We start from the raw sequence: 144179 nt of genomic DNA on the forward strand, positions 1-144179 counted from the left end.
AATTATGTTGTCTGAGTAGCAAAAAGAAAAGGAAAAGAAAAAAAAATGAAAAGAGCCGAGAAGAACAATGGAACATCATCAAATGGAACAATATATGCATTATAGAAGTCCCAGAAGGAGAAGACAGAAAGAAACAGAAAGAATATTTGAAACTATAATAAATTAAAAATGTCCAAATCTAATGGAATATGTAAAGCTATATATCCAAGAAACTCAGCAAACTCCAAGAAATGTAAACTGAGGGATCGACAAAGAGAAACATCATCACATTTGTCTAAAGGGAAAAAAAAAAAAATCCCTATTGAAAACACAACTTACAGAATGGGAGAAAAAACAAAGCATGTATCTTATAAGGGTTCAATATCTAGAATATTTAAAGAACTCCTATAACTCCACAAGAAAAACACAACTGAAAAATGGAAAAGAAAGGACTTGGATACTTCTCCAAGGAAGATACACAAATAGCCAATAACCTTATAAAAATATTTTAAAAGCCTTCAGTTCAGTTCAGATCAGTTGCTCAGTTGTGTCTGACTCTTTGTGACCCCATGGACTGCAGCACGCCAGGCCTCCCTGTCCATTAACAACTCCCGGAGCTTGCTCAAACTCATATCCATTGAGTCAGTGATGCCATCCAACCATCTCATCCTCTGTCGTCCCCTTCTCCTCCTGCCTTCAATCTTTCCCAGCATCAGGGTCTTTTCCAAGGAGTCAGTTTTTCAGAACAGGTGGCCAAAGTATTGGACTTTCAGCTTCAGCATCAGTCCTTCCAGTGAATATTCTGGACTGATTCCCTTTACGATTGCTGGTTGCAGTTCAAGGGACTCACAAGAGTCTTCTCCAACACCAGAGTTGAAAAGCATCAATGCTTCAGTGCTCAGCTTTCTTTATAGTCCAACTCTCACATCCACACGTGACTAGTGGAAAAACCATAGCTTTGACTAGATGGACCTTTGTTGGCAAAGTAATGCCTCTGCTTTTTAAACTGTTTTCTAGGTTGGTCACAGCTTTTCTTCCAAGGAGCAAATATCTTTTAATTTCATGGCTGCAGTCACCATCTGCAGTGATTTTGGAGCCCCCCAAAATAGTCTGTCATTGTTTCCATTGTTTCCCCATCTATTTGCCATGAAGTGATGGAACTGGATGCCATGATCTTAGTATTCTGAATGTTGAGTTTTAACCCAGCTTTTTCATTCTCTTCTTTCACTTTCATCAAGAGGCTCTTTAGTTCTTCACTTTCTGCCATAAGGGTGGTGTCATCTGCATATCTGAGGTTATTAATATTTCTCTCTGCAATCTTGATTCCAGCTTTTGCTTCATCCAGCCTGGCATTTCACATGATGTACTCTGCATGTAAGTTAAATAAGCAGGGTGACAATATACAACCTTGACGTACTCCTTTCCCTGTTTGGAAGCAGTGTGTTGTCCTATGACCAGTTCTAACTGTTGCTTCTTGACCTGCATACAGATTTCTCAGGAGGTAGGTCAGGTGGTCTGGTATTCCCATCTCTTTAAGAATTTTCAACAGTTTGTTGTGATCCACACAGTCAAAGGCTTTGGCATAGTCAATAAAGCAGAAGTCGATATTTTTCTGGAACTTTCTTGCTTTTTCGATGATTCAATGGATGTTGGCAATTTGATCTCTGGTTCCTCTGCCTTTTCTAAATCCAGCTTGAACATCTGGAAGTTCACTGTTCATGTACTGTTGAAGCCTGGCATGGAGAATTTTGAGCATTACTTTGCTGGCTTGTGAGATGAGTGCAATTGTGAGGTAGTTTGAATACTCTATGGAATTGCCTTTCTTTGAGATTGGATTGAAAACTGACCTTTCCCAGTCCTGTGGCCACTGCTGAGTTTTCCAAATTTGCTGGCATATTGAGTGCAGCACTTTCACAGCATCATCTTTTAGGATCTGAAATAGCTCAACTGGAATTCCATCACCTCCACTAGCTTTGTTTGTAGTGATGCTTCCTAAGGCCCACTTGAATTCACATTCCAGGATGTCTGCCTCTAGGTGAGTGATCACACCATCATGATTATCTAGGTCATGAAGACCTTTTTTGTACAGTTCTTCTGTGTATTCTTACCACCTCTTCTTAATATCTTCTGCTTCTGTTGGGTCCATACCATTTCTGTCCTTTATTCTGCCCACCTTTGCATTAAATTCTTCCTTGGTATCTCTCATTTTCTTGAAGAGATCACTAGTCTTTCCCATTCTATTGTTTTCCTCTATTTCTTTGCACTGATCACTGAGGAAGGCTTTCTTATCTTTCCTTGCTATTCTTCCAACTCTGCATTCAAATGGGTATATCTTTCCTTTTCTCCTTTGCCTTTCACTTCTCTTCTTTTCTCAACTATTTTTAAGGCCTCCTCAGAGAACTATTTTATCTTTTTACATTTCTTTAACAGGGGAATGGTCTTGATCACTGCCTCCTGTACAATGTCACAAACCTCCATCCATAGATCTTCAGGCACTCTGTCTATCAGATCTAATCCCTTGAGTCTATTTCTCACTTCCAATGTATAATCGTAAGGGATTTGATTTAGGTCATATCTGCCTGGTCTAGGGTTTTTCCCTATTCTTTTCAATTTAAATCTGAATTTGGCAATAAGGAGTTCATGATCTGAGCCACAGTCAGCTCCCGGTCTTGTTTTTGCTGACTGTATAGAGCTTCTCCATCTTTGGCTACAAAGAATATAATCAATCTGATCTCACTATTGACCATCTGGTGATGTCCATGTGTAGAGTCTTCTCTTGTATTGTTGGAAGAGGATGTATGCTATGACCAGTGCATTCTCTTGGCAAAACTCTGTTAGCCTTTAGTCCACTTCCTTTTGTACTCCAAAGCCAAATTTGCCTGTTGCTCCAGGTATCTCTTGACTTCCTACTTTTAAAAGCCTTAGTCATTAGTAAACCACAACGATAGAATGCTTGTCACACACCTTTATGTCTATGATTTTTAAAAAAATGAAAATAAAAAATGGAAATAACAAGTGTTGACAAGGATACATAGAACTTGGAATGTTCATGTATTGTTGCTTGGGATACAAAATGTTTCAATCACTGTGGAAGAGAATTTGCCAGTTCCTCAAAAATTTAAACATATACTTACAATAAGACCTAGCAATTCTACTGCTAGGTATACACCTAAAAGAACTAAAAATAGGCATTCAGATACCTGTACACCAATGTTCATTGCAGCATTGTATACAATAACCAAAGATGAAAACAATTGATACATTCATCAACAAATGAATGGATAAACATTCAATGCTATATACATATGCTGGAGTATTATCTGGCCTAAAAAGGAATGAAATTTTGGTATATGTTGTAGCCTGTATAAACTCAAAATATTACACTATGTTAAATAAACCAGACACAAAAGAAAAATATTGTATGATTCCACCTATTTTAAATATCTAGAACAGGAAAGACAGAAATTATAAAAGGTTATCAGGAGCTGGAGGAGGAGGAATATGGAGCTATTGCTTAATGGGTATAAAAAGTTTCTCTTTGAATTGATAAAAAAGTTTTAGAAATTTTCAGATAGTGGTGATAGTTATGATAATACTGTAAATGTAATTAATATCACTGAAATGCACACTTAAAGTGATTAAAATGGTAAATTCTGTGTCATTCGTATATATTTATATAATTTCAACTATATTAAATTGTATATATTTTAATAATATATATAATTTTAATAAAATTCAGAAACAATAAAAACATTAAATTATATGAAGTTACAATTTAATTTATGTTAAAAATAAAGGTAAAACCTGGATTTACCTTCAATATATAAAGACCTTGGAAGCTGTCATCTCATTCTTACAAAAATAATTGGAAAATGTTAAAATCTTGGACTTACTAGTCAACTGACTTGGTAGGAGAAAACCTCTATCCAGATATTTGAAGAGTCAGGCAAACCCAGAAGTTCACAAACAAGATATGATTACTTGACATAGAAGCTGCTGAAGCCAAAACTGTTAGGAACACTCAAATGGTAATTTTTACAAAATTTTGGAAATTGACTGTTAACAGTAGCAGGAATGAGAAACTCCCAAGGGCCACAGTTCAAGGAGGAGTCCCACACTTTAACTGATTTTACTTCTAGCAGTCTACTAGGTTCTCATGGTGAAATTCCAGAAACATCTCCTGGTTGTTCTGGCATGGAAAGGGAAAAATCAATCATTGTGAAATATATCCAGGGCCTTCTCTGTAACAAATGCCTATTCTCAGGAAAAAAGTCTTTCCCACAACCATATTCCAGGTGGGGAAACCACATTCCTCCCACTCTAGCCCTCTGTAACTTATCTGTGTTATCCAAAAGGGAGAAACTGATACCGGTGGAGAAATACTTGTGAAAGTTTGAGTGCAGAGACAGGGACCTACAAATCACTAAGGTTTACAAAATACTTCCCTTCCCTCAGCTTACCACCACCACCAAGGTCCAGTATAATAACAGAGGATTGCAGATGGAAGTTTGAAAAGACAGACATCTGTAAGAATACTGTACTTGGGGAATTCCACAGTAAATAAGGGAGACCAAAACAAGAGCACTAGAAGAATTTGAAGCATTAGGCACATACAGCTAAAAAATATTAAACTTAAAATATTATATTGCATCTCAAATATTATATTGCACACCAAGTTAGATTACTTTATATAAAGGTCAACACATACTTTGTGCACTTGTAAATTCTGAGCAAATGTGAATTAATATGTTTGAACCATAAATCTATTTTTTCAGTTCTTCCAACAACCTTTTGAATTGGTATCAAGTCATTTTCATAGGACAGTAAGCACCAAGCTCAACATGAAAGGAATGTGTTACTAGATTTAGTAAAATTTATTGTTATTTGGTGAGGGGGAGGATAAAGACTGGATGAATTATGAAGTGAGGTATAAACTAGGTGATATTAGCTAGTTCAAGAAAAAAAAAACTAACAATGATTTGTATTACCCTCTTAAATCCCATGCAAACATGATCTATTCTCTCTGAATTTTCACACTGGACTACCATCTAACTCATTGTACAATAAGAAATCTATTTTGGAGAGTGAACTACATCCTTAAATAGACAATTTTCTAGAAACCTCTTACTTTATTGATTTTAAATACTGTATTATCCATAACTTAGGATACATTAGCAAAATAACCATTGGTCACACACTCTACATAGTCTCTTATAACCATTCATTCAATCAAAAATATAGAAATATTTATGGGAAAATAATAATGAATAAAGCAGGTAGGGCCGTGGCCTTTATGGAGACTGTAGTCTAGTAGGGGAAAAGCAGAAATTATAGTTGTATTAGCATAATCCAAATATTAAGGATCAGTAAAGGGAATATTTGTCATGAATTGCCTGTACCAAAAGGAAACGAGAATTACTGGTTGGTAACACTGGTATTTGAATCAAGACACAGGGAACCGTAAATTAAATGGAAATTATTAACATTTTTACTTTTTAGTTTTGATGAGTAGTGAAGAGCTGCAATAAAAAAGCAGAGGAGATATTTTCTTTCTTATATGTCATTGTTTAGATCTTATAATCTAGGCTTTTGCCTTGTTTATGGTTGTTATGTTCTTGCCTTGTATCACAGATCAGGTAATTAGTATTATCATATCCTCCTGAACAGCATGTCAAAATAGCACCCTAATTTTAAGCCTTTTTAGAGATCAGAAGTTTCTTTGCCCAGGAGTGCCAATCCTTCCACAGTTCCTTGAGGGGAACAGACTGCCTTTCTCTTTCCCCAGTATGACTGCTGCTGCTGCTGCTGCTAAGTCGCTTCAGTCGTGTCCGACTCTGTGCGACCCCATAGACGGCAGCCCACCAAGCTCCGCTGTCCCTGGGATTCTCCAGGCAAGAACACTGCAGGTAGTATTTAACACTTCACTAACCATCTCCTTAACAAGATTTCAATCAATTTCTTATAGACAAAGACCCAACACTTACCTGGTTGGACTAATTGTTTCTTGATATCTCAGGCAGGCTCTCAGCCTACCATACTTTAGCAGGCATTTCTAGTCTGTAGTGTCCAGCCCTTACTTATATATCTTTATTACTCTAATCTAAGTCATAGGACTAACACTGAAGGCATACTGGTCCCAGAGATCACAGAGAGGTCACTATCAGGCAAATATTCAACAAAAGTTTAAAAAGGGGTGAGGATGGAGACTTCTGCTTCTAGTAGTGTGGTAGATGAGATAATTTGGAAGACAATTTTACTATAAAACAACTTTATCTTAGAAAGAAGACAGCAAAATATCACAGGATTTACAAGATGTAGGTAGGTCTCCAAACACCTAATAATTTACCCAGCTTTGATAAAGGTAAAAGTCACAAGAATAAATCTGAGCTGGGGGTAATCAGTTAGCACTAAAGGGGAAATGGGATTATCATGATAGAAATTGCCAATGGAAGCACTGCTAATGTGACACTAAATCTTGATGTATCAAAAGGTAGAGAAGGTAAAACTAAGGCATCAAGATTAATTTACGAATCTCAAGGAAGAATAAAGCTTTTCTATATCACATCTGGCTGAAGTAGATAAAAATTCTAAGAGGAAAATATTCAAAATTTAAAAACTGAAGGACCAACAGATTGAAACTAAGTAGATAAAACTCCAAAATCAAACGTCAAGACCATGAGGAGGTAAACTGCCATAATACTCAATAAGCAGAAACTATTAAAAAACTTAGATACAGAACATGTAAGAAATATTTAAAGAATATTGGAAACACAAAGATAAGCAAGCAATAAGAAATTATCAGAAACGACCAGACCAGACATATCTGACAAAGAAACAAATAGGACTCAAAGAAATTTAGTTGAAACTACATAAATATACAATTAAATGTTATTATATTTAAGCAAATATATATTTAGATATTTACAAATATATTTAGGCATATATATTAAAATATTATATTATCAGAAATATAATCATGTATATAATTTAAACAGCCCATCGTAATTATGTACATACAGAATTTGTTATATGAGTATAGAATTTATTATATAATACCATCAGTTTCTATAAAGTATATAGCTTAATTTCCAAATATTCATGGATTTTCGAGACTTATTTCTGTTATTGATTTCTAAGTTAATTCTGTTATGGTAAGAGAACTTAATTTGCGTGATTTTAATTTTTCACAGATCAGGCAAGCTGGTAAAAAAAAAAAATCTACCAGCTTTTGTTTCACTGGAAAAGTTTCATTTCACCTTTATTTTTGAAAAGTATACAATTCTTGACTGACTTTTTTCTTTCCATATTTTAACAATTTCAATCCACTGTCTATTTGTTTAAGTGTCTCAAAAGAAGTCAGTTAAATTTTTTGTTTCTCTGTATTGAATTTTGTTTCCCTATCTGCCTTTCTCCATATTTATTTTTACCTTTGTTATTGAGCAGTTTCATTACAAGTTCTATGTTTGTTGCCATCGTAGCACCTGCATTACTTCCACCTTTCAGCTGAAATTTCACATCCTTTCATGCATGTTGTCCACATTTACCACTAGATGCTTTACATATAACAGTAGCTGTTTTATTTTCCCACTTTACTGAGGTGTAATTAGCATATAAAACTGTATATATTTTAGATGTACAATATTATGTTTTGATATATGCATAAATTTTAAAATTACTACAATTAAGCTAATTAACATATCCATTGCCTCACATGGTAGTTATTTTCAAATTCTTACCTGATAATTTCAAATTCTGGCTCGTCTGAGTCTGTTTCTATGTATTGCTTTATCTCATAAAAATGAATGTTTTTCCCTGAATTTGCTATGTGTCTTTTAATAGAACACCAGAATTACTATCTAGAAGAATAACAAAGACTGAGTCAAGTAGTATTTATTACCACAAATGGTTACACTTCTTTTGTCTGGCCACTAGTTGAGGGAATTGAGTAATGTAGCAAGTACTTGAGTTGGGTTGTTATATTACTACTTTCAGTATAACAGAGTCTTCCATCTTATTCCTCATGATAAGCAGCTGTTATTCTGTACTGAGTGTGAGGCTGGATTACTGAGGAGTAATATTTAGCATTCCTGCTTCAGCTTTCAACAATTCCTTCCTACTTGTGTCACTCTTGCGACACACTCAGAGTACTCTTGCTACTTGGTGCTAGGCTTGTAGAGTTAGCAACTAGATTCCCACTTTTCCTCATCAAATTTCACGTTTTAGGCGGGACCTGCACACTTTGACTTTGTGGGTGAGGTCTTAACATTCCTATCCCTTTCACCTTGTATGAGCAAATTCTGCCCTGCACCTGGGCAAGGTCTTTTGTAAGAGACATTTTTTGCCCCTCCCACACTGGCAGATGACTTTTGCTGTGACCCCCTGCTCCAGAAGCAGAGAATCTGTCTGCATTCTGAAGGCTAGAGAGGAGATTCCCTACCCTTTCTCAAAGAGTTGATGGATTTTCCTATGCCCTTCCCTCAAAATGTGAGGTTATACCTGAATTTTATACTAGAAGAGTTGTGGTTCTACCCCTCATTCAGAAGAATTGAATCTTTGCCTGAATATTGGGGACAAGACATTTTGGATTTTCCTCCCCCAGTGGTTTAAGGCAATTTCTTCACATATGAGAAGGATTCAAGAAGGAGTATGGGGTTTTTACTAGCCCAGCTGCTGCTGCTGAGTCACGTCAGTCGTGTCCGACTCTGTGCAACCCCATAGACGGCAGCCCACCAGGCTCCACCGTCCCTGGGATTCTCGAGGCAAGAATACTGGAGTGGGTTGCCATTTCCTTCTCCAATGCAGGAAAGTGAAAAGTGAAAGTTAAGTCGCTCAGTCGTATCCGACTCTTAGCGACCTCATGGACTGCAGCCTACCAGGCTCCTCTGTCCATGGGATTTTCCAGGCAAGAGTACTGGAGTGGGGTGCCATTGCCTTCTCCAACTAGCCTAGCAGTGGAGCCTATACCTCTGGTTCCCTGGTGGTTCACATGGTAAATAATCTGTTTGCAATGCAGGAGACCCAGGTTCCCGGGGTCGGGAAGATCCCCTGGAAAAGGGAATGGCAACCTACTGCAGTACTCTTGCCTGGAGAATTCCATGGTCAAAGGAGCCTGGCAGTCTACAGTCTGTGGGGTCGAAAAGAGTTGGACATGACTGAGCGACTTGAACACTTTCACTTTCACAGAGTTTTACTGGTCTTGCAGTGGAGCTTACACCCCTGCACCAACAGTTACTCTCAATCTTGTCTTCTGCCCAACGCAAACCTTTCTTGTGGGTAACCAGTGGAGGACCATGTAGAAGACTGGTAAATCAATCTCATTACCTTTGTATGGGCGGCTCCAGGATATTCTAAACTAATATGTTAGGCCATACTCAACCATTTGGAATTTGTTACAATTTCAGCTGTTTTATTGGTAAACATTTCTATGCCTGCTTCCTCTTCCTCCAGTGAAATAGTTTATGTTTCTTGCTTCTCCTGAGAGAGTCTTGTCATTTTTGGGAAACAAGATTTTTGCATTTGCCTTGTGAGCTTTGTTCTCTGGTACTTTCAAGAAGAGTTATGATTTTGTAGATTATTTGGCACTTTTTCATTATGAAAATAGGGACAAATTCTCATAAAAATAACAATATACTGTGTGCTTTAAAACAACTGAGCACGTGTGTGCAAGGGCTATGAAAGTGAAGTCTCTCAGTCGTGTCTGACTCTTTGTGACCCCATGGACTGCAGCCTACGAGGCTCCTCCGTCCATGGGATTTTCTAGGCAAGAATACTGGAGTGTGTTGCCATTTCCTTCTCCCAGAGATCTTCCCGACCCAGGCATTGAACCTGGGTCTCCCACACTGTAGGCAGACGCTTTACCATCTGAGCCACCAGGGAAGTCCAACACAGTAAATATATCATAAACCACTTAAGCATACAATTTTAAAATGCTGCATTATATGGTATATGAAATAATATATCCCAAACTTTACAAATGTTTTAAAAGTCAATTCCAGGCAGAGAAATGACTAATGCATAAAAGGGGAAACTATACACTTTTAGACTATGCATAAGACAATATTTTTATGATTTCAACTTGAGGGAAATATGTGTTAAACTGGATGAAAACAGCCATATGCATGAAGGAAATATTGATAAACTCAATTACATTAAACTTAATCTCTTTTCATCTAAAAATACCAGTTTTTGAAAATGGGTCTTAAGTTTCACTAGACTTTACAAAAGAGGAATACCAATTACCAGGATACATATAAAAATATCTTTATTAGTAAATCAGAAAAATTCAAATTAAAATATCAATTCAAATGGTGAAAAACTGAAAGCATTCCCCCTAAGATCAAGAACAAGACAAGGATGTCCACTTTCCCCACTATTATTCAACATAGTTCTGGAAGTCCTAACTACAGCAATCAGAGAAGAAAAAGAAATAAAAGGAATCCAGATCAGAAAAGAAGACGCAAAGATCTCACTGTTTGCAGATGACATGATACTGTACATAGAAAACCCTAAAGATAGTATCAGAAAGTTACTAGAGCTAATCAGTGAATTTAGCAAAGTTGCAGGGTATAAAATCAATACACAAAAATCACTTGCACTTCTGTATACTAACAATGAAAAATCAGAAAGAGAAATTAAGGAATCAATCCCCTTCACCACTGCAACAAAAAGAATTAAATATCTAGGAATAAACTTACCTAAGGAGACAAAAGAACTATACATAGAAAATTATAAGACACTGATGAAAAAAATCAAAGACGACATACACAGATGGAGAGAAATTTCATGTTCCTGGGTAGGAAGAATCAATCATGTGAAAATTACTATACTACCAAATGTAATCTACAGACTCAATGTGATCCCTATCAAATTATCAATGGTATCTTTCACAGAACTAGAACAAAATATTTCACAATTCCTATGGAAACACAAAAGACCCCGAATAGCCAAAGCAGTCTTGAGAAAGAAGAATGGAGCTGGAGAAATCAACCTTCCTAACTTCAGATTATACTACAAAGCTACAGTCATCAAGACAGTATGGTACTGACACAAAAACAGAAATATAGACCAATGAAACGAGATAGAAAGCCCAGAAATAAACCCGTACACCTAAGAGTACCTTCATTTTGACAAAGGAGTCAAGAATATACAATGGGGCAAAGACAGCCTCTTCAATAAATGGTGCTGGGAAAACTGGACAGCTACATGTAAAAGAATAAAATTAGAACACTTTAAAAAAAATTAGTTTATTTATCTATTTTTTAACTTTACAATATTGTATTTGTTATGCCATACATTGACATGAATCCACCATGGGTGTACATGTTTTCCCCTTCCAGAACCCCCCTCCCACCTCTCTCCCCCCCAAAAAAAAAGAACACTTCTTAATATCATACACAAAGATAAACTCAAAATGGATTAAAGACCTAAATGTAAGACCAGAAACTATAAAACTCTAGAGGAAAATTTAGGCAGAATACTTGATGACATAAATCAAAGCAAGATACTCTATGACCCACCTCCTAGAGTAACGGAAATAAAAACAAAAGTAAACAAGTGGGACCTGATAAAACTTAAAAGCTTTTGCACAGCAAAGGAAACTATAAGCAAGGGGAAAAGACAACCCTCAGAATGGGAGAAAATAATAACAAATGAAACAACTGACAAAGGATTCATTTCCAAAATATACAAGCAGCTCATACGACTCAATGCCAGGAAACAAACAACCCAATCAAAAAGTGGGAAGAAGACCTAAACAGACATTTCTACAAAGGAGACATACAGATGGCTAACACATGAAAAGATCTTTAACACCACTCATTGTTAGAAAAATGCAAATCAAAACCACAATGAGATATCACCTCACAACAGTCAGAATGGCCATCATCAAAAAGTCTACTAACAATAAATGCTGGAGAGGGTGTGGAGAAAAGGGAATGTTCTTGCACTGTTGGTTGGAATGTAAATTGATACAGCCACTATGGAAAACAATATGGAGATTCCCTAAAAAATTAGGAATAAAGCCACCATATGACCCAGCAATCCCACTCCTAGGCATATACCCTGAGGAAACCAAAATTGAAAAAGACACATGTATCCCATTGTTCATTGCAGCACTTTTTACAATAGCTAGAACATGGAAGCAACCTAGATGTCCATGGACAGATGAATGGATAAAGAAGTTGTGGTACATATACACAATGGAATATTACTCGGCCATAAAAAAGGAACACATTTGAGTCAGTTCTGATGAGGTGGATGAACTTAGAACCTATTATATTGAGTGAAGTGAGTCAGAAAGAGAAAGATAAATGTCGTATTCTAACACATATATATGGAATCTAGAAAAATGGAACTGAAGAATTTATTTACATGGCAGCAGTGGAGAAACAGACATAGAGAATAGACTTATGGACACGGGGAGAGGAGAGGAGAGGGTGAGATGTATGGAAAGAGTAACATGAAAACTAATATTACCATGTGTAAAATAGATAGCCAACGGGAATTTGCTGTATGGCTCAGGAAACTCAAACAGGGGCTCTGTATCAACCTAGAGGGATGGAATGGGGAGAGAGATGGTAGGGAGTTTCAAAAGGGAGGGGATATATGTTTACCTATGGCTGATTCATGATGAGCTTTGACAGAAAACAACAGGATTCTGTAAAGCAATTATCCGTTAATAAAAAAAAAAAAAGAAAAACTACCCTATGAACCAGCAATCTCACTACTGGGCCTATACCCTGAGGAAACCATAACTGAAAAAGACTCATCTACCCCAATGTTCATTGCAGTAATATTTACAATAGCCAGGACATGGAAGCAACCTAGATGTTATTAACAGATGAATGGATAAAGAAATTATGGTACATATATACAATGAAATATTATTCAACCATAAAAGAAAAACATTTGAGTCAGTTTTAATGAGGTGGATGAACCTAGAGCCTACTATACACAGTGAAGCAAGCCAGAAAGAGAAAAACTTATATCATATATTAACACATATATATATGGAATCTAGAAAGATGGTACTGATGAACCTATTTGCAGGCAGTAGAGACTCAGACATAGAGAACAGACTTGCGGACACAGTTAGGAAAGGAAACCGAGGGATGAATTTAAAGAATAACATTGAAACATATACATTACCATATGTAAAATAAATAGCCAATGGGAATTTGCTGCATGAGACAGGGAGCTCAAACCTGGTGCTCTTTGACAACCTGGAGGGATGGGATGGGGTGCGAGGTGGGAAGGAGGTTTAAGAGGAAGGGGACATATGTATACCTATGGCTGATTCATGTAAACCAACACAATATTGTAAAGCAATTATCCTCCAGTTAAATATATAATAAAAAAGAAAATATCAATTCAACATCTCAATGCATACACATTAGATTGGCAATTACTGAAAACTCTGATGACACCAATTGATGGTAAAATTGTGAAACAGTGGAGAATGTCATTCATGCTTGGTAGAGTGTAAGTTGCTCAATTATGTTATAAAAAAATTTTAGCATAATCTACTACTTTAAACAAACAACTGACTTGTAATATAGCAATATCTTATCTAAGTACATAGATTAGAATGACTTTTGTATATGCTCACTAGTAGATATGTAAATAGCATTTGCAGCACCAGTGTTTGTAATCATTTTCAATTGGAAAAAACTTCAAATTTCTATCAATAATAGAATGAACAAATTTGGAGATATTCATACAATAGAATAGTATATAGCAAAGCAAATGAAATAACTATATGTATAGTTAATGATTCTGACAATGTTGATCAATAAATAAAAAAGTAATAGAGTAGTATGCTCACTTTGCATAGTGCTCAAAATGGAGGAAAATATATTTATAGACATATTCATAAGTAGTAAAAATATTTAAAAAGCAAGGCAATAATTATCATAAAAGTAAAAATATTTAGAATGGGGAGAAATGATGGATACATGAGAGATTTCTGAGGTGCTGAAAATGATCCATTGTTTTCATCTTGGTTGCTACAAACTACGCATACTTCATAAATATTCTTTATATTGTGTTTTATGCAGTATTATTTATGTAAAATGTATCTCAAAGTAAAAATAGATAGATAGATGATGCTAGAACAATCTTCTGGATGGGGGAAAATTAGTTTTTATTTCCTTCTCATAACATATGTAAAAATTCAATTGTAGGTATATTAAATACTTACATTTGAAAAGCAAACTTTAATAATTTCTTAAAAATACAGGTAAATTTCTGTATTCAGCCTAGGAAGGCTTTCTTATACAAGAAACGTATATTACAAACCTTTAAGGAAAGCAATAGTAAAAATACTACTTGAAAGTTTTGACTCTTTCTTGCTGTCATGCTATTTCCAATTTTCTTCTACAGTCAATTTATTTTTGATAAAGTAATATATTCTTAAGATTCTCTCTCTCTCACCTACCTTCCTGTAGGTCTTTGTTTGGCTTTAGTATCATGGTAGTGATGGACTCATAAAATGAGTTTGGAAGTGTTCCCTCCTCTTCAATTTTTGGAAGAGTTTGAGAAAATTGGTATTTTTTTTCCTAATAATTCACTAGTGAAGCCATCTGACTCAAGCTTTTCTTTGTTGGGAGGTTTTTGTAACAGTTAAGGGATATTAAAGAATGGTTAAACAAGTGGGTCAGGAAGACCCCCTGGAGAAGGAAATGGCAACCCACTCCAGTATTCTTGCCCGGAAAATCCCATGGACGGAGAAGCCTGGTAGGCTACAGTCCGTGGGGTCACAAAGAGTTGGACACAACTGAGCAACTTCACTTTCACTTTAAACAAAAGGAGGAATAATTTATATTCATTAATTGAGAGACTATCACTGTGATACTGAAGAAACTGGCAATTGGATTCTACAATTTATGCTATAGAAGAGCTCGTATTAGTTTTCAAAAAGAGAGTGATATTATGGGACATTTACTACCAGATATCAAGAGTTACAAAAAAGCTTCATTAAGACAAATGGTACTGATATAAGGATAGATGAATCAACAAATGGAATAAAATAGGAAATTCAGAATCAGATCTAATTTTATATGGTCACTTGATTTTCCACAAACATATTTAATATATTTTTACAATTTCATGGGGAAAAGAAAGTCTTTCTTATCAACAGATGGTACTGGGACAACTGGATATCATTTGGGCAAAAAAATGACCTTGGATCCTATCTTACTCAATACACAAAATTTTATTTATGGACGATCACACACATAAGTATAAAAACATAACATATACCTACTGGAAAAAATACAAAATATCATCTTTGAAACCTATGAATATAAAATAAAAACTTTCTAAGTAGGTAAGAGTTGAGAGTTTGTCTGAAATGGACATACAATATAATAAATGACAAAAGAAGTTCAGTTGGCTATAGAGAAATTATATATGACAGCAAATTGGAACAGTAAACACAAAGTAACAGCAAAGACAAAATAAATACAAGTACTGATTCAGTTAATAAATAGACGAACACTAGAATCAAAAGGCAGAGATTGTCAGACTAGATTTAAAAGCAAGACTAAACTATATGGTGCTTAGTAAAAATGATGTAAGAAAAAAGGCACACAGTGACAGCAAACAGTTAAAATTATAAAAATTGAATATGAATCATATTAAAGTTGATGTAAAAAGCTATATTAACTAAAAACTGACAGACTATAATAGAAAATCAGTACTCATAGAAAGTAACTCCCTCACTCAGTACCTGACTTAAAAAAAATGTAGGAAAAAAATCAGTGATGATACAAAAGATTTGAAAACCACTATCAACTTGATCTAATTGATATTTAAAGAATGTTAGACCAACAACTGAAACATACATGTAAAAGTGCAGGAAACATTCATCAACATAAAAGGTATGTGGAGCCATTAGACAAAGTCATCAACAAATTTAAAAGAACTGAAACTATACAGTAACACTGGATTAGTTTCCTAGACCCCGCCATAACAAAGGGCTTCCCTGGTGGTTCAGATGATAAAGAATCTGCCTGCAATGTGGGAGATGGGAAGATCCCCTGGAGGAGGCAAGGCAATCCACTCCAGTATTCTTATCTGGAGACACCCCATGGACAGAGGAGCCTGGTGCGCTACAGTCCATAGGGTCGCAAAGAGTGGTACACAACTGAGCGACTAAGCACAGCACAGCACAGCCATAACAAAGTACCACAAACTGGTACCACAACAGAAATTAAAAGTACCACAACAGAAATTTACTGTTTCAGTTCTGGAGGCAAGAAGTCTGAAAACAATGTATCACCAGAGCCAACCTCCCTCTAAACCTGCAGGGGAATCTTTCCTTTTCTTAGCTTCTGGTGCTTTGTCAGCAGTCTTTGGCATTCTTTGGCTTGTACCTGCATCACTCTGATTTCTCTGTCTTCACATGACTTCCTCCTTGTGTTTATCTTCACATGGCTATCTTATAAAGACACCAATCATATCAATCAAGGATTTACTTGACTCCAATATGACCTTATCTTTAATTATATCTACATTGATATTGTTTCCAAATAAAGTCACATTCTATGGAACTGAGTGTTAGGTCATCAGCATATCCCTTTTCACAAGTGGGAACGTATCTCAACCCGTGACAAATAGCATGGAGAGATTCCCAGAATTTGGAATTTCTACAACATGTATTAATGATACCTGGATCAAAGAAGAAATCACAAGAAAAAATAGTGACTATTGTGAGCTGAACACCTACCACATATATCAACAATGAATATCAAAGTACAAAATTTTGTGGTATGTAACCAAAGCAATGCTTAGAATTTTATCAATATAAATAAATGCTAGAAAAAGATTTAAAAATTAATGACTTAAACAATAAGGGCACTAGTAAAAGAGCAAATTCAGGCTTAAACTATAAAAAAAAAAAAAAAAAAAAAACGGGAAAAACAATAGGCCAGCCAGGTATGACTTAAATCAAATCCCGTATGAATTGGCAGTAGAGCTAACAAACAGATTCAAGGGACTAGATCTAGTTAACAGTGTACCTAAAGAACTATGGACAGAGGTCCGTAATATTGTACAGGAGGTGGTGAACAAAACCATCCCAAAGAAAAAGAAAAGCAAGAAGGCAAAGTGGTTATCTGAGTAGGCTTTACAAATAGTGGAAGAATGAGGGAAAAGCAAGGGAGAGAGGGAAAGGTACATCCAGTTAAATGCAGAGTTCCAAAAAATAGCTAGAAGAGACAAGCAGGCCTTCTTCAATGAACAGTGCTTAATAATAGAAGAAAACAACAAAAGGGGAAAAACTAGAGATCTCTTCAGGAAAATCGGAAACCTCCAGAGAGCATTCCACCCAAAGATGGGCACAATAAAGGGCAGAAACGGTAGAGACCTAGTAGACACTGAAGAGACCAAGAAGAGATGGAAAGAATACATGGAAGAATTGTATAAAAAAGATCTTAATGAACTGGATTACTACAATGTTGTGGTTAGTCACCCAGAGCCAGACATTCTGGAGTGCAGAGTCAAGTGGGCCTTAAGAAGCACTTCTGTTAATAAAGCTAATGGATGCAATGAAATCTCAGCACAGCTATTCAAATCCCTAAAGGATGATGCCATCAAGGTTTTACATTCATTATGTCAGTAAATTTGGAAGACCCAGCCGTGGCCACAGAACTGGAAAAGCTCAATACTCATCCCAATGAATCCTCTCAAAATATAGAATTAAGGGAAAAACAGAAATTATGATAGCCAAGGTACTGAGCAGTTTCCTTGAAACATGAATGTGGATATAAATTACCAGGTGATCTTACTAAAAATGCACATTTTGATTGAGTCAATCTAGGGTAGAGCCCCAAATTCTGCATTTCTCATTGGTTCTCAAGAGATGGAGTAGTTACTGATCAGTAGATTTTACTTTAGCAAGGATACAGAGAGCAAATATGGAAGAACATCTTCATTCTGACATTCACACACACGCACACACACACAACATTTATACAACAGGATTTCCATAGGAAAATGTGGAGGCTTGGAGGAGAAAAAAGCAGTCAAGTGCACAATAGAAGAAGGCATTTATTTTGAGGTGAAAGTACTTACTGAACGTGGGACAGAACTGTTTTTGTGTGATATTTTCTAAAAACATCATATTAAATATCTGAACTAAAAAGAGTAAAAAAAAGAGCAGAAAGATTTAAACACATTTTTGGAACCAGAAATCCAATAAGACCTTGGAGACATCCTTAAAAATTTGAGGACCTGGCAAGAGTATATGACTTCTAAGTTGAGCTAACAATCTGTGACGTAAAACATATACATTGTTCTATCTTGAAAAAAGTTAAATGCTTGGATGATTTTTATATGACTGACTTTTGGCAGAATATAAAAAAATATTAATCATTAATATATAACTTGGTTTTCTATTGATTAGGCAGTGATATTTAGTTGAATAGTAAAATATAGATATATATATAATTCATAATTTATGAATATTCATTTCATTCAGTTTATTTTTCCTGTTCTTTAGTGTTGTTAAAATACTTTCATATTAGTAGTAATGCTATAAAAAGATTGAAATGTAAAAGGTGATCATGTTCAAAAATACAAATCTTAAAATTTATGTTCATAAAATTAAATTACCATAAAATATTAAAACAGTTAATACATGCTTTCAATATACTTTGAAAATTTAAATTCAAAAATTTAAATGAAAAGTCAGATAAATTAATATATCTTAATTATTGAATACCAAAACTTTTTTTAAATTTAAATAAAGCTGAAATGTATCGTATTTTTTTGAAAATTTACTCAAATCTTTTCAAATATTATTATAAATGCAAATATATTTGCAATTCTACCTTTTAATGCCCACTTACTTGCCAACATAACAAACTACATACGGAAACATTTAAAAGGAATATGAACTGTTAAATGTATTTAGCAAAATGTTTCTCAGCTGCATTTTGTAATGATTATAAAAACCATGTGTGTATCTACAGAAACAAGATTGGAACATGAAGAAAAGAAGGAAAGATGCTTGGCACTACTGTGAAATAAAACTTCCTTAAACAAGAATCTATTGGATTCATATCATCTGAGAGAAAAGATAGAACAGCTTAACTAATTTGTGTTTTCTGTTACCTAAGGCATTTAAATGTTTCTCATATCCTGAAGTAGCATCTGTATCCAACACATAACACTGCTGGGTATTTGGATACGTTTAAGCGCAGGGCAAGAGGTGGGAAAATGTTTTTTCTTGGATCTAAACAATATTAGTCACAAGACAGCTTGCTTAGCATTGCAGGTCTGAGTGGCAGATGCTAAGGGACAGAAGTTGCAAGATGTTCCTTAATAAGTTTAATTTTGTGTGTGTTTATAAATGCGATCATCCAAAACATGGATATCAGGACAGGTTACCCTCTTGTCCTGTTATAAATGTGTTGCTGAATATATGAATGTGGTACCTAAAAAAGAAATACAAGTTGGTCTTCATGGGAAAAGCCCACTGAGGGTCTAACTCTGAAGTAAGTACTTATAGAGGGATACAGAGATATAAATTGAATGACTATTAAAAAATTATGCCAAGTCTCTGCCATCATCCCATCCTGTCCAATTCTTCCACACAGAGACATGGTGAAAAGTGAGACAAGATATTGATTTTAATATCTGTCTATAACCGTCTATGGAATAACCACGTATGGAATCCTGATCAGTCTCTAGCCTCATCCTTATCCTGCCCTACTCCTCCATACAGAGATATGAGATGGGAAGGCCATTTCCCTGCCACCAACCACGCTTTAACTCTTTGCTTTGGAAATAATACTACCTCTGGAACCAGAAAACCTGGACTCAAGTCTCAGTTCATCCCACTATAAGCTGTGTGACTTCAGACAAGTCACTCACATTCTCTGAGCTCATTTCCTCATCTGTACACTTGGAACAAAAATCTCTCTACATGCATTTTAAAAATGCAAAAGCGAAAATGAGAGATCATGTATAAATTCCACAGCCTGGAACTTGGGGAGACCGAGCCAAACATTCTAACTTTTCATACAGGCATTTTAAAATGAAGCTTTCCTTTCAAAATGTCCAACCTCGTCTCCAGAAACAAAGCTTCCAATCAGGTGAGAAGCCTATCAGGAAATACATATGCCTACACAATAGCAGAGAAAACCAATTTCAACTTACCTGCAATAATCATTCTGCAGTACATGAACAGGCAACTAAAATTTAACACATACAATAACAATCAACAGAATAAGACATTAAGTTTAAAAACAAGAAGCAGAATATTGAGCCCAGAATATACTTCAAAAGAAGAGAAGAGACAGTTTAAAATAATCTAATTAGTATTCTCAGAGAAATATGAGTACATCTTATATTGTTGGTAGGAATGTAAAATGGTACAGTTTCTGGAATACAGCTTGAGTTTCTTAAGTAAATAATCATGCAACTACCATACACCAGCAATTGCACTCCTGGGTGTTTATATAAGAGAAACAAAAAGTTATAATCATACAAATAGCTGTACATGAATGTATATAGTAGCTTTAATAGTAATGGCCCCAAACTAAAAACAATGCAGATATCCTACAATGGACAATCGGTTAAACAAACTGTGGCACATCTATACCATGAAATACTAATTAGCATTAAAGAGCAATCAGCTAATTATGCATGCAACAGCCTGTATGAATCTCCAGAGAATTATGCTGAGTAAAAAGAGTCAAATACACACTATATAAATGTTGTATTTATATATAAGATTTATATGAAATTTTTGAAACTACAAAATAATAGAAAAGAGATGGACAGTCACCAGGGATTAAGAAAAGGGTAAGGTGGGAGGGAAATTGATATGACTATAAAAGGGGAACATGAGGGATCCTTCTGATGATGGAAATGTTCTATATCTTGACTGTATCTATTGCAATATCTCTGTTGTGATATTATAGATTTGCAAGGTATTACCATTGGGAGAAAATGGGTAAAGAGCATCCAGGATCTGTTATTTCTTAAAACTGCATGTGAATTTAACTTTCTGAAAATGAAAAACAATTGAAAATGAAATTGAATGTTGTAAAAAAGCATCAGAAAAAAAAAGGTGATTATTATAAGAAAGTAAATCAATAGAATTGCTGGGAAAAATGCTGGAGAAATACATGTGTTTTCGTAGAGAGAAAGAAAATGTGAAAGCAACAGTAGTGACATAGGATTTAATCCCATAGAGAGAATATTTTACTATTAGAATGCTAAAATATTAGAGGAAATGATATTAAATGATATTAGATATTAGAGGATATGATAGTAAATATTAGAGGAAATGATATTAAAGAATTATACTCAAGAATTAGTATAAGTAAATTTCCAAAAGCTGAAACTCATGAATCTTTGGAATAAAAGGAAAATGTTTGGTCTTCCTAGTTGAAACTTTAATGTCTATCAATAAACCTTCTCATTTTCTTTGTATAACTTAAGTTTATTCCAAAATAAAATTAAAGCTCTTATCTGTTTTAATATGCATCTTTATATTTCTGTTTGCAATATATCATTTGAATGCTGCTGATGTATTTTTCTTTCTAGTCTAATATTATCAGATCAAATTATTTGAAAGCATCTTCAATTTTATATCAGTTTCCAATATTTATATCTCTTTCTTTTTCTTAATGCACTGGTTAGGTATTCTAGGAAAGTAATTATAGTACTGTTGCAGGAGGGGGGACCCCTTCCAGGGCCCCAAACTGGGCTCTTGTCTAACACTCAGAAATGAATTGTCCGAGGAGACACATGTGCTGACAAAGCAAGAGATTTTACTGGGAAGGGGCACCCAGGTGGAGAGCAGTAGGGTAAGGGAACCCAGGAGAACAGCTCTGCCGTGTGGCTCACAGTCTCGGGTTTTAGGGTGATGGGATTAGTTTCTGGGTTGTCTTTGGCCAGTCATTCTAATTCAGAGCCTTTCCTGGTGGCACACGCATCGCTCAGCCAAGATGGATGCTAGCAAGAGGGATTCTGGGAAGTGGACGGACACGCAGTGTCTCCTTTTGACCTTTCCCGAACTCTTCTGGTTGGTGGTAGCTTATTAGTTCCGTATTCCTTAACAGGATCTCCTGTCATAAAACAACTGATGCGAATGGTTACTATGGTGCCTGGCCAGGGTGGGTGGTTTTAATCAGTGTGCTTCCCCTAACAGTACCAATAGTGGTATTCCCCATTTGGGACGAATTATTAATATTCTACCATTAAGTATGATTTTTGCTCTAGGTTTGCTACATCTATCTAATGATATTTTCTTCTTTCTTAATTTGCTCTGAATTTTTAATATGCATAAGGATGATAGTTCAAATAATTGCTGTTAGCTATTGAATTTATTTCACTTTATATTATTTTTATAATCTAAATAACAATATATTTTGATTAAAATGGATTTACATTCCGTAAACAAAACATTACCCAGGGCTGCACAAAAAATTGATTGTGAATTTTAAATAGCATGATAAATTTAGATTGTACTTAGAAAGTGGTACAAATGTCATTTTAAATTTAAAGATATATAAAATAAAAAATCTAGTACAGAAGTATTAACAGATCTCAAACATTTTCATTAAACTGGAAGTTCTAGTCAGAGGAAGGCATCTACAAATATTTGACACCAGATAATATTTTCTACTCCAATCCAGACTTCTTTACTTGTCATTTAATAAAGGATGGACTTGCCTGACAGCACTGTCAAGGAAATTAAGTTTGTAAATTCAGTATTTTAAGTATGCATAAGAAACTCTTAAGTTGTAGCCACACTGTTTCAGTATTCTGAATCCATGCAACCCACTCTTCCTACTTTGTTATATAGATTTTCTCGGTACTCTTCCCTAACATACACAGCTCTTGATGTCAAGAAAGTTGTTTATTTTATCTGACCTAATAAGTCAATCAAGTATTTGTAAGTGAACAAAAGGTTAAGTTGCCCCTGCCCACCCTTGGGAAGGTGAAATTAGAAAGTTAATTTAGACAGGAAAATAGGATAAGTTCTGCTACCAGTGATTCTTATAATCTTTAAAACCCTTCTGCATTTTTTAAAATTTTCACACATATATCCCCTTTTTTGTTAATGTGTAAATGGATGTTGACTACACAGTCTATACAGTGGCACTTCAGGCAAATACTACTTCATCAGGAAGAACTGTGGATCAAGTATCTGCACTAAGTTATTAGAAATAATGATATTTATATAGGAAGTCATCAACTACAAATTGGCACTTGCCAGGAGCATTGCAAATGACTGAACAACAAGAGCATTTTCCATCTGCCTCTGTGGAGATTCAACCCTGTGCTGCTGCAGCTATTGACCTTCAACATTCCCTGAGGGAGTTCAGGGTGGAGTGAGGAACTACTGCTCCAGGGAATCTGGTGGGACAGGTCTTTAGATAGTTGGATGTTTTTTAGGAACAGTTTTTATGATCCCAATCTTTGTTACCGGTTGTTCAGCTGATCAGTCCTGTCAGACCCCATGGATTGCAGCATGCAAGGCTTCCCTGTCCACCACCATCTCCTGGAACTTGCTCAAACTCATGTCCATTGGGTCGGTGATGCCATCCAACCATCTCATCCTCTGTCATCCCCTTTTCCTCCTGTCCTCAACCTTTCCCAGCAGAGTCTTTTCTAATCAGTCGGCTCTTCACAACAGTCAGCCAAAGTATTGGAGTTTTAGCTTCAGTATCAGGATGAATATTCAGGACTAATTTCCTTTAGGATTGATTGGTTTGATCTCCTTGCAGTCCAAGGGACTCTCAAGAGTCTTCTTCAAGACCACAGTTAAAAAGCATCAATTCTTTGGTGTTCAGCTTTCTTTATAGTCCAAATCTCATATCCATACATGACTACTGGAAAAGCCATAGCTTTGACTGGAAAGATATTTGTCAGCAAACGATGCCTCTGATTTTTAACATGCTGTCTAGGTTTGTCATAGCTTTCCTTCCAAGGAGGAAGTGTCTTTTAATTTCATGGCTGCAGTCACTGTCAGCAGTGATTTGGGAGCCCAAGAAAATAAAGTATGTCACTGTTTCCCCATCTATATGCCATGAAGTCCCAATCCTTGCATCTCCTCATATCTAGAAAAGCACTAAATCCCTTCATGATGACACCAGATCCTCCTGACCAGGAGAAAGCCTCTTGTAAAGTAAGCACTTGATTTGCATTGAACTCCCCCTTCACCTAAATCTTATATATTGACCTTGCCTGACTGCCTCTTTGGAGCAGTCTCTCAGACCTATCTGAGGTGCCATCGCCCAGGCTGCAGTCCTCCTTTTGCTACAAATATAACTTAGTTTGCAACTCTCAAGTTGTGTATCTTTTTTAGTTGACACAGTTCACGTAACAATGCAAGCAGTATGAGAAAAAACAAAATTTTAAGAGAGCCTTTTGAAAGACAAGTTAGCAGAACAATTCACAACATCATATTCCTCTTTCCATGCTTTGTTAAAAAGCCTTAATTTATATTTGCTTCATGTTCCTTTCAGGAAGATGAATAAGTTATGCAAACCAAAGTACATTAAAATTTTAATTATATAGAAAAAGGTTTGAAAATAATTTGACAATGAGATAAGCAAGAGGGTCCAATTAAACAAGCCCTTTGGCAAATTACTATTTCTTTTACCAACTCAATTTTTGTCATCTATAGTAGAAAAAAAAATCCCTGACCAGCTAGGTGTTTCTATTTTAATTTTAAAAAGCAATATTTATTAATAACACTCCACAGCTAACCATTTTAAACTCCTATCAAACTCAGGCAAGAAATTATTAAATTCATAAATGTGCTTTCATTGCATTTTAATGGAAATGAAATTAGATCAGCCTTATCAGAGGTGGGACTAGTCAACACTAAAAGAAGCAGAAGTAATGCCAAATAGTCAATTTACATAAATAAATTTGCCTCCTTTACAAATCAGGAAGTCTTTTCATGGGAGCTTGAAAAGCAGCATCACTCCCCAAGCTGACTTTGAATTGATGGACTAGTGGTGAGTCTGATAAGATTTAACCAAAACCTTTCCTCTTTTTTCTCCACACTAGGTAAATTTTAAGCATTGCTTTTCCAATGATACCTATCTAAATGTTAATAGTGCACATCCTTTCCATACTATTACTGCAATCCTAGGGAAGAAATGCATATCCTGTACACAGCAATTTTGTTCAGTCTGAAATAATAGATATTTGGAAGTACAGAGTCCTGAATAATTCATTTACACAATCTACAAAATGATGATTGCAAGGCTTGCTTTTAAAGGATTTTACTAACTTTTATTGAAAGATACTATATAAAGTGACTAGATGATGCAGCAAATCTTATAGTCCAGGAATGTACACAAAGGGGACCTCTTTGGCTTTTGTAGAAATACTGGCTGAATCATACAAAGAATTGTTCTTCAAGTGAGAATAAATTTTTGAAGATCACCCAAGCCAAATTCTTACCTGACTAAAATTAATAAATTTCTTTTCTTGCATAACTACCAAGAGGCTATTTATTATCCACTGGAATACCACTAGTAATGGTGTATCCCCATGTGCTACTGGCTCCTGACTAGGTGTTCACACTCACCCTCTGCTGTCTTGACCAACTTTAGTCAGGTTTGTTTCTTCACTAAACGTTTCTGAACTCTGCTTATCCTCCAACCTGATCAAGCACTGAAAAGCCAAAAACAGCCCCTTCTCAGCTTATCCTGAGAATCGGCTGACTACAGTGAGACACATTTCCTGACAGAGCCCTCTAATCATTTTCTCTCATTTGCCTGACTTGCCCATACATACGGCTCACCCCTCTCTATAAAAGAAAAGTCTTTTTGCTTGCTTTTGAGACATTTGCAGATTTCTGAGATCTGAGAGCTCTCCCTACTGCAACAATCTTTCTTCTCAGTAAAGCCTCTCCTTATCTAACTCTGGATTTGCTTTTATACAACACTCTTATTAAAAAATATGTGAAAGACTAAAAGTTGGTACTTTAAATAATTTATATGCCCCAACTCTTTTTTTTTGTTTAAACCCTGTGCTATCTGTATTTCCTTTCCACTTACTCCCTTTCTTCTAGTTTCCCTTCCATTATATAAAGTCACAGAATTAAACTCTAATACTCTTATAGATGTAAAATTCTCAATCAAAAGTTCCTTGGGTCAACCTCATGGCTCTTCCTGACATTTCAACTGAAATATTTCTTTTTTACATCCTAATCTTTATATGTACTTCTAATAGAATCAAGTTTCCTAAAGTATGTTTCATTAAGCTGCATTACTTTGATAAGTAGCCACTAATATCTATTCATTGTCTACCAAATGCCCATATTCTATTTTTTTTTGTTTGTTTGTTTTTAGTGCCCATATTAACTTGAAATTTAAGTTCTTCCAACAGTGGAGCAGCAGAATAGTCCTCAGGGTAACTTAAGTGCTGTGATGTTTTAATATATAGGAATACTTTAGATGTGTGTATATACAAGGATGTAACTGTACAAGAACAAGACAACTATGATTCTTTTAGCTTGAATGTACCAAAAAAGTAAGTTAAGCTAGGTTTCTGCCTTGTAGGTGAACTAGAACTGATGGCTTTGGCTCAAGTGCACTGCCATAATGGTTTTATAGCTGCTGCTGCTGCTGCTGTTAAGTCACTTCAGTCGTGTCCGACTCTGTGCGATCCCATAAACGGTAGCCCAACAGGCTCCGCCGTCCCTGAGATTCTCCAGGCAAGAACACTGGAGTGGGTTGCCATTTCCTCCTCCAATGTATGAAAGTGAAAAGTGAAAGTGAAGTCGCTCCATCATGTTGGACTCTTCGCGACCCCATGTACTGCAGCCTACCAGGCTCCTCCATCCATGGGATTTTCCAGGCAAGAGTACTGGAGTGGGTTGCCATTGCCTTCTCTGGCTTTATAGCTAGGAGTATAGAAATTTAGTTAAATTCCATCTAATTATTTGTTGCTTTACATATACCCAGCTCCATGGTATGTACTATGGAGAAGGAAAAAAGAGAACCCTGAAACTAACATCATACATTTTCACATACTATATATATAATCTCAGAGTCAGAAAACTTCCTAAAGTAAATATGAAAAATCAACATTATAAAGATCATTTTAGGACATCTGCTTCTGGTCATGATGGACTGGCTAGGTTAGATAAACCTTGGGTTGTAAATATCATTAGATAACTATTGAGTTGTAGAATTAGTAAGGCTCAGGTTACAACTGGTTTATCCTGTAGGTATGTTATTGCTCACTAGAAGTTCCCAATGTAAATCTGGTATGTTGTTCATTGGAGTCCCTTTTGTTGATGGTTCATGAGCTTTAGCCTTCACCACTGCAAGATTATGGAATTTTTGTTTTTCACATGTTTTTTGTTTAGTATCTTAGTGTGCTACCCATCATGTGTTCAGAATATAACCAGTGTTTTCAGAGGACTCCAGATGTCTGTGGCTCCTGAACTCTCCTATTTTGTTGCTCCATTGTGTAAGACTCCCAAGAATTCTACTGGCTTCAGTCTTACAATCGGAGAAGGCAATGGCAACCCACTCCAGTACTCTTGCCTGGAAAATCCCATGGATGGAGGAGCCTGGTAGGCTGCAGTCCATGGGGTCGCTAGGAGTCGGACACGACTGAGCGACTTCACTTTCACTTTTCACTTTCATGCATTGGAGAAGGAAATAGCAACCCACTCCAGTATTCTTGCCTGGAGAATCCCAGGGACAGCAGAGCCTGTTGGGCTGCCATCTATGGGGTCACACAGAGTTGGACACAACTGAAGCGACTTAGCAGCAGCAGCAGCAGCAGTCTTACAATCTCTTCCAATGTTCTATTTCTTAACTTCTTCCCTAAGTTGAAATTGGCAAATGCTACTATCATATCATCACCTTACGTTTACATGTTTCAACTTTGCACAGAAACTTATCCCCTGTTCTCTGATGCCTTTAAGCAGATTTGAAAAGAATTTAGCTGACATTTCCACTAGTTCTCAGAGGGACACAAATCACTTCATCCTATGCATAAGCAGATGCTAATTGGGAAAGGTTTCTACTAGATATTCAAATTAATTATGACATCAAACTCATTAATACAGATAATTATTCAGATTTTTCATGTCCTCATTTCATTTATTCACATGTATTTCTCAAGAAACTTTCTCCCCTCATCTAGTTAAAAATTTTATTTTTATAAAGTTGTTCAAATTACCCTGCTAATGTCTTTATAATAATCCTTAGAATCTAAAGCGATGCCTATTTTTCATTCCAGGAACTGGTTATTTCTTTTCTGCCTTTTCTTTTCTTTCTTGATTGGTCTTGACAGAGTGAAAAAAAATCAAACATATTGTAAATGAGCCAACATTTGGCTTTATTTATTCTCTATTGCATACCTGCTTCATATTTTATTATGTCTCTCTTGACTTCATTTCCCTCCTTCTACTTCAATCTTAAATTAACTTTTCTGTCATTTTGTTCTAAATTTACCATGAACTACATGTTAAAATCTCCACTTAGGACAATAGAGTAATCTATTCCTTTGGTTCTGTTACTCTTGGCTTTGTATATTTTGAGATTATTTCATTAGGTTTATAGAAATTAGAATGTGTCTCTTTCTACTCTCCTTTCTCTACTCTCCTGTCTACTGTCTCCTTATGAAGTACTAATTACACTAGCAAGACTATACAGTGAACAGCTATTCTAAGTATTGAAGAACTGTTGATTTTTGTCTATGAAAATTTTCATTTTAATAATTTGTATGTTGACTCCATAGGGTTTCCTATATGTAAATGAGCCAATTTACATATATTACCTATATAAATGATTATCTATATGAAATGAAAGTTATTTTTCTTTTCTTCCAATCCACATATTTTTTTTTCTCATTCTAATATTTGTGACAGGATTACCTATGTTAACCAGTGATGGAAGTAACAATATCTTATCTTAAAGGGAAATTATATGAATTCTCTCCCATTAAATATATTTACATTAGGCTTTTGGTAGATAATCTTTATCAAAAAAAAGTCCTCCTCTACTCATATTTGCATGCAGATTTTAATAACAAACATTTGCTTTACTTTCTGAAAATGTTTATGCAGAGAAAATGTGTGGTTTATATATACTATCAAAAACACAAATCATATTGTTAATTTTAACATTAAATTATACTTACATTACTAAAATGGGACATTTAGCAAAGAAAACAACCAGATATCAGAATAATAAACTAAAATTGTGTTTCTGTGTTTGAGAAAGACAGAGAGAAATAGATCATAGATATTTCTGCATTTTCTGAGAATTTAAAATATAATACAATTTGGGCTTCCCAATGCATATAATCAACTAACCATGTATTTAGTACTATTTGCTGGAGCATTTCACAAAGTGCTTGCTATCTTTCAGAGAACTGTATGAATGCCATTTTCAGACTTTTGCCACAGGTGATGAAATTATCAAATAAACATGCATTTTAGCTAATTGTAAGGAAAATTAAAGTCCCTGTAGCATTTAGAAGGAGTGTGGAGAACAGTGGAATATATATATCCCAAAATAGGGAAGTTTTTGCTGGTTGAAACCTGGCTCATGCTTGAAAATGCCTGCCTTCTGAAAATAACACCAGTTAAGTATTTCCCTTGCATTAAAAACGAACATTTATTTATTTTATTTCTTCTCATACCTTTCTTACATTTCTCTCAATGAGTGTGCATTTCAATAGTCCATGATGTCTTATTTTTTAAGAAATAAAGACTGCACAAAATTACCGCTATGCCCTTCAGGTATTACAAACCATAATATTCCAGCAAAGACAATTGTGAGTGGTCCCACAATTTGATCATTAAAGCCCATGATAATACATGGTATGAAAATGTACCTGGTTCACTTCACGCAGGCACATTTCTAGGGCTTCTAGTAACTGAACTAAATAAGAATACTTCTTTCATCATGCAGAAGATGTAGAGGCAATGCTCGTGAGAAAAAAGGTAAAAAGAAAAATATGACATTTAATAAGACAGTAACCAGAACAGAAAGATTAATTCAGACTTCCTAATACAGATGAAGCAGAAGAGGCAGCCACCTGGAAGAGGCAGCCACCTGGAATAAAACAAATTAAGAACAGTTCCAAGGACTTCTCTGCCTCCAAATTTTGGATAGATTGATCTGTTCCAATACTTAAAATCCATAATGTTAAAGTTATTTATTTTAGTTAAGACACTGACTTCCCAGAAAGGCTTAAGAAAATGCATTTTTGCTTTGCAGGATGGATCAACCTGTTGGAACAGATTTCTCCTTCAGCTGAGCTATCTGTTACCACTCAAGTAGACAAGGTACTTGGTAAACTTGAAAAAGAGATACAAAAATTCCTTTTGTGTACCGCTTCAATCCTTGGGGACTGTATGATCATATCCAAGTTTCTCATACTCAGTCCATAACCACATCCCATTTGAAGATTATCTGTCATATGGTCATGCCCTCAGAACTTTACTAAGTGCTAGCCATTTTATTCCCTTAGTATAAATTTTCTAAAATTGTTTTCATTTCAAGTAATTTCAGACTTTCAAAAATAGTACAAAATATCCCCTTATATCCTTCACTCCAAGTACTGCATTTCAGACTCTTTTGTTGACCATGATGGCTACTCCAATGGAGTAGAGTCCATTGAGACTCTGAAATGCAGTACTTGGATGCAATCTCAAAAACGATACAATGATCTCTGTTCGTTTCCAAGGCAAACCATTCAATATCACAGTAATTCAAGTCTATGCCCCAACCAGTAACGCCAAAGAAGCTGAAGTTGAATGGTTCTATGAAAACCTACAAGACCTTCTAGAACTAACACCCAAAAAGGTGTCCTTTTCATTAGAGGGGACTGGAATGCAAAAGTAGGAAGTCAGGAAACACCTGACATAACAAGAAAATTTGGGCTTGGAGTACAGAATGAAGCAGGGCAAAGGCTAATAGAATTTGCCAAGAGAATGCACTGGTCATAGCAAACACCCTCTTCCAACAACACAAGAGAAGACTCTACACGTGGACATCACCAGATGGTCAACACCGAAATCAGATTGATTATATTCTTTGCAGCCAAAGATGGAGAAGCTCTATACAGTCAGCAAAAACAAGACTGGGAGCAGACTGTGGCTCAGATCATGAACTGCTTATTGCCAAATTCAGACTTAAATTGAAGCAAGTAGGGAAAACCACTAGTCCATTCAGGTATAAATTAGATCAAATCCCTTATGAGTATACAGTAGAAGTGACAAATAGATTTAAGGGACTAGATCTGATAGAGTGCTTGATGAATTATGGACAGAGGTTCGTGACATTGTACAGGAGACAGGGATCAAGACAATCGCCATGGAAAAGAAATGCAAAAAGCAAAATGGCTGTCTGAGGAGGCCTTACAAAGAGCTGGGAAAAGAAGAGAAGCAAAAAGCAAAGGAGAAAAGGAAAGATATTCACATCTGAATGCAGAGTTCCAAAGAATAGCAAGGAGAAGTAAGAAAGCCTTCCTCGGCGATCAATGCAAAGAAATAGAGGAAAACAACAGATTGGGAAAGACTAGAGATCTCTTCAAGAAAATTAGAGATACCAAAGGAACATTTCATGCAAAGATAGGCTCAATAAAGGACAGAAATGGTATGGACCTAACAGAAGCAGAAGATATTAAGAAGAGGTGGCAAGAATACACAGAAGAACTGTACAAAAAAGATCTTCATGACCCAGATAATCACGATGGTGTGATCACTCACCTAGAGCCAGACATCCTGGAATGTGAAGTCAAGTGGGCCACAGAAAGCATCACTATGAACAAGGCTAGTGGAGGTGATGGAATTCCAGTTGAGCTATTTCAAATTCTGAAAGTTGGTGCTGTGAAAGTGCTGCACTCTATATGCCAGCAAATTTGGAAAACTCAGCAGTGGCTACAGGACTGGAAAAGGTTAATTTTTGTTCCAATCCTAAAGAAAGGCAATGCCAAAGAATGCTCAAACTACCACACAATTGCACTCATCTCACATGCTAGTAAAGTAATGCTCAAAATTCTCCAAGCCAGGCTTCAGCAATATGTGAACTGTGAACTTCCAGATGTTCAAGCTGGTTTTAGAAAAGGCAGAGGAACCAGAAATCAAATTGCCAACATCCGATGGATCATCGAAAAAGCAAGAGAGTTCCAGAAAAACATCTATTTCTGCTTTATTGACTATGCCAAAGCCTTTGACTGTGTGGATCACAATAAACTGTGGAAAATTCTGAAAGAGATGGGAATACCAGACCATCTGACCTGTCTCTTGAGAAACCTGTATGCAGGTCAGGAAGCAACAGTTAGAACTGGACATGGAACAACAGACTGGTTCCAAATAGGGAAAGGAGTACGTCAAGGCTGTATATTGTCACCCTGCTTATTTAACTTATATGCAGAGTACATCATGAGAAATGCTGGGCTGGAAGAAACACAAGCTGGAATCAAGATTGCAGGGAGAAATATCAATAACCTCAGATATGTGGATGACACCACCCTTATGGCAGGAAGTGAAGAAGAACTAAAGAGCCTCTTGATGAAAGTGAAAGAGGAGAGTGAAAAAGTTGGCTTAAAGCTCAACGTTCAGAAAACTAAGATCATGGCATCTGGTCCCATCACTTCATGGGAAATAGATGGGGAAACAGTGGAAACAGTGTCAGACTTTATCTTTTTGGGCTCCAAAATCACTGCAGATGGTGATTGCAGCCATGAAATTAAAAGACACTTACTCCTTGGAAGGAAGGTTATGGCCAACCTAGATAGCATATTTAAAAGCATAGACATTACTTTGCCAACAAAAGTCCGTCTAGTCAAGGCTATGGTTTTTCCAGTGGTCATGTATGGATGTGAGATTTGGACGGTGAAGAAAGCTGAGTGCCGCAGAATTGATGCTTTTGAACTGTGGTGTTGGACAAGACTCTTGAGAGTCCCTTGGACTGCAAGGAGATCCAATCAATCCATCCTAAAGGAGATCAATCCTGGGTGTTCATTGGAACGTCTCATGTTGAAGCTGAAACTCCAATACCTTGGCCACCTCATGGGAAGAGTTGACTCATTGGAAAACCCTAACGCTGGGTAGGATTGGGGGCAGGAGGAGAAGGGGACGACAGAGGATGAGATGGTTGGATGGCATCACTGACTCGATGGACATGGGTTTGGGTAGACTCCAGGAGTTGGTGATGGACAGGGAGGCCTGGTGTGCTGCAACTCATGGGGTCGCAAAGAGTCAGACGACTGTGCGAGCGACTGAACTGAACTGATCCTTCACTCAGGTTCCCCTAATATTAATATCTTATATTTTCAAAGAAAGTAAAGAGATAAAATCTTTAAATGCAATGCAAATCAGCACACAAACATTTTTCCTTATCTTGTTCTTTTTATATTGGGCTGAAAAATTAACATTTGAGTATCTAATAATTCTAATTCTGCCCCTGTTTTCTGCTTCTAATAGCCCATGTGATTTATGACATATGCCTCTCTGGATATTCCAGAATAATATCCCTTTTCAAAGTCAATTCATTAGTAACTTGAATTAGATTTCCAAACTCCTTTGGTCCTGAAATGTAACATATCTACAGGAGTACTACCACAGGACACAGATCATGAAAGCCATAATTTTGCCTACCATGGAAGACTCAATATCAATTCACCCCAAATTGATGTGAGATCCCATATAACTCCAAATAAAATTCTCAGAGGCTTTTTTTTAAGAAATTGACAGGTTGCTTCTATACTTTACATGGAAATACAAGAGACCTGCAATAGCCATTATAATTGTGAAACAGAAGAAAAAAGTTAGAATGCTTACACTACTGACTTTTACTTATTATAAAGGTACAGTAAAGAAAAAAAAAACTGTGGCATTGGCATAAAAGCAGACATATAGATTGATAGAAGAGAACTGAGAATTCAAAAATGGATACATGTATGGTCAATCATAAAATGGTGCAGAGATAATTTATGGGGAAAGAAAGGCTTTTCAGCAAATTATGCTCACACAAATGGATATCCACATACAAACAATTTAAATAAAATAACCCTAACTACACTGTACAAAAAATTGATTTGAAATGGAACTTAGACCTAAAGTTAAAGCTAAAATTATAAAACTTCTAAAAGAAAATATAAGAGAAAATGTGTGTGACTTTGGGCTATATAAATATTGTAAAACAAAGAATATATAAATTGGAATAGATCAATACTAAGAACATCTGATCTTTAAGAATAAACAGGCAAAAAGATTAAGAAAAAATTTTGCAGAAACTTTCATCTGATCAAGGTTCTGTATACAGAATATATACCAAAAATAACTCCTATAACTCAATAAGACAAAAAAACTGCTTTTTAATATTGGGCAAGGGATTTTAACAGAAATTTAATGAAAGAAGATATACTAATTATAAATAAGCTCACACAAAGCACATTAGTGAATTACAAATTAAAAATTTAGTATGATAGTACTATATACTGCAAAATGACTAAGAATAAAGACAGACTAAACTGTTTATGTGAGGACGTGAAGCAATGGTAATTCTCATATATTGATAATGGAAATTCAAAAAGGTACAGCTCATTTGGCAAACAGTTTGGCAATTTTTTATAAAGTTAAAATAAAGATTACAAACAACCCAGTAATCCTGCTCTTAGTTGCATGCATGCTCAGTTGCTCAGTTATATCTGACTCTTTGCAACCCCTTGGACTGTGGCCCACCAGGCTCCTCTGTCCACGGAATTTTTCAGGCAAGAATAGTGGAGTAGGTTGCTTTTTCCTCCTCTAGGGGATCTTCCCAACCCAGGGATTGAATCCACGTTTCCTGCATTGGTAGGTGAATTCTTTACCACTGAGCTACCTGGGAAGCCCACTTATTTACAGAGGAGAAATAAAAACATACATTCATACAAAACTTGTGCATGGGACCTTTATTCATAATTGTCAAATACTTAAAAAACACAAATACTTAAAAAAACACTATCAATTCGTAAATGTATAAAAGATTGTTGTATATCAATACAATGCAATGCTACTCAGAATTAAAAAGGATTATATTACTGGCATACTTAACAAGATGGATGAATATCAAAAGTACTACGCTGAATGAGAGATACCAGACACAAAAGTCTACATATTGTATGCTCTCAGTTATATGAAATTCTAGAAAATGAAACACTATGGTGACAGATCAATGATTGCCAAGAGATATGGATGGGAGGAGAGGACTAAATTAAATCACTATGGAAATTTTTCTGTTAAAAGAAACGCATTATATCTTGACTGTGGTTGTGGATACAGGTCTGAATATATCTGTCAAAGCTCATGAAATTGTAAACGTAAATGGGTGAATTTTATTATATGTAAATTATACTTCAAAAAGCTCACTTTTAAAATTACCTATATATTTCAAGGGGAAATTTACAATACTTCTGAAAAATATCTGCTTAACTACTTTGTTATTTCCTATCTCTTCCATCTGCATTTGCCTCTCCATTTTACTTGTTCCTTCTCACCCTCTAAAACACATAAACAATGGTGGTGTCTAGTTGAGCCATATCACTTGACTTGTCAGGAAATAACTTTTTATCAGATAAAGAAGGAAGCCCCAATGGGAGTATTCCACCTTAGGCCCCTCAGATGAATGTGATTTTGCACAAGTCATTGAGAAAGAAAGCTCAGATCTTGGATCAATATTCCTCCCAGGATCGAAGCTTCTGAGACACAAGTGTCAGCTGTGTTCATTAGATATTTGCAAACAGGTTTTTGCTTACTTCTGCACAATCAGTAATTTTTCTCTTTCTTACACAGAGTATATAAACTAAAATTTGTCTCCCACCCCATATACTTAGGGATCTAAAAACTCTGAAATCTTGGATGATATGATTTTATAAAGATCATCTAATAGAAGGAACATTTTGTCTCAAATTTGACCAATCTCCAAAGGGTAATGTATTTTTAATCTAGCAAAGCCTGCTTTATCACAGAAGAAAATGAATTTTATTCCCCTATGAGATATTCCTTATTAAAGCTAAAACTAGCCCTGCAGGCAGTATTTGAAACTTTATAATTAGACTCACTCATTATCACGACATTTCTCAGTTTACAAATGTATCACCCAGAAACTTGAGATATCGCTACATTTGGAAATATGAAAATATACATAGAGATCATTTCTGCTTAGAATAAGCACAAAAACAAGTGTTCTAAATTACAGATGGTCCATATAAGGCATAGGAAAACATCAGTTATTCAGGAGAAGAGGGGAGGCGACTGCAAAATAATAGCAATTTCTTATATGTATGCTGTACTTATAATGTACAAAGTAGTTTCTTAATTTTATCCTATTTCATAATCTTAATGCCTTTGTAGTGAGGAAATTAAAGCTAAAAGGAGTGACTTCCATAGGTTTAAAAAAGTAGCAAAAGGCAAAGTTAGATTTCAGCTGTTCAAATTAAATAGCATTTGGACTGTGGGAGTTATTCCATAAATATTTTAAATGCCTGGGACTTAAACCTATGCTTCTAACTCCTAACCCTCTATACTGCCATGTCACCACTGTATCCTGATGCTTCTATATATTTGCATAAGAGCCAATGCAAAGTTTAAGTTGAGGCAAGAGTGATACACATTAAAGCAAAAAAAGGAATGCACACAATAAACTTTTTCACCAAGTTGTGATATATCAGCAAAATGAATATGTTCTAAATACATATGAAAATTTTGTTACAGATCTTCCATTCATGAAGATATGAAGAGAAACTATAGTGTTCACATATGTGCTTATCTTTGGGTCATTAACAACAAGGAGCATAACCAAGTCCTACTTACATGCTGTCAGGCAATAACTAGTAGTGGATAGATACATCATCGTTATAATAGAAAATGATGTATCTCCTGTCTTTTGTTCTAATTTTTAGAAGTGGATTGAGTCTCCCAAACTATACAAGGTATAACACGCTCAATTTAGCAAGTTATTTGCATTAAAGGAAAAACATTTCCATATTGGTCAAACTCATAGCCTATTCTGTCTATAAACTTTTTCATCAAGTTGTGATATATCAGCAAAATGCATATGTTCTAAATACATATGAAAATTTTGTTACAGATCTTCCATTCATGAAGATATGAAGACAAACTATAGTGTTCACATATGTGAACACAACAGGATTCCTTTTAACAAAAACACAACAGGATATTTGGGAGATGTGTTACATGTGTCCTTGATGAGATGGTCAAAAAAGTTGGTAATTAATTTTAAAAAATATTAGAAAATGTTCAACATCTCGAATAATCAAGTAAATGCAATTCTTAAGAGTTGGATATCATGCTTTGCCTATTATATTGGCAATTTAAAAACTTAATAATGCCAAGTGTTATTGGATTGCTTATCTCTTTTTTTGTGTGGCTTTGAGCTAAGTAAAGATTATAAAACAAAATCTATATAAATTGGAATGCATCAAAATTAAACAGTTCTGCTCTCTGAAAGACTTATAAGAATAAAGAGGCAAACAGATTAAGACAAAAATACTTGCAAAAAATTTTATCTGGTCAAGGTTTTATGTACAGTGAAGTGAGTGAAGTGAAAGTTGCTCAGTCGACTCTTTGCGACCCCATGGCGGCCATGCAATTCTCCAGGCCAAAATACTGGACTGAGTAGCCTTTCCCTTCTCCAAGTGATCTTCCCAACCCAGGGATTGAACCCAGGTATCCTGCATTGCACATGGATTCTTTACCAGCTGAGCCACAAGGGAAGCCCAAGAATATATACAGAATATATACAAAAAAACTCTTATGACTCAGTAATAAGGCAAAAACTAAGACTGATTTCAAAATGTCTCTATGTGAGGTGACTTCTCTTGATTAACAGTATCAGACTATTGCCTTACCCCTTCTTCCTACTCTGAAGAATGATGTGCCTCATTGAAAAGTAAGAGTTATTAGTATGTTTCTTCATTGTGTGGAACTAATATATTAAAAAATAATAAAAATTGGGGATTTGCTCCATTTTTTTATTCTCACTTTTCTCTAGACCTGAGGCAGTTATACAGCTGTCTCTTAGTATCCATGGGGGATTAGTTCCAGAACCTCCTCATATACCAAAATCAAGGGATGCTCAAGAATATTCATGCCACAATCAAAAATCACCCATCATATAAAGTACAAGAAAAATTACAACATGAATGAGAAAGGACAATCAATGAACACTAACAAAGATGCTAACATTAAGATGAATCAGATATTGAAATTCTGTCGCAAGTATTTCAAAGAAGACAACATAAAATGCTAAACAGGCAATCACAAATTCTCTTTAAAAAACTCACCAAAGAAATAGAGGTTATTAAAGAGAACCAAATAAAATTTTAGAACTAAAAAATGTGACATCCTTATTTGTAATCATCAAAAACTGGAAGCAAGCACAATGCCTTTCAAAAGGTGAATGGATAAGCAAACTTTCTTTCTTTACAGTGGAATTCCATTTCTTAGAATAGAACCTTATTCAACAGTACCAAAAAAGAAAAAATGACCCATTAACCTATGAAATGACACGAAGTGAAGTGGAAGTCACTCAGTCATGTCTGATTCTTTGAGACCCCATGGACTATACAGTCCATGGAACTCTCCATGCCAGAATACTGGAGTGGGTAGCCTTTCCCTTCTCCAGGGGATCTACCTAACCCAGGGATCAAACCCAGGTCTCCCACACTGCAGCTGAGCCACAAGGGAAACCCCATGAAATGACATGGATAAAACTTAAATACATATTGTTAAGGGAAAGAAGCCAATCTGGAAAAACTACATACTGTAATATAATTTCCATTATGTCATATTCTGGAAAAGGCAAAAGTAGACACAAGTTAAAAAAATCAGTGGTATCCAGGAGTTCAGGTAAAAGGGGAGGATTAAATAAAAGAGCCACAAGGGGTTTTTTAGGGTAGTGAAACTATTCTGACTAATACCATAATGGTAGGTATAAGACATTAAGCATATGTCAAAGCTCGCTGAATTTCATAGCACAGTGAACCATTGTGATCGTCCAAGCAGCCCATGTTTACTGGGTCCCCTTAGTTGAGGGTGTGCCAATACCTGTCAGTGTCCCAAAGGGGAGGATCTCAGTCAGCACCTAGATTTGGGTTGATTGGATACCAGATCCTCAGAAAGTGATTTTTAAAGTCTGCAAATGTGTACAGTCCTGTGCAGGTTTGATCCATGGGTGGTGAAGGTCCCCTGTGGAAAGGTATGGCAACCCACTCTAGTATGCTTGCCTGGAAAATCCCGTGGACAGAGGAAACTGGTGGGCTACAGTCCATAGGGTTGCACAGAGCCGGATGTGACTGAAGCAACTTAGCACGCCCAGGGCAACAGCAAACAAAAGTCTCATAGGCTATGATCTAGGCGATCTAAAGGTGTCCCCTGAGTGGCAGTCACCAAAATTGGGACTCCAGATGAGGGTACAAGCTCCTTTCTGGAGGTCCCAGAAAGCTGAAGTGAGACAAGCAGAAAGTGGAAAGAATCCACTGGACTCCGGCCCCTGAGAGACCCTCAGAAGTCCCTTAGATGTGTGTAAACCAGGTGCGTAGCCTTCAGGTCAAAGCTCCAGGACAAGCAAATAGGTTTTTACCACAAAAGGACTCAGGGTAGTTTTCAGTCTCTGTACAGTGCCCTGAGAGTGGTAGCCAGCAAAGAATTGACTCTCTGATTGTTACAGTCCTGTGGGAACACAAGCCCCCCAGCCTCCAGAGCCAAGTGATCAAGGGTATCCCTCTCTCAGCAGCCGAAAAAACTGGCACAACAGATACATGTAAAAGCTCCCCTCTGGGAGACACTGTGCTCTGGAACCTGGCAGAAGAGAGCACAAAATTAGTACCCTCCCTCCTAAGTGTCTGGAAAGGATTACAAGTACAGTCTGGGACCTCAGGCTACAGCTATAAAGATAATCTCATATCAACAGATAGCTTGGGTTCATGGGACTATCTCCTCTTGCTGTGCCCTGGGGTAGTAGCCCTTTAAGAATTCTTTATTGATTACACTCTTTTGGAGTCAGTAATCATATGCCTTCATGGCAACTATGGTCTTTTAGGCACAAGCACATACACATCAAAAGAAAATAAAAAAATGACTGAAAGCAGAGGAAAAAAGACATAGGTAACGGAAAACAGTACAAGGAAATACAAAATGTAGCTTCCATGGTTAAAAAAAAATAATTATGCTATATAGAGGCAAATCTAATACTGTCTCTTCTGCCCTGCATTCTGCAAAATTATGAATGAAGTTAAAAAATGAAGTATACATGAGTAAATGAGCACAGACAATGAAGATCAAAACAATAAAGTTTGTGTTCCAAAGAGGGAACAAGAGCATTTGAAAGGAAGAACCAAAAACTGGGAATAAAATTTTCTGGACCTAAAAACAAATGCTTAAGAATAGAAAGAAAAATATTAACTTGCTTTAGATAAATTAAAGAAAATAGAATTGTACATAGACAACAAACTAATAAAATTTGAATTTGCATTTGAATATGGACAAAACATCTTCATGTATTCAAGGAAACAAAATCAAATTTTGCTTTTGGGAAAACTCTCCCATATTTGCCAAGCTGATTTTTATTCCCTTCTTAAGACAATGGTATAAGAAGAGTTCCAAACCATTACCCCTGACTCTGCTTGTTGCCTAGAAACAGACACAAATTAGCTAAAATGTGCAAAATCCTGTTGTGGAAATTGGGCAAAGATGCCCTTCACATGACACAAACTACAAGAAATTTTTCTTTGAAATAAGTAAAGAAGGCCTGACTGAAAGAAGGTATATTTCATTTACTGAAATCCTTTCTTGGGAAAAGCAGTGTGGAATAGCAAGAACTGTGTTGATGCTGGAAAAACACCACAAATACCCCTAATATTAAGACATGAGGATTGGTATTTTAGATTTTGGAAAATATCTTCCTGGAATATTTTTAGCCTCGCAGAAACTTACCAGAAGCAGCTACTTCCAAGTATTTTAAAGGCAAGTGTGGCCAAAACAAATAGAAATCTTTGGTATCTCCCTAGCATAGTTTTTTCTTGATATGGTTGACATATCCCCTAAAAGGTAGGATTATTTCTATTTATTGTGTGTTTTGCTTATGTTGTTCTTTAACTGCCCTACCCCAATTTTTACTTATGAACAATTTAAAACATTCAGAAAAGTTTACAAGATTTTACAGGCAATAACTGTAATAACTGTATATTCTCCTGGATTCTACAATTACCATTTTACTATAACTTCTTTCAACTTTCATTATTAAGGCATACTTTAAATATAGGAAAATTCATCTATTTTGGTATATAGTTATACCAGCTTTGTCAAATACCTATATAGTTATATAATTATCACAACAATAAAGATACAGAGTATTTCTTTAATCTCCCAAATTCCCCCTACTTCTTTGTATTTAATCTCTTCCCTACCCTTGGATTCTGGCAACCATTGATTTATTTTCTATCCCTAGGGTTATCAGATTTAGCAAAGAAAAATATGTACTTGGGGAACACTTACACTATTGTGTCACGGTTTATCTGAAATTCAGATGTAAATGATAGCCTGTATTTTATCCAGCAGTATATATGTATGTAGACTTTTGGTGCACTAATTAAAATTATGTAATCAACCCCAAAGCATACATTTTATCTTGTGTTTTCTACTAAAACTTTAAATGCTTTTTTTTATTTTACAAATAGGGCTATGATTCATTTTGAGTTAATCTTTGGTTTTTGTATAAGGTATGAGGCATGTCAACTTTCCTATTTTTCCTCTTTTCAATTGTTCCAGCACTTGTCTTCAAAATATACTTTCTCCATTTAATTACCTTTACACCTTCATCAGAGGTGGCAAGAATACACAGAAGAACTGTACAAAAAAGAGCTTCACAACCCAGATAATCACAATGGTGTGATCACTCACCTAAAGCCAGACATCCTGGAATGTGAAGTCAAGTGGGCCGTAGAAAGCATCACTACGAACAAAGTTAGTGCAGGTGATGGAATTCCAGTTGAGCTATTTCAAATCCTCAAAGATGATGCTGTGAAAGTGCTGCACTCAATATGCCAGCAAATCTGGAAAACTCAGCAGTGGCCACAGGACTGGAAAAGGTCAGTTTTCATTCCAATCACAAAGAAAGGCAATGCCAAAGAATGCTCAAACTACCACACAATTGCACTCATCTCACATGCTAGTAAAGTAATGCTCAAAATTCTCCAAGCCAGGATTCAGCAATACGTGAACCGTGAACTTCCAGATGTTCAAGCAGGTTTTAGAAAAGGCAGAGGAACCAGAGATCAAATTGCCAACATCCGATGGATCATCAAAAAAGCAAGAGAGTTCCAGAAAAACATCTATTTCTGCTTTATTGACTAGGCCAAAGCCTTTTACTGTGTGGATCACAATAAACTGTGGAAAATTCTGAAAGAGATGGGAATCCAAGACCATCTGACCTGTCTCTTGAGAAACCTGTATGCAGGTCAGGAAGCAACAGATAGGACTGGACATGGAAAAGACTGGTTCCAAATAGGAAAAGGAGTATGTCAAGGCTGTATATTGTCACCCTGCTTATTTAACTTATATGCAGAGTACATCATGAGAAATGCTGGGCTGGAAGAAACACAAGCTGGAATCAAGATTGCCGGGAGAAATATCAATAAACTCAGATATGCAGATGACACCACCCTTATAGCAGAAAGCAAAGAAGAACTAAAGAGCCTCTTGATGAAAGTGAAAGAGGAGAGTGAAAAAGTTGGCTTAAAGCTCAACGTTCAGAAAAGTAAGATCATGGCATCTGGTCCCATCACTTCATGGGAAATAGATGGGGAAACAGTGGAAACAGTGTCAAACTTTATTTTTCGGGCTCCAAAATCACTGCTGATGGTGATTGCAGCCATGAAATTAAAAGACACTTACTCCTTGGAAGGAAGGTTATGAACAACCTAGAGAGCATATTGAAAAGCAGAGACATTACTTTGCCAACAAAGGTCCGTCTAGTCAAGGCTATGGTTTTTCCAGTGGTCATGTGTGGATGTGAGAGTTGGATGGTGAAGAAAGCTGAGCACGGAAGAATTGATGCTTTTGAACTGTGGTGTTGGAGAAGACTCTTGAGAGTCCCTTGGACTGCAAGGAGATCCAACCAGTCCATCCTAAAGAAGATCAATCCTGGGTGTTCATTGGAAGGACTGATTTTGAAGCTGAAACTCCAATACTTTGGTCACCTCATGCAAAGTGTTGACTCATTGGTAAAGACCCTAAATGATGGGAAGGATTGGGGGCAGGAGGAGAAGGGGATGACAGAGGATGAGATGGTTGGATGGCATCACCGACTCGACGGACATGGGTTTGGGTAAACTCCGGGAGTTGGTGATGGACAGGGAGGCCTGGCGTGCTGCGATCCAGGGGATCACAAAGAGTCGGACACGACTGAGCGATTGAACTGAACTGAACTGAATTGAACACCTTCAACAGAAATATGTTCATATCTTCATGAGTCTATCTTTGATTTCTCTATTTTTTTTTTATTTTAGTTGGGGGCTAATTACTTTACAATATTGTAGTAGTTTTTGCCATACATTGACATGAATCAGCCATGGGTTTACATGTGTTCCCTATTTTGTTTCATTCATGTGTCACTTTGCCAATACCATATAATTTGATTACTTTAGCTTTATGGGAAATCGTACAAGTAGATATTGTCCAAAACTGTTTTGGTTATTCTAGTAATTTTGCCTTTCCATATGAATTGCAGAATTAGTTTTTCTAAACAAAGATTCTGCTGGGAATTTGACTGGTATTAATTTGACTCTATGAATCAATTTGCAAATTGTTAATATCTGCAAAACAATGAGTCTTCAAATACACAATTAAGGCATATCTTTACATTTATTTAGGTCTTTAAAATCATTACTTAATATATCAAGGTTTTCTCCAGCATTGGGAGCAATAGCATCAAGAATAAAAATGGACAATAGATTACAATGTACCTGAAGTAAAAGTCAGGCTAAGGAGAAAACTAGATGCAGAAAGTGAATTGCTGAAATAGAATCTATGAAAAAATAAAATTGCTGTACAGGGCTGCTCACTGCAATAGCATCCCACCACTACCATGAGGTTACTCAATCACCAGACTGATAACAGAACCTTATTTTAATCAACTTTAAAATTAAAGACATAAGCAAAAGATTCTATGAGTATCCTAGAGACTAAGGAGACAATGCAAAGAGAATCCACCCACATTTTCGGACAAATATCAGGCCACATTCAAGTTTGCAACAGAAAGAACTAACAAGTGGGCCAAAATATTTTTCAGAATAATATAAAGAAATAAAAGGAACACTGAAGAGAACATAGTTTGTTAAAATGATTGCTAAAATAAGAGGAAATTTATCCAGCATGTGCATTGTGCTGACAGAAAGAACAAATTCTGTAGAGGAGATGAAAGCCACGCTGATGAAATGAAATATAACAATAAAGGATACAGGTAGTATAATGGAAAAAGTGTAGAGGGAAACAAATACTGTAACATATTTCAAAAAAGCATTACAAGCAAAGATGATTATTATAACATAAATTAGTTATGTGCACAGCACCTAAAACAGCTTTCTGGGATTGCATAGAAGAACAAGGCAGAAAATAAAGACAATGAATGATGAGAGGTGATAGCATAGAAGATGGAATATAAAGAACAAATTCACATATGTTCCAAAAGAAGAGACTTCAAATTTATAAAGGAAGTAAATATTTAAAATGAAGAAAGATTTGAAATTGCAATTAGAAGTGGATAACGATACAAATAAATAGGAGCATTGAAGGGAGAAGAGAGGAAATGCAAAAGACAGGTGCTATTTTAAGGATGTTAAAAGTATGTTAATATGTGGATTCATTCTAGAAGACTTAGAGTTACATATTCTGTTTCTAAACAAATAATAGTAAATTCAAAATAATTTTATCATCCAACATACAAAAGGAATAAAATAAAACAACAAAAGAGAAAACACAAACTAAGTTGGCAGGAATAAAGCCAACTATATCAGTAATCACATAAATTTTAATTGGATAAAATTACCTATTGCAAGACAGAGGTCCTGGATTTTTTTAAAGTTCAAGCATTAGTGTTCATATGAGTGGCAACTTAAAAAGACAGAAAAAAGGTGGAATATAAATAAAAATGTGGATCAAGTAAATGTTAAAATAAAAGCTGATGTAGATAAAATAGGTTTTACTATACAAAGCATTAAGTGGGAAAAAGTAAGATATTGTATACTGTTAAAAGTCATGAACATTAAGTATCCAACATACTTTTGCTAAAGTAAAGCAAATTTACTTTAGATGACAGAGGATGAGATGGTTGGATGGCATCACTGACTTGATGGACATGAGTTTGAACAAGCTCCGGGAGTTGGTGATGAACAGGAAAGCCTGGTGTGCTGCAGTCCATGAGGTCGCAAAGAGTCGGACAAAATTGAGTGACTGAACTGAACTAAAAGCAAATATTGACTGAATCTCAAGGGAGACTTTGTCAAATATGTAACAATAGGAGATCTGGGTAGATCTTTCTCAGAAACCAATAAATCAGATAAGAAGTTTCATAGAGGACTTCAGTAATACCAAATTAAAAAGCACAGTGGGGAAAAACATAATCTTTATTTGAAGTTAGGATAAAAAATATTTTTGGAATATTTTCAAAAGTTGACAAAGAATGTCCTAACTAATTAAAAGTAATCACATTGTACTGACCCTGTCCACATACTATAATTCACCAAATTTAGAAATAAAGATTCAAAAGGTGGTCCCTAAGTCCCATACAACTCAAAAATTAAGGGAAAAAGACAGTTGTAAACTAGCCTTGGTTAAAGAGAATTTGAAGAATAAGTGTTAAAAAAAATTAGAAATAAATGATAATAAAAACACTATGTGTGAGATGTAGCCAATGGAATATTAAGAAGATGATGTATGTACATTAAAATAGGAGATTGGAAATACATGTATAATGTACTGAAATGTAAAACTAGAAAGAGAATTGCAAAGTGAACACAAATAAAGGTAAATAAACTAATAAATATAAAAACTGAAAATGAGAAAATAGAAAAATCAGTGGAAATTGTCCATAAAACAAGGTTATTTCAGAGAACTAATTAAAAATACAAATGTTGACAAGTATAATCAAAAGAAAGAAGGCAAAATACAAAAACATTAGTACATCAGAAGACTAATGTGTACATATTTATGACAATATATTTGCACACATAAAGTGAACAATAATTTAGAAACATAAAAGTATACCAGATTTTCCAAATAAGAAGTAGAAAACCTGATTAGACCAATAAGCTATAAAATATATAAATCTTTGAAAGAAGATCTTTTACTACCATTTCATGTCTTCTGTGGGGTATTCAAACAAAAACTTCAAGGAACATGTAACTTTCATCTTAGGCACAGTGTTCAAGAGCTTAGGAAAAAAGAAAAGACTAAACACTCTACCCGCCAATGCAGGAAAACAGAGTTCAATCCCTGGGTTAGGAAGATCCCTCGGAGAAAGGAATGGCTACGTAATCCAGCACTCCTGCCTGGAAAATTCTACAGACAGAGGAGACTAGCAGGCTATAGTCCATGAGGGTCACAAAAGAGTCAGATGTGACTTAGTGACTAGACAACAACATAAACTCCTTTTGGGGGTTCAGTTCAGTTCAGTCACTCAGTCGTGCCCAACTCTGCAACCCCATGAACCGCAGCATGCCAGGCCTCCCTGTCCATCACCAACTCCCGGAGTTTACCCAAACTCATGTCCATTGAGTCAGTGATGCAATTCAACCGTCTCATCTTTTGTCGCCCCCTTCTCCTCCTGCCCTCAATCTTTCCTAGCAACAGAGTCTTTTCAAATGAATCAGCTCTTCGCATCAGGTGGCCAATGTATTGGAGTTTCAGCTTCAACATCAGTCCTTCCAATGAACACCCAGGACTGATCTCCTTTAGGATGGACTGGTTGGATCTCCTTGCAGTCCAAGGGACTCTCAAGAGTCTTCTCCAACACCACAGTTCAAAAGCATCAATTCTGCGTCACTCAGCTTTCTTCACCGTCCAACTCTCACATCCATACATGACCACTGGCAAAACCATAGCCTCGACTAGACAGACTTTTGTTGGCAAAGTAATGCCTATGCTTTTAAATATGCTATCTAGGTTGGTCATAACCTTCCTTCCAAGGAGTAAGCGTCTTTTAATTTCATGGCTGCAATCACCATCAACAGTGAGCCTCAGTGATCTATAAACAAAAATGTGTCAGCGTGCCAGAGGGAGAGGAGAAAGAAAGTAGGACTAAATATTCAAATAAATAACAGCTTTAAAGTTCCCAAATTTGATGAAAAACAAGAACTTACAGGTTCATAAAACTGAGTAATATCAAATAGAATACATTCAAAGATACACCTGACAAGAAACATTACCATTAAAATTCTGAAAACTAAATAAAAGAAAAACATTTTTAAAGGAGTCAGAGAAAAACAACACATAAACTATAGGAAAACACCAATTCAAATGACAGCACATTTCTCATTTGAGACCATAGAGGCTAGAAGGAAGCTACAAAAATTATTTCAAACACTAAAAGAATGGTCTACCACTTTAGAAGTGAAGGGACTATAAAAGCATTCTCCATATGAGAGAAAACAAAAAGAAATTATCACTAGTGGATTTATCCTTTATATCAGCTTTACTGAGGTATAACTGACAAATTTGTATACATTTAAAGTATACAACATGATAATTTGACATACATATACTTTGTGAAATGATTTTTACAATCAGGTTAATTAACATATCCATCACCTCAGGTAGTTATCCTTTTTTGCATATGTGTTGAGAAAAAGAATAGAGTGTGGCTCAGCAGGTAAAGGGCCTTCCTTGGTGGCTCAGATGGTCAAGAGTCCACCTGCAATGCAGGAGACCTGGGTTTGATCGGTGGGTCAGGAAGATTCCCTGGAGAAGAGAATAGCAACCCACTCCAGTATTCTTGCCTGGAGAATTCCATGGACAAAGGAGTCTGGTGGGCTACAGTCTATGGGGTTGAAAAGAATTGGTGAGAATGCTTAATGTATACTCTCTTAGGAAATTTTAAGTATAGAACACAGTATTACTAACTATAGTCACCATGCTGTACATTAGATCCTCAGAGATGATTCAACTCATAGATGAGGTCTTATACCCTTCGACTACTAGTGCATGTGCATGCTCAGTCATGTTCCACTCTTTGAGGCCCCATGGACTGTAGCCCACCATGCTCTTCTGCCCATGGAATTTTCCAGGCAAAAATACTATAGTGGTGTGCCATTTTCTAGTCCAGGAGATCTTCCTGACCTACGATCTAATCTGAGTCTCTTGCATTTCCTGCATTTGCAAGTGGATGGGACCATAAAGAAGACTGAGTGCTTTTGAACTGTGGTGTTGGAGAAGACTCTTGAGAGTCCTTTGGACTGCAAGGAGATCAAACCAGTCAATCCTAAAGGAAATCAACCCTGAACATTCTTTGGAAGAAATGATGCTGAAGCTGCAAAACTTTGGCTACCTGATGCGAAGAGCTGACTCACTGGAAAAGACCCTGATGCTGGGAAAGATTGAGGACAGCAGGAGAAGGAGACAACAGAGCATAAGATGGTTGGATGGCATCACTGATTCAATGGACATGAATTTGAACAAACTCCAGGAGATAATGAAGGACAGGTACGTCTGCTTTGCTGCACTCCATGGGGTCAAAAAGAGTTGGACATGACTTAGGGACTGAACAGCCACCACAACAAAACCTTTGACCAGCATCTCCCCATCCTCTCCACCCTCCAGCCCATAGTACCCACTATTATGCTCTCTGTTTAGAAGATTTGTTAGAGAGATGGCTAAAGGAAATTCTTTAAACAGAAAAGTAACGATAGAGCATAAGGTAAAAAGAAAAGACAACTGAAAGAGAAGACATATCGGTACATATAATTGACTCTATGTTTGTTTATGAGCCTTATAAAATATATTTGATGAGTAAAACAAAAATTATAGCACCATGTGATAATAAAGGAAATGATATTTTTAAATGTGGAAGACTAAGCATCCTGAATGAAAGGGAATATTTTACCTTCACATAAAGTAGTAAAAAGCTGATTCCAGTAGACAATGATAAATTATCTATGCATATTTTAATACCTGGGTCAGTTACTATAGAAATTACAAAAATATATCAAAAAACACCATAAATAAGTCAACATGGAATCCTAAAAATAGTATTCAAGTAACCCATTAGAGGGCAAAAAAATAGAAATAGAGGTATAAGAACCAGAGGAAAAAACAAATAATAAAATGACAGACACTAGCATATCAAGAATTACCTTAAATGTAAACAGCCCAAATAAATCAATCAAAAGACAGAATTTGGTAATTAGATCAATAAAAAATGACTAGACTTTATTCACAAAAAACTCACTTCAAATATAACAGTTTAGCCAGGTCAAAAGTACTAGAATGAAAAAAACATAAAGCATGGAAATATTAATTCTAAGAAGGCAGTAGTACCTACATTCATATCTGTAAAGTGGATTTAGAGCAAAGGAAATTAATGGAAGCAGAGCAAGATTTTACATAATGGTAAAAAAGGATCAACCCCCTCTTATCACTCTTAGTCACAATAGTACTGGAAGTTTTAGTCACTGTAATAAAGGAAGAAAAAATACAGATTGGAAGGGAAAAAATAAAACTGCCTCTATTTGCCTATGGCATGATCAACTACAAATAAAATACCAAAGAATTTTTCAAAAATATTCCTAGAATGAGTAAATGAGTTCAGCAAGAAAAAGGACACAAGATTAACTTGTATCAATTATATTTGTATAGACTAACAATCAATATGTGGAAACCAAAATAAAACAGAAAGTACCATGTAAAATCTCTCAAAGAAAATGGAACATTTAGGTATAAACAAAATATGACATATTTCAAAATATGTTGAAAATGACAAAACACTGGGTAAAGAAATGAAACAAAATTAATTGGAGAGACTTATCAAGTTCATACAGTGGAAGACTCAACATATTAAAGATATCTATTCCTAAATTAATCTATAGGTTTAATGCAAATCCTGTCATTTTTTCAGCAAATTTTTTAAGACACAGACAGGTTTATTATAAAATTTATGTGTATGGCAAGGATTAAGAGTAACTACAATAATTTTGATAAAGAAGAGTAAAGCCGGAGAACTCACTCTTCTCAATATTAAGGCTTAATATGAAGCTACAATTACTCAAGAGAAAGTGGTATTAGTGGATGACAGGCACATTGACCTATGGAAATCAGAAACAGACCCACACAACTATGCTTAGCTGATTTGTGACAAGGGTTCAAACTCAATTCAGGAACAAGGAATAGTTTTCAACCACAGTTTTGGAGCTATGAAATGTCCATAAGAAATAAAGGAAAATCAAAACAAGTCTTATACTTTATATAAAAGTTAAGTAAAAATTGGATCATGATCTTAAATATACAAAGGAAAACTTAAAATCTTGTAGAAAACAACAACAACTGAGGAGAAAAACTTTAGGGTCCAGAACTGTACAAAGAATTCTTAGACTTGTTACCAAAAGCATGAATCACAAAAGAAAAAACAATTTAATTGGATCTCATCCAAATTTAAATTTTTTTCCCTCTGAAAAAGTTCATACAAATAGATGAAAAGACAAGCTACAGAAAAAATATTTGAAAACCACATCTATAACAAATATCATGATATATAAGGTTATTTCAATATTCAACAGTAACAAACAATGCAATTACAAAATTGGGAAAGGATGTTAGCACATCACTGAAAAGAATATATAGATGACAAATATGTACATATAATTATGTTCAAATCATTAGACATTGAGAAAATGCAAATAAAATCCATAGTGTGTTATCACTACACATCTATACAATGGCTAAAATTTTAAAAAAGAACAATACAAAATGCTACTGAAACTGTTTAGAAACTGTATCACTGACACATTGGTGGGAATGTAAAATAATAGTCACAAGTTAATGTTTCATATAAAACTAAACACATAATTACTATATGATGCAGTAATTGCACTCTTAGACATTTATCACATAGAAATAAAAACATATGCTCACATAAAAACATATACACAGATATTTAGAATATGTACAGCAGCTTTATTTATAACAGTAAAAATCATAATACATCTCCAGTTCCCTTCAACAGGTGAATGGTTAAAGAAGCTGGTATATCCATAACATGGAATACTACTTAGTGATGAAAAGGAACAAAGTATTGATACACTCAAAACCTTAGATGTATCTCTAAGAAATTGTGCTATATGAAAAAGCCAATATCAAAAGTACACACACTGTATTTTTATATTTGTACAATTTTAAATGAAAAAAAATGTAAAAATCGAGAGCATATTAGTGATTCCCAGTGGTTAGGGATAGTGGTGGAGGAGCATGATGGGTGAAGTTATAAATGGGTAACATGAGAGATCCTTGTGCTTAAGGAACTGTTCAGTATCCTCACTGTGATCATGGACATATGAATCTATATACGTAAGCTAATTTTATAAAACCAAATACAGACCAACACAAAAAACTACAAGTGGGGAAATCCACATAAGATTGGTGGACTGCATCAATGTCAATACTCTGGCTTTGAAATTACAGTATAAATTTGCAAAATAAAGTAAAGGATGTGAGGGGGGAAATCTATCTATTATTTCTTACAACTTCTTGTGAACCTACACTTATTTAATACAAATTTCATTAAAATATAGTGGTTAAATATAAAAATCAAAACAAAAAGTAAAATTTCTTATATACTATAATGAATCATTTAAAATAATTTTGAGGAAACTTATTACTGGTATTTAATGGTAGAAAATAAATAGTTAAATATCATGGAATAGATCTATCTAGGAATGAATAAAACCATTATACAGGTTATTCTATGTAGTTAATGACGTGTCTAAAATAAGATTTAATTCATGGATGTATGGAATCAATATTTATGGATATCAATTTTCTTCAAATGTATAAAAAAATTAGTACATTCACAATATAATTCTCTATAATATTTTTTATTAAAATCAATTCATAAAATCACATTTTATACAAATTTATATGGAGGAATAAATAGCCAAGATGATTCTGAAAAAGAAAATCACTGAAAAAAGACTTGTTTCATCATATATAAGATATACTTTAAAGTTGTTGTAACTTATTTATTTTTTTGCATGAAAGATCATAAAATTGGTCATTGATTTTATTCTATCAGATGGAGACTTTAAAATGTGTGAACTAAAGAGCAGAATAACATGAATTTAATAAGAGAAGATCTGGCATAAAAATATACAAATATGTCAAAAAAAAGACCCATATAAATATGGGAAATTGGTGTTTTACATAAAAAGAACACTTTCCTGGTGCCTTGGCATAAAGAATCCACCTGCCGACAACAAGACATGGTTTCAGTCCCTGGGTCAGGAAGATCCCCTGAAGAAGAAAATGGCTAACCACTTCAGTATTCTTGCCTGGGAAATCCCATGGACAGAGGAGCCTGGAGGGCTACTGTGCATGGGGTCACAAGTTACTTTACCACTATGTGCTTCTTTTTCCTTATTGGAAAATGGAAACAACAGGAAAACATATTTTGTTGAGTTTTTCTCGAGGTTGTGATGAAATGAAGCATGTAAAGTTCTTAGAATAGTGCCTTGAATGCAATAAGTGCTATTAAAAATGACAGCCAATATAATTGAGGAGTGGAAGCATTTTTAAACAAGATACAGAAAAATAAATAATAAAGGAATATATTCATAAGTCTTGTTAAAGTTTAAAATTCCTATATGACAAAAATAATATAAACTAATTTTTAAAAGAAATAAATGACCAAATGAAAATAAATGACTGAAAGACTACATATTACACATATAACAAAAAAATTGGTGTTGAGAATATATAAATAAATGGTACAATTCATTGATAAAAAAACTAAGTATCCTAATAGAAAAATGAGCAAAGACCATAAACAAGCAATTTTTCAGAATGGGGAATGCCATAGCCATAAAACAATGAAGAGATGTTCACTTGCACTAGCAATCAAGATTCTTTAATGAAACAATAACACTACTATTCTAGCAGATTAACAGCAACTGTTAAAAGTTTAGTAATATCAAGAGTTGGTGAGTGTGTAGAGAAGCATATATGCATACACTGCTGCTGCTGCTGCTAAGTCGCTTCAGACATGTCCGACTCTGTGCAACCCCACAGCTGGAAGCCCACGAGGCTCCCCCGTTCCTGGGATTCTCCAGGTAAGAACACTGGAGTGGGTTGCCATTTCTTTCTCCAATGCATGAAAGTGAAAAATGAAAGTAAAGTCGCTCAGTTGTGTCTGACTCTTAGCAACCCCATGGACTGCAGCCTACCAGGCTCCTCCGTCCATGGGATTTTCCAGGCAATAGTACTGGAGTGGGGTGCCATTGACTTCTCTGAATACACTGATGGTGATAGTGCAAAATGCTAGTTACCATGGAGGAGGGCAATTTTACACTAGCTATAAAAATTTAAAATGTATAAACCATGACCCTGAAACTTGAATTATAGGTATGCTGAAGTTAGACCAAAGTATATGCTTATTATATAACTGACAAATTGTAATGCCTAACAACAGGGAAATGGCAAAATAAAACGTGGAATGATCCTATGGAACACTATGCAGAGATCAAACTAAACAACAACACGACTATATATATATATTCAATATTATAATAATTATAATATATATTACATATACAAATTTATATACTATTATATATTACATATAATTGTGGATGCTTGGTTTGATAATATATATATTAATACATATAAATACATACATATATATATATAAATATATAAGCATGGACTGATCTTCTGTATATATTACCATGTAGAAAATCATTTTGCAAAATAATACATAAAGTATGAGTCCCAACATAACATAGTTACTCAATTTAACAAATAGAAAAAGGCAAAATTGGTGGAATATCACTTCTAATCAGTTCAGTTCAGTCGCTCAGTCATGTCCAACTCTTTGTGACCCCATGAACCACAGCATGCCAGGCCTCCCTGTCCATCACCAACTCCCAGAGTCCACCCAAACCCATGTCCATTGAGTCGGTGATGCCATCCAACCATCTCATCCTCTGTTGTCCCCTTCTCCTCCTGCCCTCAATCTTTCCCAGCATCAGGGTCTTTTCCGATGAGTCAGCTCTTCGCATCAGGTGGCCAAAGTATTGGAGTTTCAGCTTCAACATCAGTCCTTCCAATGAACACCCAGGACTAATACTATGATGCAAAACGACTCTGGCTTTCATTTTGTTAACTCTTATTCTCTCACTGATTCTCTGTGAAATAAGCCATGTGCCATGGAATGTGCCTAGGAACTATGTCTTCATCCAGAGCCAGCTATGATCTGAGCACTGCCAACATTCAATATGAGCAAGCTTCAAAGTGAATTCTCCATCAGTTAACACTTGAGATGAGACCACAGGGAGGTTAACTTGTGAGAGTTCCTGGGCCAGAGGCACCTAATTAAGCTGTGCCCAGATTCAAGTTCCATGGTAAATGTTACATGATTAGTGTTTATTGATTTAAGCCACTAAGTGTGGGGGTACTTCATTAACTAGAAATATATAAATAATATTTATCAAATAAAATGATAACATAACTTCCATGGGTACAGTTAAACAAACTTAAATGAAACAATCATTTTTTAAAGATTAAAAATTAAGCCCATACATTTATCTCTGGAATGAGCATGGGAACTAAGATTTAGAGGAGTGATCAAAGGAGACATTACCATTTGGTCAAATTTTCATCCATAATGAGATGAATCTGTTCACAGGTTAATTCTGTAATAAAAAGTAATTGCTGGAGCCTTCCAGTTCCTAGTTTGAAATGGAAAGAGCATAGAATTCATCACTCTGATCCAAATAAGAACACTCTGAAAAATCAACACCTCTTCTTAGGCCAAAGCAAGAAAGGTTAAAGGTCAAATTGCCATCCCCCAAACTGGAGAAAGAGACAAGTGCTTACAGACAATGACAACTTAGGGTACAACACAGGAGCAGAACATTTCATGGAAACCAGAATGAAGGTAGGAAAACAAGCTATACTTGAAGAATTTTGAGAAGCTCAATGTAGACAAACTTGAGAGTTACAACACCAAAGGGATCAATCTTAGGGAAGAGGTGGAATTTTGTGTATTTAAACCAGGAGCCCCACTAAGCTCTCACAGTGAAAATCAGAAGAAAAAAGTCTCTTCATGCTTCCAGTAGGAGGAAGCAAAAAGTAACCATTCTGAAATATGCCCAGAGCATTTGTTCTTCCTACCAAGGCCCACCCTCAAAGGAAATCATTTTGCTAGAGCCACATCAATGAGTTTTATTGGAACCTAACCAACATAGAAAAGGGGAACTATCCAATTGTAGGCTCTTGAAGCCTTCTTGTCCCACCTAATGGGGGCAAAAATCCTGAGAAGCACTTGCAAAAGTCACAACTCAGGAACACAGGCTTACTAAAAGACTAAGACTTAATCAAGGACTACAAAATGTCTCGTCTTCCCCAACACCTTACCAAGTCAGGAGGACTCCTATACAACAGGGGAGACAAAACAAGGAGCAAATTTCACCCTCTGATACTTACAGATAAAGAAAATAATAAACAGTAAACACAGCTTAACTCCCAGCCAGATAAATATCAAACAACAAAACATTCTGAACCCCTGGGGCTACTAGGAGCAAAGAAGGGGTAGACACCTTCCTGCAGCCCAAGATAACTGCAAAATTTGCAGAAAGCACAGAACTGAGACTTCTCATTTGAGAGCAAGGGAGCAGTAAAGTATGACTGTAACATCTCTCGACTTTTAATGTGCTCACCAAGGTTCTGGTTTCAGACCCCAAGAGTGCTGAAAGAATCAGCATAGTCCAGATACCTGTGGCAGCTAGGAACAGAGGAAAAAAGCGCAGGAGGCTCCTGTAGTCAGCAAGGCTCTATGAGATTGGGAACAAGTACATAACTGAAGCTGCTAGTAAGTACATAACTGAAGCAATTAGTAAGACTTACACTATACCCTGAAAGATAAAACTTTAACATATTTTGGGGAAGGACAGAATTCAACTCACTACAGTCTGCCTTCTGCTTCCTCCTCACAATTCTCATTTTTCCCATGTGCAAAATATATACATTCACTTCATCCCAACACAAATAATGCCTTAACTCATTTTAGCATTAACTCTAAGGCCAAAATTTCATCTAAATATCAACTCAATAGGTCTTATTCCTTTTAAAATTTTTTATTAAACTATAGTGGATTTACAATGTTGTATCAATTTCTGCTGTATAGCAAAGTATATAGGATGAATAAACAACAAGGTCCTTCCTACTGTATAATGCTACTGCTGCTAAGTCGCGTCAGTCGTGTCCAACTCTGTGCGACCCCATAGATGGCAGCCCACCAGGTTCCCCCATCCATGGGAGTCTCCAGGCAAGAACACTGGAGTGGGTTGCCATTTCCTTCTCCAATGCATGAAAGTGAAAAGTGAAAGTGAAGTCACTCAGTCATGTCCGACTCTTAGCGAGCCCATGGACTGCAGCCCACCAGGCTCCTCCGTCCATGGGATTTTCCAGGCAAGAGTACTGGAGTGGGTCGCCAGTGCCTTCTCTGCCTACCGTATAATAGTTTGCATCTATATATGTAATGTATGTTTATGTATATGTATGTGTATATGTATTATGTTTGCATCCTATATGTAATACTTTGCATCTATATGTAATAGGTTACAATAGATTGCATCTAATCTCAAACTCCCAATCTTTTCTCCCCTACCTCCCTTCCCCTTGGCAACCACAAGTTTAACCTCTATGTCTGTGAGTCTGTTTCTGTTTCATAGATAAGTTCATTTGTGTCATATTTTAGATTACACATATTAGTGATATCATATGGTATCTGTCTTTCTTCTTCTGACTTATTTCACTTAGTATGATAATCTCTGAGTCCATCTGTGTTGCTGCAAATGGCATTCTTTCATTGTCTTTTATGGCTGTCACTCAATAGGTCTTAAATCTCATCTGCTAAATCATCTAATCAAGTATAGGTAATACTTTGGATATGGCTGATCTTCAGACAAAATTACTCTCCACATGTGACATGAAAAACTAAAAACTGTTTCTAAAATGTAGTGGTGGGGCAGGCTTAGGACAGACACACCCATTCCAAAAAGGAGAAATTGAAAGGAATAAAGGGGTCATGAGTCCTGTACAAGTGTGCAAACCAAGCACACTTTGTGACCACATGGACTGTAGCCCGCCAGGCTCCTCTGTCCATGGGATTCTCCAGGCAAGAATATTTGTACTGGGTTGCCATGCCCTCCTCCAGGGGTTCTTCCCAACACAGGGATCAAACCCGCATTTCTTCCATCTCCGGCATTGGCAGGCAAGTTTTTTACCACAAGTGCCACCTGGGAAGCCCTTGGTTACAATCACACCCAAGTGAAATCCATAGCCTCAAATATATATTTTATTAAATAAGCAAGGATGAAAATAACTAAACCGGATATTCAAATGGAAAAGTAAGAAAGAAAACAACAAAAATGTAAGGAAAATAGGAGGAAGGAAATGACAGAAAGAAAAGCAGAAATTACTGAATTAGACGGGACTTCCCTAGTGGTGTAGTGGATAAGACTCTGCACTCCCAATGCAGAGGACTTGGGTTTGACCCCTGGTCAGGGAACTAGATCCCACATGCTGCCACAACTGAGTTCACAAACCACAACTAAAAGATCCTCCATGTTGAAGTAAAGATGGAAGATCTCACATGCTGCAAATAAATAAATATTTTTTAAAAAAAGAAATTAATGAATTAAAAACCAAAATTAATTTTCTAAATCATTTACTTGAAAAGACCAATACAAACAGATCTGGTTCCATGTGTAAGTATGGCCTTGCGCTCAAAATAGCAGCACTTTGGTTTAAAGCTCTGCTGTTGCGGTCTTGAAGGTCTTAATAATTATACCTTTCAATGTGGACATTATAAATGAAACTCCATGGGACAATGGAGCATATACATGAGCAAATGAGATTGGTGCAATATGCAGACTACCTGTTCTTCCTTACCACATAATGTGTATTTAGCATTTGTGGGTGATCCATGAGCAAAGAATTTTAGTAGACTCATGATGTGTTGTACTTCAGCAAGATTCCAAGTGAGTACAAGGTAGGTGTGTTATATCTGTTAACTAAGCAAGGAAGCTAACAGTTCCCAAAGACCATGCTTTCTGTTTGAACCAGAACTTACTCCAAATGCAGAAAAAAAGACAATGACATTTTAATAAATAGGAATAACTAAAGAATCCTACCATATCCTTTCTTATGTTATTTCCCTAATTAGCCAACTACTTACATCGAAAATAATTTTTTCAAAAAAGTAAAGGAAACCAAAATGTATTTTCTATTCTTTTCACTCAACAGTAAGCCATAGACAGAGAGTATCTGTAGAAAAAGCAAATATCAATAAGCAAAATAAAAACAGTTCAGTTTTGTCCAGCACTTTCACAGTTGTGGAAAGAATGAAATCCACATGCATGTATGAACTAAAACAAACTGCATAATTTTTGTGATTTCATATATGATTTAAATGTTCTTATGTTTGTATTTAAAACTGGCATCGCATGAAACAACAATGAACAGTACAACTATATTAGTGGTCTAAGATTTTAATTCTTTACACTGAATGATATTAAACTACAAATTTAAAATGAATGACAAATGAAAAAGGCACTTGTTTCTATGAGCATAAGAGAGGCTGAGGTGGAGTGCAAAGCTCCATATGTAACAATTAGATATAAATATACTGAACCTTGGAAATTTTAGGCTCAGTCATCCTGCTTTCAGAATTTCAGCAGCCCGGCTTAAACAAGGCAGGTAATTAGATAATTTATCTGCAGAAAAATAGGACTTTAGAGAAAAGACATTTGTGAGTTTTCCTAATGAAAGAGTTAGATTACTGCACTATCACTGTAATTTAAAGTTTGTTATTTGAAAGCCCTGTTCATACACACAGAGTTTCTAAGAAGTTCTTCTATGTTTCTTTCCTAAATGTAAACCAACAGTGAAAGATAATGAAATATTCAGGAAACTCTCCAACATAAAATAGCCCCCCAAATAAACAACAGAAAATGAAGCAAGATAGAAAGAGAAAATAGAAGAAACAGATAAAACTTCAAAAATGTCAATAATTAATATCTTCAGAGAACATACTTTGTCTTTGAAATAAGAACAGAATGCTACAAAAAGGGGAAGAAACAGGAAAAAATAAAATGAGTCCTTGGAATTTAAAAACAAGCTCACAGTTTTTAAAAGAATAAATATTAGAAGTTAAAAACAAAGGAAATTTCCTAGAAACTTAAATAATATTGACAGCAACAAGAAAAATAAGACAATGGGAGAGAGGAGATTTTAATTGAAGGATTAATTCAAGAATTACTAAATCTTAAATTTAAAACTAAGGAAATAGATAAGACAAAATTATCAAAGCAATAAAATGGAAAATTTCACAGAATTAATGGATATGAATATAATGAAAAGAAGCAATGAACTATCAACAAAATGACTGGGGAAAAGAATATACCCAAGCACATAGCTGTAAAATTTGAGAACACTAGAAATAAGAGAAATGATCCTAAAAGGACTGGGAAATAGAATAGCATCAAAGTTCTCAAGTGTAACACTAGTAGCTAGAAGAAAATGAAGCAATGTCTTTAAAATTGTGAAAGAATATCATTCCTCTAAATAAATTTTATGAACAGTATAAGGAGATTTTCAAGCTTGCAATGACTTAAAAATTTACATTCTGCACATGTCATTTCACAGAAGGCTACTGGTAAATTTACTCCAACAAAATGTGTAAGTAAACTGGATAGTCATGAGATTTAGAAAACATGTAGTACAACATAGGAGATGAATAAAAGTACTCAAATCTTCAGTATATCCAGGAAGTGTGGAATGGAAAAGAATGGAGGGATTAAAGAATCAAAAGATCTCCAGGGAAAAAACAGAAATGCTAGACTAAACAATGTATTTGACTGTTTAAAAATTAATATTGATGAGCACTTTACTTCTGTACTGGAATAACTAATAAGAGTTCACTTAGAAAATAAGATAATTATTAAATATATGACAAATCAAAAGCTTAAAAAACAAACATTATAGATGGCTCAGAAGTTAATGATAATAAAGTCATAATAATGTAAACATCAAAATTTTATTAAAATTGTAACTATACCTGAAAGATGGAAGAAGAAAAAGTTTGACTTACAGAGTTTAAATGTTCCTATGCCATAACTGGAAATAAATGCATAATTTCTAAATCAGTAAATAAATAATGACATGAGCATATTCCTTTGAAAACCAGAGGTAACACTAGAAGAAACACCTTAAGGTTTAAAGTTGTTCTATCTGAGGAAGAAGGCTAAAGGAATGGGACATTTCCATCAAGATACTGTGATTATCCAGTAAATGACCTTAGTAAATATGACTTTCAAAACTTACATACATATATATTATCCTGATAAAATAAATGATATTTAATAAAATTAGAAGAGAAGAATAAAAATTCTATACTCCATTTGAATAAAAAATTAAAAATTATATAATAGACTATTTTATCAGGAAGTATATATGACCAAGTTATACTAAGCAAAAAGTGTAAAAATATAGCAACCATGAACAATTTTGACGTTTCTGAAAGAAATACCCCCAAGAGTGACACTATATTTCAATGCTGTTGTCCATGTTCTTTCAAACCTCAAAGTAAAAGACACTCTTATTTTATTCAAAATGTTTAAGAGTATAGAACAAAAAGAAATATTGGAATTAATTTTATCAAGCTGTTACATCTGATATATCTTGTCACAAAAAGAATGAAAACACTGATAAATTTCACTAATAAATATAACATGAAAATTCAAATATCTAACAAATCCAGTCATATGTTAATTTAAAAAATAATATATTATGACTAACCTGATCTTATCACAGGAAATGACAGATGAGTTATAATTTGGAATTTTTAACCTACTCTGTATATTGTTTTAGTTTAATAAAAAAAACATATGGTTTTTGAGAGTTGCTATAGGACATTTATTTGATAAACTTCAACACCAATTTCAGACCAAAAACACACTAGGTAAATTGAAAACTTGAAGGAAATTTCTTTAACTTGTTAATAATATGTAAGTGATGTTAGTAATTATTGATCATGCTTAATGGTGAAATAGAAGAGCAGGTATCTGAAATTAAGACATGTATTTCCATTTCCTAGTATATATCCACGAAATGATTGAATTCAGCTATAAAAGTCCTCTGTAGAGCTGAGTCACAATGCACCTAAAAATCTTTCTAAATCACTACTCTATGTAGACGTATCAGTATATAACATTTGCCACAAGAGATGAATTCTGTTTCACCTATCAGAGCACTTAGAGCATTCTTATCAAATATGGCATCAAAAATATTGCCTGTATAACTCAACTATTATTTAACATGGAATGAATTAACATATTCAAAATAACAATTAAACATAAAATTGTAAGAATTAATGAGAATAGATATACAAGTTCAATTTAAATATGAGAAGAGTTTACTGGGAGAAATAAAAACAAACTGGATAAATTGACACATATTATTTTCTAGGAAAGAAAAGCCCAATATTTTAAAGATTACATATCACATAATATTCACATTTCCTAAGGGATTGTGTGGATTTTGAGAACCTTGATAAAATAATTCTAATTTCCATCTATAGTGATGAGCAATATAGTAAAATTGAAAAAAACAATAATGAAATGACATATATTGATCAACATTAACTATAAAAGTGAAATAATTAAGAGTACATTACCCTTACAGTAACAGAGCTTTTGAACACAAGTAGTAATAGACAGCTTAAGAAAATTAGTGTATATTTGACTGATTAAACTAGCATTTTAATTCATTGGGAAAAAGACAATATTTTAGGTTTTGAGGCCAAACAGTCTGTGTTGCAACCATTCAACTCTGTCATTGTAGAGCAAAAGTAGCCATAGTCAGTATATCAACAAACAAGTGGTACAGTGTTCCAATAAAACTTCATTTAAAAGAGTCAGCAAGAAACAAGGGGACTGAAAATTTCAGATTAGTGAATTCCAAGAACTGATCACTCCTGAGACATACTGAAAAATATCTGGCAAAATTCTCAGAATGAACTTTGTTCAAATTCTAAAAAATAGTAAAATGTTTATAGCAACAAAGTGAGTGACTAGTCAAGAAAAAGGTGACCAAGTAACTGTGAAAAGCTGAAAGCCTTCTCACTATATTTAAACACAAGACAAGAGTGCCCATCTCACCACTTCTGTTCAATGAAGTGCTGGAAGTTGTAGCCATACCAATCAGACAAGAAAAAGAAGAGGTATTTAAATTTGAATGGACAAAGTAAAACTGTCACTATTTGCAGATGACATGATACCCTATATAGAGAATCTTAAACTTTCCACAAATGAGTTCAGCAAGATAGTTGGATACAAAATTAAAACATAGAAATCTGTTGCATTTCTTTATAGTAATAAGGAAAAATCAGAAAGATATATATATATATATATATATATATATATATATAAATCATTCAAAACTGAGTTCAAAAAATGCCTAGGAATAGATCTAACCAAGGAGATGAAAGATCTATTATCAGTTCAGTTCAGTTCAGTTCAGTAGCTCAGTCACGTCCGACTCTTTGAGACCCCATGGACTGCAGCACCCCAGACCTTCCTGTCCATAAACCAATTCCTGGAGTTTACTCAAACTCATGTCCATTGAGTCAGTGATGCTATCCAACAATCTCATCCTCTGTGATCCCCTTCTCTTCCTGCTTTCAATCTTTCCGAGCATCAGGATCTTTTCAAATGAGTCAGCTCTTCGCATCAGGTGGCCAAAGTATTGGAGTTTCCGCTTCAGCATCAGTCCTTCCAATGAACACTCAGGAATGATCACCTTTAGGATGGATTGGTTGGATCTCCTTGCAGTCCAAGGGACTCTCAAGAGTTCTCTAACACCATACTTCAAAACCATTAGTTCTTCGGCGCTCAGCTTTATTTATAGTCCAACTCTCACATCTGTACACGACTACTGGAAAAACCATAGCCTTGACTAGATGGACCTTTGTTGGCAAAGTAACGTCTCTGCTTTTTAATAAGCTGTCTAGGTTGGCCATAACTTTCCTTCCAAGGCGTAAGCGTCTTTTAATTTAATGGCTGCAGTCACCATCTGCAGGGATTTTGGAGCCCTCAAAAATAAAGTCTGCCACTGTTTCCACTGTTTCTCCATCTATTTGCCATGAAGTGATCTGTATGCAGGTCAGAAAGCAACAGTTAGAACTGGACATGGAACAACAGCCTGGTTCCAAATAGGAAAAGGAGTACGTCAAGGCTGTATATTGTCACCCTGCTTATTTAACTTATATGCAGAGTACATCATGAGAAACACTGGGCTGGATGAAGCACAAGCTGGAATCAAGATTGCTGGGAGAAATATCAATAACCTCAGATATGCAGATGACACCACCCTTATGGCAGAAAGTGAAGAACTAAAGAGCCTCTTGATGTAAGTGAAAGAGGAGACTGAAAAAGTTTGTTTAAAGCTCAACATTCAGAAAACAAAGATCACGGCATCTGGTACCATTACTTCATGGCAAATAGATGGAGAAACAGTGGAAAGATCTATATACTGAAAACTATAAAAGACATAAATGAAATTGAAGATGATTTAAAGAAATGGAAAGATAACCTAGGCTTGTGGATTGTAGGAATTAATATTGTCAAAATGGCCATACTACTAAAAGCAATCTGTAATTCAATGAAATTCATATCAAAATACAAATACATTTTCCATAGAGATGGAACAATCAGAAAAAAAAATCACTGTGCAATATACCTGAAACAAATATATTATAAATCAAATTCAAATAAGGAAAGTAAAATAAAAATCAAATGAAAAACAGTAAAAGAATTTCATATTGTTTTAATTAATTAATTAATTTTAATTGGAGGCTAATTGCAATATAGTAGTGGTTTTTGCCATACACTGACATGAATCAGCCATGGGTATACATGTGTTCCCCATCCTGAACCCCCTTCCCACGTCCATCCCCATCCCATCCCTCAGGTTTATCCCAGCACTCCAGCCCTGAGCACCCTGTCTCATGCATCAAACCTGGGCTAGTGTTCGATTTCACATATGGTAATGTACATGTTTCAATGCTATTCTCTCAAATCATCCCACCCTTGCCTTCTTCCACAGAGTCCAAAAGACTGTTCTATACATCTGTATCTCTTTTGCTGTCTCGCATATAGGGTCATCGTTACTATCTTTCTAAATTCCATATATATGTGTTAGTATACTGTATTGCTGTTTTTCTTTCTGACTTACTTCACTCTATATAATAGGCTCTAGTTTCATCCATCTCATTAGAACTGATTCAAATGTATTCTTTTTAATGGCTGAGTAATATTCCATTGTGTATATGTACCAAAGCTTTCTTATCCATTCATCTTCTGATGGACATCTAGGTTGCTTCCATGTCCTGGCAATTGTAAACAGTGCTGCGATGAACATTGGGGTATATGTGTCTCTTTTGATCCTGGTTTCCTCAGTGTGTATGCCCAGCAGTGGGATTGCTGGGTCATATGGCAGTTCTATTTCCAGTTTTTTAAGGAATCTCCACACTGTTCTCCATAGTAGCTGTGCTAGTTTGCATTCCCACCAACAATGTAAGAGGGTTCCTTTTTCTCCACATCCTTTCCAGCACTTACTGTTTGTAGACTTTTTGAGAGCAGCCATTCCAACTGGCCTGAGATGGCAACTCATTGTAGTTTTGATATGCATTTCTCTGATAATGAGTGATGTTGAGCATCTTTTCATGTGTTTGTTAGCCATCTGTATGTCTTCTTTGGTGAAATGTCTGTTTAGTTCTTTTGCCAATTTTTTGATTGGTTCGTTTATTTTTCTGGAATTGAGCTACAGGAGTTGCTTGTATATTTTTGAGATTAATTCTTTGTCACTTGTTTCATTTGCTACTATTTTCTCCCATTCTGAAGGCTGTCTTTTCACCTTGCTTATAGTTTCCTTCCTTGTGCAAAGGCTTTTAAGTTTAATTAGGTCCCATTTGTTTATTTTTGCTTTTATGTCCATTACTCTGGGAGGTGGGTCATAGATGATCCTCCTGTGATTTATGTTGGAGAGTGTTTTGCCTATGTTTTTCTCTAGGAGTTTTATAGTTTCTGGTCTTACGTTTAGATCTTTAATCCATTTTGAGTTTATACTGTTGGTAGCTTGATACAGATTGCACTGAATCTATACATTGCTTTGGGTAGTATACTCATTTTCACTATATTGATTCTTCCAATCCATGAACATGGTATATTTTACCCCAAAACAATCAATTTCACCTTTTTCTCAAGTGCACATGCAACCTTTTCCAGGATAGATCACATCCTGGGCCATAAATCTAGCCTTGGTAAATTCCAAAAAATTGAAATCATTTCAAGCATCTTTTCTGATCACAATGCGATAAGATTAAATGTCAACTACAGGAAAAGAGCTATTAAAAATACAAACGTATGGATACTAAAGAACATGCTTCTGAATAACCAACAAATCACAGAAGCAATAAAAAAAGAAATCAAAATATGCATAGAAATGAATGACAATGAAATTAGATTGCTAAAGGTACAAAATTGATAACAAATCAAAATATGCATAGAAATGAATGACAATGAAATTAGATTGCTAAAGGTACAAAATTGATAACAAATACCAAAAACTAAAGATTAAAAATCTAGAGTAGAGGTTAGACTCTTAAAGATACAATATTAAAAATACAAAACAAAATCACAAAAATTATTAAAAAATATATATGAAATTTGCTTTTAAAATAAGGGTTTTCTGCAAGGAAATATGTTATAAAAATGAAAATTAAAGGAGTAATAAAGAACTTAAAAATAAATGGAAAAAATTTAAAAATGATAATAGTAAAATATATCTAGGAATTTCAGTACCCATTTTTTTCTTAGGGGTGTGATTACTGGCTTGATTGCTCTCTCCCCTTTTGACTCTCCTTTTTCACCCCCAGGTCACCTCTATCTCCTCCCTCCAACTTCTCTTCTCTACTTAATTCTGTGAATCTCTTTGGGTGTTCTGGGCTGTGGAGAATACTTAGGAAACTGATTACTGGCTAGATTGCTCTTTCCCCTTTTGAGTCCCCCTCTTCTCCTCCTAGTCACCTCTATCTCCCTCCTCCCTCTTCCCTTCTCTATGTACCTCTGTCTTGCTCTGAAACTTGTTGGCTCTTGGGTGGAGCTTGGTTTCAATGTAAGTATGGAGGCTTTTGGATGAGCTCTTGTTTTAATGTTCCCTGGAATCAGGAGTTCTCTGGTGTTCTCAAATTTTGGATTTAAGCCTCCTGCCTCTGGCTTTAAGTGTTCTTACAGTAGCCTCAAGACTTCTCCATCCACACAGCACAGATGATAAAACAACTAGGGTAATGGTGAAAAAATTCTCCACAGTGAGGGACACCCAGAGAGGTTCACAGAGTTACATGGAGATGAGACATGGAGACGAGATGAGATATGGAGACGAGATGAGATAGAGGTGAGGTGTCCTCAGGGCATTCAGGCCAGGTCCTTACCCTAAGCATGCAACCCACGCCTCCCTGTTCAGCCCCGTTCGCTGGTGGCGGACGTGAGTGTCTGGGCTAGTTCTCTGCTGGGAGTTGTGGTTAGGCACATATTCTGTGGGGTTTTTCCCCCCCGGTTATGTTGCCCTCTGAGATTCCAAAAGTCCACACAGACCCACCAGTGAGAGGGTTTCCTGCTGTTTGGAAACTTCTCCTCCTTCATGACTCCCTCCCTGGGATGGGTCTCCATCTTTAACTCTTGGCTCTCTTTTTGTCTATTTTGTCCTACCTCCTTTTGAAGAGAATGGGCTGTCTTTCTGGGTGCCTGGTGTTCTCTGCCAGCATTCAGAGGTTGTTTTGTGGAAGTTGCTCAGCAATCAAATGACCTTTTGATGAATTTGTGGGGGAGAAAGTGGTCTCCCCATCCTATTCCTCCACCATCTTAGGACCGCCCCCCGAGATTCATATTGTTTTAACTTTTCTTGCCTTATCCCTTATTCCTCCCAATTATTATCCCTTATCTCTTATGCCTTATCGCTAATCCTTTATCCTTATCCCTTATCTTTTCTCCTTATGCCTATCCCTTATCCCTCCCAATATTGCAACTGTCTTAAGGTAATAGCTAATGTTCCCAGTGTGAATTCTTAGTTCTGTGATAGAGATCTTGTTCTCAAAATTGAGTTTATTTTGACTTGTGGGCTGTGTGTGGGGTTCAGTTAAACATAACAAAAGGATGTAGTAAAAGAATTGTAAAAATAGGTATAAAAACAGAAAATAAGACTAGTAAAACAGTAGAGTCTTTCTTATTGCAGTAGTTACTAATGCAATTATCCCATCAAAAGGTAGACGTTGGCAGAATGAAAAAAAAATGTGATATGTCTCTATGCTGTTGACAAGAGACTCGTTTTAGATGCAAATAAGCAAATAGTTTGAAAGCAAAAGGATAGAACAAGACATCACCTAATGGAAACCAAAAGAGGGCTGAGGTACCAAAACTATACTATTATAATAGACAAAGGATGCTATTATTGATTGATAAAAGGGTCAATCCTTCAGAGAGATATAACAATTATAACTTATTCACACCTAACATAGAGCCTAAAATTATATGATGCAAATACGTCAGAATTAAAGAGAGAAATAGTTCAACAGTTGGACACTTCAATAACCTACTTTCAATAATGGATAGAACAACTAAAAGAACATAATGAGTTTATAGAAGATTGCAAAAACATAAATCAATTCAACCTACCAGATATATACAGAACACTTCACCCAACAACAGAAGACACTTTTTTTTTAAATGCACATAAAACACTCTTCTGGATAAATCATTTGAAGTTTGCAAAACAAACAATATATTTAAAAAGACTGAAATCACAAATATTTTTGGCAACACTGGAACAAAACTAGAAATGAGAAAAGGAATTCTAAAAATGTGTGGAAATAAACAGGACACTCAATGAATTAAAGAAGAAATAACAAAGAAAATTAGAGAACATTGTACATTTTGATGAATGAGAATGAAAACAGAACATATCAAAACTCATGTGACGCAGAAAAAGCAGTGATCAAAGAGAAATTTATAGCTACAAATGGCTACATTAAATAAAGATGGACCTCAAATTAATAACCTACATTTATACCTTTAAAAATAGAAAGATAAAAGCACTCTAAAGACAAAGACAAAGTTATCAGAAGAAAGGGATTAATAGACTAGAGAGGATAAAACTGAAATACAGAATACATATAATCTATAAAAATATAGAATCACAGTTTCACATCTGAAACTAGTACATTATTATAAATCAACTGTACCTCAATGATAAAGAAATAGAGAATACAAAACACAGAAAAAATAGTTGGCTCTTTGAGTAGACCAACCACATTGAAAAATCTTTAGGTAGACTGACAAAGCAAATAAAACATTTAAACAATTAAAATAATGAATGAAAGTTTGTCCACTACTACCAACCTTTTAGAAATAAGAATGATTTTTAGAGAATGTTATGAAAAATTGCATGCTAACATGTCTAGATGAAAGAAACAAATTGTTAGAAAAACACAAACTATCAAAGGTAAATTAAGAAGAAATAGAAATACAAATACACCTATAAGTAGTTAAAGAGACTGAACCATAAAAGTCTCTAAACAAAGAAAAGCCTAGTGACATATATCCTCAACTGATGAATTCTAACAAAAATTAAAAAAATACCAATCATCCTCAAAATTTTGAAGAAAAATAAAATAAAAAGGAGCATTTCCTAAATCATTCTCTATGAGGCCAGAGTAACCCAGACACCATGGCTGGACAAAGACATCACAAGAAAAGATCCCTATCCCTTAGAAATCCTCACCAAAATACCATCAAACCAAATCCAGAAACACAGTTAAATGATTATTATGATCAAGTGGAATTTATCTCAGAAATGCAGATGTTTAAATGGGTGAAATCAATTAATAGAACATAATCACATTGAGAGAATAAGGGGAAAAACATGTCTCAATTGATACACAAAAAACCCCACACTTTCATGACAAAAACGCTCAACAAACTAGGAATAGAATTTCTTTAATATTACCAAGGGCATCTATGGAAACTCCACAGTTTACATAACAATCAAAGATAAAAGGCAGAAATTTTTCCCACTAAGTACAGGAAAAAGACAAGGATGCACACTTTTGTCATTTCTATTTAATACTGTATAGGAAGTCCCAGACAGAAAAAAAAAAAAGGCAAGAAAAGGAAATAAGTCATCCAAAGTAGAATGGAATAAGCCTATCAACATTTGCAGGTGACCTGATCTTATATACAAGAAACAGACACACACATACACACACATAAACTACTAGGGCTAATAAATGAATGCAGCACAAGTTGCAGGGTTCAAGATTAATATACAAAATCAGTAGTAGAAATATACACTAGTAATAAACAATCTGAAAATGAAAGTCCAAAAAACAATTTCATGTTCAATGGCATTAAAAATACTGTACTATAGAGAAAGATTGCTTAATAAGTCTGTAGTTTCCTTCTGGGTTTATGAAAAAGTTCTGAGACTAGGGACAGATGATAGTTGCACATTATTGTGACTATATTTAATGCCACTGAATTGCATATTTTAAGATGGTTGAAACTGTAAACTTTATGCTAAACTTTATATTAAAGTTAGTGTATTTTACCACAATAAAAAGATATTTGTGCATGTCAACTGTAAATATCAGCTAATGTGTGAATTCGTTACCATCACCAAATTCAGTTCAGTTCAGTTCAGTCACTCAGTCGTGTCCGACATTTGTGACCCCATGAATTGCAGCATGCCAGGCCTCCCTGTCCATCACCAACTCCCGGAGTTTACCCAAATTCATGTCCATCGAGTTGGTGATGCTATCCAGCCATCTCATCCTCTGTCGTCCCCTTCTCCTCCCGCCCAACTGTGAACCTCACCAGCATCTAGGCCACATGTAGACTCTGCCAGCTGACCCTCAGACAGACTGTGACACCCAGTCCATGCACATCATACCTGATTATATATATGAAAATCTAAAGACTCAACCATCTTTTGGAATTAATTGAATTCAACAAATTTGTAGGATATAAAATCAACACACAGAAATCAAGTACATTTCTCTACACTAATAATGAAATAACTGAAAAAGAAAACAGAGGAAACTAACCCATTCACAGCATCAAATAAACAAAAAAAATAAAGTACTTAATAAATTTAAACAAGGAAGTGAAAGATTCATATACTGAAAATTAGAAAAAATTGAAAAAGCAACAAACAAATGTAAAAACACTCTGTGCTCATGGGCCAAAGAATTAACATTGTTAAAACGTCCTATTACCCAAAGCCATCTACAGATTCAATGCAAACTCTATAAAAATTCCAATGATGATTTTCACAGAAATAGAAAAAAGAATACTAAAATTTGTATGGAATCACAAAAGACCCAGAATAGCCAAAGCAATCCTGTGAAAGAAGAACAAAGGTGAAATCACATACTGATTTCAAACTATACTACAAAGCTATTGCAATCAAAAAGCAGTGTACTTACATAAAAATAGACACAAAGATCAATGAAACAGACTTGAGAGCACATAAATAAACCAACACATATATAGTCTAAAACTATATTTTACAAACACAAGATGCAGGTTCGATCCCTCACTCAGGAAGATCCCCTGAAAAAGGAAACGGCAACCCACTCCAGCATCCTTGCCTGGGAAATCCCAAGGACAGAGGAGCCTGTCAGGCTACAGTCCATGGGGCTGCAAAGAGTCAAAATCGGCTTAGTGACTAAACAACAATTTAACAAGGTGGCCAAGAATAATCAGTGGAAACATTACAGTCTCTTCAATAAATGATATAAGGAAAACTGTATAACTAAATGTAGAAAAATGAAATTAGACCCCTATCTTACAGAACTCACAAAAATTAACATAAAATAGATTAAAGACTTAAACATAAGACCTGAAACTATAAAACTCTTGGGGAAAAAGCTCCTTGATACTGGCCCTGGCAACAATTCTTTGAATTACAAAAGTACAGTCAAGCAAAACATAAATAAAAAATAGATAAATAAACTAAAAAAAGAAAAACATAAATCAGCAAGTGACAATACATCAAAATAAAAGGTTTCCATGCATCAAAGGAAACAAACCATCAACAAAATGAAAAGGCAATCAGAATAGGAGAAAATGTTTGCAAACCATATGTCTGATAGGAGGTTAATATCCAAAATATATAAAAAAAACTCTTACAACTCAATAACAAAAATCCTCACAAACAATCCAATGAAAAAGTATGCAGAGGAACTGAGTAGACATTTTTCCAAAGAAGACACAGAAATCATCAACAGGTACATGAAAACATGATCAACGATGTGAAACATCAGGGAAATGCAAGGCAACACTATAATTAAATATTTCATCTTATCTGTTTGAATGACAATTGTCTAAAAGAAAAAAGATAAAAATGTTGGAAACAATGTAGAGAAAAGGGAACCCTTATGCACTGCTGGTGGAAATGTGAATTGGTGCAGCCACTGTGGAAAACAGTTTGGGGATTTTTCAAAAAATTAAGAACTAACCTCTGATCCAGCAATCCCACTTCTCAGTATTTATCCAAATGAAATAACAGGATATCAAAACTATATATCCCATATCTACTGCAGCATTATTCACACCAAGCACAATATGGAAACAACTTAAGTGTCCATCAGTGAATGAATGGATAAAGAAGATGTAGCATGTATATGCAATGGAATCTAGTCAGCCTTGAAAAAGAAGGAAATTCTGACATTTGTGTCAAATGTAGGGCCTTTAGGGCATTATGATAAGTGAGATAAGTCAGAAGAAGAAAGATAGATACTGTATGATATAACTTATATGTGAAACTATCCAAGCTTGTAAAGTAGGAAAGAGACTAAATGGAGTTGTAGGGTAGAGAGATGCTATCAAAGGATAGAAACTTACAGTTAGAAAATGAATAAGTTCTACAAGCATATTGCACAGCGGTTTTATTATAATTTAAATTACTGTATTATATACTCAACAGTTGCTGAGAAAATAGATCTTAAAACTTCTATAAAGTCAGGAACAAGGCAAGGGTGCCTATTTTCACCACTACTATTCAACATAGTTATGGAAGTTTTGGCCACAGCAATCAGAGCTGAAAAAGAAATAAAAGGAATACAGATAGGAAAAAAAGAAGTAAAACTTTCACTGTTTGCAGATGACATGATCCTCTACATAGAAAACCCTAAAGATTCTACCAGAAAATTACTAGAGCTAATCAATGAATATAGTAAAGTAGCAGGATATAAAATTAACACACAGAAATCCCTTGCATTCTTATACACCAATAATGAGAAAACAAAGAGAAATTAAGGAAACAATACCATTCACCATTGCAACAAAAAGAATAAAATACTTAGGAATATATCTACCTAAAGAAACAAAAGACTTACATATAGAAAACTATAAAACACTGATGAAAGAAATCAAAGAGGACACAAACAGATGGAGAAATATACCCTGTTCATGGACTGGAAGAATTAATATAGTGAAAATGAGTATACTACCCAAAGCAATCTATAGATTCAATGCAATCCCTATCAAGCTGCCAATGGTATTTTTCACAGAACTAGAACAAATCATTTCACAATTTGTATGGAAATATAAGAAACCTCGAAGAGCCAAAGCAATCTTGAGAAAGAAGAATGGAACAGGAGGAATCAACCTGCCTGACTTCAGGCTCTACTACAAAGCCACAGTCATCAAGACAGTATGGTACTGGCACAAAGATAGAAATATAGATCAATGGAACAAAATAGAAAGCCCAGAGATAAATCCACACACCTATGGACACCTTATCTTCGACAAAGGAGGCAAGAATATACAATGGAGAAAAGACAATCTCTTTAACAAGTGGTGCTGGGAAAACTGGTCAACCACTTGTAAAAGAATGAAACTAGAACACTTTCTAACACCATACACAAAAATAAACTCAAAATGGATTAAAGATCTAAACGTAAGACCAGAAACTATAAAACTCCTAGAGGAAAACATAGGCAAAACACTCTCCGACATAAATCACAGCAGGATCCTCCATGACCCACCTCCTAGAATATCGGAAATAAAAGCAAAAATAAACAAATGGGACCTAATTAAAATTAAAAGCTTTTGCACAACAAAGGAAACTATAAGCAAAGTGAAAAGACAGCCTTCAGAATGGGAGAAAATAATAGAAAACGAAGCAACAGACAAACAATTAATCTCAAAAATATACAAGCAACTCCTGCAGCTCAGTTCCAGAAAAATAAACGACCCAATCAAAAAATGGGCCAAAGAACTAAACAGACATTTCTCCAAAGAAGACATACAGATGGCTAACAAACACATGAAAACATGCTCAACATCACTCATTATTAGAGTGGTACCACAATGAGGTACCATTTCACACCAGTCAGAATGGCTGCTATCCAAAAGTCTACAAGCAATAAATGCTGGAGAGGGTGTGGAGAAAAGGGAACCCTCTTACACTGTTGGTGGGAATGCAAACTAGTACAGCCACTATGGAGAACAGTGTGAAGATTCCTTAAAAAACTGGGAATGGAACTGCCATATGACCCAGCAATCCCACTGCTGGGCATACACACCGAGGAAACCAGAATTGAAAGAGACGCATGTACCCCAGTGTTCATCGCAGCACTGTTTACAATAGCCAGGACATGGAAGCAACCTAGATGTCCATCAGCAGACGAATGGATAAGGAAGCTGTGGTATATATACGCAATGGAATATTACTCAGCCATTAAAAAGAATACATTTGAATCAGTTCTATTGAGATGGATGAAACTGGAGCCCATTATACAGAGTGAAGTAAGCCAGAAAGAAAAACAACAATACAGTATACTAATGCATATATATGGAACTTGAAAGATGGTAACGATAACCCTATATGCAAAACAGAATAAGAGACACAGATGCATAGAACAATCTTATGGACTCTGAGGGAGAAGGTGAGGGTGGGATGTTCTGAGAGAATAGCATTGAAACATGTATATTATCATATGTGAAACAGAACACCATTCCAGGTTCGATGCATGAGACAAATGCTCAGAGCTGGTGCAATGGGATGACCCAGAGGGATGGGATGGGGAGGGAGGTGGGAGGGGGGTTCAGGTGGGGAACACATGTACACCCATGGCTGATTCATGTCAATGTATGGCAAAAACCACTACACTATTGTAAAGTAATTACCCCAACTAAAATAAAGAAATTTATTTAAAAAAAAACAACTTCTAAACACAATAAAGAAAACTAATTATGTGGCATGATGCAGACGTTAACTAATACTACAGTGGTAAGCATACTGAACTATGTAAGTGTAAAACACTAATTCAAAGAGATACATGCACCCCAGTTCTGAACTCTATTACTTACAATAATCAAGACATGAGAACAATCTAAATGTTCATAGACATACAAATTGATAAAGAAGATGTGGTGTATATACACAATGGAATATTACTCAGCCATAGAAATCAAGGAAATAATGCCATTTGCTACAACATGGATGGACCTAGAGATTATTATACCAAGTATTGTAAACCAACTATACTTGAATAAAAAATAAAATAAAATAACTGTAATTTAATAAGAGCCTGGATATAAGACAGACTTTCCAATGTCAAATGCATGTATATATACTACAGACAAAGAATTAGCAAAGCACAGTTTAAGATGTAATATATATTAGTCACAAGACTATGAAGTACTTTAAATCTGACAAAAGATGTGTAAAATGTGTGAATAAGAAATTATGAAGTTTTACTGAATGACATTAAAGAAGACTCAGTTAAAGTCAGACAGAAAACTTATCATAATAAAGATATCAATGATCCCAAATTAGTTTAAATATTAACTTAAATTTCAATTATAATACCAAGTGGGTTGTTGATTAGCTTGATAGGCTGATTAGAAAAATTTCTGTGGCAAAATATAGATCAAAGAGTAATCAACTTCTTCTTCTGGAGCAAAATATTGTACAGAAATGTGTTTTGCTGGATTGCAGGAAACATTGGGAAGATATAACAATAAAGCAGAGTGGACCTGGCATAAGTATAGACAAACTAATCAGCAGAATATAAAAGAGAGCTCAGAAGTGAAGATTATACCTATTTTGCTATATTAAGAATATGACATAGCAGATCAGGAGGAAAAAAATGCAGTTTGAATAAGGGAGGTGTGAAAAAATAATTACCCTTAAACGAGAAATCAATTTGAGTTAAACATAAATTTCAGAGTAAAAATTATAAAATATTAGTAGAAAATATAGATGAAAATATTTCTGTAATCAGGACAGTGAAGGATTTTGTTGTTGTTGTTCAGTTGCTAAGTCATGTCCAACTCTTTGCGACTCCATGAACTGCAGGATTCCAGGCTTCCCCGTCTCCTGGAGTTTGCTCAAATTCATGCTCATTGAGTTGGTATATTATACAAATTATAAAAAGTCTAAATCTCAGAGAAATGATTGATAAATTTTCCTATACTAAAATCAAGAATTTTGAGTCAGCAAAGAACAAAGAAGGAAAAATGATAAGCCTGAAACTGGGAGAAGATATTTACAATATTCATGAATTATATACCCAAATGGGACCATCATGAAAATATATGATTACTACAAACAACAAAAGACAACCAAAGATTATTTTTCAAACACTAAATATATAAAGAGGAACCCCATAGAGGAAGAAATGTATACGTCAATAAATATATGAAAAAATGAATAATCCTATTAACAGTGATGAAAATACAAACCAGAGTCACAATAAGAAGCCATTTTATATGCATTCAATTTACAAAACTATGGTTTCTTATAACATCCAGTATGGATCAACAGGATTTCTTATATGTTGCCAGTAGAAATGTAAAGCTGCAATCCCTTTAGAAAAGAGTTTGGGATGAAAAAGGCAATTTCAAGTAGATTACGTACAACATATTATATTTTCCTTAATATTCAAAACAACTAAACTAAACATTTTATTGAGACACAGAAATATGCAAATTAATTTTAACAAACAAGAGACTAATGGCCACAATACTCAAGATAGTCCTTGCTTTGGGTAGGGTGGCAGAAAGTGAGAAAAGTGGAGGAACACAAGGAGAGAAGTAATAACAATTTTCCATTTTTCTACTTGCTGTTTAGTCACTGCATCATGTGTGACCCCCATGGACTGTAGTCCGCCAGGCTCCTCTGTCCATGGGATTTCCCAGGCAAGAATACTGGAGTGGGTTGCTGTTTCCTTCTCCACGGGATCTTCTCACCCAGGAACCGAATGGCATCTCTTGCATTGGCAGGTGTAGTCTTTACCACCAAGCCACGCAGGAAGCCCAATATCAGGTAAAATTTCCCCCAAATTCCCCTTTTCAACAGTGAGATACATTTTGTTTCAAAGTAACAAATGTATATTAACTATGCTTATGGTACAAATTAACATCCATTTGTTTCACAGACAGGGAGCCTCTGTGAATATCTTCTCTCCTTCAGCTGTCAGCATTCTATAAATATATAAATTTCATTTTTTTACAATAAGCAATCTTAAAAGACCAGGTATGTCCTATTGAAGGGTTCTTAGATAAGGATTCTAGATAAGACTGATAGGTGAGAAGAGATGTGAGATATTAAAGAGAGTTAGCTATAATCTACAAGACCTGACAACCAATGAGTTTAGCGAGTAAAAGACAGAATGATTTAAAGGCAAAAACTCCGAGATTTCTGAGGTATGTCACACTGGATGGTGAAGCCATTTGATAAAGCAAGAAATAGATTTAACAATGAAGTCATGTTTTGCTATGTTTATAGGACATCTGGGAAAAGTTGTCAACTAGACATATGTGATCTTGACTTTAGGAAAAATGTTTGGTTTGCAGATATGTATTTTGGATCTAGGCATGGAGGTATTTCTTCAATTTATATGACTGAATTAGACTAGCTTCTGCTTTTCTCCTCTTACACACACAGTCTATGGAAAGAAAAGAACACATAGTAATATCAATATGGAGAGAGCAAGCGAAAAAGAAAATCTCATAAAGTGACTGAGGAATGAAACTATTAAATAAACTGTGGATAGAGTAATGTTACAGAAACCAAAGAAGGAAAATTTTCAAGGATTCAGTGAGAAGTAACATAAAATGTTGCAAAGAGGTTATACAAGACAATGACTTGTAACTTTCCATTGGATTGGTGACCTTTTCCAGTTTCACTGAAGAGGAAGAACAGAAACCAGGATGTGGCATGTTAAAGAATATGAGTTGGTAGCAAATGAAAAGAAGGAGCATCTCAGAAAAAGAAGAAGAGCAAAATAGGGCAACAGCTAGGGAGGGGTGTTGGTTGTTTTTTGTTGTTGTTGTTAGGAGAGACTACAGTATATATTATAGACTCTTGGAAACTCAATAAAGGAGAAGGTTGAAAACACAGAAGAGAGAGAGAATGACACACTGGACCAGGTCCACAGATAGATGGGAGGGAATAAGATAATAAGATAAAGAACCCAGAGAACCCAGATAGAGGAATTACCAGCCATTAAAAAGAAAGGATTGACTTGTTTTTCCATGCTGTTTAAAAGCATATTATATCAAAGGCATTCAAACTTTTTCTATAAAGGGCCAGATAGTGAATACTAATTTAGGCATTGGAGACATACAGTCTCCATTGCAACTCCTAAGCTCTGCCACTATAGAACAAAAGCATTCATAGGCAATACATACCTACATGGGTGTGCTTTTCTGTTTACAAAAACAAACAACTGTCAGTAGCTTGCTGGCCCCTATACTGTACTACCAAATCTCTCCAAGAAATTAGAAGCAAATGGCTTTAGGGCCACAGATTTGTAATAAAGGGAAACAGAGCTCAGAGATCCTGATCTCATAAATTGCAAATACATTTTAAATCATAAAGTCATGTGTATATTATGTTAAAACAACTGGTTAATTCAGGTAACTTAGTCAATAAGTTAAATCATGCAGTTTAAAGGAGAATGTATGGGTTTATTTCTCACATAGGAGACTTTCTTCCTGCTGACACAATAAACTTGTTTCCTTTAGACTGAGGAATCAAGAAGGTAAAATCCGCCCAACAAATTAAGCACTCTATCTCATCATAATTAAGTTTAGTTTTGAATCTTACTGGAAAAGTGCAGAAATTTGGCTGAAAAACCCTTACTCCTAACTAAATCAGCATGTTTGCTAATTCTGAATAGTATATCAACTCTCACCTTGATTGCAAAGCTTTGGTCATTTCCAAAAAAGTCACAGGAAGTCAAAAGGCTGTGTCAAAAATACCTGTGCCCAGTGTTGGCCCTCAATAGACTTTACAAACATATCTGTTGCTTTAATATGGAGTGGTCCTCCTATTGGTTATAGAGACCAATTTTCTTATCATTTCACAAGTGTGACAAGGTTCATTTGAATACTGCTTACAGACATCTTAAAGTGTTCAGCTTTGCTTGTGAAAGCTATGGGACCACTCAGCCACAAAGAGATCACACTTTTAAATCTGTTGAAGTTAAGTATCTAACTTGCACCTAGTCCAAAGGGAAAAATAATGTATCATTACAAAGTATTATTTCAAACAGTCAAAAATCCAAAAAGAATTTTACTTTCCAGCTCTGAAATCAACTTATGAATGATTTCATTAAAACTAGGTTTCCTCGAAAAACAAGTTCCTTTCCACTTAGGGAAGATTTCTGAATTCCCTGCTCTGCAGACTCACTTCATTCCATATCAACATTTACTCTGCATTTCTTCACCAAGTCTGGAATACTCTGGACCACACTACTTGTGCCTTCTGAATTAAATCATCTCCAAGTTCTTTTCTACATCTGACACTGTGATTGTGTGATTCTATCTCCAGTATTTTAAAAACTGGTAAGAAAAGTGATACTCAGAGACACTAAATTAGTGCCTTAAGCTATGATCTAAATTCAGGAGTCCTTGAAGCTTCAGTTTGTAAAGCAGTGCTATGAGCTTCGATACTGTTATTTTTGCCAGCATATTTGCTCACTACATTTTCTTAGTCCTTCACCTATCTGGCACAACAGGTAAACAACATAGGTAGAAAAAAATCACTACCTGTTATAAAAAATTGAGACTCACAAAATTTTACTTAGACTTACCAGTTACATTATCTCTTAACATCATCATAACAATCCCCTGAAAGAAGCAACATAAAATAACATACTCTACTAGAAACAGATTTTATAAATCTTCTATAATCCTGTCTCTTCATAATACAATTGAGGAATTGAAACCGAGGGAAGGGACATGACACAAGTGCCATTTTCACTTTATCATACTCCCTCTTCTACATGTAGAAAATATAGGAAACACAGGAAATGACCTTTCTTTGTTATTGGATTTTAAACTGTTATCAATGTAGAGCCTCGTTTTCTTCACAGAGATCGAAAATCGGTAGTTTAATTAAGAAAATGAGTAAATGATAAATGCACACATAAAAAAGAATTTATGGTCAAACTGTTATTGGACTAGATCAATGTTTTTCATTTCTGGATAGCAACCAAATAGTAGGTTTTAAAATCCAGTGTGCGGGTCACAAGCAGATTTTTAATGGAATAGGATATAACAGAAAACAGCAGAGAGAGTCACAATGAATGTTTCATGAAATTCTTATTTGTTACATATACATGTATATATGTGTGCACTGTTGTAAATTGTATTGCTCACCATGCAACAGATAAAAAAACTATTTGAAAATCCCCAGACTACCTGACATCAAGGAGACGCACAGATTCTCCAGCTCAACACAGTGAAAAGAGGAGGAAATGTACGAGAGCCATGAAAGAAACTTTCATGCTACAGTTGTCACCAGAATGGAAGTTTTTGATCTAGCCTCTATTGAAGGAGAGTTCTGTCTGGTCTTGTACTTCTTTGGCAGAGCATTCAAATAATGCTCAGCTGTCTCCCACCTCTCAAAGCCCGACTCAGGCCCTTGCAAGAATACAGAATGACATCACCACTGCTCTAATAGGCAGCTCAGTTCTACTTGACAAGATTCAAGGAAAGAGTTGACAAAAGCAAGATGCCTTCCCAGCTGCTGAGAAGCAGCAGCACCCAAGGAGCTGAAGTGAATGTTGTGCTGGGCACTGTGGCATAGCCTTCTGGTGATGGTAAAGGACAGGAGAGGTGGGCCATTCAATCAAAGCGAGGCAGACAACCCCAGGAGCATGGAGAATCCCTGGAGGGAAAAAGGTTGAGATGCCAACCTGGTTTCAGCCCTACTACACTGATTTATGGAAACGTTTTCAGTTATTCTTCATGGAATATACACGTGATTTTCACCCTGATGCCCTCAATTTTGACTGTAAAATTTCCGTACAAGACTAGACATATGGAGAAAAATAAGAGAAAATAAAGCACACAGATTGGAAAGATACTTAAGACTCACTTTCAGGAATTCTTAGCCAATGTAAAACTGATAGAGCAACTTCGGTAAATTTTGCAGTTGAGCACTCACAAATTCTCTACAAACCACACAGAAATATCTTGCCTGAGATACTTTCAAGAAACTGCAGCTGACACTGAGATTATTGAATTTAAATAGCCAATCTTAACATTAATTTTTCTTCTCTAGGAAAAAAAAAATCTCTTTTATATCACCTAAAAATCCATGGTGGGTGGGAAGTATGGGTATTGTGTCTATTAAAATCTCCTCTCCTAATCCAAGCATGCAGCAAATGGAAACGCAATTTCTTCCATACAAGAAGTGAGGGTGGGTATTAGGGTCAAAATGTAAACTCAGAGAAGTAAATATAGGAAGAAGAAGAGGTCATAGTAAGCCAGAGTCTTGGCTGGGACATAACCTGAGTTCATCCTACTGAACTATCACTTAGTACTGTTAGGCAGGGAGGAGGGCAGAAGTTAGCAATGATGGAGCAACCTAAGGCAGCCTCAGTCAGAGAATTGTCAAATGGCCCCTCCTCCTCTGCTTTCAACTGTTCTAAGTCAGCCTCTCTGCATCCCAGCTTCATGGGCCTTAATTCTTTCCTTTCTGGTTTCACTAATGAGCACCAGGAAACAGACTGTTTCAGAGTCATGAGATATCAACTACACATAAAATTTTTCAGATAGGGAATATTTCTGCTATTGATTTATGTGTCTTCTCACTCACTTTGGAAAGTACAGGTTTTCAGAGGTATCAAAGGACATTTTCCATTTTTATCAAGTCAAGTTTGATTATTCTCCAATCCTGCAATATTTGGGAGGATATGTATTAATTTTGTAAACTAATTTCAGCTGAGAAAAAAAAATCTGGACATACTCCAAAATATGTATTCCAAAATTTTCATTTAAAAGTGTCCTATCATACCTTAACAATTCTTTCATTGTTTGATTTTAACTCCATCTTGAATATATACCACTCTTCAAAAGTAAAAATTGTAAAATGTATCTCTCCTACTGAAATCTTAACATTTATGTTCCCAAGATGCAAAGTTCTCTTACTGTAGCTCTCTCACCCTTCATGGCAGAGATTCTTCTCCTTCCCTCCCAGCACATTCAAGGTGACTTGGCACTCAGTCTGATAGAGATCTATTCCAAATAGTGTAAGTACCCTGAATCTAACAGAAATGTTTCTCAGTGTCCCATAGATTTGTATTAGTTATAACAAGGGGCTAAATATGTTTTTTTTTTTTAATGGAGGTTAAACTTGTGATGATTTTGGACAGTGGTAAAACCAGGGAGTGGTAGCAGATAAGTGGTAAAAGTACTTCAGAATCTTCATCACTGCATTCTCAAGCTATCTCGAGTAAGTATACAGAGTAGGTAAAAACTGTACACATTCTATGTAAAGGCAGCTATGCGACAAGCCCTTGAGTCCACTTTCCAACCACATGACTGCCCCTTAAGTCCCTCCAAATAGTCTGGAAAACCGAGGCAGAAACTTCCTAGGAGCTTGGTACATTTCTGAGTTGGAGAAGGATGTCAGAATAGATGGAAGGGAGGCTGATAACCTTACTTTCCTTCAATCCATGGTCCACTGCTAAAGGGCTTTAGCTAGAACATATGTGATTAAGGCAAGTGTTGCAGCCAGACAATCCAAGGTAAGAAGAGATTAAGTAAATATTTGCATATATTGTACATTTCTTTCCCACAATAGTTTTCTCTATTACTGGAAGATGTCTGCAGGAAAAAAGAATTCTGCAGGGAGAGCAATAATAGAGTCTGGTACAAAAGTGATTAATCTACTTCTTTAGGTATTTTTAAATTCTATTTGGTAAAGGAATTCTGTCATTTTATGCATGCAACCAAAATAAATTCTCCTAATAAGACTATTGCAAAGGTATAAATATGTTAATTTACATATGGAATGTGACATTGCTTAATTAAATAAAAAGCTTTTTATTCCTGAAAAGACCTAAGGAGTACTACTTTCTTGAGATCTGAATGCAGTATACAGTCTGAAGGCTGAATGATAGATAGGACAGAGATGTTATTATACTTCGCAAAATACAATGAATAGTAGCAAAGGGCATTCTATGAGCAAGGTACTGTGTTACCTATCACAGAAGCTTTTGCTATCAAGTTACAATTTGGCATCAATCACAAAGTCAGCTTCAGACAGGGATGAAGTTTAGGATATAAAAGAAATATTTCTTTGCTTTGCTAAAAGAAATATGCCCCAAAGTAAATCTCATATTTTCCCCATATGTATGTAAAGAAGTGACATTCACTTCAGGCTAGTCATATCAAAGGTAATTTAGTTATTACAACGTCATAGTTACTGCTCAAAAATACATTTATAATGTGTTCTTGATATTTTTAGACATTTTAGCTTTTCTTTATGGATCCATCTTAATACATGTGTGTAACACAATTATAACAAAACTTCACTCTTTAAAAATGAATTTCATTGTTGAGAAAAAATACAGAGTCATAGAAAACTATAATTTGATACAAGAAATGGATGATAAATCTGAATAGCATCAGTTTTGGTCTAAAATGTTTCAAAGAAGATATCCTATGACCCAGAATCCAATCACAAAACTAAAAATTCTTCCAAACTGTTACACAAGAAGATTGGCAGAACACTTGACTTTATTAAATATATTTTTAAATTGATGTAACTTTGGTTTATAACATGTTTCTAATATACATTACACTTCAACATCTATCTACACTGTATCAGGAAAACCACCAAAAATTTAGTTTCCATCCATCACCATGCATTTGACCCTGTTTATCCATTTCACTCTCATCACTCCCATCCTCTGCCACATCCCTTCTTGTAACCACTAATCATTTCTGTGCATCCACAGTGCTTTCTATTTGGTGTGATTTGTTCATTTATTTTGTGAGTTTTTTGATTTCTTTCTTATATTCCACACATGAATGGAATCAACAAATTTTGGTGAAAAATTGCCATTGATGTGACACTAAAACAAATTTAAAGTTCTTCATGTTGACTTGTGGTTTATAGTCACATATGGTTCAGCCATGAAAAATGCTTTGAGTAATGTAAGACTTGGCCACTTTAGATACTTGCATCATTCTCATGGCATTCTAAAAACCTGTTACAGAATCTATTTTATCCATAAATTTATGTTGTCTAGCATCACTTAAAATTAGTAGAATTCATATTAAATGTTGAATATCTATCATTTCTATGCATTTCTTTCATATGTGTCCTTTTCTCCACAGAAAACTTCATAATGTTTCACAGAAACTTCTTTCACGGTGAGATTCGCTTGCTTCTTTATCTGACTATAACTCTTTGGCCTCTTTCTCACAATTAATTAATTAACTTTAATAATAAGCTAAAATTTGATGGCTCATTGGGACTATTTTCTCTGATTTCTTTAAACCTCTGTGTGTGTGTATGTGTGTGTTTGTGTGAGCATGCACACAAGTGTGTTTAGTTGTTCAGTTGTGTCAGACTCTTTGCAATCCCATGGACTGTAGCCCCCCAGGTTCCTCTGTCCATGGGATTCTCCAGGCAGGAATACTGGAGTAGGTTGCCATTTCCTTCTCCAGGAGATCTTCCCAACCCAGGGATTGAACTCGGGCCTCCTGCTTTGCAGGTGGATTCTTTACAGTCTGAGGCACCAGAGAAGCCCTCTTTAAACCTGGTGACATTTAAATCCCCTTATTCAGATATTTAAAATATACAAAAAAAATCAATCTAGTAATTCTATTTTGATAATGTATCTTAAGGAATTCATCTCAAATGGAGATCATGTTCTATCCTCAAAGATGTCAAATACAGTGTTAAAAGTCATCTTCTTTTGTTCTAAGTTTCAGAAACTCAACTAAAACTAGCTTTAAAAACAAGTGGTCTATTAGTTCATTGATCCAAGGAGGGATTGAACAACCAAGCTGTGGAAAGGACAGGGGAACAACTTTGCCTCAGGAGCAACTGAACCAAGAATTCAAATTCTGTCCCTCATCTCTATTTTCTCTGAATATCTGTTTCACTGTCTTTCTCTACAAATCAGCTCTTGTGTATGATCTTATTTGCAGATGCCCATAGTTTCCAAAGCTTTTAACTTACACTTTTAGCTACTAAGAGGGAGAGTGTTCTCTGGGGTTATAAATTCAAAACCTCTAAGGAAGAAAGTGATTACCCAAGCTTTAGGTCAGGTACTAACACCATGACCTTTCAACTATGGCCCAGAGGGTAAGGCCATGCAGAATACGACAGAACCTTTGGTAACAAGGTCGCTAGAGTAGGCATAGTTCCCAGAAGAAGATGAGGTATACTCCATCTAGGACTATAATGGCTAACTGGCAAAAGTGCAAACACTGTAAACAATTCTAATGCCCTAAAATCCTTAATTTGTTAAATAAACTAGGATACACGCACACACATACACACACATACACACACACACACACACACACACAAACATATATAACAGAATCCCTGACACTACTAAAAATAATGATTTAAAGTAACAATGTGAATGCATTCAATTTTGATAACTTTAAATATACATAGCAGGATGCAGAAGTGCATATAGAAGATTACCTTAGTTATATTAAAAAAATGAAAACCTGTAAGAACATGGAAAATACTAACACAAATATAACTACTGGTGTTCTTTCTTGTTCCTTTATGCATACTCCTACCTCCCAACTTTCCAAAACTTCCTAGATTTATTACTTCTACAAAAGAGAAACAAAAAATTCCACTAAATAAAGCCCTCTTACACTTGACATTATCCCTCCCCATAAGTATCTTCAAAAATAGTAAATTCTCATTTTGAGGTTTAACTCCACACACAATTTGATAACAACTGTTACTCAAAATAATGGTCATTCATTTTTTAAACTTGTCATGGAGCAATATGCATTTCTAGTCATCACAGTTGACAGCACAGCATGGGATGAATGACTTAAAACACTGGTGTAGTGTGATGGAATCTGCCACAATAAGCACATGCAGTAAAGGAAATGTATTCTTTTTTTCTACACAAGTCCCAAATTAAATTCCATAGCAGTATATTATTTGTGCTTTGTATTTTAGCATTTACTTTTAAATTTTCTGTAAAGAATGATGTGTTTTGATACATATATTTCTAAGTTGCTTATATTTAACTTTCTTAATAAAGAGATTTACTTATAATGAAAACCATACTCATGAAATGACAATGCCACAATAGAGGAAAAGGAATAAATGAATGAGAGAGTGGCTTTCATTTTAAATATGGTTCATAATAGGATTCCATCATCTTCAACATATTTGAAAATGGATTTAGTTAGGAAAATATACATTAATTTTTTTTAAATGCACAAAATTTTATAAAATGAAGTCTACCAGTTTATAGGAAGTAAGATCAAGCATCACAGTGTTATTGCCCTATAAAGTTAGAAGTTGAAATAGTCCTACTATTTTATTAGCTAGATTTCATCTATGGAAGCAAGAACATGAGAGAAGAGATACCTTGGAAACATATGTTCAGGGCCAAACATGTTCTATGACCAAATTCTCATTTAATCTTCACAATAATTCTATGAAATACATACTACTGTAATGATTTCATAGATAAGAAAACAAAAACTCAGAAAAGTTGAATAATTTCCCAAATTCAAGAAGCTAGAAAATGGCAGATTTAAGATTCAGACTTAGAAATTTTTAATTTAATACACATAAGACTTCCACTATATTAGTTTCTCAGAGGCAGAAATCAAATATAAGGTATGAACACTACTACTTAGAAATTAAGAGGAATAATACAATCACGTTTATAACTTTGATTTAGAGCTTCTAAGGACTTATGAATCTATAATCTCACATGTGTTTCATTTGCCTAGGTGTGGTATACAGAGTCCTCACCCTACCTGAAAAATAAGTAGTCCATATGCCATGTCTGACTTCTCCTTCTGGCTCATGCAAAGCAGCTCCCTACTCAGTAACATCACCATGCTTTAACCATGTTTCCAAGTTGGAAATGTGTGTAATCTTTGTTCATTATAATCCCTTCACCCATATAAATTCCTAGAAATTTACTGTCTCCAACATCAAAATATAATCTCAGGTGGGTTGAATCCATGGATATGAAAGGCTGACTATGGGACTTAAGCATCTGAGGATTTTGGTATCTGTGGAAGGTACCAAAACCAATCTCTCACCCATGCAAAGAAACAACTGCATTTACTACTGCCTTTAAATAACATGGGTTTTTCAACTTTGTAGGTTCACTTATATGTGGATTTTCTTCAGTAAATGTACAGTTGGCTTTTCAAAACTACAGATAGAAAATTCCATCCCCAACTGGTTGAATCTGTAGACACAAAACCTACACATACAAAGGGCCAATTATACTACATATTTTATCAAGGGACTTGAGCATCTGCAGATTATAGTATATGTGGGAGGTACCTGGGACCAACTCCCAATGGATACTGAAGGATGATGGTATTTTAAGGAAAGTCTTGACAAAATGAGAGATTTATTCAGGTCATATGACAAACCAATATAGAAATGCTGATTCTCCATATTTTAATATATAAACAATTCAATTCCAATAAAATTCTAGCAATATTAGAAAGCTGATCTAAAATTTACATGAAATAGGAAAAGTCTATAAGTAAGAAAACTTATAAAAAGAATACATAATGGGAAGTTGGGAATTTTACCCCCATAGGTGTTAAGAAAGCATAAAGTCAATGTGATAAAAATATTCTTTTAGGAATTGAAAGATCAACAGAACACAGGTGGTATAACAAATCAATGAGAAAAATTATTTACTAAATGGCTTGGTAAAAGGAGTTTATTCTATGGAGAAGAACAAAGACTGATCTCTACTCCATGAGGTTAAAAAAAAGAAAAAAGAAAAACTAAATGGATGAAATAACTACTAGAGAAAAAGACACAACTATAAAGCTTTAAAAAAATTATAGGGGTGTAGCTCTGTGATCTTGACTCTGGATAAAGTTTACTTACAATAATAGAAAATTGGCAGAAAAGATTTTTCACAACTAAAGATATAAAGAAGTAACCACAACAATGGAAGTAGAAGGGGCAGAAATGCAGTATAGTCAAGACTCACACCCCTCGGTAATCAAACCACAAATTACAATTGCAGAGATTCCCTCTAGTAAGTAAGAGGTCAAAGTCCCACATTGGACTCCCCACACCAAGAGTCCTGCACTGGGAAGATGAGCCACAAGAACATCTGGCTTTATAGGCCAGACGAGATTTCATGAGAGACCTGGAAGTTTACCAGAAATGGAAATTACACTCTTGAAGGATAGACAGAAAATTTCACACACTCCAAGATACAGTGCAGAGATAGTAACTTTTAAAAATCCTCAGACCCATTTGCTAATCCTGGAGAAACCTACCAGAGAGAAGATTACTGGGATTTCCTCTGGGGACATACATGCTGGCAGCAGCCTTTTATGGGAGCTTGTTCTATCACAATGACTGGTGCCAGACATCACTACTTTTGAGTCCTCCTGCAGAGTATAGCTTTGAAAACCAACTCCACCCACCAACTGGTTGGCATCAAACCCCATGACACACCAGCTAGGCATACGGGGACACAGCCCCCCAAACAGGAGGCTAGTACCTACTCCAAGCTCCCCAGAAACCTGACCCATGAACTGCCACTGCTCACCAGCCTAGAGAACTTCCAGGATGATCATAAAGCTAGTGAAGTTTAAAAAACAAAAATAACAAAATTATGCATACTCACAGTAAGTAGTTAAAGAACACACAAAACAAAAAGATGTATATTATGTCAAGAACATTAAACATGGGGTGGGGGAATAAAAATTCAGGGTTGTTGGAATGATTTCTAACTTATAGGATCATCAAATTAAAATAATCACATATATGTTATACTTGTTACCATATATAACCCTCATGGTAACCACAAACCAAAAGGTTCAAACAGATAACACACATACACCAAAAGGGCTTCCCTGGTGGCTCAGTTGGTAAACAATCTGCCTGCAATGCAGGAGACTCGGGTTCGATCTCTGGGTTGGGAAGATCCCCTGGAGAAGGAAATGGCAACCCACTCCAGTATTCCTGCCTGGAAAATCCCATGGACAGAGAAGCTTGATGGGCTACAGTCTATGGCGTCCCAAGAGTGGGACACGACTTAGCGATTAAACCACCACCATACACAAAAAGAAAGAAATTCAAACACACAATGGAAGTGAGCTAAAGAAGAAAGGAACAAAACAACAACAGAATTACAAAAACACATCAAAACAATGAACAAAATGGAAATAAGCGCACATCTATAAATAATTGTTTTAAATGCAAATGAAGTAAATGCTCCAATCAAAAAAATAGAGTGATAAATGGATTAAAAAAACAAGACCCATCTATATGCCATCTACATGAGACTCATTTCAGACCTAAAGACAAACACTGAAACTGAGGGAATGGAGAAAAGTACTTCATGCAAATAGAAAAAAGAATAAAGCTAGGGTAGCAACACTTTGGGGGGACAAGTGAAAGTCGCTCAGTCGTGTCTGAGTCTTTGTGACCCCATGGACTATATAGTCCATGGAATTCTCCAGGCTAGAATTACTGGAGTGGGTAGCCTTTCCCTTCTCCAGGGGATCTTCTCAACCCAGGGATTGAACCTAGGTCTCCTGCATTGCAGGTGGATTCTTCACCAGCTGAGCCACAAGGAAAGCCCAACAAAATAGATTTTAAAATAAAGACAAAAAGAACAGACTAAGAAGGTCATTACATAATGATAATGTTATCAATCCAACTAAAAGATATAACAATTTTAAATATGTATGCACCCAAATAAAGGAGCATCTAAATACATAAACCAGATATTAAAAATAAAAAAAAACCTGACAGTAAAAAATAATAATAATAATAATAGGGGACTTTAATGTCTCATTTACTTCAATGGACAGGTCATCTAGAATGAAAACCAACAAGGAAACACTGACTTCAAAGAACACATTAGATTAGACAGACTTTTCTAGATGGACTTATATATATATATACATATAAAAGAGGATATTCATCTACTGTTGGTGGGAATGTAACTTGGTGCTGCCACTGTAGAAAACAATATGGAAGCTCCCCCAAAAAATTAAAAATAGAATTTTGATATGAGCAGTAATCTCACTTTTGGGTATATATCCAAAAGAAATGAAAACAGGATCTCAAAGGGATAGCTGTAATCTCATGTATACTGCAGCATTATTCACTATAACAAAGATATGAAAACAACCAGAGTGACCATCAAAAGATGAATGGATAAAAAGATATGATACACAAACAGATGAATCTTATTCATCCACAAGAAAGAAGGAAATCCTGTAGTTTAAGAAAAAATGAAATGGCACTTTAGCACATTATGGTAAGTGAAATAAGTGACACACAGAAAGACAAATACTGCAAGTTATAATTTATATGTGGCATCTTAAAAAAAAAAAAAACTCATAGAAATGAATAGAAACATGGTTACCAGGGTCTCATGGGTAAAAGGAGAAGGGAGACATTGGTAAGGAAGTATCATCTTTCAGCCATAACATGAATAAAGTCTGAGTATCTAATGTATAACATTGAGACTATAATTGAAAACATTATATTTTATAATTGATATTTGCTAGAGAGTAGAATTTAAATGTTTTCATATACACACAAAAACTTGAGATGATGTATTAATTAAGTAGATAAGAGGAGCTCTTCCACAATGTATATGTACATCAAATCATCATGATACACAATTTAAATACCTCACCATTTTGTCAATTATACCTCAATAAAGCTGGAAATGCAAAACAAATAAACAACAAATCTTCTCATTAATTCAGAGATATTAATAAAGAATTTCTAAATATGAGGATATGAGTTGCAGTGAAATTTATTATACTAAATATTTATTTTAAAAGAAAATTATTTGTAGGTAATTAATGTACTCAAACTTCCTGGAAGGTAAGGAAGAAAACCAATAAAAAACGCACAGCAGCAAATACAGTTCTTTAAGTCTTAAGGATTTATTTTGGGCAAATGAGTAGATAAACAAATACCCTAAACTATTAAGGCAGTTCATCTACCAGCAGAAAAGTAAGTTTGTGAGTCAGCTTGCAAATTCATTTATATGAAACCAAACAACTAATCTGAATGACTCCCTTATCAGCCAAAAGTATACCCTGAATCTCAAATTATTTATTCAAAGTTTTGACTGAAATATTTGACTCCTTTGTCGCTGTGTGATGTAGTCCTCTAGTGAGCCCTTCGTACTAAATTACTGGTCTTCTAACTGGAGTGCACATAAGCCTGGTGGTACCCTGGTATTTTCCAAGGGATAGAAAATGATAATTATTTTTAAAGATTCAATTTCTAGCTACTCAATAGCCATACAATCTGCTTTCTAAAAATTAAGTACCTGAGAATGTGTCTGTTCCCTGGTGGCTCAGATGGTAAAGAATCTGCTTGCAATGGAGAAAACCTGGGATCCACCCCTGGGTTAGGAAGATCCCCTGGAGAAGGGAAAGGCAACCCACTCCAGGATTCTGGCCTGGAGAATCTCATGGACAGAGGAGTCTGGCAGGCAACAGTCTATAGGATCAGAAAGAGACAGACACGACTCAGAGACCAATGCTTTCACGTGTCACTTTTGTTTCCTAAAAATGAAGTACTTGAGAATATGTCTGTAGTTATACCCTGCACACTTTATAATAAAGGTATATTTCTCATGTATCACAAATCTTACTATACTATGCCAGACTTAAAGATCTCCAAGCTGACAAAGTAACAGTTTGAAATGTTGCTTTTAAAGCCTCTTTTAATGAAGGCCCCATAAACTCACGATATGTTTATACATATTTGGGTTAGTAATGAATAACTGGCTAGAAACAGTCTGTTGACCTTTGTGTGATGAAAATGAAATACAATAAAGAGTGAAACAGTGGGAATAACTTTTGTTTAATGACTTTGCCTCTTCAACCTCCCAAGAATTTTCAAAGAATGTATAGCGTTTAAAGGAGACTCCGAGAAAAGCAAAGAGACAGTAAGAAATATTGCCCTTTTTATATCCAGGTAACAAACATATGCAAACCTTTGTTAACTACCTATTTTATAACTGAAATACTTTAAGACTTATAAGAGCATCAAAATATTAATACCTATCTGCTATAAAGCATACTCTTACATTTTCAGCATCCTCATAAATAAGAGCCTAGAGATTACTGCCGTAACTTTATTTCAGATTGTATCTTAATGTCGGATGATTTGGAAGAGGAGGGAGAAGGTATACAATTTTCTCTTAACAGAACATATTTAGCAAAAGGAATGTATCCCCAAAAATTAGCATTTTATATTTTAAACACTTATTTAAGTCTGAGGATAAACAATGCCATTTGTTGAAAGGTTACTGAATACTGTAAATGCGTATCCACTTTTTAAACTCTGGCAAGAGTCTTCTGTTTGCTGTCTTTCCACAATGAATCGTCTACTCATTTATTCTTATCATGTATTTACTTAGATTTCAATAAAATTTTATTGTGAATTCTCTGTAAATTCAAAACACTCAGATCAATTCAGTTCAGTTCAGTTGTTCAGTCATATCTGACACTTTCGACCCCATGGACTGCAACACATCAGGCCACCCTGTCCATCAACAACTCATAGAGTTTACCCAAACTCATGTCCATTGGGTCGGTGATGCCATCCAACCATTATGTCATCTGTTGTCCCCTTCTCCTCCTGCCTTCAATCTTTCCCAGCAACAGGGGTTTTTCCAATCAGTCAGCTCTTTGCATCAGGTGGCCAAAGTATTGGAGTTTCAGCTTCAACATCAGTCCTTCCAATGAACACCCAGGAATGATCTCCTTTAGGATGGACTGGTTGGATCTCCTTGAAGTCCAAGGACTCTCAAGAGTCTTCTCCAACACCACAGTTCAAAAGCATCAATTCTTCAGCACTCAGCCTTCTTTATAATCCAACTCTCAAATCCATACATGACTACTGGAAAAATCATAGCTTTGACTAGATGGACCTTTGTTGGCAAAGTAACGTCTCTGATTTTTAATATGCTGTCTAGGTTGGTCATAACTTTCCTGCCAAGAAGTAAGCGTCTTTTAATTTCATGGCTGCAATCACCATCTGCAGTGATTTTGGAGGCCCAAAAAATAAAGTCTGTCACTGTTTCCACTGTTTCCCCATCTATTTCCCATGAAGTGATGGGGCCAGATGCCATGATCTTAGTCTTCCGAACGTTGAGTTTTAAGCCAACATTTTTACTCTCCTCTTTCACTTTCACCAAGAGGCTCTTTAGTTCTTCACTTTCTGCCATAAGGGTGGTGTCATCTGCATATCTGAGGTTATTGATATTTCTCCTGGCAATCTTGATTCCAGCTTGTGCTTCATCCAGCCCAGCATTCCGTATTAAATGTTTTGACGGCAGAAAGCACATTGTAAAGCAATTTTTCTCCAATTAAAAAATAATTTTAAGAAATAAATACAAAAAATATTAAATGTTTTGTAAGCTAAACACTTATGTAAAGTGGTTCCAGCAGCATTTTTGAAAACCAATATGAAATTTTCATGCAAATATATATTAAATTCAAATAAAAATCTTTTGGGAGTAGTTAAATGGAAATATGAGTTCAAATTGAAATTTCCTACACATTCACATATTTTGAAGGAAAAGTTTGCATATTTTTAAATAAATATTAGCAGGTAGCAAATTTCTATGGCATTTAGATTTCATAAATGTGTTTGAAATGGTGATATAAAAGTTTTATTTTAAAATATTAACAATTTCAATGTTCTGAAATCATAGCCACTGTGTGCTATTTGCATTTGACTAAAATTTTAATTATCAAAAAGATTTTTTTTTGGTATGGCACTATAATTCCCCTACAGTGTTAGGTCTCATAATATTTGGGAAAATAATTCAAATAGGGCTCTTTATGGTTTAGAAGTTTGAGGCTCTGGACTATACCAAACATATTGTGAGTATCATATGGTTACAGAGATTTCTCCCACTTTCACATATGCATTTGCAGTAAGAACATCTCTGTGTTTTCTAAACAATTAGCAAATGAAGTCTATCAAATCTTATTACATTGCATTTAATGACTGATATGTTATAATAAACCAACTCAGAAACAGAAAGACATGGACACATCTCTTTCTCTCTCTTACTGAATGACTAAAGTATGGGATGAACAACATCAAACTCAACCCTACACCTAGATTAATCTGTATTTCATGAGATTTTTCTTCTTTAAATGTTCTACTGTTGTTCCATCTCACGTCAATTCAAAATGGTTAAATGATTCAACCCTCTCAGACTAAATATGGGAAAATCAGAGACTGAATGAAAGATAGAGACTTGCTCAAGTCATATAAGCCACTAAATTTATCAACTACATAGGGCAGGCAGTCTTAGGGTGGTAGGCTAAATAAATTATCCCCCAAAGATATATTTATTTCCGACTCTTCAAAACATGCAAATATCATCTTACATGCAAAATATAGACTCTGTCACCTTATATAGCAAAATACATAAAGTAAATGTTTTGAGAAGAGGTGCTTTATGCTGGATTATCTGGCATGTATGTATGCGATGGTATGTATGCTTTCAAGAGAGAAGCAGAGGAAATTTTGAGAGAGAGACACACACAAAGTTTAAGGCAATGTGAAGAGGGAAGCAGAGATTGGATTTTAGTGACCACAAACCAAAGAACATCAAAGAATGCCAGCCAACCATCAGAAATAGGAAGGAATATCTCCCAGAGTCTCCAGAGAGAGCACAGTCCTACACACACTTTGATTTCAGATTTCTGGCCTCCACAATTGTGAAAAGAATGCATTTCTGCTGTTTTAAGATACCACCAAGTTTATGGTAATTTGTTACGATAGCCTCAGGAAATGAATACACCTAGGTATAAAATGATGAAAAAGATTCATGAATTCCTGAAATTTAGTCTCTCAATAAGAAAAAAAAAAGTCAGTGGCACTAGTATAAGTAACGATAAAATACTTTTCATAGCATTAAAATGTCTCAAAAGACAATTTCCACATGATATATTCTTTTGCCATGTCTTGTGGATGTATACGTAAGCCACTGTTAATCGTATATTCCCAGATGTCAAGCTTGAGAAGTAAGGTATGTCAAGAAAGTTTAGTGCCAGACTTGTTACTTCCTGCAGCTGCAATGTTGATCGGACGTACTATAAGTTATCCTTGAAGTAGTTAATGCAGAATATATGGCCTGCAATTCATTAATATTTCATATGTAAGTAGTAACTAGCAAGTAAAAACAAATCAAGTATTTGATAAAAACGAACAATCATAGTTTTGCAGCAGTAAAGAATTTATACTCAAAATAAGGACAGTTTTATGAATTTGTAATCAAAGATGTGATGTTGGAAAGACAACAGAATTGAACAGAGTTAATTTGGTGAGGTTTGTGACATTGTACAGGAGATAGGGATCAAGATCATCCCCATGGAAAAGAAATGCAAAAAAGCAAAATGGCTGCCTGAGGAGGCCTTACAAAGAGCTGTGAAAAGAAGAGAAGTGAAAAGTAAAGGAGAAAAGGAAAGATACTCCCATTTGAATGCAGAGTTTCACAGAATAGCAAGGAGAGATAAGAAAGCCTTCCTCAGCGATCAGTGCAAAGAAATAGAGGAAAACAACAGATTGGGAAAGACTAGAGATCTCTTCAAGAAAGTTAGAGATACCAAGGGAATATTTCATGCAAAGATGGGCTCGATAAAGGACAGAAATGGCATGGACCTAACGGAAGCAGAAGATATTAAGAAGAGGTGGCAAGAATACACAGAAGAACTGTACAAAAAAGATCTTCATGACCCAGATAACCACGATGGTGTGATCACTCACCTAGAGCCAGACATCCTGGAATGTGAAGTCAAGTGGGCCTTAGAAAGCATCACTACGAACAAAGCTAGTGGAGGTGATGAAATTCCAGTTGAGCTATTTCAAAACCTCAAAGATGATGCTGTGAAAGTGCTGAACTCAATTGCCAGCAAATCTGGAAAACTCAGCAGTGGCCACAGGACTGGAAAAGGTCAGATTTCATTCCAATCACAAAGAAAGGCAATGCCAAAGAATGCTCAAACTACTGCACAATTGCACTCATCTCACACGCTAGTAAAGTAATGCTCAAAATTCTCCAAGCCACGCTTCAGCAATATGTGAACCGTGAACTTCCAGATGTTCAAGCTGGTTTTTGAAAAGGCAGAGGAACCAGAGATCAAATTGCCAACATCTGATGGATCATCAAAAAATCAAGAGAGTTCCAGAAAAACATCTATTTCTGTTTTATTGACTATGCCAAAGCCTTTGACTGTGTGGATCACAATAAACTGTGGAAAATTCTGAAAGAGATGGGAATACCAGACCATCTGATCTGTCTCTTGAGAAACCTGTATGCATGTCAGGAAGCAACAGTTAGAACTGGACATGGAACAACAGACTGGTTCCAAATAGGGAAAGGAGTACGCCAAGGCTGTATATTGTCACCCTGCTTATTTAACTTATATGCAGAGTACATCATGAGAAATGCTGGACTGGAAGAAACACAAGCTGGAATCAAGATTGCCGGGAGAAATATCAATAACCTCAGATGTGCAGATAACACCACCCTTAGGGCAGAAAGTGAAGAACTAAAGAGCCTCTTGATGAAAGTGAAAGAGGAGAGTGAAAAAGTTGGCTTAAAGCTCAACGTTCAGAAAACTAAGATCACGGCATCTGGTCCCATCACTTCATGGGAAATAGATGAAGAAACAGTGGAAACACTGTCAGACTTTATTTTTTGGGCTCCAAAATCACTGCTGATGGTGATTGCAGCCATAAAATTAAAAGACACTTACTCCTTGGAAGGAAGGTTATGACCCACCTAGAGAGCATATTGAAAAGCAGAGACATTACTTTGCCAACAAAAGTCCGTCTAGTCAAGGCTATGGTTTTTCCAGTGGTCATGTATGGATGTGAGAGTTGGACGGTGAAGAAAGCTGAGCGCCGCAGAATTGATGCTTTTGAACTGTGGTGTTGGAGAAGACTCTTGATAGTCCCTTGGACTGCAAGAAGATCCAACCAGTCCATCCTAAAGGAGATCAGTCCTTGGTGTTCATTGGAAGGACTGGTGTTGAACCTGAAACTCCAATACTTTGGCCACCTCATGCAAAGAGTTGACTCACTGGAAAAGACCCTGATGCTGGGAAGGATTGGGGGCAGGAGGAGAAGGGGACGACAGAGGATGAGATGATTGGATTGCATCACCGACTCGATGGACATGGGTTTGGGTAAACTCCGGGAGTTGGTAATGGAAAGGGAGGCCTGGCGTGCTGCTGTTCATGGGGTCTCAAAGAGTAGGACACGACTGAGTGACTGAACTGAACTGAACTGAATTTGGTAATGGTAACAAATTCACACATTACCAAGATCTCCCACTTCCATGCGGGACATGCAACGCCCTGATAAATGTTGCTCTTGGCAAAGCATCATACAAAAAATGACTCTAAAGATCTTTCTTCTCTTGTTGCCATTCGTTATTACTCCTCTGAGGATTGAGTGGCTGTGAAATTGGCACAGTACAGATAACAGACTCCATTTTCCTACCTGATCTATTTAAAACCATATGTGGGAAGATGCTTTCAAATCTTGGCATTTCCTTTACAAATTGGCACACAGGTATGGCATACAGCTGTGGTCATTACCGGATTGTGACCTTTTTTCAGAATGGACAGGCAATATGCTCATAGATGTTATGGCACTGGACATGCCCCCGCAAAAAACATGGCTGAATTTCTGCAAAGCAACACGAGTCTGTGCTTGACAAAATTAAGGAAGCAGGGGAATTTGGAAGTCTTCATTATCAATCAAGAAATATGTATTAAGCACCTACTATGTGAGCAGTACTGCTCTAGGTTCAATGGACACAGAAGTAGATACAAGAGACAATTATTAACTTTATAGAAGCTTACATAGAAGCTTAGTGAATTACAAGAGAAAATAAATAAAATATGGAAAAGGGATGGGGGGGTACCCAAAGTGCAAGTGATTTTTGATTGTATATAAAGTGATTGGGTAGGCTTCACGGGGAAAGAGACTTTGAGAAGAAAAAAAAAAAAGGTAAAAAATGTGAGGGAGTAAAACCCATAAATATTGGCAGAAAGAACACAAGAGGGAACAGAAAGTGCAAAGGCCCTGAGGTCTAGGCATGTCTGGTATTTTTGAAGAACAGAAGAGAGGCAGTATTGATGAGGCAAATAAAGGACAGCAGGATAGTAAGAGAGAACTTTAGAGAATCAGTGGGATCTCTATTTGGATGCAGGGAACAACCAGAGGTAGGGTCTTATAAAAGTAATTGGAAGGACTGTGGATATTACTCTGAGTGATAGAGCCAGTCACTGGAGGGACTGAACAGAAAAGTGACATGATTTAACTTATATTTTAAAACGATCGCTCTGGTAGTCATGATGACTGAATGCAAATAAGAACAGAGAAGGGAGGTCTTTTAGAAAACTACTGGATTAATGCAAATAAAGAATAATGGTAGCCTGAGCCAGCCTGTCTTTACTGACCATATAAATCTGAGGTAAGCATAGGTATACTGGGCTACTGTGGGTGAGTGCAGGTATGTCAAGGGAGATTCAGTTGGGGCTAGCATGATCATGTAACCTACTCAACCAGACAGTCCCTATTAAGATCTATTTTATGGCTGTAATAACAAAGTGCCCTATTCTGCTCTCAAAAGTACCCTGGATTAGACAAAGATGCCACAAAAAAAGAAAACTTCAGGCCAATATCACTGATGAACATAGATGCAGGAATCCTTAACAAAATCCTAGCAAACAGAATCCAACAATATATTAAAAAGATCATACATCATGACCAAGTGGGCTTAATCTCAGGGATGCAAGGATTCTTCAATATTCGCAAATCAATCAATGTGAGACACCACATTAACAAATTGAAAGATAAAAACCATATGATTATCTCAATAGATGCAGAGAAAGCCTTCGACAAAATTCAACATCCATTTATGATCAAAACTCTTCACAAAGAAGGCATAGGAGGAACATACCTCAACATAATAAAACCTATATACGATAAACCCAGAGCAAACCTTATCCTCAATGGCAAAAAATTGAAAGCATTTCCCCTAAAGTCAGGAATAAGACAAGGGTGCCCACTCTCACCACTACTATTGAACATAGTTTTGGAAGTTTTAGCCACAGCAATCAGAGAAGAAAAAGGAATAAAAGGACTACAGATTGGAAAAGAAGAAGTGAAACTCTCACTGTTACAGATTACATGATCCTCTACATAGAAAACACTACAGACACCACCAGAAAGTTACTAGAGCTAATCAATGAATATAGTAAAGTTGCAGGATATAAAATTAATACACAGAAATCCCTGTTATTCCTATACACTAACAATGAAAAGACAGAAAGAGAAATTAAGGAAATAATCCCATTCACCACTGTGATGAAAAAGAAATTAAAATATTTAGGAATAAGTTTACCTAAAGGAACAAAAGACCTACATATATAGAAAACTATAAAACACTCATGAAAGATATCAAAGATGACACAAATAGATGGAGAAATACACCATGTCCATGGATTGGAAGTATCAGTATGGTGAAAATGAGTATACTACCCAAAGCAATCTATAGATTCAGGGCAATCCCTATCAAGCTACCAATGGTATTTTTCACAGAACTAGAACAAATCATTTCACAATTTGTATGGGAACACACACAAAAAAACATCGATTAGCCAAAGCAATCTTAAGAAAAAAGAATGGAACTAGAGGAATCAACCTGCCTGACTTCAGACTATACTACAAACCTACGGTCATCAAGACAGTATGGTACTGGCACAAAGACAGAAATATAGATCAATGGAACACAATAGAAAGCCCAGAGATAAATCCATGCTCCTATGGACACCTTATCTTTGACAAAGGAGGCAAGAATATACAGTGGAGAAAAGACAATCTGTTTAACAAGTGGTGCTGGGAGAACTAGTCAACCACCTGTAAAAGAATGAAACTAGAACACTTTCTAATGCCATACACAAAAATAAACTCAAAATGGATTAAATATTTAAATGTAAGGACAGAAACTATAAAACTCCTAGAGGAAAACATAGGCAGAACACTCTCTGACATAAATCACAGTAGGATCCCCTATTACCCACCTCCCAGAGTACTGGACATAAAAGCAAAAGTAAACAAATGGGGCCTGTTTAAACTTAAAATCTTTTGCACAACAAAGGAAACTGTAAGCAAGGTGAAAAGACAGCCTTCAGAATGGGAGAAAATAATAGCAAAAGAAGCAATGGACAAAGAATTAATTTCAAAAATAAACAAGCAGCTCATGCAGCTCAATGCCAGAAAAATAAATGACCCAATCAAAAAAAAAAAGGCCAAAGAGCTAAACAGACATTTCTCCAAAGGAGACATACAGATGGCTAACAGACACATGAAAAAATGCTCAACATCACTCATTGTCAGAGAAATGCATATCAAAACCACAATGGATTGCCATCTCATGCCGGTCAGAATGGCTGCTCTCAAAAAGTCTACAAACAGTAAATGCTGGAGAGGGTGCAGAGAAAAGGGAACCCTCTTACACTGTTGGTGGGAATGAAAATCAGTACAGTCACCATAGAGAACAGGGTGGCAATTCCTTAAAAAACTGGAAATAGAACTGCCATACGACCCAGGAATCCCACTGCTGGGCATACGCACCAAGGAAACCAGAACTGAAAGAGACACGTGTACTCCAATGTTCATCGCAGCACTGTTTACAATAGCCAGGACATGGAAGGAAACTAGATGTCCATTGGCAGACAAATGGGTAAGTTATGGTACATGTACACAAGGGAATATTACTCAGCTATTAAAAAGAACACATTTGAGTCAGTCCTAATGAGGTGGATGAAATTGGAGTCTATTATACAGAGTAAAGTAAGTCAGAAAGAAAAACACCAATACGGTATATTAATGCATGTATATGGAATTTAGAAAGATGGCAATGATTACTCTATATGGGAGACAGCAAAAGAGACACAGATAAAAAGAACAGACTTTTGGACTGTGTGGGAGAAGGCGGAATGATTTGAGAGAATAGCATTGAAACATGTATATTACCATATGTGAAATAGATGACCAGTCCAAGTTCGATGCATGAAACAAGGCACTCAAAGATGGTGAACTGGATCAACCCAGAGGGATGGGTTGGGGAGGGAGTTAGGAGGCGGGTTCAGGACGGGAGGAGACATGTACACCCGTGGCTAATTCATGTCAATGTATGGCAAAAACTACCAAAATATTGTAAAGTAATTAGCCTCCAATTAAATTAATTAATTTTTTTAAAAAGTACTGTGGATCGGATGGTAATATACATATGTGTGTGTGTATGTGTGTGTGTGTGTGTGCGCGTGTGAGTAGTCATCTTAGTTACAGCTATAGGCATGTGGAAGTAAAATTTGCTGAAATCTAGGATTTAGCCTTAGATACATTATCATGGTGAGATGGAAATGACACATATTGATTTGCTTCAATATCAAGCATATATTATATGAAATGAGCTTTGGCTTTTCATTGAAATAAATTGTATATATTCACTTTCTAAAACATGAAAAATAAGAAGAAACTGCCACAACCCTATCTCCAAAATAAAAACTGACAAATATTATATACATAAAACTGGATTTACTTGTATATATACTTCTTTTAAAATACCATGTCTAAATAAATGAAATATCCATATAAATCCTATAATTATACAGCAGCAGCTAATAGTTATTGAATGGTTACTTTGCAACAGGAAATATTCTAAGCATTAATGATATTAATTCATACAATCCTCATAACCACTTGATTCAGCAAGTAATATTATTGTCATATTTTACAAGGAAACTGAAGCAATGAGTGATTTACCAAACTTGCTAGAGATAATACATATTTCAAGTAGTGGAGCTAGGATTCAAACCCATACAATTATGGTGCAGCTATGTGTTTTTAATAGCTTAATAGCTGTTTTCTTAATAGCTATGCTGTACTGGCTCTCTAGAATCACAAGATAAAAGAAGCAATCGGTATCATTCCCATCCAGTGAAAACCAGTTTGGGTGTATCCTCCACATTACCATGTCTTGCTCTATAATCACATAAGCAATTACATTTTGAACCTCTTGAAAAGATGCTGGATTTTCAGTTTATTTATTTAAAAAAGCAAACGATCCCCCCTCCAGTGTCAACCACCCCAATCTCTCATGACTTTCTCTGTAATATTACAAATATATACCAAATAAACCTTTTTGAGGTTTATAATTCCTTACATGAATATGTCATTTCATGTCCATTGTTCTTCAACATTTTTACCACAGAACAGTGTATCATGTAGATCCTTCTACTTAAATAGAAACAGATCTAAATTTTTCTCTTTAAAATTTAGAATGACTACACCATGATTTAGTCATCCATTCCCTTACAGAAGGAAAATATTTATAATTCATTTTCATTAAAACAATGATGCAGTATGCAGCTTACCTACCTTTTAGATAGGGCAGATATCTAATAGTAAAAATAATTCTGGATCCACAAACCACAGAATGAGAGAAAATATTTGCAAATGAAGATCCTGACAAGTGATTAATCTTGAAAATATACAAAAAGCTCATGAAGGTCAATTTAAAAAAATAATAATCAAAGGAAGGTCTAAATGGACATTTTGCCAAGGGAGACATACAGCTGGCCAAAAAGCACATGAAAAGATGCTCAACACCACTAAGTAGTAGAGAAATGCAGATCAAAAATATTACAAAGTATCACCTCACACTGGTCAGAAAGGCCATCATCAAAAAAAATCTAGAAACAATAAATGCTGGAGAAGGTAGAGTAAAAAGGGAAGCCTCCTACACTTCTGGTGGGAATATAAATTGGCACAGTCACTATGAGAACAGTTTGGAGGTTCCCTAAAAAAACTAAATATACCCTTGTGGCTCAGCTGGTAAAGAATCCTCCTGCAATACAGGAGACCTGAGTTTGATCACTGCATTGGGAAGATTCCCTGAAGAAGGGAAAGGCTACCCACTCCAGTATTCTGGCCTGGAGAATTCCATGGACTGTATAGTCCATGGGGTTGCAAAGAGTCAGACATGACTAGAACTACTGTATGTTCCACAATCCCATTCCTGGGCATATATCTGGAGAAAACCATAATTTGAATAAACATGCATGCCAATGTTCATTGTGGCACTATTCACAATAGCCAAGGCATGGAAGCAACCTAAATATATACAGAGGACTGGATAAAGAAGATGTAGTACATATATTCAATGGAATATTACTCAGCCATACTGAATGAAATAAGTCATAAAGAGAAAGACAAAATCATATGGTGTCTCTTATATGTGGAATCTAAGCAAAAAAGTGCAAATGAATTTATTTACAGACAGAAATAGAGTCACACATGTAGGAAAAAACTTGAGGTTACTAGGGAAGAAAGGAGTGGGGGAGGGATAAATTGGGAGATTGGAACTGCTATATACAAACTACTATATAAAATAGATAACTAATAGGACCTATTATATATATTTTTTATTTTAATATATATTATATAAAATATATATTAAGTACAATAGATTAATAATAGGACCTACTATATAGCACAGGGAACTCAATACTCTGTAATGAGCTATGTGGGAAAAGAATCGAAAATAGAGTGGATATATGTATAATGTGTAACTGACTTAATTTACTGTACTACTGAAACTTACATAACATTGTAAATAACTATACTCCAATAGAATTTTAATTTTTATACTAATGTGTCAAAAATTACTTTACTACACTCCCAGTAGTCTGCTTGATAATGCCCATTTTCTCAGAACTTCTCAAACTTTATATCCATTTTTTATATCAATTTTTTCCAATCTCAAGGGTGAAAATGGTGTCATAATATTTATTTAATTTGCAATTATGCAAAGTTCAGGTATTTTTCAACTGGCTATAGTGTTTCTAATACTTATTGTATGGTTGACCAGTGTATCACGTTTACATATGCCAGTCTATAAATCCTGAATGCATACTTTCATTCATATGATAATTATTAGTGGGTAAGAAATAGGAGGATTACTTACGAGAAAGAGACAGTATATAGAAGGCTATTTGTATAATCCAGGACAAAAGTGTTTGGAAAAAGGGAATGGGAATGAAGAAAAGGTAACAAATCAAAAGGGATATAAGGAGGCATAGTGCATAAAAGTTCTTGAAGAATTGTTGATCTGGTTACAGGATATACCATGGAAAATGATAGCTATCCAAATTTAGAGTGACCCAGGGAAACATGACTAGGCTGTCACCATAACTTACAAGATAGTGTCTGCCAATGTTGCATTTAGCTGGCAAACATATCTTCATTTTCCTTCAATGGTAACAATTCAGAAGCAAGAAACTAAATTGCAATCTCATCACAATATTTTAAAATGTTATCTTGCTAAAGTGATAAAGAAGGAAAAATTCGGAAGAATTAGTGATGATTCTATATAAGTAATAATATTTGAATAGTACTTAAATTAAATTCAGGGCCAGTGACAAGCCTTGATTGTTCAGAACTTTTGTGTAATGAAGTTTTATTGAAGTAGAAAGCTTCTGACATAGACATCAGAAGGGGGCAGAAAGAGCACCCTGCTGCTAGTTTATAGTAAGAAATTGCTGTATATGGTTAGCAAGTTGCAAATTAGAGAAAGGAAGTGCCTCAAAATTGAGAGAGTTACACCAGGCCCCTCACCCACAACATTCATTTTGAGATAGCATTGACACAAGGTGAGTCATCCTGGGCTATAAAACAATTGACATGAATCCTGAAGAAAGGTAGATTTCCAAGCAAATGCATAGTTTTATTAACATAGCTTAACAGAACATTTCCATGAGTAAAACATACTGGTTTGTTGAGCCAAGAAAGGCAAATACTTAGTTCATTAACATAGCTTAAGAAAAACATTTCCATAAGAAAAATCGCATTGTTAGCTCAAGGTTCGAGAAAAGTTAAGTTCAGGTGGAACCAGGTGTCATGGCAACACAAAATTTTAAAAGAAACCGTCTTTTAATTTTGTGTAGAGAAGGGAAAAAAATGTTTGACACTTGTAGCTTGTTTCCTCCTGCTGCTTAAGAAATAGGAAGAAAAAGTCTGACACTTGCAGTCTATTTCCTCTGTTTGGGGACACCTAGCCTTCCTGCTTGTTACCCTCTCATTCACCCCTTTTCTTTCAGGAAAATTATATTGTCACCCTGCTTATTTAACTTATATGCAGAGTACATCATGCTAAATACCAGGCTGGATGAAGCACAAGCTGGAATCAAGATTGCAGGGAGAAATACCAATAATCTCAGATATGCAGATGACACCACCCTTATGGCAGCAAGTGAAGAGGAACTAAAGAGGCTCTTGAGGAAAGTGAAAGAGGAGAGTGAAAAAGTTGGGTTAAAACTCAACATTCAAAAAACTAAGATCATGGCATCCAGTCCCATCTCTTCATGGCAAATAGATGGGGAAATAATGGAAACAGTGAGAGACTTTATTTTCTTGGGCCCTAAAATCACTGCAGATGGTGACTGCAGCCATGAAATTAAGACACTTGCTCCTTGGAAGAAAAGCTATGACCAACATAGACAGCATAGTAAAAAGCAGAGACATTACTTTGCCAACAATGGTCTATCTAATCAAAGCTATGGTTTTTCCAGTAGTCATGTATGGATGTGAGAGTTGGATTATAAAGAAAGCTGAGCACAAAGAATTGATGCTTTTGAACTGTGGTACGGAGAAGACTCTTGAGAGTCCCTTGGACTGCAAGAAGATCCAGCCAGGAACTCAGTCCTGAATATTCATTGGAAGGACTCATGTTGAAACTGAAACTCCAATACTTTGCCCACCTGATGCAAAGAACTGACTCACTGGAGAAGACCCTGATGCTGGGAAAGATTGAAGGTAGGATGAGATGGGGATGACAGAGGATGAGATGGTTGGATGGCATTACCGACTCGATGGACATGAGTTTGGGCAAGCTCTGGGAGTTGGTGATAGACAGGGAAGCCTGGTGTGCTGCAGTCCACGCGATCGCAAAGAGTCGGACACGACTGAGCCACTGTAATGAACTGAACTGATGCTGCCTAGGGAGAGGGGCATTGTTCTCTTCCATAACTGCTTCTGGGCTGATGAAGGGCGTCGTCCCTAAACTGATAAGGGAACATTCTCCTAACCCTCATATTGAGGATCTCTGATCCAGGGGCCCCAAGTAGTAGTTGGAGGAAGCAGTCATAGTCGTAGGAGTTTGAGCAACCATTTGTAACTTAAAAGCCTTCATGAAGCTAGAAACAAATCTAGTTACACAGTTATAGATGCAGGGAGCAAACAGCAAAAACAGAGCAATCAGAATTATTGCAATTAGGATAGTTTTCCACCAAGAGGAACTAGTTAATGTTTCCCAAAGTGAGGCAATTGAGGTTTCAGCAGCATCTATAGCCTGAGTCATCTTGTTCATGTGTTTTGTAAAGTGAGTAATATTAGTGCTCGGAACTGGTATATATGTACAGCATTGGGTATGAATAATGGCACAAGTTCCTCCCTGTGCAGCTGTTAGAATATCTAAGGTCATTCTGCTTTGTAAAACCACTTTTCTAATCTGTATTTGTTCAGCATTAAGAGGTAAAACAGCTTTTTGAGAATCTTGTAAAGCCTGTTGAGTAAAGTTCATCAGAGCATCAACTCGCAGCATAATGTCTGTAGTTCCTAGAGAGAGAACAAATATTGCAGCCAAATAATCATACCAGTTTAATATAGACTTGGTTCAACGAGTTCTAAGGTGTGGCAACTTAGCAGGCTTCTCTGGAAGCTCTGAAAATGTGAAGCCATGAGTAAAAGCTAGACCTAGGGTGCATCTCCCTAACCAGCCAGGGGGAAGCCACACCCATAGGTAGGATGCTAATTCTAATATATTCTCAAAAATGAAGATGGACAGCCATTTATATATGTATGTATATAGATTTAGATATGACAGGTAAATGGAGTAGCAAATACTTACATATAAATGTTTATTATAGTGATAAGAGGTTGAAGAAAGAAACAGAATTAGAAGTGTTCTGAATATCCTATCTCAAATATGGGGCATCACATTAAACTATTTTATTTTTTGACTCAGAAGTTAAAGAATGACTTTGAACAATGACTGAACTGAACTGAAAGGATAATATTATGAGAATATAAAACATGACCCTCTAAGTCATTGGAAAACACAAAAATGAAGTCTCTATACTGAAATTTAGAAAAGCACGGATTTTTTAAAGAAAGCATATAAGACAAATGGGAAGAAGAAAATCAATATCAATTATTAAAACAAATGTGAGTTTAACTCCTACATTGAGATTGAATAGAGAGGTAGATGTGTGTGTGTGTGTGTGTGTGTGTGTGTGTGTGTGTGTGTTACACTGAGTTGAAAAACAATTTGTGAAAGAAAACCTTTGAAAAAGTTAAACAAAAAATGTTACACAAATGAAAACAAAAGGAAAACAGGGGTAGCAAAATACCACTTGCAGTAAAATTCAAAACATTAAGTTTTAAATTTAATTAAATTAAGTAAAATTCAAAACATAAAGCATTAAGTGGGACCAAAAGTTCATTTTATATTGATAAAGCATAAGATTCTTAGTGTAGTAAATGTTTTACTTAATTACTAAATAATTATCAGGAAAAATATAAATAACTGGTTTATTGAACCCACCAAAATTTGAGAGGTATGAATAACAAATGTTTTGTTCTGTTTTGTTTTTCCTGTCACTGCCTTCAGTGATGCCCTCTTGACCCTGTCTTCTCAATCCATTTAATGACATTTCAGGTAGCCTCCTCAGTTGGTCATTTTTAGCGATCATTAAGCAGCACATGGGAGAAGGCAATGGCACCCCACTCCAGTACTCTTGCCTGGAAAATCCCATGGACAGAGGAGCCTGGCAGGCTGCAGTCCACGGGGTCGCTAAGAGTCGGACTCGCCTGAGCGACTTCACTTTCACTTTTCCCTTTCATGCACTGGAGAAGGAAATGGCAACCCACTCCAGTGTTCTTGCCTGGAGAATCCCAGGGACGGCGGAGCCGTCTATGGGGTCGCACAGAGTCGGACACAACTGAAGCGACTTAGCAGCAGTAGCAGCAAGCAGCATATATTCCAATTAAAAACTATAAACTCATTTCCTCCTTTCCCTCCCGATCTTACTTGACGATCACACCAAAGGACCTGCAGAGGAGACAGGTATGGGCTTCTTTTCTTTTAACCCTCCCTCCCTCTCTTCTGGTTCTAGTTTTTCTGGGATATAAAACCTGAAAAAAGGAAACAGAAGAAATAGCAGGGGTTCTTTCATATAATTGGCTGTCAAGGTGATATTTTTTTTCTCCCAATGCTTCCCTAGTACACAGTCTGACAATTAACATTTTCTGTTAGGTACTCACAAGACAGAAAAAGAGAGTGTGTGTCAAGGTCTCTTGCAGGGCACGTTATCAATTTTGTAGGGAGTCCCACAGAAGGTCCTTCCTAACACGCAATTTTTTTAATAGTTGGATTTGCTGTCTTCTACTTTCAACCCCAGATCTAACCCCTCACATTATATTTGCATAGACTTTGCTGCTGTGGTCCTGTGATCTATCTGGTGGTCAGCCCTTTTGAACTATGCGTCAAGGTCAACTAATTTTATCAATGTCCACTTGATCCCAGGAAATCCATTTCCTTGCCATGTCAAACACAGGGAATTCAAAGTAAATCGGAATGAGATATCAATATACTTCACATATAGGTACACTTTTTCTTGGAAAACTTGCTTCAGTTAACTAGGGACGGGAGAAGCACTTCCACCTTTTCTGTGGAAAAGACAGGGAAAAGTTATGGCACACCTCAATAGGCCAATGGCTCACTACTCAAAAAAATCTGCCCACTGCACAAACAACTGTTTACATTAGGAGTGCCTGATCCTGACTTCTGTACCTTTATTTAAGAATGTGGAGTACTTGACATATTTTTGTCCTCAGCTTTGAAAGCTAACTCTCCAAGTTCAGGGAAATATGAAGTCCCATACAGTATTCTATTATATAGAATATAAAAGGGAAAAAAAAGAAATGTAGATGTAATGGTTATCCATAAAAAGAAAATAACTAGAAAATAATGATTCTTTTTTTCTCAATTTTCATTACTTGAATTGGCAAAACTTAATTTAGAATAATAAAGATCTAAATATCACAATTAATAATATTGACTTAAGAATAATCTATGGACTATTATAACTAATAAACTAAGATTAAACTATATAAATGTGCCTACAAGTTTTTTAAATGATCTCTTATCAAGCCACAAAAAAAAGCTCAATAAATTCTGCAAAGTATTCATTATACAGGTTCCAATAACATATCTAGTGCAATGAGATGAAATTAATAACTAGGGGATAAAAACAACAACAAAAACTAAACCCACATGAAAAAAAAATTATCCTTAATTTTATTTAGGCAAAAATAAGAATCAGAACTTCACTCACAAACCAAACTGAAAATTAGTGATTTCAGTCTCGGTCCACAGAGCTTATACTTAAATCAAACTTTTGGCCTCCATGCTTAATAGTGACAGACACTGTAAAGAACAAAAGTCAGCATACTATGGACTACAGGTAAATTCTAATCCATCACGCTTCTTTTTAATAAATAAAGTTTTATGGGAACATAGTCACATTCATTCATTTTCACTTTTTCCATGGCTGCTTTGCTGCTGAGACAGACATGACTGAGCGACTTCACTTTCACTTTTCACTTTCATTGGAGAAGGAAATGGCAACCCACTCCAGTACTCTTGCCTGGAGAATCCCAGGGATGGCGGAGCCTGGTGGGCTGCCGTCTACGGGGTTGCACAGAGTCGGACATGACTGAAGCGACTTAGCAGCAGCAGCAGCAGCAGCAGCAACTGCTAATGGCAGTTTAATACTTATGACAGAGATCATTAGACCAGAAAAGCCCAAAATATTCACTGTCTAGCCCTTACAGAATAAATTTGTAAGCTCTGATAAAAAGAGGAAACAAAAAGATAAATTCATGATCAAAACAAGATAAACATTTTCATGGACCATATATACAAAAAATATGCATTAACTTGAAGGAAAAAAACAATAGGAATGGTAGCATACGATTCAATAAATGCCAAAAGACAAGAGGTAAACAACTTTAAAATGCTATAAGAAAGAAAAAACAATGCCTGTCACCTTAGATGTATGTGCTTAGTCACTCAATTGTGTCCAACTCTTGCAATCCCATGGACTATATAGCCCATCAGGCTCCTCTGTCCATGTGATTTCCCAGGCAAGAATACTGGAGTGGGTTGCCATTTCCTTCTCCAGGGGATTTTCCCAGCCCAAGAATTGAACCTGTGTCTCCTGTATCTTCTGCATTGCAGACAGATTCTTTACACATTGAAAATATATCCTTTAAAAATGAAGGTGGGGCAGCCAGTTTGGAAAATACTCTGACAGTTCTTCAAAAAGAGAAATAGAAAAGTGTTCACACACACACAAAAAAACCCTTATAAACCAGTGTTCTTAGAATTATTCACAAAAGCCAAAGGTTGAAAATCCCAAAGGGGGACATCCCTGGTGGAGTATTGACTAGGACTCCATGCTTCCAATGCAGGGGGCCTGCGTTCCATCCCTTGTTGGGGAACTAGATTCCACATGCTGCAACTAACAGTTTGCTTGTCACAACATGCTACAACTAAGTCCTGGTACAGCCAAATAAATAAATCAATTTTTAAAAATCCCAAATGTCCATTCACTGATAAGTGGATAAACAAAATATAGGCTATGCATATGCTGGAATACTAGTTGACATAAAAAGGAATGCTGTACTGATACATGGCACACATGGATTAACACTGAAAACATTAGGCTAAGTGAAGAAATTCATACAAAAAAAATCACATATTATATGATTCCAGCAAGATGAAATGTATAGAATAGGCATCAAATTTATAGAGATAGAGGTCTTCCCTGGTGGCTCAGTTGTAAAGAAACTGCCTGCAATGCAGGAATCACAGGTTCGATTCCTGGGTTGGAAAGATCCCCTGGAGAAGGAAACGGCAACCCACTCCAATGTTCTTGCTGAGAAATCCCATGGACAGAGGAGTCTGGAGGGCTACAGTCCATGGGATTGCAAGAGTCGGACACGACTTAGAGACTAAACCACCACCACCATAGAGATAGAAAGCAGATTAGTGTTTGCCAGAGGAATTGGGATAAGGTATAAATGAGGAGTGACTACTAATGAGTATGGACTTCTGCTTTTATTTAGAGCATAGAAAGCTGGAAAGATCACTATTTCCACTTTAATAATAATAAAAAGTCAAATAACCTTCAAAATCATAACTTTTCCTGAGTGCACTAGAAGACTTGAATTCACAAGGCAAGCAACCAAGTAAATAAAATCCCAAAGAGTGACAAGCCCCACCAAAGAGAAATAGGATACCTGAACTGTCTCACTTTTGACAGCATGGGAAAAAGAAGTAGCTATCATACAGGCAGGTAAGAAGAAATCAGTTCCTAAAGGCCAATTGTGGACTACAGTTTGAAACAAAGCTCTTTCAATACAAGTAGTTGTCTAGTAGAATTTAGTGAATTTTTTATGTTCTTCCTTACATATTTTCATATTGTTTGAATTGTTCATAATGGAACTTTTTCATTATAAAACCAATACAATGGAGGTTATTTGTTTACTGTAGAGGGAGGGTGGGAATCTACAAATGATATGAATAGGAAAATCACAGAAGAGGAAGCTGAATGCCCTATGTGTGTGTGTGTGCAGAGTCGTGCCCGACTCTTTGAGACTCCATGGACTGTAACCTGCCAGGCTCCTCTGTCCATGGAATTTTCCAGGCAAGAATACTAGAGTGGGTTGCCATTTGCTTCTCCAAGGGATCTTCCCGACCCAGGGATTGAACCCTCATCACGTGTGTTTTCTGCACTGGCAGGCAGATTCTTTACCACTAGCACCACCTGGGAAGGCCCAATGCCCTATAAACATACAGATAGTATATAACCAATATTACTGATAGTAAAGGAAATGCAAAATACAAAAATAATGAAATATCATTTCATATCTCTATAGTGACAAAATATGTTTATAAACTCCCTGTACCATTTGTTAGTAAGGATGTGAGAAAATAGGGAGGGGAACTCTCATATTCTTCTGAATAAATTGTTATCACCACATTCTGGAAAAATCCTTTGAAGTTAAACATGGTGATATCTAAGGGAGCCTCAATTTCACATCTAGAAATATACCCTAGAGAAAGTTCTATACAAGTGTATATGGGGTAAAATAAGAATGTGCATTTGAGAAATAATAACTTCAATCAATAAACTACAGTGGATTAATGAAAATATACCATCACAAGCTGAAATCAAAGCTGCTGGTAGAAATGTCAACAATCTCATATATGCAGATAATACAACTTTAAGAGCAGAAAATGAAGAATAACTAAAGAAACTTTTGAAAGCGGAGAGTGAAAAGGCTGGGTTAAAGCCCAACATTCAAAAAACTAAGATCATGACATCTGGTCCCATTACTTCATGGCAAATAGAAGGGGAAAAAGCGGAAACAGTGACAGATTTTATTTTCTTCGGCTTAAAAATCACTGTGGATGGTGACTGCAGTCATGAAATTCAAAGACACTTGCTCCTTGGAAGGAAAGCTATGACAAACATAGACAGCATATAAAAAGCAGAGACATCACTTAACCAATAGAGGTCTATATAGTCAAAGCTATGGTTTTTTCCAGTGGTCATGTGCAGATGTAAGAGCTAGACCATAAAGAAGGCTGAGCACCAAAATAATTGATGCTTTCGAATTGTGGTGTTGAAGACTCTTGAGAGTCCCCTGAACTGCATGGACATCAAACCAGTCAATCCTAAAGGAAATCAACTGAAACTGAATGATTCCAATACTTTAGTCACCTGATGCAAAGAGCAGACTCATTAGAAAAGACCATGATGCTGGAAAGATTGAAGAAGGTAAAAGGAGAAGGGGCAGCAGAGGATGAGATGGTTAGACAGCATCACCAACCCAATGGACATGAATCTGAGCAAACTCTGAGATGTGAAAGAATTATATATCCATCTATAGAAGAATTATATATTGTGTATGGATAAACATATAGTAAACGAATGATAACAATAATGTGAAAGATGAGCATGCAAGTCATACTAAAGGGAGGTATAGAGGGAGATTAATCTTAGGCAGGGTAAACTAGAGGCTTCAGTTGATCACTAAAGTATTATACCTTTAAAAACACCTAATTGAAGCAAATATGAAATTATGATAAGATTTTTACAAACTGTCATGTTTGCTTCTGTATTCTTTTTGAGACTGAGGCTTCTCTGGTGGCTCAGATGGTAAAGAATCCACCTGCAATGCAGGAGACCTGAGTTTAATCCCTAGGTTGGGAAGATCCCCTGGAGGAGGGCATGGCAACCCACTCCACTTTCTTGGCTGGAGAATCCCCATGGACAGAGGAGCCTGGCAGGCTACAGTCCCTGGGGTCACAAAGAGTCAGACACGACTGAGCAACCTAGCACAGAACACAGCACAATACTAAAATTTAAATGAGTACAATTACAACAAAAATTCTAAACTCAGGAAGTTTGGCCTAAATCTGGTCACAATTCTAAAATTTTAATTTTTAATACATCCAATATAAAATTAAAAAGATGAAAAATCTATTCATTCCACTTAAGAAAATAATAAAATCACTCCTCGGGGAGTAGGAGAAAGAAGTTATGAAAATAATTAGAGAAATTATTAAATTATAAAATGGAAAAATATGCCAACATTGGTAAATACAAATTTTTCCTCTAAAAGGGGGAAGAACTTTAGCAAGCATAACAAACAAAATGAAAACATAAAGAAAGCAGATAACAAAGAACATTAAGAATTAGAGGAGAAAAAAATAAAGTAAAAAGTAAATTATGATAATAAATAAACTTGAACAGTAGGTAATTTGCTAACTAAATAAAACTTAGATTCAATTTAATTAAGAAAGCTCAATATACAAATATCAGCTGATGTAATTACATGATATGCTATAGCACAATCTCCATACTAGTTGCCAGAATCAGTTTAAATTAATCCATCCTTTTAGTTTTAACCTATTTCAGAAATTATAACATTTCAGGAAAGTTTATTTTGCAAACCTAACAGAACCCTGAGCCCAATACCTAAGAAAGAGAGCCCAAAGTAGAAAAATGAATCAATCTCAACTGTAAATAGAAATAATTAAATCATAAATATGAAGGAAATTATTGTAACTGAGTTGGATTTTTTTCCAGGAATGTGAGAATCATTTTTTAAAATTAAACACATATTTTACCATAACAATTGCAATAATGAAAGCCAAAAACTCAAACTATGTGGTTTCCTCAGTAGGTACAGAACAAATATTTGATAAAATTGATATTCATTGCTAATGAAAAAATCTTAATGACTTAAGGGGAGAAACATACTTAACACACTAAACAGTACTTGTCTCAGACCAACAATAAATATTGAACATAATAGTGAATTAAGTATATTAGAATTATCTGGGAATCTTTTTACCACACCAATTCCTGAGCCCCAACAATTCTAATTAAGGAACTTGTATCTGTAAAACCTCCCTGATTATTCTAAGGCAGACTGTAGAACACACAGTGAGGAACACTATAGGCCGTCCATTATAGTGAGTAATAAGAGTATACCAACTATTACCACAATTATTCAGCATTTTCTGAAAAATCTTGTCAAAAATATTATGAAAAACATAAATAAAATACTCAAAGGTAGAAATCATTTTAGATATAATAATATTATTCAGAGAATAAGATAGAGGACATTTGAAAAGTTATCAGAAATAATCAAGGCATTACTGTGCCAAAAAGTTAGAAAGACAATTCAATAAAACTTCCCATTTTTCTCCATACAGACAGGAATTATAGATAAATGTTCCTAACACACAAAAAATGAAACATCTGAAAATAAGGACAAGACATTCTGAAGACTAGAAATTACTGCATAATTTTTAAAAGTAATGCCACATAATGTATGATTTTTAAAAATGGAGAAAACTTCACAAGGGAAAGTAGAAACAGATGACTACTGAATTGCTTACCATGAACAGCTATACCCACTAGCCCAGAGTCTCAACTAGAAATAATTGATTTTTACAAAGAGGAACAGCTCTTTCTGTCAAATAAAGAGTGTATACAGGTCCAGTATTCAAGACAAAAAGGTGAGCAAATGCCAATGGAAAGTCAAGTTCACAGTCATAACTACTAGGTAGAGACTAGGGAAATGAACATATACTATATGGGATCATTAACATATTCTATGGGGAACCCTGAAGAAACTGACAATGGAAGATAAGCTTAGAAATACAGTTTCAAAAGTATGTAATAAAAAAGCACTAATAATACAAAAGTATAAGGAAATTAGATAATTTATAAGAATGCAAAGACATGATTTACAAAATTAAAGTCCTATTCAAACAGTTCTAAAAATTTACAAACAAATAATTCCAAGAAATAAGTATTAGGCTTATAGAATAAACCAAGAAAATATATATGGAATAAACGTGAATCTTTTAAAGTAAGAATATTTGGGTAAATGAAAAATTAGCACACTAATTTTTCTGAAACCAGCAATTTCAAGGAAATAATAGGTAAGGTGATAGATTCCAAAAAATTAAAACACACAAATAGAGGAGGCTAGTTAGGTCATAGTATGTATAGGACCTGTCACCCTATTACAGAGAAAGGATGCAAATAGATAACATTTTTATTAATGCAGCTTCATATAAGGGATTTCCTACCGCTTTTAATAGATCTCGCCCTGATCAGTATATTTTAGTTTCACATTCTTCAACAAGCCTGAAGTTCTCAGAGTAGAGCTCGAAAATGTAAAGTTACTTTAGAATATTTTAGGCTTTAAGTTTGTTCCTGTTTCCAGGATCAGCTCCTAAAGAGAGAAGAGCCTTGCAAATCAAAGTGTGGTCTGAGGACCAGAAGCACTGGCAAGACCTTGAAGTCTGTTAGAAATGCAGAGTTTCAGACCATATGCAAGATCTGCTGAATTAGAATATGCATTTTCAAGAGAGCCCCAAGTAATTGTTATAATGTTAAAGTTCAAGACTACTGGCCTATAAAGGGCAAAACAGTAAAAATTTAAGGGTTCTGGACCACTCTTGTCATTGTTGCAACTATTTGATCCTGCCATTGTAGTGAAAAAGGAGTCAGAGACAATACATAAACAAATGAATGCAGCTGTGTTACATTAAAACCTTATTCAAATTAAGTGGCAGGGACTTCTGATTTGGTTAAGATGGAATAGTCCCACTATTCCTTCCACATACAAACCATAATATAAAAAACAAACATAGAAGAAAAGAAGAATCCAACAAGAGGAACAACATCTTAGCAGGTTCTAACAATTTCCCTCTTGTCTCCTATATATCAGAGATCAGGGTGCTGGAAAAGCCTATAACACAGAAGCACCAACATGTATAAATAATTCTGCTTCTTTTAGGAAAAGGAAAGAGGAAAATGGTAGCTTAGCAGAAAAGACCCACAAAAGGTGATAATACCCACAATTCTCCAGCCAAATACCAAAGAAAAGTTGTACTTCTACCTTGTAGAGTCAGAAGGGCTAACACCTGGAGAGAGTAAAAGGAAAAACTGAAGGTAAGATTTTTAAACTTTGCTTGAACTGCTAAAATGTTGATACAAGAAGACTGGAATAAGTTACAAATATTAATAATATTTGTAATAATAATTATTATAATATTATAATAATTTGTAATATAAATATGTAACACAAATATAATTTATAATAATAATAATAAATATAATGTAATACCAAGAAAATCTACTAATATATATATATATACACACACACACAAAGAGATAAACTTAAAATTCTATCTGTAACTCTAAAGGAATTACTAAAAATATTCAACTAACCCATGTAAGGATGTGAAAAGAGGAACAAGAAACGTAGCAAACAAACTAAAAACAAAATAGCAATCATAAACCTAATATATTAATGATGTCATTAATGCAAATAGTCTAAACAAATTAAAAGGCAGAAGTTTGTGGAATAGATACATATTTTAAAAATTCCCACATGATCCATCTATATGTTATTCAAAAGAAAGTTCTCTTTAACTATAACAATGTAGGTATTTTGGAAGTAAAAGGAATACTATGTGTACTAGTCAGGAATCTCCAGAGAAACCAAACCAATAGAGAGGAAAGAAGGAGACAGCAAACATCTATAGCACAACAACAAAACTATAGCTACCATTATATTTAATTGTAAGAAAACCTGAAAGCTTTCTCCTTAAGATCAGAAACAAAGCAAAGGTGTCTGCTCTCACCACTCTAATTAGATAAACTGCTGGAAATCCACACTATTGAATACATTTTAACAAAGAAATAAAGTATTTTGATTACAAAGGAAGAGATAAAACTGTTGGTATTTGCAGATCCTGGAGCTAATAAGCACAAATCTATCAAATGTGTAAAGTGGTGACTCTCATGTTGAGAAGCAATTATGTTGAAAAATAAGGAAGTGCATATCCTAATGACATAGCAACTGCATTTCCAAAGAACATTTTCAAAGATATAAACAAGGAGTCACATATAAGAATATAATTATATTATATCATTGTTCATGATATCATGATATCAATATTCATTATACCATTGATTATAATAAAATAGAAAACACACACAATAATATATTTTTATCTATAATAGTAAGGTTTGGTTTTCTAGTTCTAAGTCCTAAGTACTCTCATTGTCATTTTGGCTGCTGCTGCTAAGTCGCTTCAGTCGTGTCCGACTCTGTGCGGCCCCATAGACGGCAGCCCACCAGGCTCCGCCGTCCCTGGGATTCTCCAGGCAAGAACACTGGAGTGGGGTGCCATTTCCTTCTCCAGTGCATGAAAGGGAAAACTGAAAGTGAAGTCGCTGAGTCGTGTCCGACTCTTCGCGACCCCATGGACTTCAGCCTACCAGGCTCCTCCATCCATGGGATTTTCCAGGCAAGAGTACTGGAGTGAGGTGCCATTGCCTTCTCCTGTCATTTTGGATAAATCATTAAATAATGTAAATTGCTACTGTAAATATTTTTATTACCATTTCATGTTTTCTGTTAAAGAAATACAATCCATAATACTGGACTTTCTTTTTTATTGAAGTATAGTTGATGTACAATATTATACTATTTTCAGGTATACACCATAGTGATTCAATATTTTTACAGATTATATTCCATTTAACGCTGTTTCAAAATAATGGCTATATTTCCCTGTGCTGTACAATATATTTTTGTTACTTGTGTATTTTATGCACAGCATGAGGAATCTAAAAAAATAAATAAATATAACAAAAAATAAACAGATTCACAGATATAGAAAACAAACTAGTGGATATCAGTGGAGAGAGGAAAGGGAAAAGGAGCAAAATAAGGTTAGAGGATTAAGAGCTACAAACCACTATGCATAAAATGAACTTTCTTTTTAATTTATTAAATGTACTTAATGTTGTTGAACAAATCAATTATCCTTCTTTATTCATTTTAAATGAAAAACTTTCTAAAAACAAAAGAGAGAAAGAGAAATTTTCATTGGTTATCTCTTATATTCCAGGTACTATACTAGGAGTTGGAGATACAGAATTAATAGAGAAGTGAGACACCTGTAGGATACTACTATAAAAATCCAGACAATAATGAAATCCTGAATTAAAGTATTGGCAGTGAGAACTTCAAAAAAAGTTTCCATTCAAGACATGACATGGAAATAAAAATGACAAGACTTGACAATAGGCCAGATGTTGACAATGAAAGAAAATGATGAGTCTATGATTAACTCCCAAGGATTTTTACTGGATGGTTGGGTGGATGGAGGCACTCCTAAGTGAGTTAAACAATACAAAGAAGACACAATTTTGAGGCTAGAGATGGCTAAGTACAACTGAGATATATTTACTTTTGTGTGCCTATGAGACATCTTGGTAGAAAGGTATATTCCCTATTTCATCACTCTTTTATAGTTCATATTGTTCTGTTCTTGCCTAGACTTATTGCTGTTACTTTGGGTTTTTTTGTTTGTTTGTTTTTATATAACTCTTAATCCTTGCCTTTAGTTGCCCCTTATCTGATCTTTCCAATTCTCCTTTATTCAATTAGAGCAGTCAGAATTTCTTACCATAACCTGGGCACTGATGTACCATGACTCAGTGCAAGTGGACACATATGTTCTGATGTTTTCAACTGTCTTCCAGTTATACCAGAGTTTCATTAGTCTTTCTGACTAATTTCTAGGACATAACACCTAGAGAGACAAATGTGTTCTGGGAGAAAGCTTATAAAACTCAACAAATCTAAAGAGATTATGAAAGTGTTCATCTCTCAGTCATGTACAACTGTTTGCAACCCCATGAACTATAGCCCGCCAGGCTCCTCTGTTTATGGAATTTTCCACGCAAGAATACTGGAGTGGGTTGCCATTTCCTTCTCCAGGGGATCTTCCCAACCTAGGGGTAGAACCCAAGTTTCCTGCCTTGCAGGCAGATTCTTTACCACTGAGCCACTGGGGAAGCCCTTTTAGTGTTTACTATATATTAACTCCTTTAATCTCAAACTGAGTCTATGAGGTGTGTTACCACTATTCTCACCATTTTAGAGATCAGTAAATGAGATAGAAATTGCATAACTTGCCCAAGGTCACAGAGTTGGTGATTACCAGAGCTCAGATTCAAATACCAGGCCAATTTAACTTCAAAGACTACAGGATTAACTACTGCTCTATCCTATTAGTAAACGGGCAAAGTAGGAATTCATCCCAGCTCTCTTACTCCAGACATTATTTTTAATCCAATACTCTGTGTTACCCCACCAGTCTGGTAGGTTGTCCCTAAAAATGATACTAAACAATAAATTACAAAAACTTAGTAATGACCTCAAAGTTTACCATCCTACTTCAAGTGTCCTAGTTTCTCCTACTTTTTGAAGTAAGATTTGAATGCTTACTTCAGATCCTGCTTGTGAATTAAAATGAGTGAATGAATAAGGCTCTGTAAACATATCTAACTAAACCATTGCTGCCTACATTTACCTTCATCATGATACATGTGAATGCTACACATAGCCAGTGTCACCATCTTAGGGGCTTTGATTATCTCAGACCACATTTAGTCACCTAAAAGCTCAGAGAATAAATATACCAGGCTCACTTGAAACACTTCCCTGAAAAATTGGTTGCCAAACTCTTGTCTAAACCTTCCTTAAATCTTTTTATATTTTTGAACTTCACTAGCATTTAGGTAATACATATTCAAAAGGCAAAGAAACTGTAGTATGGAGGATGAGAAAAGGGAAGAGTATACAAAAAGAGTCTCTTCTTTCTAAAATACAAAATGCTTTCCTCTACACATACAAGACAGTTCACTCTCTATCCCGCAGGGTAAGAAATAAAGGTTATAAATGTAAAACATTAATGGACCCATACTATATTTCAAGAAGGATGTAGAACAAAAGTCCTTTCTGGCACTGACTTGGGAAATGACAGAGGATGGCCTGGAGGGTCATATCAAGTATAGTGGCTTTCACATCACACAAGGGAAATGCACAATGAGTTGTCCTCATGCTTAAAAAACTGGTATTATTAACTGAATGTTAGGAAGGGTATGTTCCTAAAAAGTTTTCTGTACACTTTAAAAATGAAATGATGATTTAAATATACTAATATAAAGAAACTCTATTTCAAAACCACAGCAAATAAAAATATTCAATGCATGACAAAACAATTGACTAAATAAAAATGAAGAAAAAATGTTGAAAACACTAGCCCTGAGGTTGACATTTGATTGAACTGCAAAAAGACCACTTAAAATAATTTTCAAAACTTTTAAAACCATAATTCTCTAAATCAGTAATGATCAATCCGTGGCTAATTGGGACTTTTGTCATGTGGTTCAAGAAGCAAGTGTGAAGATAAATTTTATTTCTCATTTTTTATTGATAATAAAATTCGAAGAACAAAAATAAGAGAACAAACTAACATTAGAGTGCTTTTAAATGATGTTGGGAAAAGACAGATTAGGAGGTGAGAAGCTGAGCTTTTCTGCTTACTTAGTTCTGTGATATTAGAGGAAATTATTTATCCCATTTGAGTCTCTATTTCTTCATCCATAAAATTAGATAATAGGGACTTCCACCTCCAAGAAACATTTCCTATTTCTCCTGTAAAGTAACAACAATCCTAAACATTATGTACATGCTAAAATAAGAAACATTATACACACACACACACACACACACACGTTTATATATATTTAAATATGCAGTTCAGTTCAGTTGCTCACTCATGTCCGACTCTTTGAAACCCCATGGACTGAAGCGTGCCAGACTTCTCTGTCCTTTACCAACTCCCAAAGCTTGCTCAAATTCACGTCCATCAAGTCAGTGATGCCAACCAACCATCTCATCCTGTCATCCCCTTCTCCTCCTGCCTTCAATCTTTCCTGGCATCAGGGTCTTTTCCAGTGAGTCAGTTCTTCGCATCAGGTGGCCAAAGGATTGGAGTTTCAGCTTCAGCATCAGTCCTTCCAATCAATATTCAGGACTGATTTCCTTTAGGATGGACTGGTTGGATCTCCTTGCTGTCCAAGGGACTCTCAAGAGTCTTTTCCAACACCACAGTTCAAAAGCATCAATTCATCAGCGCTCAGCTTTCTTTATGTTCCAACTCTCACATCCATACATGACTACTGGAAAAACCATAGATTTGACTAAACGAATTTTTGTTGTCAAAGTAATGTCTCTGCTTTTTAAAATGCTGTCTAGGTTGGTCATAGCTTTTCCTACAAGGAGCAAGCGTCTTTTAATTTCATGGCTGTAGTCACCATCTGCAGTGATTTTGGAGCCCAAAAAAATTAAGTTTCTCACTGTTTCCATTGCTTCCCCATCTATTTGCCATGAAGTGATGGGACCAGATGCCATGATCTTAGTTTTCCGAATGTTGAGCTTTAAGCCAACTTTTTCACTCTCCTCTTTCACTTTCATCAAGATGCTCTTTAGTTCTTCACTTTCTGCCATAAGAGTGGTGTCATCTGCATATCTGAGGTTATTGATATTTCTCCCTACAATCTTGATTCCAGCTTCTGCTTCATCCAGCCTAGCATTTTGCATTATGTACTCTGCATAGAAGTTAAATAAGCTGGGTGACAATATACAGCCTTGATGTACTCTTTTCCTGATTTTGAACCAGTCTGTTGTTCCATGTCCAGTTCTAACTGTTGCTTCTTGACCTGCATACAGGTTTCTCAGGAGGCAGGTAAGGTAACTATTAGAAAACTCTGAGAAGTGGAGAGTAGAAAGTAGAAGGCAGACCAACTAGAAAACTCATGACTAAAGAAACAACACGATAATAATCTCTCTGGACTTTTTTTTTTTTTCCTGCATATATGGCACACTGGAAACTAAGCAACCCAGCAACCCGGAAATGCCAAGGAATGCATAAAAAATAAAATCCTATCCTATCTTGCCATAGGACCATGAACTTGTAGGAAATAAAGGCTTGAATCTAGCGTGACACCATGGAACAAACTGTGATCTCAACACTGCCAGGGTGTAACAGAGCATCCCCATATTCCCAGTAGATGATGTCAGAAAAGGCTGAGTAAAGATCCAGGACATTCTGCCCCATCAGAAGGTAACAAGCACTCCCCCACTGCAGTGTTACTTTCCCCATTCCACTGCTAGAAAGGTGTCAGAGGATGCCAGTTAAAACAAGGTTTAAAAACTGAGTCTCACAGTATAAAATATAGATCTTCAAGCTCTCAACAGAATATTACTAAATATATGAAGAAACAGAAGAATCTTAAACTGAATGAAAAGAAAATTGATACCAACACCAGAGTGACAGAAATGCCAGTTTCTGACAAAGAAACTCAAGTAGCCATCTTAATACATTATCAAGCAATGATGTACATGCTTTAAACACATGAGAAAAAGAATAGCTTATCATAGAAATAGAATTTATTCAGAAAAATACAATAACTAAAATTTAAAGACCTCAATGGATGGACCACAGAGTTACAGGAAAGGCATGGAGAAAAGAATATATGAATGATGCTGACCTAGATGGTGCTTCTTCTGATGTATCTGGGCAAAGTCAAATTAAAATCTTCGAGAAAGGATTCACCATTCTAGATGCCACTAGGAACATTTGTGATTCATGTTGTGTCTGTTGCATGTGTTCAATCACTCAGTCGTGTCTGACTCTTTGTGGCCCCACAGACTATAGCCCACCAGCCTCCTTCTGTCCATGGAATTTTTAGGCAAGAATACTGGAGTGGGTTGCTGTTTCCTTCTCCAGGGGATCTTCTTGACCCAGGGATCAAACCCATGTCTCTTGTGTCTCCTGCACTGGCAGGCGGATTCTTTATCACTGTGCCACATGGAAAGCCCCTTGTGATACATGGGAAGAGTTCTCAAAGAGTGGGACACAACTAGTGACTTTCACTGTCACTTTCACAGGGGTTTGGAAGAAGTTGAGTCCAATCCTCATGTAAGACTTTGAGGGAGACTGCAGATATGATGAAAATAGCAAGAGAACTAGAACGTGATGATGTGACTGAATTGCTACCACCTTATGACAAAACTACCGCACAATTGCACTCATCTCACATGCTAGTAAAGTAATGCTCAAAATTCTCCAAGCCAGGCTTCAGCAATACGTGAACCGTGAACTTCCAGATGTTCAAGCTGGTTTTAGAAAAGGCAGAGGAACCAGAGATCAAATTGCCAATATCCGCTGGATCATCGAAAAAGAAAGAGAGTTCCAGAAAAACATCTATTTCTGTTTTATTGACTATGCCAAAGCCTTTGACTATGTGGATCACAATAAACTGTGGAAAATTCTGAAAGAGATGGGAATACCAGACCATCTGACCTGTCTCTTGAGAAACCTGTATGCAGGTCAGGAAGCAACAGTTAGAACTGGACATGGAACAACAGACTGGTTCCAAATAGGAAAAGGAGTACATCAAGGCTGTATATTGTCACCTTACTTATTTAACTTATATGCAGAGTACATCATGAGAAACGCTGGGCTGGAAGAAACATAAGCTGGAATCAAGATTGCCGGGAGAAATACCAATAAACTCAGATATGCAGATGACACCACCCTTATGGCAGAGAGCGAAGAACTAAAGAGCCTCTTGATGAAAGCGAAAGAGGAGAGTGAAAAAGTTGGCCTAAAGCTCAACATTCAGAAAACTAAGATCATGGCATCTGGTCCCATCACTTCATTGGAAATAGATGGGGAAACAGTGGAAACAGTGTCAGACTTTATATTTTTGGGCTCCAAAATCACTGCTGATGGTGATTGCAGCCATGAAATAAAAAGACACTTACTCCTTGGAAGGAAGGTTATGACCAACCTAGATAGCGTATTTAAAAGCAGAGACATTACTTTGCCAACAAAAGTCCGTCTAGTCAAGGCTATGGTTTTTCCAGTGGTCATGTATGGATGTGAGATTTGGACAGTGAAGAAAGCTGAGTGCCGCAGAATTGATGCTTTTGAACTGTGGTGTTGGAGAAGACTCTTGAGAGTCCCTTGGACTGCAAGGAGATCCAATCAATCCATCCTAAAGGAGATCAATCCTGGGTGTTCATTGGAAGGTCTCATGTTGAAGCTGAAACTCCAATACTTCGGCCACCTCATGCGAAGAGTTGACTCATTGGAAAAGATCCTAATGCTGGGTAGGATTGGGGGCAGGAGGAGAAGGGGACGACAGAGGATGAGATGGTTGGATGGCATCACTGACTCGATGGACATGGGTTTGGGTGGACTCCGGGAGTTGGTGATGGACAGAGAGGCCTGGCATGCTGCAATTCATGGGGTCACAAAGAGTCGGACACGACTGAGCGACTGAACTGAACTGAACTGAACTATGACAAAACTTGAAAGACTGAGGAATTGCTCCTTTTGGATGAGCAATAAAGGTGGTTTCTTGAGATGGAATCTGCTCCTGTTGAAGATGAGGGAAATAACAACAAGGGTTTAGAATATTGCATAAACTTAGTTGATAAAGCAGCCACAGGGTTTGAGAGGATTGACTCCACTTTAGAAGAAATTATGCTATGGGTTAAATGCTATCAAACAGCACTGCATGCTACAGAGAAATCCATCATAAAAGGAAGAGTCAATCACTGTGGTAAGCTTCATTGTTGTCTATCTTAAGAAATTTGCACAGCCATTCCCACCTTGAGCAACCACTACCCTGATCAGTCAGCAGCCATCAATATCTAGGCAAGACCCTCCACCAGCAAAAATATTACAACTAGCTGAAGGCTCAGATGATAGGTGGCATTTTTTTTAGCAATAAAGAATTTAGATATAATGCTACTGCATTACTCTTAAGAGACTATAGTGTAACCATAACTTTTCTATGTACTGGAAAACCAAAATATTGTGTCATTATTGTAATATTCCCTTTATTATGGCAATCTGGAACAAAATCTCCAAGATATGCCTGTATACATATTTCCAGTTGTGTTGTATCCTGCCTCCACCTGTAAGTGGCAAGCTCAATCCTCACCTTTTCCAAGAAATATTCCTTAATAAATTCCTTTCCCTTTCTCTCCTATCCTATTTCCATTTTGTTCTATTTCCTTAAGTCTTCTCACCAATTAGATTATAATCTTAACTACAGGGATTGTGTCATTCCTTCTGTGTCTTCTACATTTTCATGAAGACATAAAAGATAGACATATTTAATGGGAGCAGGTATAGAGATGGAGAACACATTGCCTGGCATCCCCTATTTACCAAATGGATAGGTCCATAGACTTGAAAATTTCTATCAGCTTATTGGATTGCATATTGGGAATTGTACAATGTCTTTTCTTGAATTGTTCATTGCTTTATCATGAAGGTAAAATTCTGGTGAAAATGAGCATTTTCAACAATCAGCCAGTGAAAATATTATTGGTTTTGGAATAAGAGAGGCTTGGGAATAAAACTGAACTGCCATGAATTAGTTATATGATGTTAAGCAAGTTATTTAACTTCTTTGTGCCTGAATTTATCTTATGCAAAATGGAGATTATGATAGCACCTATTCTAGTGGATGACTGTGGGAAAAATGAGATAATATATACAATATATTTCATAGTGCCTAGCAGTCAATAATCAATAACTTAAGACAGTCATTATTAGCTACTCACCTAATATCCATTGAGCAATCACTATATGACAACCCTGTGGTAAGCACTAACTATATACAGATAAACAAGATGCATTCTCTGCCTTTTAGCAGCTTAGATAATACTTGTGACCTTGAAATCAGGCCTTTGTATAAGAGTTCTCTCATTTGAGGTTAAATATCTAGAACCAAATTTTTGTAGTCAGGAAACCCACCAGCTTCTTTTAAACATGATTTACTGTTAAGTTAGATATACCCCCATCCTTCCCTTTTAAAATTGAATATTTTAAGTGAATTATATAACTGTATAGAATCTTTGCTGAATTGCACCTGGGTTACTTTCAGCCTATAATATCAATTTATCTTTTAAATACTTCGATCTATAAATTCAATGTATTGTTTAATATTACCAATAAAATTTATCAAGCCTACCATTTGCATTTATTCAAGTTATTGAAAATTCTGAATTGGACAAGAACATCTGGCCTTATCTTTAAGTCTGCTTAATTAAAATTCAACACTCATATAGGGTACTTGTCCACCTGAAAATCCTTCAAAATACAGAATTTATCTCTATATCTATCATAGCATTTATCATAAGGCCTTGTGCCTTAGAATTTAAAAATATTTACTGAAAAAAATGTATAAATATATTAATAAGATGATAATTTTAAACCATAGTACAATCATGCATCAATAATCATTAAATAAATGGCACAGGCAATAAAACTAAAGGAATTGGAAAGAGAAATGTCAAGAGTCTCAAGGAAAGTTTTTGAAAGAAAGTAGGATTTTAGTTGAGAATTTTCTGGTAGAAAGTAGGACTTAAAATTGGGTCATTTTAGATTGCAGAAAATATTAAATGCTGACTAAGGTGTTTACACTTTATATTTCAAACAATGGAGAGGCAGTGAAAGTTTTTTGAGAAAAGAAAGTCATATAGTCAACGTCCTACCTTAAGAGACATGAACATCACTGAGAAGAATGAATTGACAATGATTTTTGAGCAATTATTTATCATGTACTTTCACGTGAATTATATGATTTAGCTCTAACACAGACATAAGTTAGGAGTGATTATTTCCATGTTATAAATAAGAAAAAAACTTCAGAAAGGATATATGGTTTACCCTCGACAGAAAAATTAGAACAAGTATTATTTCTATATCCCCAGTGCCAAGTATATTATCTAGCACATTATATGCTGATAATATTTGTTTAATACCTAATTACTCATGTAATTCTCCATTCCAAAGAAAATGCTTTTTTTAAACCCATTGGGTTGGAATTACAAAGCATAGTCTTAGATGACAATGATGCCAGGTATAATCAGCATCATTATCCATACAGCAAATTTACTTTATCAAAGAAATTTTCTATGACATAATTTCACCCTCAAATATGTCCCATGAGCACAGATATTATTATTTCCAAAGGGGAAATTGAAACCAAGTCATTTATCTTAGGGCTCATGCCTTACTTATTGCAATGCTGGTGGGACCGAGTATAATTTTTTAAAGACAAAGTTATTCTTGTGTATATGGCATGAAGAGGGCTAAAAGCCACACTTCCCATAATATAACATAAGATTTTCTTCTCTATAAGCCACTTTAATATCAATAATTATACATTTCACACAGGTAGAATCTCCTTATAGAAAATTACAAAGAATTGTTGAAAATACATTTGTTGAGATATTCTCTGTTTTACTTAATCCTTACTCTTGAAATAACTGGGCCAGTTTAGAAAGAACAAGAATAATTTAGTTAAAATTGGCTTCATCAGATTTAACTCTTATAGTGATTTTGGGATGAGTACAACTAGCCTTACAATGAAATCACTCTGCTTTATCAAAGCCCCTAAAAGATGAGATCAGAAGTGCATTCTGTTGGTTATATTAATAAAATTCACTGTCATACTATATTCATTATGAAGATCTCATAGGAGATCTTGGCTCCTTCCAAACAGATCATTGACCTCATTCCAAAGGTTCAATGCTTGTTCCTGGATCTCTCACTGCAAGCAAGTATTGGTGAATCAAAACAAATTCATATGATTCTAAAAAGGCTAAATTCAACATTCATATATGGTATTTTCTTCTACAATTCTTAACTCTTTTGTATATTTTCTTCCATCAAATTCAAGATTTGAATGTAATGTAATGTACAAGAATCTAATGTAATTGTACATTTCAATTATGACAAATGGCTTTACCTACTTTTGCTATTCTTGGCAAACTGTGCACTCACAGTTCTTTCACAACCAGATCTCCTAACAGTCCTATCTACAGGTTTTCTATAGCACAAGGCCAAGGCATAATTCAAGTACTGCACAATAAAAGTTAAGTTTCAGTGTATGAACCTCCAAGCAGAGGTTCACAAATGTGTCTCACAACGTAAAGCTGAGTATTTGGAAGATAATAGGAGGAAAACAACTTAACCAAAGGGATCAAATCCTAAACTGTCCCCTCTTAATTACAGTTTTCTTATCCTCCTGAGAAAACTCCTTCCACATTCTCAGCCACCATTTATATATCTTACTGATTAATGGAGATATTGTAGTATAATGTAGTAGCAGATTATAGTCGACTTTCTAGAAAATTTGAGGATACTTACAGCATTCTCCCCTGGAGAAGGAAATGGCAACCCACTCTAGTGTTCTTGTCGGGTGAATCCCATGGATAGAGGGGCCTGGTGGGCTACAGTCCATGGGGCCGCAGAGAGCCGGACACGACTGAAGTGACTTAGCCCACACAGTATTCTTTCCAGAATGAAAATTGATTACACATATGTATTCTAAAATATGAGAGGCATGTGCACCAAGTTTATTCCCAGTGCCTTTAAAAACTAATAATAGAAACAAAGTTTATCTCTGTATTACTTGATCTATTGAAATAAATAATTTTATCATTTTTTTAGTTCACATATTTATTGGTTCCTAGTAGTGTGGTTTTTTATATGCCGACTTGGTTAATAGTCAATTAACTTAATTAATTCTATGTTTACCTGAAATAAATAGATTAACAACTCCTAATTAATCAGACGTTAACTAGATGTTACCATAAAGTTATTTTCCTGGTATAATAAAGTCCCTATTCTGTTGACTTTAAGAAAAATTATCTTATATAATTTGAGGGCATCTGTCTGAGTCTTATGGGAGGGTTTAAATGCAGAATTGAGGTTTCACCAGGGTAGAAAAGTAATCCTGCCTGGGAAAAACAGCTTTGGCCCATGCCATAGGTTCAAACTTTCCCATAATCATCCCTTTCTGAGTACCCATCCTAGGAATTCAGGACTGGCTTACTTGCTGTAATAGTGTAAGCCAATTCTTGTAATCTCACTCTTCTGTGTGCTCTCTTTCTATATGTGTGTGTGTGTGTGTGTATTTCAATTTTATCTGTTCACTTGGCTAGGTTATCATACCACTGATCTAAATGTTGTCATGTTGCCATGAAAGTATTTATATAATCAGCTGAATTTAAGTAAAGGAGATTATTTTGTATAATGTGGGTGAACCTCATCCCATCAGTTGAAGGTCTTAAGAGCAAAAATGAGGTTTTCAAAGAAGAAATGAATAAGTGTGTGTGAGATATATATATATATACAGATCTCATATGCTTTTCTTATTACATATTATAGTTACATACATTACATATATTATATATAAAACATTATATATATAGTATAGGCATACTTCCTATGGGATCAGTTACAAATAGATGCAAGACATTGCACTGTGTTCTCTACGAGATACATACATACATACGAGTTCACCATTAGTGCAAAAAATAAGACAAGAAGAAAGCATTAATATGCAACAGAAAGTGATAATAAAAGTATAAACGAGGTAAAGGTAAAATGATTTGGAAGTTTAATGCAGAAAAGTTATGGACAAACTGGAAAAACCCAAGAAGGGATGAATCTGATTATTCATCAATTTACATCTGATTTTACACTTTACAGTGTAAGAATAAATTTAAGACATATAAAAGTTATTTTAGTTATAAACTTACGCAGAGTATATATATATAACTTCCATTTTATAATCCTTTTCACTGTGAACTCTTAAAAATGTGCTTCATGGCTTCACATATATATAAATATATGATATAGATAATCTATATCATTAATTAGAATTTAGCAAATAAGTATGACATTTTACAGTTTTTAAATTATGCTTCTGTTCAGTTCAATAGCTGACTTATAAACATTGTCCTGAGGGCAAAATATACAATCTATTCCTTTGGCATCATATAGAAACAATTTAGGTCTTCCCTCATGGCTCAGTCGGTAAAGATTCTGCCTGAAATGCAGGAGACCCAGGTTCAAACTCTGGGTCAGGAAGATCCCCTGGAGAAAGAAATGGCAACCCACTCCACTATTCTTCCTGGAGAATTCCATGGACAGAAGAGCCTGGTAGGTCCACAGGGTCACAGTGTCAGACATGACTGAGTGACGAACACTTTCACTTTAGAAACAATTTAGAATAAAAGGGAAGAGATAATTAGATTTGAATATCTCTAGAGGCATGAATTTTTTTAAATAAAATATTTTACCATGTCACTATATTTAATTAAACAAAATTCATACCTTTAGAGATATTTGAATCTAATCCTCTCATCCCTTTTCTACTAATTTGTTTCTAAAGTGAAAGTTCTAGAATTAACACACAAAAAAGATATCCTTTTCATTATAGGGGACTGGAATGCAAAAGTAGGAAGTCAAGAGATACCTGGAGTAACAGGCAAATTTGGCCTTGGAATAAAAAAAAAAAAAGCAGTCAAAGGCTAACAGAGTTTTGCAAAGAGAAAGCACTGGTCATAGCAAACACCCTCTTCCAGCAACACAAGAGAAGACTCTACACGTGGACATCACCAGATGGTCAATACTGAAATCAGATCGATTATATTCTTTGCAGCCAAAGATAGAGAAGCTCTATACAGTAAGTAAATACAAGACTAGGAGATGACTGTGGCTCAGATCATGAACTCCTTATTGCCAAATTCAGGTTTAACTTGAAAAAAGTAGGGAAAAAACACTAGACCATTCAGTTCAGTTCAGTCACTCAGTCGTGTCTGACTCTCTGCGACCCCATGAACCGCAGCATGCCAGGCCTCCCTGTCCATCACTAACTCCCTAAGTCCACTCAAACCCATGTCCATCAAGTTAGTGATGCCATCCAGCCACCTCAATGTCTGTTGTCCCCTTCTCCTCCTGCCCTCAATCTTTCCGAGCATCAGGGTCTTTTCCAATAAGTCAGCTCTTTGCATCAGATGGCCAAAGTATCGGAGTTTCAGCTTCAACATCAGTCCTTCCAATGAACACCCAGGACTGATCTCCCTTAGGATGGACTGGTTGGATCTCCTTGCAGTCCAAGGGACTCTCCAGAGTCTTCTCCAACACCACAGACCATTCAGGTATGACCTAAATCAAATCCCTTACGATTATACATTGGAAGTGACAAATAGATTCAAGGGATTAGATCTGATAGTCAGAGTGCCTGAAGAACTATGGACAGAGGTTTGTGACACTGTACAACTGGCAGTGATCAAGATCATCCCCAAGAAAAAGAAATGCAAAAAGGCAAAATGGTTGTCTGAGGAAGCCTTATATATAGCTGAGAAAAGAAGAGAAGAGAAAGGCAAAGGAGAAAAGGAAAGATATACCCATTTGAATGCAGAGTTCCAAAGAATAGCAAGGAGAGATAAGAAAGCCTTCCTCGGTGATCAGTGCAAAGAAATAGAGGAAAATAATAGAATGGGAAAGACTAGAGGTCTCTTCAAGAAAATTAGAGATACCAAGGAAACATTTCATGCAAAGATGGGCTCAATAAAGGACAGAAAGAGTATGGACCTAACAGAAGCAGAAGATATTAAAAAGAGGTGGCAAGAATACCCAGAAAAACTATACAAAAAAGATCTTCATGACCCAGATAACCATGATGATGTGATCACTCACCTAGAGCCAGACATCCTGGAATGTGAAGTCAAGTGGACCTTAGGAAGCATCACTATCAACAAAGCTAGTGGAGGCAATGGAATTCCAGTTGAGCTATTTCAAGTCCTAAAAGATGATGCTGTGAAAGTGCCACACTCAATATGCCAGCAAATTTGGAAAACTCAACAGTGGCCACAGGACTGGAAAAGGTCAGTTGTCATTCCAATCTCAAAAAAGGCCAATGCAAAAGAATGCCCAAACTACCGCATAACTGCACTCATCTCACACACTAGCAAAGTAATGCTCAAAATTCTCCAAGCAAGGCTTCAATAGTACATGAATCATTAACTTCCAGATGTTCAAGCTAGATTTAGAAAAGGCAGAGGAATCAGAGATCAAATAGCCAACGTCCATTAGATCACTGAAAAAGCACGAGAGTTCCAGAAAAACATCCAGTTTTGCTTTATTGAATACAACAAAGCCTTTGACAGTGTAGATCACAATAAACTATTGAAAATTCTTAAAGAGATGGGAATACCAGACCACTTTACCTGCCTCCTATGAAATCTGTATGCAGGTCAAGAAGCAACAGTTAGAACTGGACATGGAACAACAGACTGGTTCCAAATAGGAAAAGGAGTACATCAAGGCTGTATATTGCCACCCTACTTATTTAGCTTCTATGCAGAGTGCATTATGCGAAATGTTGGGCTGGAGGAAGCACAAGCTGGAATCAAGATTGCAGAGAGAAATATCAACTAACTCAGATAGGCAGATGACACCACCCTTATGGCAGAAAGTGAAGAAGAACTTCTTGATGAAAGTGAAAGAGGAGAGTGAAAATGTTGGCTTAAAACTCAACATTCAGAAAACGAAGATTATAGCATCTTGTCTCATCACTTCATGGCAAATAGATGTGGAAATAATGGAAACAGTGGCAGACTTTATTTTGGGGGGCTCCAAAATCACTGCTGATGGTGACTATAGCCATGAAATTAAAAGATGCTCCTCGGAAAAAAGCTATGACTAACCTAGACAGCGTATTAAAAAGCAGAGACATTACTTTGACAACAAAAGTCTGTCTAGTCAAATCTATGGTTATTCCAGTAGTCATGTATGGATGTGAGAGTTGGACTATAAAGAAAGCTGAGGACTGAAGAATTGATCCTTTTGAACTGTGGTGTTGAAGAAGACTCCTGAGAGTCCCTTGGACTGCAAGGAGATCCAATCAGTCAATCCTAAAGGAAATCAGTCCTGAATATTCATTGTAAGGACTGATGCTGAAGCTGAAACTCCAACACTTTGGCCCTCTGATGTGAGATCTGACTCATTGGAAAAGACCCTGATGCCGGGAAAGATTGAAGGCAGGAGGATACAGGGACGACAGAGGATGAGATGGTTGGATGGCATCACCGACTCAATGGACATTGAGTTTGAGTAAGCTCCAGAAGTTGGTGATGGACAGGGAACCCTGGCATGCTGTAGTCCTTTGTAGGTCACAGAGTCGGGCATGATTGAGCAACTGAACTGAAATGAACGGCCCACATTAAACAACATGTATGCATTGGAGACCCTTAATAAACACAAATGAAATATGTCTGTGGCAATTACTCTTCATTTCTAGGACAAATCAAAATTTTGTAATTATTTCAAACAATGTTACTAACATCTTTAATAGTCAGTCTTATCTGGTAGACTAAATCATAGATGTTATAATACTTAGATATGTATCCTGGCCACAGTTACCCATTTGTTTTAGCTTGTAGTGCACCCTGTTTCTCCATCATTCATACTTTCTGTGTTCATGTTCATTTCCCTTCATTTCACTTTAAATCTACATAACTGAAAGACTAAGTTTTCCACTGATGATGCAAAGTAAAGCACACTCATCAGTGAATCTTACAAACTTTCTGAAATGAGAAAAGCATTTGATTAAATTAAGCATATAGTATTCACCTGGTCAAAAACGTATTACTAATCAAATTCCTAGTAAACAAATTTAGAATTTTAGCTGGAGAAGAAAAAAGTTCTCTCCATGCAATATGAACACAGGGTTAATGTTGGCTCTCCTGATATAGCAGTCTATATGGCAATGACACAACATATATACATAAGTTAAGGTTTAGTAAATTGGACCAAATGTCTCCCTGTTTACATTTGGTCAGACACATTTTAAAATATATTATGTTACCTCCCAGATGAAATAAATAAGAAGCTCTCTTCTACCTATAGCAGGTTGTCTCAGCATAGAACATTGTTCCTTGGAAGCAGGTACTATGCACATTTTTAATCAAAGTTCTACTAATTAATCCCCCTGGAATGGTACATCTGAGAGAAACAAATGCATCCTTTCATTAAAATCCAAGTCCCTCCCATAAAACCCAGTAATTTCTGTTTTCATTTACAGAAAAGATGATGGGAATTCACCAAGTTGGCTCCTAGTGTGGTATTCAAGGAGTAAGCATGAAGGTCAGAAAGCAAATTAACACAGACCTCAATCAGACGTTGAAAAGCTTCATACTGACAAGTGTAGGAGGAGAATTAGTTATTTAATTCCAGCTGAATAAAACCATTTAGTTGAAATGAGACAAGTCACTGAGTAAACAGTTTATCTGCATCAGCATGAGGCTTAATAATATTTTATTTGTTTAACCAAAAATCAACAATGGAAATAGCGTAGAAACCACTTTTCACTACCATTGGTAACTAACATTGTTTCTGTATCCCATGGCTTTAATAGTCAGGAAATGTGTGATTTATTGCTGTTGAATTAGAGACCTGTTTTCAACACAATTCAATTAATGTGATAAGCATGTATACAAAAATAATGTGGTTACAAGAAGTGCAATATGATAAAGTAGAAAAAGATACAATTGAAAGTATATAAAACTACAAAGTCATCCTGCAGCAGAAAGGAAGGCAGAGTGTCCCTTTGCAAACTACCTCCAAATCCCATCTCCAAACTTCTCCAACGACCCTGTAATGTGAAGATGCTTTCTCAAGATTATATAAGCTAATGAAATCATTTATCTATACAGACTCTACTTTAAGCTCATAAAGTTGTAGTATACCAACCCAACTAAGGCATAACCAAGCAAAATGACTTATGAAATCTGAATAAAAATCAAATCACTGAGAAGAAAAATGTCACATCCACTATTTTATACAAAAAAAAAGAAGAAACCTGCATGAATACTAGATTTTTATGCAGCTCTTAAAAATGTGTACTTTTTAAGAAACATCTTTAAGAGTTATGCCACTTTAAATTCAAAGCAAAAAAAAAAAAAAAAAGAACAATATGTACAACAAACTGTAATTATCTAAAAATGTGTGTAAGTGTATAAGGACAAGAAAGGAATACATGAGGATAAAAATAGTTGCTCTGTTAGGATTATATAATTTTGGAATTTTTCTCTTTCAAAGACTCCTTTAGTATTATTTATACATCAACTTATTCACTAAAGTCCAATGAACAGAAAGTCCAAACAGAAAATCCAAACAAAAATCAACATAGCCAACAAAGAAAAAATTTAGCCCATGGCTCAGTAAAATTTTCATTTCAAGCATTATACTTTAATATAACAAAAACTGTGTCACAGAATGTATAGGTTAAATGAAAAACTCTTGTTATGGTTGGGTCCTCTCTTTTCCCACTGTCTCAGAATATTTGAAAAAAGGGCAGAACAAATAGACAGTGGTATACATTAGGAGGACTTCTATTATAGGGAAGTTTTTACTTTAAAATATTAGAATTGCTCATTTGAATATCATCCTCAGGGTCTTAGTGATCTTTGTGTTCTTAGTTTAGGTCTGGCTCAGTTGCTCAATAAAGACTTCTATAATTAATAGCTAAATTATTATTAATATATCTGAACACAAAATTTTAGGCTACAATCTTTGTATAATAGCAACTGTGAATAAGATTTATTGGAGATTTCAGAATAATTACATGGTCCATTATTGAAAACATAATACTCAGTGATTTTTATAAAACTAGTCTACTAAATCAGAAGCCCAAGATGATTTATTTTATGAAATTTTCCAAATATTTAGTAAGCTTGTAAAAAAATTTGAAAATATATTTTGTGTATGATAACTGACTTTTCAGGTCTCTAAAACAAGAGGAATAAACCAGTAATGTATTCTACAAAGAATGTACTCCCAAGAAGTTTGGTAAAAAACATCATGAGAACAACATAAAAACTATTCTTGCATTTTATTACTATTCTTTCATAAATATAGGCAGAAGCATATGTGCACATACACACACACACTCTTATGAGTGGTAGTGTAACTATGCATTTAGTAGAGGCAACATGTTATAATAGCAACTAATGATGACAGATAATTGGGGTGAACTTTCGTCCAAGATAATTTCCGAGGAAATCAACCAGGTATCTGATGAATGCTGTTCATTTTTCCAACAGAACGAACTGATCTGGCATCACAGGAATTTCTGAATCTTTAGAAGAGAGTTCATCCTAAATTGCTTCTCTAATGTTTATGAGAAGAAAATCTTTTCTCAATATCTTGAAGAAAATCTGTGGGCTAAAGAATGCATCACTGCTCTAAGCTAATTTGACATATAGGATTATAATTTTATAACACTTCTAGAGCATATAGTATATTTCATATAAATCAGACAATAAAGGTTAGGATATTCCCACCCTGGATTACAGTATGTAACATCTTACAGAAGAAAAGAAGTAATTTGCAGGTTAGCCCTATTAGACTTGGTATATAGGCAGAGGAAAACTGAAGGTACGATAAAGTTGAGTTTTTTAAAACATGTAGCCACACTACCCACACCAGCGGTCCTAATGATGATTCAGCAGGGCATTACCATCCCCCTCCCTCACCTGATGGCAGCAGAACTCTGCTATCCCTGCAAACGGGGTGCCAACAAGGCTAGTGTTTCCTGGCTCCATACTCAGCAGCAGTAGTAGCAGATCTAAGTCTTGCATCTCCCAGCCATTCACACAGCAGCAAAAAGCAACCAAAATCTCCAGTCTCCCAGCTCTATACTCATGAGAACAAGATGGTCCAGACTTGATGTCTCCCATCTAACTACTCAACAGTAGGAAAAAAAAATAACAGGCTTTATATCTTCCTGACTCCAAATCTAGTGGTAGATAGTGACTTAGAAACAACATTTATCAACACTTCCACCAATGACAAAAGTTAGCCCAGGCAGCTGTCACCACCACCACCTGCCAGCAACAGTGGCAGATATTGAGCAGGAAGCTGACTGGCAAGGCAACTCAGCACAGAACAGGATAAATGCTCTGTTCCACAAACCCAATGTTACTCAATCTCCTAGTGGCAGGCATATCAAGAGGCCTAGGGAATTCCTTTTGCCCACATGGGATAACCAACAGGGACTGTGGCAGAAGAAAAACACTTCATCTGGCAATTATTAATTACCTTGAAGCAAATGAAAAACATTACAAAATCTCAGCAAAGAAACAGAAGCTGGGAAAAGAACCAGATGGAATTAAAACACTGGAAAAGACCAAAAGAAAAGGAATCAAAACCTTACTGAATGGTCTCAATACAGGAATGGAGAACACAGAGAAAAGATTCAGTAAGCCTCAGGACATAGAATTAGAATTCACACAAATTGAAAACCACACACACACACACACACAAGAACAGGGCCTCAGAGACCTGGGAGGCAATAACAAAAGATCTGATATCTGTATCACTGGATAAGGAAAAGAGAATGGTATTCAAAAAGAAGTTAAATCATTAAAAATGACTAAAAAAAGCTCTCCAAAAAAGAAAGAAAATAAAAGCAGAAGAAGGTGTGGAACTTCAGAAAGGAAAAGGAGGAATAAAAGAATGAATAATATAGGGATGACTACAAGGTGAGTTTCTGAAATCATATTTGATGTCATACTCAATGTTTTTATATTTATATATTTTAATATCTATAGCAACCATGAAGAAAGCTATAGAGTGATATAGATTTAAAAAACTATAAATAAATCAAGATTTACAAAAGTATCCAAATCATTATAGGAAGAAAAAAGCAGAGAAACAAGAAACTGAGGGGGGAGAAAACAGTAAATAGATATTAAAATGGTAGACTTATGCATAGCATATCAATAATTTATCTATAAATGGGATAAGTACACAAAAGACAGAGATCAGCGGAGTGGATAAAAACGAGTACACAACTATATGCCATTTACACAAAATTCACTTCAAACAAAGAAGATTGAGTATAAAGAGATGGAAAATATAAATAATTGAAACACCAAAATAAGTGGGAGTAGCTATGTTAATATCAGCTAAAGTATTATACATTTCAGAGCAAAAAAAAATTATTTAGGATGAAGAGGGACATTAAACAATAATGAAAGGATAAATCCATCAAAAATATATAGAGATCCTATATGTGTGTATATCAAACAAGAGGCTGCAAAATAGGTGAAGCAAAGCCTGAGCTGTACACAGAAATAGATAAATTCATGATTATACTTCAGAAATTCAGCACCTCACTTGCACCAATTAATAAACTAAACAGAAATCAGGAAAGACATTAAAAAATGAACACTATATTGTCAACCAACAGCACCTAATTAACATTTATAGAATACTCCCACACTATAGCAAGATAGGTATTATTTCCAAGCACCCACTAAACATTCACAAGATATACCATATACTGAGTCACAAAACAAATCTCAATAAAATTATATAGAATATGTTCTCTGAATATAATTGAGTCAAACTAAAAATCAATAGAAAGAACACAATATCTTTTAAAGACAAATATTTAAAAACTAAACAATGTACATCCAAATAACCATCAATCAAAAAGGAAGTCTCTTGCTAAATTTCAGAAAGTACTAGAAATTAAAGAAAATGAACACACAATATATCAAAATTTGTAGTATACTATTAAAGCAGTGCTGAGTGGGAAATTTATAGCACTAAATGCATACAACAGAAAAGAGACAAGGCATCAAGTAAATATGCTTAGTTCCTTCCTCAAGGTGATAAAAAAAGGAAGAGCAAAATAAACCTGAGAAAACATAAGGAATGGAATAATCAAGAAAATAAATCCACAAATTTAAAAATATAAAAATAGAGAAAACAAAACAAAAGGTTGGATCTTTGTGGCTAGTTGGCATTTTAACTAATGAGGCAAAAAATCTTCTACAAAATTAGGATTTTCTATGTACTATATAAGGTCTTTCCAACTGGTGCTAGTGGTAAAGAACCTGCTTGCCAGTGCAGGAGATGTAAGAGACATGGGTTTGATTCCTGGGTCAGGAAGATCCCTGGAGAAGGAAATGGCTACCCACTTCAGTATTCTTGCCTGGAGAATCTCATGGACAGAGGAGCCCCATGGACGGGCTACAGTCCATAAGGTTGCAAAGAGTTGGACGTGACTGAAGTGACTTTGCACACACACTCACATATTAAAAATAAATGTAGATGCAATTATCAGTTAAACTAATAAAATGCAACTCCCAAATTAATTCTGTGACTTTGAAAGTTAGAAGAAAATTAGATATTATACCAGAAGTCATTATTGAGTCTACATGGAAAAATCTGTGATGGACTTTTAGAATATGGCTACTCAAACTCCTAACCACTCACACCTTCTTTTCTCCCAATAATTTGTAAATACAGTACTGAAGTTTTATGATTTCAAATAAAAATTCAATAGGTTAAAGACTCAAAAGGGGATTCTTATTCATATATATAAATCTAAAACTCTAAATCTATATTTTAAAGATATGGGGCAGTTGAGTAGGGAAGATGCTTTTGTGTTAAGGCAGGATAAGGGCATTCCCAAAACAAGCAGAGGGCAATATTACATTTATTGTATTTATAGGTGAGGATAGCTATAACTTCTAGAAAAGAATATAAACTAGAATTTTAGAAAGGAAGGAGACCCCAGAAGCCATCTGGGATATAGTATATACAATAGGTCAAATAAACTAATTGTCAAGTTCCTAAACTGGAGAATAATATTGTGATTTTGTAAATGTATTTGTTTAATGATAATATGCTTTCTACTAAATGAAACACAAATTTGATGGTCTTAGGTGTAAACTAGAAAACCATGTGTAAGATGTGTAATTTAAGATTCAACATAGTAAAGATGTCAACTCATTGGAAAAGACCCTGATGCTTGGAAAGATTGAAGGCAAGAGGAGAAAGGGACAACAGAGGATGAGATGGTTGAATGGCACCACCCAATAAACGGACATGAATTTGAGAAACTCAGGGAGACAGTAGAGGACAGAGGAGCCTGGTGTTCTGCAGTCCATGGGGTTGCAAAGAGTGGGACATGACTTAGTGACTGAGCAATAACAACATGTTTATTGCCACATAATTCAAAATAGCCAAGATATGTAAACAACCCAAACACTCATCAATAGATTAATGGATAAAGATGTGCTACATATACACTATGGAATACTATTTATCAAAGAGAAAAGAAGATATCCTTTCATTTGTGACAACATAGTTCAACCTTGAGCACATTATTCTAAGTGGGTTAAGTCAGACAAAGACAAGTACCATATGATATTACTTTTATGCGGAGTCTAAAAAAATTAAACCTGTAAGGAACAGAATAAAATAGTGGTTACCAGGAAATGTGGGTAAGAAATATAAGAGAGAGGGTAAAAACTTTTAATAAGTAGTAAAAAAGCCATAGCTAATTAACACAGCAATGAATATAGACAAAAATACTGTACTATAATTCTGTAATGTAATAATTATCACTACAAGGGAATCGTATCACAATTTATAAATGCATCATTGAAAAGACGCTGATGCTGCAAAAGATTGAAGGCAGGAGGAGAAGGGGACAACAGAGGATGAGATGGTTGGATGCCATCATTGACTTGATGGACATGAGTTTGAGCAGGCTCTGGGAGTTGGTGATGGACAGGGATGCCTGGGGTGCTGCAGTCCATGGGGTTGCAAAGAGTCGGACGCAACTGAGCGAATGAACTGAACAGGATGCACTGTACATCTTAAACTTATACAATGCTACTGCTGCTGCTGCTGCTAAGTCACTTCAGTCGTGTCTGACTCTGTGCGACCCCATAGACGGCAGCCCACCAGGGTCCGCCGTCCCTGGGATTCTCCAGGCAAGAACACTGGAGTGGGTTGCAGTTTCCTTCTCCAGCACATGAAAGGGAAAAGTAAAAGTGGAGTCGCTTAGTCGTGTCTGACTCCTAGCAACCCCAAGGACTGTAGCCTACCAGGCTCCTCCGTCCATGGGATTTTCCAGGCAAGAGTACTGGAGTGGGGTGCCATTGCCTTCTCCATACAATGCTACAGATTAAATTAATTCAATAAAATGCTTATGAAATAATAATCACTTCAATTCTCTTCATTTCAATTTGTAGATACACAAAAAACTTAGTGATCTTACCTTAGGTGAATGACAGTTTTAACTACATAGAAATGAAGAGAAAAATACTTTAGCTTTATCTTAGCAAACCAATTCAAATCATTTTCAGCATGTGTTTGGGTTACTGTAAATTCCAGAGTAAATTCCCGACCAGTAATGCCGAAGAAGCTGAAGTTGAACAGTTCTATGAAGACCTACAAGACTTTCTAGAACTAACACCCAAAAAAGATGTCCTTTTCATTATAGGGGACTGGAATGCAAAAGTAGGAAGTCAGGAAACACCTGGCGTAACAGGCAAATTTGGCCTTGGAGTACAGAATGAAACAGGGCAAAGGCTAATAGAGTTCTGCCAAGAGAATGCACTGGTCATAGCAAACACCTTCTTCCAACAACACAAGAGAAGACTCTAAACATGGACATCACCAGATGGCCAACACTGAAATCAGATTGATTATATTGTTTGCAGCCAAAGATGGAGAAGCTCTACACAGTCAGCAAAAACAAGACCGGGAGCAGACTGTGGATCAGATCGTGAACTCCTTATTGCCAAATTCAGACTGAAATTGAAGAAAGTGGAGAAAACCACTAGACCATTCAGGTATGAACTAAATCAAATCCTTTATGACTATACAGTAGAAGTGAGAAATAGATTTAAAGGACTAGATCTGATAGAACGCGTGATGAACTATGGATGGAGGTTCATGACATTGTACAGGAGACAGGAATCAAGACCATCCCCAAGAAAAAGAAATGCAAAAAAGCAAAATGGCTGTCTGAGGAGGCCTTACAAATAGCTTGGAAAAGACAGGAAGCGAAAAGCAAAGGAGAAAAGGAAAGATAAATCCATTTGAATGCAGAGTTCCAAAGAATAGAAAGGAGAGACAAGAAAACCTTCCTCAGTGATCAATGCAAAGAAATAGAGGAAAACAATAGAATGGGAAAGACTAGAGACCTTTTCAAGAAAACTAGAGATACCAAGGGAACACTTCATGCAAAGATGGGCTCAATAAGGGACAGAAATGGTAGGGACCTAACAGAAGCAGAAGATATTAAGAAGAGGTGGTGAGAATAAGCAGAATTGTACAAAAAAGTTGCCCATGACCCAGACAATTACGATGGTGTGATCATTCACCTATAGCCAGACATCCTGGAATGTGAAGTCAAGTGGGCCTTAGAAAGCATCACTACGAACAAAGCTAGTGGAGGTGATGGAATTCCAGTGGAGCTATTTCAAATCCTGAAAGATGACGCTGTGAAAGTGCTGCACTCAGTATGCCAGCAAATCTGGAAAACTCAGCAATGGCCACAGGACTGGAAAAGATCAGTTTTCATTCCAATCCTAAAGAAAGGCAATGCCAAAGAATGCTCAAACTACTGCACAATTGCACTCATCTCACACGCTAGTAAAGTAATGCTCAAAATTCTCCAAGCCAGGCCTCAGCAATACGTGAACCATGAACTTCCAGATGTTCAAGCCGGTTTTAGAAAAAGCAGAGGAACCAGAGATCAAATTGCCAACGTCTGATGGATCATCGAAAAAGCGAGAGTTCTAGAAAAACATCTATTTCTGCTTTATTGACTATGCCAAAGCCTTTGACTGTGTGGATCACAATAAACTGGAAAATTCTGAAAGAGATGGGAATACCAGACCACCTGACCTACCTCTTGAGAAACCTGTATCCAGGTCAGGAAGCAACAGTTAGAACTGGACATGGAACTACAGACTGGTTCCAAATAGGAAAAGGAGTACATCAAGGCTGTATATTGTCACCCTGCTTATTTAACTTACACGCAGAGGACATTATGAGAAACACTGGGCTGGAGGAAGCACAAGCTGGAATCAAGATTGCCGGGAGAAATATCAATAACCTCAGATATGCAGATGTCACCACCCTTATGGCAGAAAGTGAAGAAGAACTAAAGAGCCTCTTGATGAAAGTGAAAGAGGAGAGTGAAAAAGTTGGCTTAAAGCTCAACATTCAGAAAACTAAGATCATGGCATCTGGTCCCATCACTTTATGGCAGATAGATGGGGAAACAGTGGAAACAGTGGCAGACGTTATTTTTCTGGGCTCCAAAATCACTGCAGATGGTGACTGCAGCCATGAAATTAAAAGACATATACTCCTGAACTGAAATTCCAGAGTTAAGATTGGTTTATGATGAACTGCTAGAGTGGGTGCAGCAAGAAGAGGATCAATAAAACCAATAGCAGAGTTCAAAATGCAGTTCTTAACTGCTTTGAAAAGAATTGTAGAGCATTTTAAGCAGGCACAAACAAAGGGAAGAAACACCTTTTAACAGAAGTTTTATTTGGTTATCCAGGAAATACTTCTGTCTCTGGAGGAATACATTCATTTGCTCTGTTTAGTTATGTGAATTTCACCTACGCATACGTATGCTTTTGTTATGCGAAATGCCATAGGGTGTTTTCAGTGCTTATTTTCTTCTCTCTCTTTTTACATTAAGAATTACATATCAAAGGACAATATATTATTTTGTGGCAAAATACATAACTACAGGCAAAGCAGGAAGTAGCATTTAAGTGCTGTTGCTATGGATAGAATCTTGAGGCCAGTAATATTTTCTAATTAGAAGTTTGCTCTGCATCATCCTTTTCAAATCCATTGCTGTTAAACTGTGGTGGTTTTTCAAATATTCCTTGGATAATGGTGATTAGGAAAAAGTGGAAATAAATGTCCTCTGGGTGCCCCTACCTGAATTGTTCTCAGGCAATTAACAACGAGAATATCCTATACAGAATCCCATCATTTATACCACCAATACCCCTTCTGTGTCCCTTATTT

Source organism: Giraffa tippelskirchi, chromosome X (assembly GCF_054371585.1).
Source record: "Giraffa tippelskirchi isolate mGirTip1 chromosome X, T2T-mGirTip1v1.2.pri, whole genome shotgun sequence".
NCBI lineage: Eukaryota > Metazoa > Chordata > Mammalia > Artiodactyla > Giraffidae > Giraffa > Giraffa tippelskirchi.